This window comes from Haliotis rufescens, unplaced genomic scaffold (assembly GCF_023055435.1).
Source record: "Haliotis rufescens isolate VD_foot unplaced genomic scaffold, xgHalRufe1.0.p SCAF_8, whole genome shotgun sequence".
Taxonomy (NCBI): domain Eukaryota; kingdom Metazoa; phylum Mollusca; class Gastropoda; order Lepetellida; family Haliotidae; genus Haliotis; species Haliotis rufescens.
The window spans coordinates 6,107,126-6,251,304 of NW_025964372.1; the positions used below are offsets into that span (position 1 = coordinate 6,107,126).

A 144,179-nucleotide genomic window follows, 5' to 3' on the forward strand; every position below is an offset into this window, starting at 1 on the left:
ACGTACTTTCCACGCTATGAAAAGGATATGTCCGCGTTATTAGGACAGATTCAGTTTAAGATACTTTTCAAGCCCCAGCACTGATGTATAAACGTACTAACGCCTGATGAACCTTAACGTACTTTCCACGCTATGAAAAGGATATGTGCACGTTATAAGGACAGATTAAGTTTAACATACTTTTCAAGCCCCAACACTGATGTATAAACGTAATAACGCCAGATGAACCTTAACGTTCTTTCCACGCTATGAAAAGGATATGTGCACGTTATAAGGACAGATTAAGTTTAACATACTTTTCAAGCCCCAACACTGATGTATAAACGTAAAATCGCAAGATTAACCTTAACGTACTTTCCACGCTATGAAAAGGATATGTCCACGTTATTAGGAAAGATTCAGTTTAACATACTTTTCAAGCCCCAGCACTGATGTATAAACGTACTAACGCCTGATGAACCTTAACGTACTTTCCACGCTATGAAAAGGATATGTGCACGTTATAAGGACAGATTAAGTTTAACATACTTTTCAAGCCCCAGCACTGATGTATAAACGTAATAACGCCAGATGAACCTTAACGTTCTTTCCACGCTATGAAAAGGATATGTGCACGTTATAAGGACAGATTCAGTTTAACATACTTTTCAAGCCCCAACACTGATGTATAAACGTAATAACGCCAGATGAACCTAAACGTTCTTTCCACGCTATGAAAAGGATATGTGCACGTTATAAGGACAGATTAAGTTTAACATACTTTTCAAGCCCCAGCACTGATGTATAAACGTACTAACGCCTGATGAACCTTAACGTACTTTCCACGCTATGAAAAGGACATGTGCACGTTATAAGGACAGATTAAGTTTAACATACTTTTCAAGCCCCAACACTGATGTATAAACGTAATAACGCCAGATGAACCTTAACGTTCTTTCCACGCTATGAAAAGGATATGTGCACGTTATAAGGACAGATTAAGTTTAACATACTTTTCAAGCCCCAACAATGATGTATAAACGTAAAATCGCAAGATTAACCTTAACGTACTTTCCACGCTATGAAAAGGATATGTCCACGTTATTAGGACAGATTCAGTTTAACATACTTTTCAAGCCCCAGCAATGATGTATAAACGTACTAACGCCTGATGAACCTTAACGTACTTTCCACGCTATGAAAAGGATATGTGCACGTTATAAGGACAGATTAAGTTTAACATACTTTTCAAGCCCCAACACTGATGTATAAACGTAATAACGCCAGATGAACCTTAACGTACTTTCCACGCTATGAAAAGGATATGTGCACGTTATAAGGACAGATTAAGTTTAACATACTTTTCAAGCCCCAGCACTGATGTATAAACGTAATAACGCCAGATGAACCTTAACGTTCTTTCCACGCTATGAAAAGGATATGTGCACGTTATTAGGACAGATTAAGTTTAACATACTTTTCAAGCCCCAGCACTGCTGTATAAACGTAATAACACCAGATGAACCTTACCGTACTTTCCACGCTATGAAAAGGATATGTGCACGTTATAAGGACAGATTAAGTTTAACATACTTTTCAAGCCCCAACAATGATGTTTTAACGTAATAACGCCAGATGAACCTTAACGTACTTTCCACGCTATGAAAAGGATATGTGCACGTTATAAGGACAGATTAAGTTTAACATACTTTTCAAGCCCCAACAATGATGTATAAACGTAATAACGCCAGATGAACCTTAACGTACTTTCCACGCTATGAAAAGGATATGTGCACGTTATAAGGACAGATTAAGTTTAAGATACTTTTCAAGCCCCAGCACTGATGTATAAACGTAATAACGCCAGATGAACCTTAACGTTCTTTCCACGCTATGAAAAGGATATGTGCACGTTATATGGACAGATTAAGTTTAACATACTTTTCAAGCCCCAACACTGATGTATAAACGTAATAACGCCAGATGAACCTTAACGTACTTTCCACGCTATGAAAAGGATATGTGCACGTTATAAGGACAGATTAAGTTTAACATACTTTTCAAGCCCCAGCACTGATGTATAAACGTAATAACGCCAGATGAACCTTAACGTACTTTCCACGCTATGAAAAGGATATGTGCACGTTATAAGGACAGATTAAGTTTAACATACTTTTCAAGCCCCAACAATGATGTTTTAACGTAATAACGCCAGATGAACCTTAACGTACTTTCCACGCTATGAAAAGGATATGTGCACGTTATAAGGACAGATTAAGTTTAAGATACTTTTCAAGCCCCAACAATGATGTATAAACGTAATAACGCCAGATGAACCTTAACGTACTTTCCACGATATGAAAAGGATATGTGCACGTTATAAGGACAGATTAAGTTTAACATACTTTTCAAGCCCCATCATTGATGTATAAACGTAATAACGCCAGATGAACCTTACCGTACTTTCCACGCCCTGCAAGTTTCAAGACCAGATGCACGACGCTTTCATTTGATGACAATGATGTAAGGGCGGTATGTCTTATGGAAATTTTAAAAAAATTCAAACAAATACGGAGTTAATCACACTCGGGACTACTTGTGCTGCATGGCTATTGTTGATAGGCCTATTTTACACAACCTTTATGAGACCGAATTCTCTTCTAGAGATAATAGGATTTACCAGAATATCAAACGACCTTATACCGGGACAACGTGTGTTATCCTATCTCTCCTGATATGCTTATCTGTGAAGTTTCCATAGGTTATAAATAACGGGCATTGGTAGTTAGTCCATAAAACAGCTGACCCATTCTTACGACTAGTGGAGATGGCAGATCTTGGTCTACTGGTGTTGCTGGCTTGCGTTGGGGTGTCCCAGGCTTTGAACAATGGCGTCGCCCTGACCCCGCCCATGGGTTTCCTGGACTGGGAGAGGTTTCGGTGTAACACGGACTGCGTCAATGACCCGGATAACTGTATCAGGTATGTTTTGTAACAAGATACCTGAAACTGGATCAACGTTCCTTGTGGTTACTGAGGAGACCTTTGAAACCTTATAAATTGAATTTCAAATGCTAAATATATTAACGAAATATTGGGGTAAACGTTCGTTGAAGCAGGTATGCAAAGTTTCGGGGGGGGGGGGGGGGGGGGATGGGGCATATGGCAAGGCATACATGATTCCTTAACGTAACCTAAACTGAAGTTCTGCAGAGATGTCGTAAATGAGAAATGTTTGCAGTAACAGGACGGAATAGAACAGAATGTCACTTCTGACAGAACAAAACATTTCTCTCTGGCGGAGTACATCAGCATACAAGGTACAAACAGTATTATAGAGGCGGAAAGGGGTTAATCGAGAGGTTTTTTAAGACATATTTACATAATTTCTTTTGACTAGATATCTAATGGCAGTTAAATGATTGCTGAAATTGTAACATATTTGATCATTATGAACATCATTTTGGAATTGGGGCGGTCGGGTAGCCTAGTGGTTAAAGCGTTCGCTCGTCACGCCGAAGACCCGGGTTCGATTCCCGACATGGATACAATGTGTAAAGCCCATTTCTGGTGTCCCCCGCCGTGATATTGCTGGAATATTGCTAAAAGCGGCGTAAAACCATACTCACTCCACTCACTCATTTTGGAATTGCATTTTTCGCCTTGTTCATCGAAATATTTGCATTTATAAATATAGTGGAATCCATCTTCAATGCCAGTGAGTTTTATTCGATCTTCCAGTATCTATTGGCAAACAATGTCAAGATGTCTTAAGGAAAAGCATCTTAAGGGATACACCAAAGACCAATTCTCCATAAACTATCAAAGCCTTTTTAAAATCTATCAATCTTCAAAACACTTTCTATTTTTATTACTTTGAACAACTCGATTAAACTGTGGATTGTCAATGTATGAGCGGTAGTAGAACATTTAAGTCTAAACCTGCTTGTGCTGTTGAATGTTCCAAAAAAGTATTTATTTCAGACCCTAAAATATGTGTGAATAATTAACAGAAAAAGCTATAAAAACTGACTGGACGATAATTTTGCAGGGACGGACGATTCCAAAAAGGAATACGTCTAAGCAGATGGGTGGCGTGGTTTATCATGGCCTTTTATCACCTGTCACAGATTATGTTCACAGCATTCATGTAGCGCTGTATAGTCATCTGGTTTATCTTCATGGACCTTCAAGGTCATGGTTTGTGTATTTATATATAGTGAGTTCCGGCATTCGTCAGAATCATTTTGACAACAAACACTACAAAGTGTCCTGGCTTACGACCAGTCCTTGGGATTTATCTTTGGGATAGAATATTTTTTCAACTATGAGTTTTTTCCTGGTATTCCTTTCATAAATTATCAAGTTTGCTGTGTTCTTTTATAATTTCCTGGATACATGATGCATCGTAGATCCTTTTCTGCTTATGACGCTTGGTCAGTCAGCATAACTATGATCGCGGGTTCCAGAGTAGGTGCAAACAACCATGATCGCGGGTTCCACTGTAGTGACAAACAACCGTGATCGTGGGTTCCACCATAGTGACAAACGACCATGATCGTGGGTTCCACCACAGTGACAAACAACCATGATCGTGGGTTCCACCATAGTGACAAAAGACCATGATCGTGGGTTCCACCATAGTGACAAACGGCCATGATCGTGGCTTCCACCATAGTGACAAACAACCGTGATCGCGGGTTCCACCGTAGTGACAAACAACTATGATCGCGGGTTCCTCCGTAGTGACAAACAACCATGATCGTGGGTTTCACCATAGTGACAAACGACCATGATCGTGGGTTTCACCGTGGTGACAAACGACCATGATCGTGGGTTTCACCGTAGTGACAAACGACAATGATCGTGGGTTTCATCGTGGTGACAAACGACCATGATCGTGGGTTTCACCGTGGTGACAAACGACCATGATCGTGAGTTTCACCGTGGTGACAAACGACCATGATCGTGGGTTTCACCGTGGTGACAAACGACCATGATCGTGGGTTTCACCGTGGTGACAAACGACAATGATCGTGGGTTTCACCGTGGTGACAAACGACCATGATCGTGGGTTTCACCGTGGTGACAAACGACCATGATCGTGAGTTTCACCGTGGTGACAAACGACCATGATCGTGGGTTTCACCGTGGTGACAAGCGACCATGATCGTGGGTTTCACCGTGGTGACAAACAACCATGATCGTGGGTTTCACCTTAGTTGCAAACAACCATGATCGCGGACTCCAACGTAGCGGCAAACGGGTACCGTCTGCGACACTGTGGGCTTCCCTCAGACAGGTGACCCGGGATGATATCATGAAGTTCTGGTCAAAGATGCGTTACTCATGACATGATAATGTATATATATGCACGTTACTGAAGCGCCCATACCATGCGATGGTACATGCTCAAAGCGTGTCATAAGACAAACGTCAGAACCTGAAATTAGGCATAGCAGGAAGTGAAAAGAAGTGTTTTTATTAGGATAATCAAGCCAAGATATCACTAGACAAGGGCACATGATGCATCAATCGTCATCAGTTTCCTATTTAACACTTCTATGTCCGTTCTTAAACAGGACTGTGTTTGTACATATATTTGTAAATCTCAGTCAACAAAAGATGTGAAGAAAACGCGAATTTGTTGGATTGTTTTGCAACAATTTGTGAAGCATTGTGGGCCAAGAAAATAATTCAAATGACTGGGGTTTTGTGTTTCGGGCTTTAGGGTTGTGCTTTAGGAGATGCGAGGTGAGAAATTTCTCTTTGTTTTTTCGGGGTTCAGGGTGGTAGATGTGTCAGTGTGGCTTGGGGCGTTTGGAAAGGTTGACAGGTCGAAGGTTGTGTTTAGTCATTCTTACGTGTGCTCCAACACAACTTATCACCGCAACATACTTAATTTCAGCGAGAAGTTGTTCATGAAGATGGCAGACATTATTGCGGAGGAGGGTTACCGCGAGCTCGGCTACGAATACATCGGCATCGACGACTGCTGGCCCTCCAAATCCCGGGACGCTGATGGTAACCTCGTGGCAGATCCAGAGAGGTTCCCTAATGGAATCCTAGGTCTCTCTGAATATGTAAGAAAATAATTCATGATAAAAAATACATTGCAAATACATTTCACACCATGTTCAAGATCTACTTGAATGATCCACCAATGATCGTATAAAAAGTAAGAAGAGGGCTTTATCAATCTTTGGAGCGTTCTAATAATTATGGCATTGATAAGCATAAATGAGCATTGATAATGGACTTATCATGTTGCCGAAGCATTGCAAATAACATAAAGCTACACAACTGTTGAAGGCGACAAGATTCTCTTCACAGGTCCATTCCCGTGGGCTAAAACTGGGTATCTATGAAGACGTTGGTACCAAGACCTGCGCAGGGTACCCTGGGAGTCAGGACTACATTAAGCAAGACGCCGAGACATTTGCAAAATGGGAACTAGATTTACTCAAGTTTGATGGCTGTAACACAGACCCGAACCGCTCGGCAATACGTAAGATATTACTTTTACCAGCCTCGAATAGACGTTTTATTCATTCTTCATCTTATCTATTATAGAAAGTATGGACAGGTCATGCGTTGTGTCTTGTGATGCGAAAATACACATCACGTACCTAACACATGTAACCTAGTGTGTCGATCTAAGTGATTCAAAGGCGAGTGCTGGTTTCCCCCGCAGTGATATTGCTGGAATATTGCTAAAAGCCACGTAAAACCATACTCACTCACTCACTCAAGGTTGAGTGATTTTGGTTTAACACCGCTTTGGACAATATTTCTGTTATATAATGGCAGGTCAGTTTAATGTCGGTGGACAGCCCGATGTGATCCACGTCTAAGACGTTGTACACTTTGGCGTAATACAAACAACATTGTTGACGTAATATAAATATGAATTGTGACGTCATATATAATTGTTGAAACATGTTGGCCTCGTTAGTTTCGAACTAAAATTACTTCTTCATCACAGCTTAATACTGATAAAAAAAAGAAATAGTCACCGTCGAGTGTGTATCCTACTGTTTTTACGATTTCATACATTTGGCCTGCTCCATGACAATTCAATGCTGTCTGAATATGCTTTCTTTGGGTATTTTCAGGAGGAGAGTACTTTGCAAAAATGACCAGGAGTATTCCTTAAGTCTTATGTAGGACATTGTATGTTTTAGATTTCCCCTTAATGAGTCAAAGTCTGAACGCGACTGGCCGACCTATCCTCTACACGTGCGAATGGTGGAGTGGAGACCAGACCCAGGTATATATATTACAAGTAGAGATTGCTGCAGCGCAAACCGTCAACCACCGCACGAAACGGTATGAATCAAACATTACATACAGTGAACTACAATACTGTGCTAAACTATGCACAGCAAGCACCATACATGTGATTATGAAGACAACTATGTGTTGTTTATTGATTAGAGGTCTGGTATTAAATCGTGTTGAACAATAAGTTGCAATAGCAGTGTGAAGGGAGAAAGATTGAGTGAGCGTTACATGATTGACCTGAATTCCTCCTGGAACCTTTCTCTCTAGCTGATTGAATAACATACGATACATTGCAAAGGTAGTGTCAATAGCGCCATTGAGGAGGATAATCACTCACTCTCAGGGATACAACTTGAATAAGAGACGATGCACAGCTTTGCAAGGCCTGTGCGTGATAAAGCTCTATTCTACGCTTAATAGATAAAAGAGATACAAATTCCATGGATTATCTACATTAAGAAACTTGAATAAGTCTCAGAATGTGACAGGCGATTGATTAAAACATGTCCAGATTAAGTCACTCTCATTTCATTTTAAAAACCCAAATTGTTTTAGAAGAACCAAAATGGCGCTCTCCTTCAGTCAAAATTAAACTAACCCTTATACACGTTAAATGAACTAGGTTTACAAGTCTATACAAATTGCTACAAAGGATGTACACAATACAGTGACAGTACACAATGTAATGGCAGTACAAATACAATTGCAGTGTAGCATATGATAGCAGTGGTAGTAATATTCACCTAGCAGCAACAGTGGTCAAGCTTCCAAAATAGCCTAAGCTGGATGTCTAGGGTGAAAAAGATTCCAGATTACACTCGACTCCAAAAAGCATCTAAATATAGTAACTTCCACACCACTGCATACGTTAGAGTGTATAACATTCCTGACAACTAACTATTATCAAAAGACAATGCTATGAGCTTCTTCTGACTCTCAACTTCAAATTAAAAAATTATTGTGATATAATTGCAACATTGTTCAACAATAAATTACACTGCCATATAACCATATCTGCAAATTCTACCACCATTTGGAAATAACTTGTTATCCATTACTATAATAAACATCAAATTCTGTTCCACAATATAGTGGTTTCGAATCCCAGTTCGCCCTGATTATACTCCTTGGTTTTTAAGCATCACCCCCGTGCTCGTGGGTTTCTCTAAAGTTTTAAATGTTTTAGACCTGCGTCACTTCGGGCTTTCCTAACACAACAACCCAATTCACCGTTCATCAGTAATGTTTTTTTGTGCTGTATTGCAATATCCTAAACTAGTTGACTTCAAAAATTGTTAATGGTACGTGCGTTTTTCCAGCACTCCCACTACACCCGCAACAGCGAGTACTGCAACAGCTGGAGGACCTTCAACGACTTAGAGGACAGCTGGCCCTCCGTCCTCGGCGTGATCCAACACTATGCCAAAAACGCCGGGGATTTCATCTCAGTATCAGGTCCAGGGTCCATCAACGATCCAGATGAGGTAATGGGGGAGAACATGCATTAATTGACAGCGTAATACCATCTTATCCCTTGTCATTTTACCTATGTCTGATTAAAACCCTTTTTTTTTTATCTAAACGTGTTTTCACCTTTAATCGTCCATGTCGCTCATGTTTTTTCTCTCTCTCGCCCCCAGTCCCCCTTTCGATACTGTTGGTCTTACTCTCCTCACCTCTCGTATATATCTGTATATTCCCACTCCTTCCCACACTCTTCCTTTATGTCTCACGTTATCGTTGTCTCTCTTCCCACGTCGCGTTTCTGTTTCATGCCCTCTCTCTCGTTTCCCTATGACGAAATCACTGTTTTTCGCTCTCCGTTAGGTTTACTCTCTCCCTCTCTCTCTCTCTCTCTCTCTCTGTGTCTCTGTCTCTCTCTTAGTCTGTCTGTCTCTCTCTCTCACTCTACTCTCTCGCTCTCCTCCTCTCACACTCTCACTTCTCTCTCTCCTCTCCTCACACTCTCACCTGTCTCTCTCCTCTGTTGCTCTCCTCTCTCGCTCTCCTCACTCACACTCTCACCTGTCTCTCTCTCTCTCGCTCTCCTCTCTCTGACACTCTCACCTGTCTCTCTCACTCGCTTTCCTCTCTCTCATACTCTCACCTGTCTCTCACTCTCCTCTCTCTCATATTCTCACCTGTCTCTCTCTCCTCTCTCTCATACTCTCACCTGTCTCTCACTCTCCTCTCTCTCATATTCTCACCTGTCTCTCTCTCCTCTCTCTCATACTCTCACCTGTCTCTCTCTCCTCTCTCGCTCTCCTTTCTTGCTCTCCTCTCTCTCACACTCTCACCTTCTCTCTCTCCTCTCTCGCTCTCCTTTCTCGCTCTCCTTTATCTCTCACACTCTCACCTGTCCCTCTCTCACGCTCTAACCTGTCTCTCTCACTCGTTCTCCTCTCTCCCATACTCTCACCTGTCTCTCACTCTCCTCACTCTCTCATACTCTCACCTGTTTCTCTCTCCTCTCTCTCATACTGTCAACTGTCTCTCACTCTCCTCTCTCTCATACTCTCACCTGTCTCTCTCTCTTCTCTTGCCCTCCTCTCTCTCAAACTCTCACCTGTCTCTCACCTGTCTATCTCCCCTCTCTCGCTCTCCTCTCTCTAACACTCTCACCTGTCTTTCTCTTTCGCTCTCCTCTCTCTCACAATCTCACCTGTCTCTCTCTCAAACTCTCAGCTGTCTCTCTCTCCTCTTTCGCTCTCCTTTCTCGCTCTCCTCTCTCTAACACTTTCACCTGTCTCTCTGTCTCATACTCTCACTGTCTCTCTCTTCTCTCTTTCTCTCATACTATCACCTGTCTCTCTCTCCTCTCTCGCTCTCCTCTCTCTCACTCTCATCTGTCTCTCTCTCAAACTCTCACCTGTCGCGCTCTCTTCTCTCGCACTCTCACCTGTCTCTCACTCTCATACTCTCACCTGTCTCTCTCTCCTCTCTCTCTTCTCTCTCTCATACTCTCACCTGTCTCTCTCTCCCCCTCGCTCTCCTTTCTCGCTCTCCTTTCTCTCACACTCTCACCTGTCTCTCTCTCATACTCTCACCTGTCTCTCTCTCCTCTCTCTCTTCTCTCTCTCATACTCTCACCTGTCTCTCTCTCCTCTCTCGCTCTACTTTCACGCTCTTCTCTCTCTCACAATCTCACCTGTCTCTCTCTCCTCCCTCGCTCTCCTTTCTCGCACTTATCTCTCTCACACTCTCACGTCTCTCTCTCTCATACTCTAACTTGTCTCTCTCTCCCCCTCTCGCTCTCCCCTCTCTCTCTCTCACTATCACATGTCTCGCTCTCCTCTCTCGCTCTACTTTCTCGCTCTCCTCTCTCTCACACTCTCACCTGTCTCTCTCTCCTCTCTCGCTCTCCTCTCGCTCATACACGTAGGTATAATGAGAGCAAGAGGATTCGGTTTCATTTGGCCTGGAAACGCGCATCATGAACTGTCATATTTTGCCTGACGACCTGTCGTGTTTCAGCTGATTATCGGGGACTTCAGTCTGAGTTATGACCAGGAGAAGGTTCATTTCGGGATGTGGGCGATGTTTGCCGCCCCACTCTACATATCCGCAGATCTGAGGACCATGAGACCACAGGCCAAGTCCATTCTACAGAACAAGGGCGTCATTGCCATCAACCAGGACCCACTCGTAAAGGGAGCTAAGATGATAAAGGAGGTGAGAGGAACTCCAAACGAACCCCTTGTCTCTTTTGAAATATTGAACTGATTGAAAGATTGAACTGATTGAAAGATTGATCTGATTGAAAGATTGAACAGATTGAAAGATTGAACAGATTGAAAGATTGATCTGATTGAAAGATTGAACCATTCAACGATTGAAAGATTGGACAAATAGAAAGATTAAACAGATTGAAAGATTGAATAGATTGTACAATTGAATCGATTGAACAATTGAATATATTGAAAGATTCAACAGATTGAAAGATTGAACAGATTGAATAGATTGAAAGTTTGAAGAGATCGAAAGATTGAACAGATTGAACAGATTGAACAGATTGAAAGATTGAAAGATTGAAAGATTGAATTGATTGAAATAGTGAACAGGTTGAAATATTGAATAGATTGAAAGATTGAACAAATTGAATAGATTGGAAAATTGAACGATTGAACGATTAAACGATTTTACTACACATATCACTGGAAGAACGATTCCAAGCTTGAAAATTACACAGAATGAAGGTACATTCCATACTGTCTATGTGTGAAGTTTCAGTCACATTACCCCATTTTCAATCAAGACTCGGTTTATTCTGTTACCGAACTCATAGCTCGAGTAGCAATGCACTGGTCATGCCATGAATTACCGTAAACCGTTTAACGTCAGACCCCGCCGCAAATAATTCGTCCAACATGACGTCCGGTTTTATTCTCTGCTGACCAGAAATGAGGAATACACTATTTGATATGAAAACAAACGGAACCAACTATGATCTCGTCTGCCGCCATCTTGTGTTGTGCCATGAGATTGTCACGTGAACGAAACTAGTTTCAATGTGGATTGTTGCTTTGCCGGCCGCGGTCCCAGCCGAATGACCCCTTTCCCCAGGAATACGGGTTGCATTTGATTGCAATCGAATTGCAATTGGATAGCTTTTTGGTGTGAAGTCTGCGATAGTTTGTATGATGTGGGGATCAATATAGCCAACATCATAAAGCTGTAATTCCAGGTTTGAATAGATTGAATGGATTGAATGGACAGACAGATTGAATAGATTAAAAGATTGAATGGATTGAAAGATTGAACGATTGAACGATTGAACGACTGAAAAGATTGTGTCGGTATGTGTGTGTGTTGGTGTGTGTGTGTGTGTTGGTGTCGGTATGTGTGTGTGTTGGTGTCGGTGTGTGTGTGTGTGTTGGTGTCGGTGTGTGTTGGTGTCGGTATGTGTGTGTGTGTGTGTTGGTGTCGTGTGTGTGAGTGTTGGTGTCGGTGTGTGTGGGGGGGGGGGGGGGGGGGGGGGGGGAGGGGGAGGTGTCTTTGTCTGTCTGTGTCTGTATGTGTCTGTATCGGTGTCTTTGTCTGCTTGTGTCGGTGTCTATGTCGGTGTCTACATGTGCATAGTTCTGTTTTCACGAATGTATTTTCTCTGTCCAATGCAGATTCAAAACGTGCAGGTCTGGCTGAAACCTTTGGTCAAACCCGGAAGTTATGCAGTAGCTTTCTTCAACCCGAACTCAGCTGGAACACCAACACGCATGTCCTTGACCCTAGCGGACATCACATTGGCCAATCAGAATGGCTATAACGTTACTAACGTTTTTGATGACGTCAGTATGGGCATGTACAAGCCGAGCGGTCAGTTCAATGTGACTGTCAACCCTACGGGGATTGTGCTGGTCCGGGCAATGCCTCTTTGATATGCATAGCATAAGGCAATATTATCTCACCGATGTTTAAAGGTCATTTGTACATAAATACTAAAACACGTGAGGATTAGCTTGGCCTGTTTTTGTGCGATAAAAACTGAAGGTTCCTTATGCATAGGACATTTAATGCTGTAGATGAAATGAAGATTTCATGTGTCCGTTTACATTGAAATGAAATCGACTAATGACGTGCTGTAAGTCCATTTTTGGAGAATATACACATAAACATATATACACATACATATATTTCAGTGAAACGTGACACTACGTTACAGATCTTCCAATGGTGTTCATATTGAGGTCATAGAGGTCTAATTTTACAGAGGTCTAACTTTATATCAGGATATAAGACAGAAGAACAGAGAGAGACCGTGTACACATTCCGCAAACACAAGATCCCAGAACCATTTGTAACGCTCTCGCCACCCACCTTGATACATGCGCAGCTGGGAAAGACATCAAGTTTAAGATATTCCCCTTTCACCAACTACATACTAATGATGTTACAATGACTAAAATTAAAGAACAACATTTCATAACTATTCGACGTCACAATTGGAAAACTGTCACATTAGGACGTCACAATTGGAAAACTGTAACATTGGAAAAATGTAACATTGGAACGTCAAAGCAACGTCACATGAACTGTAACAAATGACGTCCCAGAAGATGTCAATGATGCATGTTCGAAGGATTTTTGCGAGTGTGTGTGTGTGTTCGTGCGTTCGTGCGTGCGTGCGTGCGTGCGTGCGTGCGAGCGTACGTGTGTGAACTTCATAGAAATTGCGTGAGATCTGCCTAACGTGAAATAACCTTGAAATAAATTCGCTGGCGACAGAAATCTAGTTGTAGTTTTACAGTAGTCGTTAACGTTGTATTGTGTAGTCATTCGGACAATGTTGCAGATGGCAGCAGGAGGAGGATCTAGTAACAGCTGAAAGGCGTATTCGTGAAAACAGGTTGAAAAGTACTCCAGTGATTGTTATGTTACCTTGTCAATAACAGTCCTTAAAAACAAGTGGTTGATAGAATAAGCACAATGACCAAACCACACAATCGGGTTATAACGAACATCAAATGTCACGCATTGCATCCTTATACCAGAGCGGACTTCATTATTCTCTCTGAAAAGCAAAACGCTTAGAAATTGTTAGGAAAGTTACTGGATGTGTTCATATGAATGAGAGTTTAGGGACCATCCATTTAATATTCTGGCTTTGGGGCTGGGAGTTTGTATTGAGACCAGCTTACAGCTGTTTTCAGTTACGGCTGCAAAACCAGATATTTGTTTATTAAGACTGTGAGCCAATATTTTTTTTATGAACAACACATTGCAACAATGTAATTTTTGTGGAAAACTATTTCTTTCTTTTGTCCAATATGAATTGTCATGAACACAATTAATTATTTTCGATAAAATCCTAAAGAAACACACCCTATTCATCACCCACTCCACTCAAGAAGAAGAAGGAGACGAGAATGAAAAAGTTTTATCAGAATGACGTATATTACATATACATAGGAATAATCTTTTTAATTATTAAACCTGTTACATATGTCCCAAGCACTCTGTCTCTGGTCGTAGGATGCGACTAAGATGGATCAGGTGATTAGGCTCGATGACTTGCTTGGTTGTGTGACATGACGGGAACCAGTCGTTTGCCTGGCCAAGACTCGCGTTTCACAGGTGGACGTTATGCTGCTGGAATACTGCTGAGTGATGCGTAGAACAATATTCACTCTCTCACAGATGCTGACGCTCTATATGTTTATCGTTCTGCATGGAACCTGCGAAGAATTGACAATCTTACAGGACAGCATGTGGCAATGTTACAGTGCGTAGTTGAGGCAAGGTTACAGTGTGTGGCTGTGGCAATCTTACAGTGTGAGGCTGTGGCAATGTTACAGTGTGAGGCTGTGTCAATGTTACAGTGTGTGGCTGTGGCAATATTACAGTGTGTGGCTGTGTAAATGTTACAGTGTGTGGCTGTGTCAATGTTACAGTGTGTGGCTGTGTCAATGTTACAGTGTGTTGCTGTGTTACATGTTACAGTGTGTGGCTGTGGTAATGTTACAGTGTGTGGCTGTGTCAATGTAACAGTGTGTTGCTTTGTCAATGTTACAGTGTGTGGCTGTGGTAATGTGACAGTGTTTGGCTGTGGCAATGTTACAGTGTGTGGCTGTGTCAATGTTACAGGACAGTGTGAGGCTGTGTCAATGTTACAGTGTGAGGCTGTGTCAATGTTACAGTGTGAGGCTGTGTCAATGTTACAGTGTGTTGCTGTGTCAATGTTACAGTGTGAGGCTGTGTCAATGTGACAGTGTTTGGCTGTGTCAATGTTACAGTGTGAGGCTGTGTCAATGTTACAGTGTGAGGCTGTGTCAATGTTACAGTGTGTTGCTGTGTCAATGTTACAGGATGTGGCTGTGTCAATGTTACAGTGTGAGGCTGTGTCAATGTTACAGTGTGAGGCTGTGTCAATGTTACAGTGTGTTGCTGTGTCAGTGTTACAGTGTGAGGCTGTGTCAATGTTACAGTGTGAGGCTGTGTCAATGTTACAGTGTGAGGCTGTGTCAATGTGACAGTGTTTGGCTGTGTCAATGTTACAGTGTGAGGCTGTGTCAATGTTACAGTGTGAGGCTGTGTCAATGTAACAGTGTGTTGCTTTGTCAATGTTACAGTGTGTGGCTGTGTCAATGTTACAGTGTGAGGCTGTGTCAATGTTACAGTGTGTGGCTGTGTCAATGTTACAGTGTGAGGCTGTGTCAATGTTACAGTGTGTTGCTGTGTCAATGTTACAGGATGTGGCTGTGTCAATGTTACAGTGTGAGGCTGTGTCAATGTTACAGTGTGAGGCTGTGTCAATGTTACAGTGTGTTGCTGTGTCAATGTTACAGTGTGAGGCTGTGAAAATGTTACAGTGTTTGGCTGTGGCAATATTACAGGATGTGGCTGTGTCAATGTTACATGACAGTGTGAGGCTGTGGCAATGTTACAGTGTGTTGCTGTGTCAATGTTACAGTGTGTGGCTGTGGCAATGTTACAGGATGTGGCTGTGTCAATGTTACAGGACAGTGTGAGGCTGTCAATGTTACAGTGTGCGGCTGTGTCAAAGTTACAGTGTGTAGCTGTGGCAATGTTACAGTGTGAGGCTATGGAAATGTTACAGAACAGTGTGTGGCTGTGGCAATGTTACAGGACAGTGTGTAGCTGTGTCAATGTAACAGTTTGAGGCTGTGTCAATGTTACAATGTGTGGCTGTGGCAATGTCACTGGACAGTGTGTTGCTATGTCAATGTTACAGAACAGTTTGAGGTTGTGGCAATGTTACAGGACAGAGTGTGGCTGTGGCAATGTTACAGTGAGTTGCTGTGGCATTTTTACAGTGTGAGTCTATGGAAATGTTACTGGACAGTGTGTAGCTGTGGCAATGTTACAGGACAGTGTGTGGCTGTGGCAACGTTACAGGGCAGTGTGTGGCTCTGTGAATGTTACAGTGCGAGGCTGTGGCAATGTTACAGTGTGTGGCTGTGGCAATGTTACAGTGTGGCATATGGAAACGTTACAGAACAGTGTGATGTTGTGGCAATGTTACAGGACAGTGTGTGGCTGTGTCAATGTTACAGTTTGAGGTTGTGTTAATGTTACAGTTTGAGGCTGTGGCAATTTTACAGGACTGTGTGAGGCTGTGACAATGTGACAGGACACACACACATACTCACACACATTCACACACACATAAATACTCTCTCTTTCTCTCTCTCTATCTCTCTCTCTCTCTCTCTCTCTCTCTCACACACACACACACACACACACACACACACACACACACGTGCGCACTCAAACCGAGTGCTCCTTTTGTGGCTGCTCTTATCAATTTGGTTCCGTCTACACACATACGGGCATATTGATGAACAAAGTCAACTTGACACAAGTTTTCCCCCATTATTATTGTAGGAACAAATTTAATCGAAAGATCGTTCTCCATACGTGGAAAGGTCACGTTGGCCAACATAGTGGAACAGGATCACAGTTGTGGAACGGATCACAGTAAGGAGTTAGTTTCGACAGCGTTTAATTAGTAATCTGCTTAAATTTCCATGTTGTTTCTAACATAAATAATTTAAGGACAGGACGTCGGGAACATTTGGCGAAAGAGGAAAAGCAGAACTTCAAATCGTAAAGATGATGTTTATTTAGGATGAAATAACTGTTTTTGTTTTTTCTTATTCAAATTAGGTACGACTGATGTCTGAGAGGATATATTTGCCTTCAATACAATTCCCTCCATCATTGAATATGGAAAGGAAGCCTTGTGGTCAAAGCGTTCGCTCATCACGTCAATGACCCGGGATCAATTTCCCACATGGGTACAATGTGTGAAGCATGCTGTCCCCTGCCGCGATATTGCTGGAATATTGCTAAAAGCGGCGTAAAACTCACTCACTCACTCACTATATTTCAATGACATGGCACCTGCAACCTTTGTGTTTGCAACCTTGTGAGTGTACCACGAGGCTACTGGGGCGCTGATGAGCCACAATTCTCTGGGGGTTTTTTCAATAACAAAACGCACGCACGCGCCTTTCATTCTGAATGTTTTGCATGTCCAGACACACGTGTATTGAAGGAGATCGTACCTTAAATTGGACCACTAACAAACAGAAAAGGGAGAGTTGTTTACAGTTACATACAAAACAAATACTAAAACGGACTGCATATTGTGAGTCTAGATTCATTTATTCAACGGCATCAATAAGAAATATTTCAGAAACCTCTAAAATTACTTTTTTGACTATTTACTATTGTACCTTTTCTATTGATTTCCTAAACGTAATGTTTTTATTTTATTAAATATATATTATTAATTATGAATTAGGGTTTGACATTTCCAGGGCTATAAATCATGTTGTTATTCAAGACTAAACATAATCTAATAAGAACAAAGATAAAATTATTTTTTTTGTAAAGAGAATTGTGTACTGCTTTTTATTATTACTTAAAAGATACTTTCAATGTATTCTACCAACAGCACTTATACATGTACCAAAAACCAAATAATATAATTTTAATCAGTGTGTGTGTGTGTGTGTGTGTGTGTGTGTGTGTGTGTGTGTGTGCGTGCGTGCGTGCGCGCGTTGGATTTAACGCCGCTTTAAGAACTATTTAATATCTAACATGGCGTGTCAGCTTAATGTGGAAGGAAGTCCTAAGTGATGCAGGTCGTTGGTGAAACCAACAATCACGGTGCTGACAAACAAAGAACTATAATTCTAACCCAGGACTGGGTCACCTGTAAAGTTTTAAAAAACAATCAACTGTTCCCATCCACAAAGGTAGCAGTGATGGAATGTTTCGGAGGTGGGTATTCTTGATCTAAGTTCGCGTCACGGCCCTTATGAATAACTTGTGTAATGTGTTCAGACAGATCAACAGATCAAGGGCAAGGAGAACGGTCACCTGCACACGATATAAGTCAAACTGATACTGCTTCTGACTTCGTGTCAGACAATGTAGGTAAGCGGAATGTTGTCTGATTTCCTAACAGGTGCCCTCCTCTCCCTCCCAAAAAATCCACATTTCTCAGTTATTTTACGCTCCTCAGTGACTGATGCTCCCGTCATCTTGCCTCTCGGATGAAACATATTTCTAGACTCAGTACGGATTCAGTAAGGAGATCTTATAACGCCTCTTTGAACAGTTTTTCAGTTATATTTCAGCTTAATGTCGGAGGAACGTCAAAATTGATCCAGGTCATGTATGTTGTCCAGTTTGATGTTTGACGCCGCACTCAGCAATATTCCAGCTATATGACGGCGGTTTGTAAATAATCGAGTCTGGACCAGACAATCAAGTGATTGATATCATGAACATCTATCTACGCAATTACGATGACATACATCAACCAAGTCAGCGGGCCTGACCACCCGATCCCGTTAGTCGCCTCCAAGTTAGAGACCTACGGGCACGGGTATTATACTGGGCATCGAGGCTGAAGTGCGTGTATGATTGTGCGTGTGTAGAAGCATTTAGGTGAACCTGAGGCAAGCTTATTTTTTTCCAATATTTAACATAAAAAAATAATGTCGAATGATCGGTCTCTGAGACCTTCAATTGAGAGGTCACGTTGGCTGCAAACCAACCAGTACACACAGTTTGTGATGGTTGGTTGGTTGGTTGTTTTACGCCGCACTCAGAAATATTCAAGTTATATGACGTCGGTCTGTAAATAATCGAGTCTGGACCAGACAATCCAGTGATTGATATCATGAGCATCGATCCAAGCAATTGGGATCGATAACATGCTTCAACCATGCGAGCCTGACCACCCGATCCCGTTAGTCGCCACTTACGACAAGCATAGTCGCCTTTTACAACAAGCATGGGTTGCTGAAGACCTATTCACCCCGGGTCTGCACGGGTCAGTTTGTGATTCAGATATTGGCAACATAGCGGAACAGGATCACAGTGAGGATGTTTAATTAGATCAATTAGTTTTCTGCTTGAATCCTCTGTTATCACTTACATTAATAATTCCGGGTAAGAATAAGTATAGAATATATATATATATATATATATATATATATATATATATATATATATATATATATATATATATATATATATATATATATATATATATGTATGTATATGTATATATATATATATATATATATATATATATATATATATATATATAAAGCAAGCCTTTCCATATCCATTAGAAATCTCTGCTATTCCGACTATAACATGAGCATGTGTTGATGAATCACTATCACAAACACATGTAAAGGCAAGTCTATTTTGCGTGTGGGAATCGTCCCCTAAACCTATCAAATTAAACATTCTGATGGTTTATTGAAAGTAGAATTCATCTCCATCATTTGTTTAGATGTGGCTTTTTTCTGCTCGTTCTAGTCATATTCTTGTGAAATTCCTCAATTAATTAAAAATACATTCTTGCAAGAAATTAATATGTGCTAAAAAGGTTATTGAATTGAAAAAAAATCTCTCTCTAAATGATTGACAATAATCTTTGATGTGTTACTGGCTATTCTACCTGGAAATCTTTTTACGAATAGTGAAATCATATACAGTTTTATATGCAGTTTACTTAAATTTCCATCACCGATATTTCCTACAGTCTTTATACCCGTGAACATCCGGGCTAGAAAAAGCCTCCAGCAACCCATGCTTGTCGTAAGAGGCGAGATCCTCAAGTTGGACGTTACTACAGTTACCTGAACGCATTGTCGTCATGGTCAGTTCGCTATGACTTTGTATCTCGCCTTGTCAGCCTCGGCTCATCTCAGGCAAGGAGTGATTGGTCTATCGACGCTTACTCCGAATTGTCTCCATCAGCATTTATACTCGCATAATAAAGAAACCGACACCAGTTTTATAATCACATTAGTTTTACTTACTCTCAGTCATTTATCAATACACGACAGCATCAGACCGGCCAGGCTCGTCACTAAGTTGGGAACTCAGAACGATCGGCTGCAAACCGGGCTCTCCTCTCCTAATGTTGATGGTATCATTGTAAAGTGTTCGGGTCTGGCCGGTCTTTGTCACATGTCCTCATAGATCATTTTGATTGGTTGAGAACAATATCAGACCATGAACTCGTGTTTGTGTTGTGATCAGCAAATTACCGGAACCTACTAACCGATTAAAGATGCCTATTGATTAACACCTCCGAACCTATCCCGAAATAGCCTGTCACTGTCATCGCCCTTTTGATGCCCTGCTTCGGCTTTCTGGCTCCGTCGTTTTTAAAACTATAAAAATATAATATACTATAATAATTTAAAGGTTGACTTTCTTATACTTTTTAAAGGTTATAGGGATGTATTTTTACTTTATATCATTATGCATAATCCAAACCAGGAAGGGGTGAAAACCGCATAGTCCACACGTATCACTGACAAAATAGTGATACGGCGATGATATGGAGTTGCCCGCCCTTGAGTCGCCAATGACAGGTACTTAGTTTACCGAACTCGGTAAGAAAATAATCATCGATCAATCGTGACTAATGTGTCATAAAAGTTGAATTAAGAACAAGAAACATTTTGCTTATGACATAGCTAATATGTTAGTGAGCATTCGCCATGTTATAAACTAACTACTGCGATAATATAGCGTACCATGCTACATGAATTCGTGTATATTTCTCCAACGGACTCGTGGTATAATACTTCGTGACATTCGTCACCACTCGCCCCTTTCCGTAACCTGCAAGAAGACTCGTTCCCCTATCGATGAATGTTATGTGCGAAAATACGACAAACCAATCAGAAAGCGCGTATGACTTCAAGTGCTTCGTCAAAGAATCCCTCAGGAATAATTTTTGATTTTACATGCGTCTTGCATCTAAAAATATACCCGAGACACAGTTTAATGTGCTCAATCATTCTGTATAATTCCGCAGGTCCCGGTGTGCTCTAAATTGCATCTGAAACATATATAATATATGGGGAATTATCTATGAACCGTTACGCAACGAGTTGACAATTGTTTTAGGTATGCCCGTTAGCGCTTAGACGGAACCCGGTCGCAAAAATGGACATGAGTGGGGCACGAGTCGTTATTCGGCTTGTCCCGGAAAAACAAGTCACGAATGACTTCGTCATTGTCAGGCCTTGTTTAGAATAACATTTCACAGTGTGACGGATGTTCTGTTTTCACACATGATTTTTTGCATTCCTAAATGGTGGGTGAGGTGAATTGAGGTCAAACGCCGCATTCAAGATGATTGTACCTGTACAATCATAATGTGTATGCACGTGTGTGTGTGTGCGCATGCGTGCGTCTGTGCATGCGTGTGTGTGTGCGTGTGCGTGTGCGTGTGTGTGTGTTGCTGCTTGTACTAGTCCGGACTAATGTCGGTTTTTATAGTGCATTCTTACAAGGAATCATATTATGAGTACATCTGTCGTGGGAGTGAATAACAACACTCCATAATTAAATACACACATAAATGAAAACACTGCTACAGCTGTGGTCAATGCTATCAGCATTGAACGTAGTGAGTGAGTGAGTGAGTGAGTTTGGTTTAACACCGCTTTTAGCAATATTCCAGCAATATCACGGCGGGGGCTTTTGGGAAATTGGCTTCACACATTATACACATGTCGGGAATCGAACCCGGGTCTTCGGCGTGACCAGCGAACGCTTTAACCACTAAGCTACCCGACCACCCCCATTGAACATTGATTTCAAGCGTTAATTGGAAAGTCATAAAAGTTTAATACAGATATCTTTGTCTGCAGACGTATAGCAAGGTGTCTATATATTTCCGTGAGGATGTTTCACCATCGGCCTGACTTGGTTGACACATGTTATCGATCCTAATTGCGCGGATCGATGCTCATGATATTAATCATTGGATTGTCTGGTCCAGACTGGATTATTTACGAACTACCGTCATATAGCTGGTATATTGCTGAGTGACTTTTAAACAGTACAAAGTCTAATATAATGACTAGAATGCCTGTAACAGTTAGTATTTGAGAAAGAAAGATTAGTCGATAAGTCCCATTTTTCAGATATGCCCTTCAGTAGTTGCATATCTCCAGAGAGAGGTTTACATTGTAGTTCTCATTATTTGTGGATAATTAAAAAAGCAACATAGAATATATATATTCTACCATGACGAAAGAGTATACAATAACTCGCAATTCTCCAAAAGAGATTCAAATCACAATAACATATCTGATATAAAGAGAGGTGGTAATGATTTAATCTCTACATTGTTCCCTTGTTCGCGAGCCCTTGTTCTATTCAGCAAACAGCCCAAAACCGAAACTCCACAGCATATCCGATTACGCTGACCCAGGCTGTCCCAGTTCTCCGTGCGATACTGATTATTTACAGACCGCCGTCATATAGCTGGAATATCGCTGAGTGCGGCGTTAAACAACAAACCAACCAACCAACAACAAGCCATCTGAAGAGCCGACTGCAATCAGCCTGTCGTCATCGCACGCATTTTTCAGGCTGCACGCTTTTCTCGTGGGCTTCGTTTCAGTTCAGCGCGGCATCAATTTCATGTGATTGGATCACAAAGGCTAACGTTAACAGAGTGCGGAAACGTTCAACAATGTTCAGACCATCAGGTAACCTAGCTTTTTACTTGTTTATTTTCTTGAACATGTGTGAACGAGGTACCGGGGACATGAGCGATTTCATTTAGAAGACATCTTTCTTTATGAAACAGTATTATTTATCATTTGTAATTACGTTGCTTTTCAGTTACTTTCAAGACTACCTTGTTTCGAAACTGATTATCAGCCACCAAGAGTGTATTTATCTGAAATCGATATTATATTAAGAGTCACTGATTACAGATGATAAATTGTTTCATTGAAACTGGTCAAAATATATTTTTAGTTCTCTCCCTGTGTAGTATAGAAGTATAGGTAATTTTTCTCTCAAGTCAATTCACCTGTAAGATACTAGTCGATGAATCACTACTTACCAGTAAGTAATCTGTGAAGTTCCGGGTTAGAATAGGTCTTCAGCAACCCATGCTTGCCGGAAAAGGCTACTATGCTTGTAAGAGGCGGCTAACGGGATCGGGTGATCAGGCTGGCTGACTTGGTTGATGCATGTCATCGTATCTCAATTGCGTGGATCGATGCTCATGATATCAATCACTGGATTGTCTGGTACAGACTCGATTATTTACAAACCGTCGTTTGTACACAGCCCTGTGTTTTGATGCGAGACGAGTCGGCGAGTAGCTGCATATTTCAACGGTTTAAATAAACGAAACAGGATTAATCACATGCCTAGATTACCTCTCATTAAAATCGGAGGGAGCACGGGTAGCCCAGTCGTCTAAGGCGCCGTGCTTCGCTGTGCAGGGTTGCGTCCCTTAGGTACGCCAGAAACCTATGATTGTGGGTTCGAATCCCGGTTCGCCCCGATTATGTTTCTAGGTTTGTCAGCACCATACCCGTGTTCGTGGGTTTCACCGAAGTGGTAAACGTCTGAGACCTGCATCACTTCGGGCTTTCCTCCCACATTAAGCTGACACGCCGTGATATGACTGGAATACTGTTAGAAGCGGCGTTAAACCCAACTCACTCACTCACTCATTAAAATCGGATACAAGTTCTCGCTACCGCTGAGGACATCCGATTACAGGTCACGTCGGAACGACCTTTCGCGAACTTTGACCGACCAATGAAATTACTAACAGGAAGTCGACATTAGCCACTAAGAAAGAAGCTTTTTTTAAGCATTGCGGCACTAGTTTCAAATTAGCGACTTCCATTCCAGACTATGCTTTAAAAATCAGTCAATTTTGAATCAGTCATAAAGTCCGTAACAGTAGTTTTGTGTTAAACTTTAGTGGTTGCATGATTAGAAAACATGTTCCGCTGACAATGTAACACAACAATATAAATTTCCTTTTTCCTTTTCCTACGTGTTCGTATCGTTATCTGTCGTGTAGTTGTCCAATTTTCGATCACGAACGTTTATACTACCTAATTTCGTTTATCCGACATACTCGTTAATCGGGACTTGACTGTTTTCGGATTTGTCTGCCTTTTGGAAAAATTATGCCATTTTCTGTTTAATGGAGACAATGTGTATGAATGAATGGGCATGATATTTTGCAAAATCTATTTAACGACCATGATAGCTTTAGTTGCAACCCAAAACGTTATAAATCCCGCGGAAGGTTTTCGGGAGGATTGTCCGTATGTATAAAACATGGTATATCTCCTTTCTTGAGAGGTTTGCGGCCAGTCCAACAATACTCTATTTTTCAGGGTGAAGAATGAGTTGTCTTCCTTACATATTTTCCTTGTGTTTGTTACATAAACCCTGAGGGTTGTAAATAAATCATACAGTTAGATACACTCCCTTTAGGTAAGATCACTTCGTGATCAAAACTATTTATGCAGCAGTGCTAGTAAGGAAATGTTCAATGAATTTTCTATTTTATTTGGAGATAATATTGATACTACTGTCGGAAAGTTTCGTGATATTTAAATTCACTGTGGTAAAAATGCAGGGACATATGTTACAGTAGCTACAATCACTACGGGCAACAACCGCCCTGCTTTGATATAGACTACTAACCTAACATCTAGAACATATAGATTGTTGAACAAATTTAAAAAATATTAATTCGATGTCAATTTACGCCTTTATCTTAATGCGAAATCTGAGTACAAGAAGTGCTGTAGAAAAACGAAGAATGCAAACGATGCTAAACTGTGTGATGATATAAGGTGGCAGCTAAACATGAAGACTGTAAACGTTTCTGGAATTCATTAAAAAGGCGATACAAAGTATCTAATTATCCCTTGACACCAGACGTCTGGTTTACTTATGTTAAAGATCTACTTTACCCCGCATTAATAACCTGGAAGCTTAACCCTTTGATTGTTATGTAACGCAGTTTGTAAATTCCCATTCATGTGAAGACTGCAACGAGTTACCTTTTACAGATGATCTATTATCAGGCGATATATCAGAGAAAGAGATTGAGTGTGCATCACAAAATCTGAAAGCCGGTAAATCTGCCGGTGAAGATGGAATACCATCTGAATCTTTTAGGTTATCAGGCACAATTCTTATAGCATATTTAAAATTGTTACTTTATAAAATTATCACTACTTGAGTGTTTCCGGAGTCGTGGAACGTTGTATAAATCGGGTACACGGTCGGAATTAAAGGGATATTCCTGTTGTTAAATGTAACGGGAAAGCTACTTACTTTCATTATAGCACATTGTCTTAGAGTTTGGTTGGATGTGAATAATCTTCTATCTGAATTTCAGGCTGTTTTTCTCCCAAACTATTCAACGGTTGACAATTCATTCATATGCAAGCTTCATGTTCCAAATATTTATGATACCCTAGGGGTCGCTTTTTTTTGCGCATTTGTAGATTTATACTAAGCTTTCGATTTTATAGATAGAAAAAAATGTTAATATATTTCTTCCTACCTAAGGATGCACAGGGAAATTGTTTCCAGTTCTAAACAATATGTATTCATCGGTGAAGGCATGCATTAAAACACAGTCTAGTAGAACACAGTGCTTCTTGACATGTAGTGGTGTACGCCGGGGATGTATAGTAAGCCCAGGCTTGTTTATTTTTTCATTAATAAGTATGAGTGAATATTGTTTTACGCCGCTTTTAACAATATTCCAGCAATATCACGGCGGGGGACACCAGAACACCACATTGTAACCATGTCGGGAATCGAACCCGGGTCTTCGCCGTGACAAGCGAACGCTTTAACCACTAAGCTACCCGACCGCCCCTTTTCATTAATGAGCTCGTGACATAAATATATAACGAATGTCATTGTCGTGTTTGTCACACAAGATATTAGAGATTGTATGTTACTTCGATTTGCTGATGTGTTATTACGTTTTCATACCTTGTTAATGGTCTACAGATAAATTGAATGTATTATATTCTGTTTGCAAGAGACGGATACTGGAAGTTAATTGGTCAAAAACAAATGTATTTGTTTTTAAAAATGGAGGTATCATTGCCAAAAATGAAAAATGGACACATAGTATTATCGCCTTAAATTACATATTCTTAATATTTAGGCCTGGCGCTACTGTCATGGTCCGTTGCGTGCACACAATATTAATTAGCATCGCAACCATCAAAAGCAATTATACCTATCTATATATTTTTCAAGCAAAATATTCATGTATCCTCTTCTACAGCTCGTGCTATATTTGAAGAAAATTGTGCCAATCCTGTTATACAGAGAAGAAATATGGGGCGCAAAATATAATGACGCTTTTGAAAAAGTACATTCTTCTTCCTCTAAATGCTTTTTAATGGTTGAAAATAAAGCTGTTTACGGTATTAAGTCAACTTCGAATGACAAAATATTGGTTAAAATTACGGAGGGTGGGATCGCAAAGATATCCTTACCAATGTTATAAACTACTGAAAGCTTTTGATGACGACAGCAAAACGAATTGGGTGTCCAATGTCAGATATTTATTATTTTCTTGTGGTTATTTCTTCGTGTGGATTTCCCAAGATGTAGGGGTTCAGATTTGTTCTTATACTTTTAAAAAAGGTTACATAACATGGCAAAACTGGGATGATGGTATATTTCTTCACGTTTCCTCAACCATTGCAATGATATGAGTATCAGTATGTAAGTATGTTAGAAGATATATCGCTTATTAGGACATTATGTGGGAGTGGGTTAGTGAGTCATCACAGAATTCCAATGTACTATAAAATCGGCGTTAGTCAGGGCTAGTGAAAGCAGACGTCGTTCATTTACATCCCAGTAATATTCGTGGCAGATCAGGGAATCTTGCAGGCCAAGGTAACACATTAACTCCTGGAGAGGTAGACATTGATATTCTGCAGGATTGGCCGTATGGCTTGGCGCCTAGCACAGATGCCGTCGTACGATGCGTATACGTCGACGGACTGTACTCGCAGACACGCCTGTGTTGCCAGGGATGGTTATGGGGAATGTGAGAGTTGCTGTCCGGAACTGTCTCGAAGATGCGTGTTTCTCATCCATATCCCTTGTCAATGGGGTGTTACGAAGAGGACGGTCTCTGACGTGGTTGTTCCGTTGATAACGTCGCCATGTCTTGCTGTTGACGTTGAATTGACGTTCGATGTCACGTTGCGACGTCACGCCGGATTAAATCATTCCTGTGGCCCCCATCTTTCATTTTCACTGACAAAACGGTTAAAAGTGTTGTTTTTGTTTATGCTGCATTTCGGAAGATTGATTAATGATATGGAATTTGATTGGTTATTTGGCCTCTTGTGGAGAACATTCGAAGCATTCTTTCCCGAATACTTGTTTTCTTCTTGCACACACTGAAATTGGTTGGTTGTGTTTCCTCGAACTTTTTCTTTTCCTAAGTTCATATTTATAAAAATCATATTATAGTTAATGACCTAAAGGACTACTTGTCAACTAATGATACTGCTGCCCCATCGCTAGACGGCGTCCCTTTAACACACTTACTATTTGCTGATGACCTGCTACTGCTTTCACAGTCAGCAAAATGTCTCCAGACCAGCATAAATACTTTATGCAGATTAAAAGAGGACTGGAAATAAAAGTTAATATATCAAAAACAAAAATAATTATATTTGGCGGTTCCAAGAGTGACCAGAAACTTCATTTTAAGTTAGGGACAGCGTCACTAGAAATCAGTGAATCATACACCTACCTTGGGGTAATATTTCATCAAAACGGTTCTTTCAAAAGTGCAATCTCAACCTTGAAAGGAAAGGCTATGCGGGCTTGGTTCAAAATTCAACACAGCCTGACAACAAATACCCATTTATCCATAGAAGTCTTACTACGGCTCTACCATGCCCTAGTGGTTCCAATAGCAACCTACGGTTCGGAAATCTGGGGCTGTCAGCTGTTTAAATCTACTTCTGATCCACTGATAAACTGGCACAGACAACAATGTAACAGTACCTCCATCAAAGTTGCGAAGGGTCTCCTCAGCATTCCAAAAAGAAGCAGCAACATTGGTTCCCTTAGTGAGTTAGGTATCTACCCATTATCTCTCGAAATCTATATCAACATGTTCAAGTACTATATACGTCTTGGCAACATGGATCGTGGTAGACTGCTCTATGCAGCTTTTCAGGAGGACAAGAAACTAACTAATTCCTGGTTTTCACACATCGAGTGTCTTCTCCAAAGTGTGATATCTGAAGGTCCCCATCGAAACAATTCCACCACTCAGCAATTTTCCAAAAGCCTGATATCAAAGTTTGAAGATCTTTATCTCATTGAAACTGACCAGATTCCAACCGGTGTAAACCATAAGCTGCGACATCTGGGGCAGATAAATGACAAATATGGATTAAAAGATTACCTCACAACTGTAAAGAATACAAGTCACAGAAGGGCCCTTACCAAGCTCCGACTGAGTCTTCACAGCCTGGAAATAGAGAGGGGGAGATACTGCAACACCCCAGTTGAAAATAGGTTCTGTCCGCACTGTGACTGCCATTCCGTGGAGGATGAAGAACACTTCCTGCTTTCATGCCCACTATATACAGACCTTAGGAGAAATCTGATGGCACTGGTAGAAATAGGCGACCCTTCCCAGACCGATAAAACCAACCTCTTAAAACACTTTATGACTCCACCAAAAGAATGGTCAAATCTTGTTGCCCGGACTATATACCACATGTTCAAGCTGAGGCCATAAGAAAATTCTATTATATTCAATCCAATTAAGTGTACGCTGCCAGCAATAACCTAATATACATAAATGTTTATATGATGTAAATGAAATAATGCCTCTATACATAATGTACATCATATACATATACCTGTCATATCTATAATTATATACATGTCCATATGTAGATAGTCTGTACCCTGCCCTATGAGGGTGTTCAGTACAATAAAAATTCTATTCTATTCTATTCTATTCTATTCTATTCTATTCTATTCTATTCTATTCTATTCTATTCTATTCTATTCTATTCTATTCTATTCTATTCTATTCTATTCTATTCTATTACCAGTACTCCTTTGTTCTCGTTTTAGTCATGAACTGTGGCTATGCCCTTATTGGTCCCTAAGCGCCACGATGGTTTTTCCTGCTAATTTCCAATTAGCGCTCATGGGCCGTAACCACCAAATTCAGCGGGTGGTCAGGCTCAGTGATCTGGTTGATCGTGTGTCATCGCACCCCGCCGGCGTGGATGGAAGCTGCGGTAACCGCATCTCTGTGCTGCTCCTATCAACGATTTTGATATTACCTTGCCGCTGCACAGAGCAACGAGCTGCCCCATTGTGTATTCCAAATAGATTCCAGATTTGTAACATGTCGCACTAACAACCCTGCCATAATGTCATGAATCCTACGCACACGAAAACTGCAACACGGTTCGCCTCCTGAACACTTGCCATCAAATATGTGTACTTATGGTTTCGTTCATGCAACTTTCTTTGTTGGGAATCAATCATCGAGAGGGTAAACTTTTATCGGGCCCAGTTTCTAAACCTACTGTAAATAAATTGTTGCACGACTTAAAATATAAGTACTCGTATGAGAGAAGGCAAGTGACCAAGGAAGTGCAATTTGTTGCGTTAGAACTTAATGCACTTTTGGATCATTTGGACACAGACAAAACATGATACAGTCTCGAGACCCCCCCCCCCCCCCCCCCCCCCCCACCACCACCACCACCACCACCACACACGCACAAACACACACACACACACACGTACCCACACACACGTACCCACCCCCTACGCGTGCTATGACAAATGGCCAGTCCTTTATTAATTCCATTCGTTTGTTGGCAGACAAGAAGCTATTCCTTTGTCCTTTGGCAATTATGGTGGTGTTGATGGTGTACCAATACAGGTGGCAAAACAGTTCATGGACATACTTTGGAGGCGATCCCATGCATCTGCAATCTCTTCCTGAGTACAGGTATGTATACATAACTTTTCTGACGCTGCAAGGGGCGGTTGGCTAGCCAAGTGGTTAAAGCGTTCGCTCGTCACGCCGACGACCCGATGCTCTATTGGTGACATATCAGGGGGACTTAGGGGGCAACTCCAATGTCCGTGTGCTTTGTCGTTGGACCTGGGCAAGATGTGGTCTGGCATTGTCGTCTTGTCGTACACAATTTCTGCCGGTAATTCTCGTGAATGGAACAACGGCAGGACGAAAAATGTCAACATATCGCTGTCCAGTCAAATGTTCATTCACAATAATCTCGTTGAAATATTGCCGATGTGACGTTAAACTCACTCACTCACTCATTCGCAATAAGCAAATCAGTTCGCTTGTCATGTGTGATACCGCCAAACAAATTTTCCTTGGCATCCTTCCGGACATTGGGAGCATGAGACGATTGTGATCGCATCTAGTGGATCACATACGCGCCACTGAGAGGTTGTTTTCTTGTACAATGAATTTGTTTTCGACATTTTTTTGACATTTACATTTCAGTTGTGGTCAGATACTCTCATGTTGACGGTTGATCTGACTGATTATTGATCACATCACGTAGCAACGGACATTTGTTCATTAAACATTTGTCTTCACGCAATCCTGTCTTTGGCTATTTCAACAGATGCTCACAATGTGACGTATTTCCTTTGAAACTTGGATCCTTAGCAAACTTTGAGTAGTATATAAACTGTAGAAAACATATCCAAGTAGGCTACAAAGCCTGGAAATATTTATATTAATTACAGATATAAATCTGGAATGTACAAGGTTGCAAAACTTTCACTTGTAAATGTTGTTGTTAATTTATTTTGTTTCATTCGTAGGAACAAGAGGCAGCACGACAAGTGGCTGATTGCGTCATCATTTACTGGCGATGACGTCATCAAGATACCCGGATGGAGAGTACTGTTACTTGTCAATACTAGCCTATCACAATCTGTGTGCAGGTAAGTTATTTATGATATACATTCTCGAAGATACTATTGTCATTCCGAAATAACATATAGGAAACATGTGCCAGTTGCAATGTCAAATACGAAATCAAATGTACGCCAATTACCAAGTATTATACAATACCATGTTTTTCCTAGCGTAACGAGTTGTGAACCTACTTTACACTTTGTCTCTTCCCCATCCCCAGCCTTGTGCCAAGAAAGAATTGAAAAGTACGCAGCAACGTTACGGAACCCCTTAAACATGAGCATATACTAGTATACATAGGCAATCAGAGGTGAGTAATAAGGGATGCTTAGAATTAAGAATTACAGTAGCCCGATTAAGCCTTATATACGAGCGGAAAAATGTAACGCTGATTCATATAAAATTCAATAAAAATGAATGAAATGATGAAATCAAATAATGCATCTTTCATGTTCGTGAAGACATTTCCTCGACATTGAGGACGCGATTCATAGTTTGCATGTACATGTTCATGCACAGCGTATGGTTTTAATGTTTCCGTGTTTGTCGGGAGTGTGCTACTCACAAACGTGAATTTGTTAATGTGAACAGCACACACTGTTTGTTTAGCTATCAGGTGCTGATAACAACACTTTATAAACCGTAACAACGCTTACGTCGCTTGCTGAAAATCAACGTCTACGGTCAGTGGTTATCTTGCCAACAGGAATGGCGTAAAACGTAGTCGCCAGACATGTTAATGTTCATCGAAACACAATATCAGCTCTTCTAAGGCGTCATCTACAGCAGGGCACCACTCATGGATTGCCACGGTCCAGTCGTCCACGTGTGACGTCACGTTAAAAAGACAGCCATATTCGGTTGGTGCATCTATGGAATCGATACCAAATTGCCACAATAACAGCTCGAACAACTTCAGGCTTGAGAACCGTACGCAACCGATTGAGGGGCAAAACATCCAACGCCAGAGGAACGCCCGATTTTGCTTCCACGTCACCATTAGGCACGCCTCTCTAGACAGCGTCTGTGGTTCAGAAGACAAGACTCGGACAGTATGATGTTTGCTCAATAACTTTCTCCCGGACAGCACTGATGGTCGTGCAAGGGTCTTCAGTGAGTGAGTGAGTGTGGTTTTCAGCCGCATTATTTTAGCAATATCACGGCGGGGGACACAAGAAATGGGCTTCACACATTATACCCATGTCGGGAATCGAACCTGAGTGACGAGCGAACGCTTTAACCACTAGGCTACCCGACCGTCCCGCAAGGGTCTACAGACGCCCAGGAGAGCGTTATAGCGACGCTTGAGTTACTCAACGTCGTCAGTTTGGGGGTGGAAGTGTAATTATATGTGGTGGCATCACAACTCATGGGAAAACACAACTCTTCATTGTTAATGGCAATTCGATTGGCGTACACTACCCGGGCGACATCGTTTGAGATCACGTTCTACCCTTTGTGCAAATGCAGGCACTGTAACGTCACGGCGCAGCAGGATAATGCCCGCCCACACGTTGCGCGTGTTGTAACAAACTTTTAGCGGCAGCATAAAATTGCTGTACTGTCAGGGCTCTTTCTCCAGAATTCTTCCCCATGGAACATGTCTGGGATAAGATGGATGGACACCTACGACAGGACTTGAACCAGACGCTCTTTGGCTAATCTTTGGTTGACCTTTTTAACAAGATCTTCCAGGCTGTTTTCAATTATCTAGTGAATTCAATGTGCCACCACTGCCTCGCCTGTATCAACGCAAATGGCGGTCACCCGAGATATTAACATCGTTTAATTTTCAATAACATAACATTTACACCACTTTATATGAAGCACAGATGTTATTTTCCGCAAGTATATATCCGAATGGCGTCGGTAGATATTGTTTGTTTGTTTGAATTGCTGTAAAACTGCTCACTCCTGCATAAAATGCATTTTCTCTTTCATCCGACAGACGCCCGTGGTGCATTACTCTCAGCTCAACTCATCCCCACTTGCCCGCTGACATTGTTGTCGATGATCTGTTCCACAAGAAACAGGCTTACCTTTATGCTATTTCCAACGGCGCCAAACACATGTGTGTGATCCGTCATTTGAATACCTGTGGATTAGAAATGCTGAAGAGAATGTCTGACAACATACCGCAAACAGGATTAGTTCTTATTCGCAACGAAACGGTATTCGATCCCCATGTATTATTTAAGCCACCAAGTAACGAAGCAATGTCATCTTTGAATGAGTTTTACATTGATGAAAGTGCAAATCCATTGGTCATGTCGGTGTTTAATCCTCTACTGCCTGAAATGAATATGGGAGGGCAATGCAAACGACCAGTATATTTTGAATCAATAAAACAGCATGCTCCTATATTTCTTCAAGTAAACACATTTGCTTCACTTAGTTCGGATGTACTGGCATTCCATTATGATGCATTCTGGGCACTCCCTTTATTGGATGTCGACAAAGGAGATTTCATAATACAACGTGTCTTATGGTATTTAAATGGAAGAGTAGGAATCTATCCGTTTCCTGTACCATCACAATCAAGGATAGCCCACACTACCTCTTCAAACTGTTTGGTTGACTTTCTACATTCCTGGGACTGTACCGGTAACCTAAATGTGTTAGAATGCTTGGCTGAAGTGGTGAAACTTCTGAAAGATAATCAACTCCTCAGTTCGTATGAAGCCTTTTTGGTAATTGAATGGCTTGCGCAGTTAAGGTCAATCCAATATATAATTCCCAAACGAATCCCACAACAAAGATCCCTTGATTTAAAAAAAACTACTTTGGGAATTATCGCTACTCCAATTAATTCGACTTCTATGACAGACACATATCACACACGTCTGAAAGCTGTCTGTCCAAAAACTGATATAAAATTCCCAGATAACACAAAAAAAGACATAGCGCTTATAATATCCTTTAACCAGCCATTACTGTATGCCAATATTCCATTACTAGAAGCCATGTATCGCCCTTACTTCAACAATATCATTTTCTGTGGACCCGAAATAAAAAACTTCACATCCTATGTTCAGAATGCAACCACGGGGTATTTCATATACATGGAACTCTTCAAAAGAGACTGGCACTACATGTATGAATGTATCATTGAAGCAATGAAGCTTAATGTCGATGTGAAAGGATTCTTACAGATTGGAGATGACACTCTGATTAACCCTTGGAACATTGACACACTGCCACGTGATAAGATCTGGCTGCATACAGGTGGCAGGCGCGAAAATGTTTCTCAAAAGGATATCAATCCCATGTGGATTTGGTGGAAGGATGGTAAACCGAGGATACTAGCTGTCATTGATGACATAAGAAACATGTCACTGTTGAACTCAACAAGATCTTTTGCAAATCGTTTTCTTCACAATTATATGAACAACTCTAACAATTTTACAACTTTGACCATTCAAGGCTGTGATTTTATGTACGTACCTGCTTCCTTTAAAGATAATTTTACACTTGTTGCTAACTTGTTGTTGAAACACGATGTCATGGTGGAAATAGGATTTGCCAACGTTGCTTATGGACTTCAAATGTGGAAAGACATTCATTTTGTGAAAGATGGCAGCCTTTGGCATAATAGGGAACAATATACAAAATATTATAACACCAGAGATATTTTTTTACATCCTTTCAAACTTAGGTATGACCTTTCTGAAGAAGTAGGAAGACAGTTCTTCTGTGGCACATATCTCAATGCATCAGCAAGAGTAGGGTGAAAGGATATACTTGCACATACAATGTGCGTGTGTGTATTTCACTAACTGGCTGTTGTACTTCAAGAGCTCGTGTCTCAGTATTATTGCCAACTAAATCGACATGTACATGTACCTGTCTTGAGGTCGGATAACAAAGAATTAATGAATATACTCGCCCTCTGTTCTCAATTCAAATTGTGTTATGCACCTCAATTGTTTTTTAAAACTGCATTCATATTGAATAACTAAAAGTAAACAATGAAGACCAAAGCAAAATACTTTCCAGGAACTTGAAGTGAATGTTATTTATAAATCCGAAGGGTTTAATTCTGCAAAATTATGTTTGACACTATTGAATTCAAATATTCAATTATCCGCCTTCAAAAATGATCACAACACCTTCTGTAAGTGTTTTTTTTCTCATAAAATATATTGTGGCAGTATGTAGTGCAAGTTCATTTCTGGTGATTGGTACAGGTAGTTTATTGAAGCGTACTTAAAATGTCAAGTGCCAGCGTTTCCAGATTTTGTTGACGGTTTGTGACAACAAGACCATTTGGGTTATCCGCCCTTGTGTATTGACACTTGGATAGACTACACTATTTGCGAAATTTCTAAAAGGCTGGCTGTACCTATATAAGAGCAAGTCGATGGCAATTCGAAGCCCTCTACTATCTGACATAACGTATCTACCTATTGTACCTGCCCAGTGCGGAAGGGATACCTATCGGAAAACATCGACATAATGCCTACTGCCAACACTGTTTCCTGCATTCAAGACATTCGATTGTGACAAATTTTGGACATTCCTGAGTGCACAGACATAAATAAATTATTGTTGCTGCCACATATTTGACCCATTGTATTGTCTTTTATGATTATTAACCTCACCCTGTGTGTTTCGATATTATGTTGATGTAATGTTATTATGACGTCGTACACATTTCCAAGAATAAACTCCTGGACGAATTCCCGTCAACCTATCATCCTCATCATAGTACTGGAAGTGCAATGTTTAGGATACTGAATGATCTGAGGCCGGCGGTAGACTCTGGTAAATGTCACCACACATGGATACAATAACCTACCTCTTCACATACAGTCAAACCACGCCTCAATGTCACCACACAGGGATACAATAACCTACCTCTTCACACACAGTCAACCCACGCCTCTATGTCATCACACAGGGATACAATACACTACCTCTTCACATACAGTCAACCCACGTCTCTATGACACCACACAGGGATAAAGTACACAACCCAATCACATACAGTCAACCCACGTCTCTGAAACCACACATGGATACAATACACGACCATTTCCTCGACATACACAGTCAACCCACGTCTCTATGTCATCACGCAGGGATACAATACACGACCACTTCCTCCACATACACAGTCAACCTACGCCTCTATGTCATCACGCAGGGATACAATACACAACCCCATCACATACAGTCAACCCACGTCTCTATGACACCACACATGGATACAATACACGACCACTTCCTCCACATACAGTCAACCTACGTCTCTATGACACCACACATGGATACAATACACGACCACTTCCTCCTCATACACAGTCAACCCACGTCTCTATGTCATCACACATGGATACAATACACGACCACTTCCTCCACATACAGTCAACCTACGTCTCTATGACACCACACAGGGATACAATACACGACCACTTCCTCCACATACAGTCAAGCCACGTCTCTATGTCATCACACAGGGATACAATACACGACCACTTCCTCCACATACAGTCAACCTACGTCTCTATGACACCACACAGGGATACAATACACGACCACTTCCTCCACATACAGTCAAGCCACGTCTCTATGTCATCACACAGGGATACAATACACGATCACTTCCTCCACATACACAGTCAACCCACGTCTCTGTGTCATCACAAATGAGTTAAATACACGACCACTTCCTCCGTATACACAGTCCCCTACACACACACCATTAGCTAATAATAAAATTTAGAGTTTGCGAAAGGAAATTGTGAATTCAATGCAGTTGTTTTCAGTATTTCATTTATGTCACATCGAAAGAAAGCCACAGGTGACGGAGGACTAACACGTTTACTATTTTGGTAAAACAGAAGCACAGGATCATAGACTTTGCCAAACTATGAATTGAACCTAGAATCATAGATCTGTTGCCTCTGGGACGTGAAACTGTCAAATTTGGAAATAAAAGAAAAAAGGGGAAAGAGATTGGAACATAGGAATAACATTGGAATAGGAATTAATGAAATGTGATTATAGGATTCGGAATGAGGAATTGGTATTGTAATTATATATATATATGTTTTATCTATTTTTGAATAGTAATGAGAATGACAATACACACCCATGTTAGCTAGCATTGGTAATCAACCTTGGTTAACACTATATGAACATATTCTGGTGTAGGTCATCATCAAAACTAACGGGGTCACGGGTGGCCCAGTCGCCTTGGGCCCCACAATACACTGTATAGAGTTGAGACCTGTATCACATTGGGCTTTCCTCCCACATTAAGTTGACATGCACCAATCTGTGTGATCTAACTGGAATACAGTTCAAAGTGGCATTAAACTCAAACTTAACACTCCTTTTATTGACAGGTCGCTCTATAGCTCTGCCCGGCAACCACGGGATAAATGACATGTATTGAACAGTCTGTTATAGTCAGATTGCACAGCAGGACATAGATACCGCATTGCATGGCTGCTCGCTGCTGTTAGGTTTGTCATTGCTTGTTTCTACACTTTGTTTGTGGATTTACATCACATGATTTCCTGAGGAGTTTCTTGGAATATCAAAGAAAGACAGTTGCAAAGAAAATTCTGGATCATGCTGAAACGATTAAGTAAGAGTTTCATCTTCCACTTTAATATTTTGTCATGTTTGTATGGGTAGTCGGCTAGCCTTGTGGTTAAAGCGTTCGCTCTTCACGCCGAAGGCCCGGGTCCCATACCCCACATGGATGCAATGTGTGAAGCCAGGTTTCTGGTGTTCGTCGCCCTAATATGTGTTTGAATATTGCTAAAAGCGGAGTAAAACCATATTCACTTACTCACTTACAACTCCAACCATCTGGGGACCGCCTCCGTGGTCTAGTGGTAGAGCGTTCGCCCGGAGAGCGGAAGGTCCGGGGTTCGATCCCCGGCCGCGTCATACCAAACGTTAAAAGATGGTACTTGTTGTTACCCTGTCTGGCGCTCGGCATTAAGGGGCTAAAACAAGGACTGGTCGGCTCGGAGTCAGTATACTGTGTATACTTAAACTGCGGCATGGTATCTCAGTGAGCTAGCACTATAAATCGGCATCAGTCCGGACTAGTACAAGCAGCCACACAAACATAACACGTACATGCACGTCGCTATATAAGTGCAATAATCTTGGACGCGACGTTAAACCCAATTTCACCCACCCAACCATCTGGGTTTTTTCATTGCACATTATATTTAGATATTTGGATAAAATATCAGTGATGGCGTATGGTTAAGAAAATTGGAAATAGTTTCATTGTCAATATATTCAAACTTAAGTGTGTTGTCAACTTTTGGTTTTAATGTGAATCATACATGTCTATTTATTAAAGATATCAAGCATGTTTAGACATTTCGCACAATAATTTGAGAAACAGTTAATATGGCTGCACTGAGATATGTGGTGGTGGTGACAGGGGGTCAAGCAGTTGTGAGTACCAACATGTAAAACTGACCAGTTTTCTGTCAATTTGAGAAAAACCACACACTGTGCTTGTGCTACACAAAGTGTTGTACAAATGTGTTTCTATAAAAAAATGCTTTATTACACTGATATTTCCGTTGTTCTGTTTAAAAGTCACCTACGTCTGTACTGTTTTAGTGAACGGTGAAATTTTTTTTTTTTTCTTTCAACATGTTGAATTTGAAATGGGACGTAAAAATCTCAGCTATCTTTTGTAAAGAAAAACATACATCAGCCCCTTAAAAGTCGTAAACACACTGCAAACACGAAAACGTCGTTTTTTTCCGTATATTGTCATTGGGCCGGAAAACGACGTTATTTGGACGTTTTCAAACGATCGTTTTTTCGTCCAAATAACGTCGTTATTTGACATCGGAATTTACTGGGAGAGAACGATATCATCAAGCTCCTCCCTTTCTTGATTGACATTGTCAATCAAGCAACAGCGTCTACCGGTATTTCTACTTCTCAGATTTCATTGGTCAGTTCTCGCGTGTTAGATTACAGGCCCGCGTTTGACGCTGCACTCAAAAGCGCTTAGTGGAAGTATTGAAATCAATCGTTCTGGGCATGCGGATTACTTAATTTTCCAAATTTTCCGTTCTGAGCATGCGCGATTTCGCGTTTTGTTTCCGAGATTTCATGTCACCACTATTTCACAATGATTCTTAAACACAGTCTCGTGAATGTTCGGAATCGTACAATTCCAAACTGATGATGTCTATTCAGACAAATGCTTAGTCTCTAAAACTGTATAGTTTTGAAAGAAACAAGTAACTCCAATTAAATTGAGGAGGATCCCCAGTGATATGGGAGATTCCGAGATGAACCTATTCTATGGCTATCTAGGCTGCCACCCAAACTGTATCGTGATGTCTTCAGAAATACAATTTCTTTCAATATTTATACTACGAGATAGTAAGGCTAACGCGTACTCACCGGTGGAACGTAGACAATAACGCTTATACAGATATAACGTATTTGAATGTTAATGCGAAAGACAAACACTCGTTATTTTTGCAGTGACGATATAACTATTATATACGTTTATTGGTACCTTTCATCAGTTTTGCTCTTCATTTTAATAACTTTGTTTTCACATATACATGTAGCAATACCCGACAAGCCTGTCATACATAATTATGGGGCAGTTTTCATTCTTGTACTGACTTACTCTGGGGTTCCTGAGCGAAGTTTATTGGCTTGGGTGTTACACCCCGTTTTTTTTCTGGTAATCCTATTATTACTTTATTTTTTATCTAATGACACCCTGTTCACTGGATCACGGTTCCGTGACTATCCATAATAATTAAGATAAACATTCAGTTCAAGTAAATGAATGAGGTTTTTTTGACGCCAGAGCCAGTCAAAAACCAATGCTGTGAGGTTTGATTGCACACCACTACCAGGTCGATCATCGTGGATCCTCATTTTCTACCTGTTCATATGCTAATCCATCTGTGAATACCGTCCCGCTCAAGATGACCTTATTTGTTGGTAAATCTACCCCACTCTCTTGGAATCTCATTAATATATTCATGCGAGGCATTCTCTACCTCAAGAAGATCATATGGTCAACATGCTTATCCAACTCGAACTACCACCCCGCTAAAAAATCCAACAGGCCCACATTCACACACACACACACACACACACACACACACACACACACACACACACACACACACACACACACACACACACACACACACACACACACACACGCACGCACGCACGCACGCGCGCGCACACACACACACACACACACGCACGCACGCACGCACGCACGCACGCACGCGCACACACACACACACACACACACAAAACGGACCTAAATAACAGTAAATACTGCTGATAGCCTCTGGTCAACTCTACAGCAGAGTGTTCGTCCAACTCTGCAGGGGGCATCCTCAGTGGCTTCAAACGCCCTGAAATGTTTTCGCCGTGCACCCAAGATGGTGGACAAGTGAAATCGTATGATATTTGGCTATTTAAGGTCGCTATCTCTTTTTTGATTATATAATAAAGTCAATTCATAGTATACGGTTGTGGAGAAGCTTACAACTTTGTAACACTTATTCATCTCAGTCCAATAGAGCTACTCGTGCTCACATAAAGTTGTAGTTATTATGTCACTGTTTTATTTCTTTAAAAATACATGTATATTACGTGTTCATGAATAACAATTAAGATGAACATTCAATTTCCGATACAAGTTAATGAATAAGTTTGTTTTAATGGTGGGGAAAGAAGAATGCGGTGTGTCTGTGCGTGCGTGCATGCGTTGTGATACGAGGGTTGGCGAACATGTTGTGAAATTATTGTGTGAGTAAGTTAAGGGGTTGAGGATGTGGCAGGTATGAGTATTGGTACATGCAGACATAGGGTTGGGGGACTGGGTGTGCCTGTAGTGATGTCTTTTGTTTCATTCACTTCATGACTGAAACTGTAGTGACTCAAAGGTCATACTGGCCGGGCATTCTACATATCTACCCGAACTACGTATGCTGTACAATTATTATTCTTCCTCTCTCTCACACACACACACACACACACACACACACACACACACACACACACACACACACACACACACACACACACACACAGTTTTATTTAAATGCATCCTCGAGAGTCAACTAGAAATAACTGCCTTTAATTTGTTCTGTAAATCTCACCAAGTTTCAGCTTTCGCCTCATCCTTTGTGGAATGAGGTTTCATATTTGTAAAGCGTCCGTATTGCCAAGCAGGTGACCCACAAGGAGGATACCGCCCTCCCTCTGTCCATTTATACTGTGCCTAGCACAATATGTTTGGAATACGTAGCCTTGCTGTGGGCAAACATTTTGTAACAATTTGGCAAACTTTGATATGTAAACAGAAAATAAAATTCGGTTTTATTTCATCAAAAACGGAAAACATCGGATCCTACTTGTTTTGTGGATACCATAACAATAAATCAAACCAATAGATCGTTTAAGCTGGCATGAATATAAAACAATAATAAGCAAGTCGATAGTCATAATTCCTTCTGTTGGTCCCACGTGAAATGTTCTTCATAAATAGAATAGATGGCTGATAGACGTAACTTCAACTGTTCATCTTATTTCCATTAATTAATGTATGTTACATAGTTAATATGTTCATGGGCTTCTTCACTGAATGTATAGTGTGGAGGACTACTTCACTTGAGGATAAGTAACATAAATAATGATGATAATTATGATAGTATTGCCATTATTATTCCTTCATATTATTAAAAAAAGTTATTATGTTTTCATATTAAACATAGAGAAAGAGGTATGGAGATTGTGAGATTATTTTTTAGCATCAGAATTGTTAACATAATTCTTAAAGATATTACGTTTTGTTTGTTTGTTGTTTTATGCAGCACTCAGCAACTTAAGGATATTACAACATTACATTTAGATTCAGTTGTATTTTTAAATTTGTATTATTTTGCAAATGTTACAGAGACCTGATAAGTGATATAACAATGTATAGTCGCTATTCTTAAAAGTTAGGATATGTTAGATTTATCAACCAGAAATATTGCACACCAAAGGATAATCAATTTCATGACACCATTCTACGTCAAAGTCAACGATATTTGTGTATGCTATTCCTACTTGATCGGTAATGACACGGATAAAGCAATGAAAAATTGACATTTGATGATATAAGATAGCTACGCGATAAATCGCAAAGAGCAAAGAAGGAAGCGATATTTATTTCACGATAAGACATTGTTCTATCATGACGTCATTTATGGAGATTCGAACATGCACTCGCAACTTGAAAACGTCGTAAATTTGACCTTATTTTTGTGTGGTATGTGTCTAGTGAGTTGTTCCCAATAAATGTTGCTGGAGAAGGTAGATAAACGTAGTGCCCGAACAATCGAATCCGAAATTGAGAGCGATATGACAATCGGTATTGGGAGAAAAAGTACAGATAATCAACGAGAAAATTGGGAGAATATGCGGGAAAGATCAAACTCAAATCCTAAAATTAATTTATCTGGCATGGCCGCTGTCGGATTTTATTCAAGGAGTCATCATTATTTAAGTGCGGGTAAATATTTTAAAGCGTGTAATTTTTCCTAATTTAACACCCTCAAAGAGGCTGTACGTAATCTTGATATATCATATAGAAATAAACGAGTCGTGGTCGTTGTTTATCGTACAATAAACAACTCCAACTCGTCTTTTGTTTCTTAATTACATGACCATATATACTAACACTATATCTATAGATTAACAATAATGCTCTGAGTCAATACATTTTGTCAAATGTATGATATGTATTACGTGAATGAATATATTGTTTATACTCGTCCATGTTTTTGACGGACAATGCAATTTACATGCTCGGTAAAAGTGAGGACGGGCATCATTGTGTGTTTCCGTGCTTTGTTCAGGTGAACAATTGACTTGTCCTTGCATGTGTTTGTGACGGGTGCCACTTGTGTGGCAGGATACGCTCACCTTTTCCCGAATGGATGGCCTGAGTAACTTCGGATTTTTATCCCACATCAGTCTGATACACCGTGATATAACTGAAATACTGTAACAGTTGAAAATGGTGTTTAATGCGATTACCGTAGTGTGTTACTGCAACTGTTCAAATTTTGTACAGTGATGTTATGTAATACGTTAAAGAAAGCATATTCAATTATCCAATTGATTTGATAGTGTATTTTATTAATGTCCAAAACCGTAATTTAAACACATATAATAACAGATCATATACACGCATAGTGCCTTGACTTATTACTAGCTTTTATAGGCCATCCCGGAATAAAATAGTTCCCCCAAAAGCGAGGAACATATGTTTTAGTATGTTTACAAGAAATATATTCCAAACAATATCCTCATTAGTTGAGAAAATCTTTTACAGAATTACCTCAGTAAGTCAATTACAATTACAATGGATTATTTTCTGCTGATCCCCGTTTCACCTATGTTCAACACAGTCTTACAGTTACATATGTCGTCTGTCGAAAATTTTCATGTTGCAAATACAACAATCCAAATACAAACATTGTCGGGTGGGTAAACCAACCCAATCAATATATTCTTAGAAAACACAATATAATAAGTAATTCAGATTTCCTATCACCAACATTCAAAGAGAAAATAAAGTCTAAACTAGGGAAACTCTTCAGATGCTATTGCAACTTACTACCTTAGGACATACAGAGTAGTTAAAAATGAAATAAAATTAGAACTTTATCTCAGTTACTGTAAAAAAAATTGAAAATGAAATAAAAAGCCAAAATCCACCTGAGCTATATTGACAATGAAGGCAAATTCTGCTGTTGTTTAGTAGCGCATGTTCATGCCAGACAGGTCGGTAATACTGTGAACAAATTATTGCTTCGCCAGAGCGGGAGATCAGAATGGATAATAAATGTCTTTTCATGTGTATACCTGCACGCTTTTGTCACGATGACCTATCACATTCAAGGAGGGGGGCCTTGCAATGACGATAACCACGATAAGGTTCTACGTATATGGAATCTTACTGACAAGTGACAAGCAATCTGAAATTCATAATTTTGAATTGTGATGTTTATCCTTTTTACGATGGTACGGAAGTTTTCACGTTACTTTGAGCATTTATGCCTGGTGTGTAATCAAAAGCTGGAGTATATGGCAGATGTAGGTTTACCGTCTAAAACATAACTTAATAAAGAACTTTTCAAAATAAATTCTTTTGTTTTACTAAATTTCCAGCCCGGTAGATTTAGAAAACTTTCAGATTATGTATTGTTTTAACAATTTAGAATCATCTGAAATGTTTCCTATAGTATCAGGTTAGCGTATCAGGTTAGCGTACCCAATTGAATAACCTGCATCAAACTATGGTTCGCACATGAAAAGAAGGGAAGTTGTCATGTTACTTTGAGTATTTATGCCAGGTGTGTAGTCTGATACTGGAGTGTGTAACAGGTGGAGGTTTACCGCCTGTCAGCAAAAACATAAGGCAAACCTTTTTGCTCTTTTGTTTTTCTGATTTTCCAGACCGGTAGATTTGGAAAACTTTCAGATTATTTTTGTTTGTTTTAACATTTTAGAATTATCTGAATATGTTGCCAATTGTGTTGTATTAGGTTGGCATTTCCCATTGTTTAACATGCATGCATTCTATATAACCTATCGTCTTGCAATTTAACTAGTTGTATTTACAATATTTTGTGAACCAAACATCTATGTCTTTTTCTATTTGTGTTTCGACCACTTCCAATCATTCTTACAGTAGGCAGAAACCATTTAATTAAAACAATTTGTTTTACTCTGGTGTACACAGGAACACTCAATACTGGATAACTATGTCAGTGGAAGGAAGCAAACGTATCATATCACTTTTATCTTGACGTGATTAGCTTTATCTCCAGACTAACACTGATATCGAAAGAAGAACGGATGAGGAGACACGGTAGCTGGCTACACCAGTCCTCGGCCGACAAACAATTCTTCCCCACCGTGTCGTTGTCTCGTCACATGTCTGCAGCGGCGGATACTTAGCACCATATGTAACCGTTTACACATAGACGTTTGGACCATCATGTTGAGACATACAGGTACTAGATATTTCTTCTCATTCACACACATGTATGGTTTGACCATTTGGCATTGTTATGCATTTAGCCAATGATATTGGGTTATTGTATTACTTCAGCTAAGATATGTTTATTTGTCTGTTGTCTGACGCCGAACTCAGCAATGTTCAATCTATGTGACGGCGGCCTGTAAATAATCGAATCAGGACCAGACAATCCAGTGACTGACATCATGAGCATCGATCTACGCAATTGGGATACGATGAAATGCATCAACCAAGTCAGCGAGCCAGACCACCCGATCCCGTTAGTCGCCTCTTACGGCATGGGTCGCTGAAGACTTATTCTCTACCCGTATCTTCACTGGTCTCTCGAGCTAAGATTATTCATAGCAGTGAAACTGATAAATTCTTACTTCAACAGGCAGTAATGAAGGGTCATTATTCTCAATATTTCCAACCTGTAATATGAATGTTTCAATTGTTGCCACATTCTTTGGAACACATAGTGCAACGTCCGTTGTGCTGAAGGCACCAAAATGAGAATATAGTTTCTACCAGTGAGACATAGTACATGGTGGTCCATTTAAATAGTTCAAATTGTATGCTCTTTCCTTTCATCCAAGCGGCAAATCAACCTACGGAGATTCCATTCTCATCCTGTTATACTGGTAGAGACATCATGAGTAGTTAACGGTATAATATAACGGGCATAAAAAGGTATTTATTCATTCTCAGGATGGTCCAAAATTCCCAATAATTGTTCAGGCTGTTTAGAAGGTGGGTCATACAGACCAAACACGCGTCCGTTCTGTTGAGGTTCTAAAATTTTAATTAAGAGGTATAATCGGAGGAATAACCCACTATGATATGTCGTCACAATGCTGTATTGTTAAGCATCCAAAAGTGAGTGAGTTGTATTTAACACCGCTTTTAACAATATTCCAGTTATATAAGCTTTTATTCCTCCAAAGGAGAGTACAATATGCAGGGCAAAAATAAAAATATATTTAGAGGAGTAGATAAATGTTTCTAAAGTTCAGGAGTTGATGTGAATGCTGAAAGATGCTGTATTACAGTCTTTGCATAGGTTATTGTATCTTCTACTGGCAGAAGAAGTGGAGGAATGCACGAGAGCAGAGAACACATTTTTACTGTGGAGACTGACGCTCACTTATACAGGACTACAGTCTATAATGTCCATCCAGAGACTGTCACATATATGTGTACGGTACACACACGAGCACACACTGTGGACCAGAGGGTCACTGATGTCAGCACTACACAAGACACATGGGTGCTTCACTTTCCCTGGTCTCCAGCAAGCACACAGCTTCACAACTAGTCTGCAGAGGGGCTCCGTTATGGGAAATAGTTTGGCAAGCTGCCATACATAGTGAGGCTGTATTTGAGGGTGGATTTTTCTGAAGTGGTTTAGATCTGAATAAGCAGCTATTCTACAGGCCTACTGCCCTTACTCATAAGTGAAGATAGCTTCTGTGACGATCTTCTTCCAGGAGATGTAACTCACAAAACTTCCAAAGTCTATGAACATTTCAAGATATTCTTTTAGTCCGTACTTCTTCACGAATCGATAGACATCTGGGATCAATCCAAGTGGAACTGGGGGCGGTCGGGTAGCCTAGTGGTTAAAGCGTTAGCTCGTCACGCCGAAGACCCGGGTTCGATTCCCGACATGGGTACAATGTGTGAAGCCCATTTCTGGTGTCCTCCGCCGTGATATTGCTGGAATATTGCTAAAAGCGGCGTAAAACCAAACTCACTCACTCACTCACTCACTCCAAGTGAAACTGGTACGCAGCCGTTATTGTAGCAGAAGATTAGATTAGATTCTGTATTACAGTATAAAGGCCAAAGGCCCATAATACATGCTTGATTTTATTAAGAGGCGGGTTATGAAGACACTGTGGGATATATTAATGTGCTTTGTATGACAAAGCTTTCTAAAGAACAACAGCTTCTTTTTATCAATTGATGCTTCTGCAGGTAAGGTTCCCCAAAGAGAGTTACATAGGTCAGTTCTGATATGTTTGGGAAGTCCTTGTGCCATCTTTAGGGCTAGTCTTTGTAAGCGTTCAATTGCTAGTAGCTCCCTCTTTGTCAAATCTGATCACAACTCTCAGCCATGTGATACTTTAGGTAGGCATATTGTCTGGAACAACTTGAGACTGGTGAGGGGACTCAGTGCATTAGAGGTGATAGCCTGATTTGATTAATGCTAATTGCTGTAGACTTCATTTTAGAACAAGCTGCTATTGTCATGTTCAACGAATTAAATGATTCATGAAGCTCTACTCCAAGATGTTTTAGCTCAGACACATTTTGGATCTCTCTGCCATAGTGGATGATTGTCGTAGGCTGGGGTGAAGACTTCTTGAAGGAGATTATGTTGCTCTTTGAGGCAGGGAAGGTAAAGCGCCACTTGGCGCTATATTGTTCACATGTGTCCACCATTGTCTGAAGGTTGGAGTTTAGAGGACTTAGCAATGTGTTGGGCTTGCCACGTGGACATCGAGTACCATTGCCCCTTTCTTGGAGGATGAAAGATTCTCTAGCAGGTTGTTTTGGTAGACGAGGTTTGCAGCAAGAACGATGCCCTGTCTAACCCCTCTTTTTAGTTCAAACCAGTAAGATGTAACATTTTTCACAAGGATACAGCTCTTCATGCCATAATAACAGAGGGACAACAATCTCCATATTGGGCCTGGGATATCGAATTTATGCAATTTCCACAGCAGGCTGTCATGCCAGACTGTGTCAAAAGCTTTTGCACTATCAAGCATCACAGCTTTCAGGGTGTTGTCTCTTTCAATATAATGCCGGGCAGATTCTTGGATGGTGAAGGAAGCGTGAGATGACGATAGTCTTTTCTGGAATCCACACTGGTGTCCATCAGGGAAAGATGTGTTCTCCTAACATTGGCTAATCCTCTTGTCAGTGACTGCTTCAAAGACTTTGTAAAGGACAGACAACAAGGCCACACCTCTGTAGAGGTCTGGAGAGGATTTGGGTTTCTCACCACCTTTGTATACTAGCCACATAAAGAAACTGTGCACGGAGAAAATATTGATATAAGGGCACACCGTCCATATATGAAATATAGGTTTGAACACAGCAAATATTGGAGACATTCAAACGCTCATGCACGTGCCATGCGATATGACGTCATTAATGGGGGCCTATGGACGTGCAATGTGTTACTGCACGTGCATCCGGTGCATCTGTACACAGCATGTGTAACTCAAAATTCGCTGTCAATTTGGAAAGCATGATCTGTGGTCATTCAAAAATTCAAAACTGCTCAGGCGCAGACACAAGCATATCACAAGCAAATCATGCCAAGATTGACAGCTGCACAGCGTCATGAAGCCACTGGAATGATCCGAGCGGGAATGAGGCAACAACAGGTGGCAACACATTTCCAATGCCATCGTAACACGATATCAGCATTGGTGAGGCGTTATCAGAACACAAATGACGTTGCCGACCACTCACGTTCAGGACGTCCCCGAGTCACGACGCCAAGACAGGACAGATGGATTCGAGTTACACATCTCCGACACAGGTTCCAAACGGCAGTAACGACGTCCCAGACAATTCCTAGACTGCGCCGTATCCATCCCAAAACATACAGGAATCGTTTACATCAGTACGAGATTCGACCACGACGCCCTGCCATACGTCCCATCCTGACACACCGTCATCGAGTCAACAGTCTAAGATGGTGTCGAAATCATGTTCGCCAACCTCAAATATGGTGGAGAAATGTTGTCTTTACAGATGAATCGAGGTTCAACATTTCCCACAGTGACGGGCGCCAACGTGTCTACCGGCGTTTGGGAGAACGTTATGCACGCAACTGTATTGTGGAGAGGAATCGTTTTGGAGGTGGCTCTGTGATGATTTTGGGTGGGATAACAGCACGGCACCGAACCCCTTTGGTGGTTGTTCAGGGCAATCTCACCGGTGTTGGCTACAGATCTCAGATTCTGAGGCCTGTGGTCATTCCTTTCCTGCAACGTTATGGCCTGGGATTGACATTTCAACAGGACAACGCTCGTCCTCACACGGCTAGGGTCGCAATGGATTTCCTTCACCATAACAATGTCATGTTACTGCCATGGCCTGCAAATTCTCCAGATCTCTCCCCAATAGAGCATGTGTGGGATGAAATGAAGCCCCGTCTGCGTCGTCTTCCACATCCTCCAGATAATGTCCGTGACTTGGCACAGGGTTTGAGGAGGATATGGCAGGCAATTCCCCAGGCCTTCCATGCCCATTTGGTGGACTCCATGCGTCGCCGATGCACTGCTGTGATTCACGCACAGGGTGGTCATACCCGTTATTGACTTTGTGACTTTATCGTTTGACCCCCTACTCCATTTTGATCTTCTGACGTCATCGTAACAGATGTTGTTCAGGTCCCGTTGACATTTTCTTATGGTCCGATCATTCAGCTGCTACAGCGTCTGCATCATTTTGTTCTTGCTGTGTTGTATTTCAATCCAGATTATATTTTCTCCGTGCACAGTTTCTTTATGTGGCTAGGCTAGTATATATTGGAATGATGATGCCACACTTCCATGCACTTGGTACAACCAGAATCAATGATGCTGTTAAAAAGCCCTGCGATACAGTGATATAGGTAGCGACCACCATGTTTCAGGTGTTTATAGGTGATGCCATCTATCCCTGGAGCCTTCTGTATTCTTCATTCTTTTACAGATGTATTCGAATTCTGACTCAGATATATGAAGGTCTGGGTTATTGGAGATATCTTTATATTTACTTTTCAGGTCCCGAACAAGAGCTTTAATCTTGCTTTTGAATTCGGAGTCCTCTTCATTGTCATTGAAGATTTACTTCATGTGATAAGCCATAGCATCACAGATCTCTTTTGAGTCTCTGATGTCCCTTTCATTTATTGTTAGAGAATTAATCTGTCGTTTCCTATCACCCTTTCTCAGGAGGGACCAAAATAACCTTTGGTCAGTGTCATGCATTTTATCTATGTCACTGAAATATTCTGCTTTGTAAGCAGCTGCAGCGTCCCGCAATGAATTTTTTGAATATGTCCTTTGCACTTTTGTCACGAAAGGATTTGTATTCCAATCCCCTTGGGGAGCCATTGTCCTTCCACTGCTGTCGTGCACTGGTCATCAGTCTGTGACTTGAAGCTACCAGTGAAGTCCAGAAGGGTTTGAGGTAAGGTTTGTAAACTGTCTTGGGAAGGCAATTATCAGCAGCTTTAGTTAGAGAGTTAACTAGTGATGTGTAGTAGCTTTCAATTTCGGTCTACGACTGATGTTGAAGTACTCCAAAGTATATGTGAAACAGCAAAAGTGTAATCATTGACTGCACCAGATCTACCTGCCTTTTTCCATGCAGGTTTCGAACAATTAGCACTGTCTGCGGACAAGTTTTCCAACTGATGCAAATGGAGCAGATTACTGGGTGGTGATCAGACAATTTATATGGATGATCATCCTTTACTTCTGCTTGACAGATGGATATTGCCCAATCCTTCGGGAGAAGACTGAAGTCAATTGTTGACTGTAGGCCTCCATCATAAGCCTGAAAAGTGTGAACTGGCCCAGTGCACATTTGAAGCATATTGACTGCAATAAAGCAGTGCTTTTCCAAGAGGTTTTGGAGAATAACATCTCTGTGATCCAAGGGGAACTGGGCTCTGGCACCAGAGATTCTTGCATTGAAGTCACCAAGTACACAAACATGTCCCTTGGGTGAATAGGCAGATGATAGATCATCAAGTGAAGTAACATTTTCCCTGAACAATTCGTTTGATCTGTTGGAGGGTGGCATGTACACTGAAAGGATGTAGAGTTTTGAGGCTTGAGACAGAATTGGGACACGTTCACAGTGTCCGCCATTTTGTAAGCCCACAAGCTCGGGTATGGTGCTGACAAACCTAGAAACATGATCAGGGCGAACCGGGATTCGAACTCACAAACAGGTTTCTGTCGTGTCCAAGGGACGCAACTATCCACAGCGAATTGCTGCGCCTCAGACGACTGGGCCACCCGTGTCTGCTAAGCAGCCAAGAGAACATAGTTCTTCAACATATACTCTCTTAAGAAAAAGAAATGTACAGATAGTGTGTGGTTCACTGAACCTGACTAGACAAAAAATCCGAATTTATAATTTGGATATATGTTATTGAAAAATGTTGATGGCCTGATATTCAACAAACGGTGCGTCGATTTGCAATGTCTTAAACAGCATTGTTTTCACACTTGTTCAAAAATATCATTGAAGAAAACAGTAAAGCAAAATGCACGTGCAACTTATGGTTTTCGTAACTCTTGGTAGTGGCTATAAAAAGGCAAGCATAAGCTAATAATTTGTCATTCAATTGACAACATTTTTCAAGTTCGAAAATGCCGAGACTCAGCGGAACATCGCCATAGGACATATCCAAAGAGGGTAATCGCAGTCTTCTGTTGCACGCCACTTCAACGTCCACCACAGCACCATTTGCCGCCTTTGTGACCTATACACTGGATTCAATTCCAGTGCAGACCGTCCGAGAACCGGCCGACCAATAGTTGTCACTCCTGCACAGGGTCGCCACATTCGACTGTTTCACTTGCGTCATCACAATGCCACAGCTACGGAGACTGCAGGACGCACCCCTGGTTTGAGGGGGATATCAGACCAGACTATCAGGAACCATCTTCGCGAGGCTTGACTCCGACACAGAAGACCAGTTATGCAACCGATCCATCGACAGTGGCGCTTACGATTGTGCCGTACCCTACAGCTTTGGCATTTGAGAAACTGGAGACGAGTGAGGTTTAGCGATGAATCACAATTTCTTCTTCACCGGCGAGATGGAAGACAACATGTTTATCGTCGTCGAAATGAGCGTTTTGACCCACATTGTGTACGTGAACTCGACAAATTCAGTAGCGGTAGTGTCATGGTGTGGCGGGCCATATCCTACACAACGAGATCTGATTTGGTTATGGTTCAGGGAAATTTGACAGCAAATCGCTACATGAATCAAATTCTTCAACTTCACCTTCTTCCAATCAATTACCGCCAGAGGGAGCTATTTCAACGGGACACACTCCACTGCACACAGCTCGTGTCAGGGTAGACTACCTTCATAATGCCGACATCAACGCCTTGCCCTGGCCGTCGAGATCTCCAGATCTTAACCCAATCGAATACCTCTGGAATGAACTCGATCAACGTGTACGTCAACGTCAGAACACGCCGCAGGCACTCCCACAACTGGCCAACGCGTTACAAGCAGAATGGCGCAGAATTCCGCAGGACAGAATTCGTACACTTATCCAGTCAGTGCCAAGGAGATATAGAGCCGTGATTGCTGCCCGGGGCGGTCAGACGAGATACTGAGTTTTAGCGCAACCTTGTGACCTTATGTGACAAGACAATGAAAAGTTGTCAATGCCTTTGTACAACGACAACATGTGACTATCGAGCTCCAAACTTTCATATTTGTATATATGATATTAAACTAAATGCATCGATTTTTTGGGTACAATGAATTGACTAAAATCTACCTGTGCGTTTCCTTTTTTTTAAAGTGTATAATGTATAATATATATTGGTAAAATGGTCAAATTTAAAATATTGTATGACAAAATGACACAATAGACAACTCTCTGTACTGATTGTGGTTAAGTACGTGCGTGGCAAGGTTTTTGTCATGTTAAGGTCGTTAAAAGGCGGCATTGAACGCTTCGAAGTATCATCAAACTATGGTTCGAACACGAAAAGTACGAAAGGTCTCAAGTTGCTTGGGGTATTGATGCCTGGTGTGTAGTCTGATTACGGAGAGTGTGTAACAGATGGAGGTTTATCCCCTGTCAGCAAAAAAGTCAAACATTTTTACTCTTTTGTTTTTCTGATTTTCCAGACCGGTAGATTTGGAAAACTTTCAGATTATTTTTTTGTTTTAACAATTTAGAATTATCTGAATATGTAGCCAATTGTGTAGTATTAGGTTAGCATTTCCCATTGTTTAACATGCATGCATTCTTACCTATCGTCTTGCAATTTAACTAGTTGTATTCACAATATTTTGAGAAAGATTATGTTCTGTTTTAACAATTTAGATTTATCTGAAATGTTTCCCTTTTGTGCATTATTAGATTAGCATTTCCCAATATTGAGTGCTGCTCAGTATCATGATTCGTACATGACAAGTTCGGAAGTTGTCATGCAACTTTGAGTATTTATGCCTGGTGTGTTGTCTGATGCTGGAGTATGTGGCAGAAGGAGGTTTACCGCTTGTCAGCCAAAAAATAAGATAATGCAAACTTTTTAAAATAAATTTTATTATTATTTTATTTTAAGTTTTACTGAATTTCCAGACCGGTAGATTTGGAAAACTTTCAGATTATTTTTTTGTTTTAACAATTTAGAATTATCTAAATATGTTGCCAATTGTGTAGTATTAGGTAAGCATTTCCCATTGTTTAACCTGCATGCATTCTAGCCTATCGTCTTGCAATTTAACTAGTTGTATTCACAATATTTTGTGAACCAAACATATATTTCTTTTACTATTTATGTTTCGTCCACTTCCAATTATTCTTACAGTAGGCAGAATATGTAAACCATTTTATTGAACCAAGCCTTTAAGTGTTTTTGTGAGTCTGATGTACACGGGGACACCCGATACTGGATGACTGTTTCAGCGATAGGAAGCAACCGTATCATATCACCTATATCTTGACGTTTATAGGTTATTCGATAATAGGTAACCCTGAGAATATCGAGATAACAATACTGCTCTGTGAACAGTTGGTACAACAAATGTGTTGGAGTTAAAGTCTAATAATTATGACAGAGGAAACAGATCGGATCGAAACCAACACTAGCGCTTTGATGACATGCGAATGTAACCTAGCGAATGAAATATAATAATCATTAATGAAAATAAATTTTCTCTTTATTATATGCAGTATAATTTGGGGACCTTTGTAAATCACATGAAACAGCTTGCAATGCCGGGGACACGGTTGCCTAAAGGTTCGCAGAATCCTGTTGTTGTTTTGAATCCTACATTCTTGGTTTCTCGGTGCAACGATCGTACTCGTGGCTTTCGCCACAGTTGTAAACGCCTGCAAAAGGTAGCCACTGAGAGCACATGTCTTGCGCAGCTTGCATTGTTGTGCTAGTTTTAACACCATTGGAATTGTATACACATGGATCTCAACTGCAAGTCGAGTGCAGAAAGGGTTTCTATTGCGTTGTTTTTTGGATCAATATCAGGTGTTATCTTTCAAAGAACTGTTTTAAGCTGTCACGCCGTCATATAACTGAAATACTGCTCAAAGCAGAGTTGAGGCGGTGCGGTAGCCTGGTGGTAAAAGCGTTCACTCGTCACGCCGAATACCCGGGTTCGATTCCCCATATGGATACTATTTTAGAGGCCACTTTCTGGTGTCCCCCGCCGTGATATTACTGGAATATTGCTAAAAGCGTGGTAAAGCCATATTCAATCACTCACTCAAAGCCGCGTTAAAGTCACCCAGTCACTTACAAAGTCAAATATTATTCCATCACCGGCCTACTGAAGCTACTTGTACACATTGTAATATTCCAGCTATGTCAGCGGCCTGTATATTATCGAGTCTGGGCCAGACAAACCAGTGAACAATGATAAACGCAAATGGGATATAAGGAAACGCAATAACTCTAGATAGCGAGTCAGATCCACATAGCCGCCGCAACAAAAAGGAACTGTCTGGGTCTGCTCTCTAAGTATTTGATGGCGGATGAGTGATTACTTACCTTTGTGGACATCCGAATGACATCTTGTTGACCTCCGGTTGACGTCTGAAAGTTCCGAGATTCCGACAGCCATTCCGGATTCATTCTGACGGAATATTCCAAGATCGTAATGATTCAAGCATACAAGTTACAGTTACAGTTATCACAAGTCGCAAGTGATTTGTCGTCCGTATATAATATTACAGTTTACAGTCTATATTTAGATGTTTTGACAGTCGTCGATTGTCATCGCGATTCTGCGGGTCCGAGGTCATTCCGACCGGATTGTTTACATTATGATCATTTGCGCGACGACGCCGTCAGTCATCTGCCGATGTTTACAGGGATCGTTCTGGAGTGGAGCCTATATATTTAATTCCAAGCTTTAATTAGGTTTTGACTTCATCCTGACTTCAATCGCAATTTGACAGCTCTCGGAGTTGTGGCCTCATTGTTAATCATTCTGGGTCACGTGACTTCCGGAATGTATTGTTTACATTACATGGATCCTGTTCCGGTTGCAGCCAAGTTCGTACGCTTTCAAATTTAAAAGTTTATTGTACAGTTTAATTTGTTGTAACAGTTCAGATTAATCGAGGGAGGGATACAGACAAGTACCGGATTCTAGAGTGAGTGAGTGAGTTGGGTTTAACGCCGCTTTTAACAGTATTCCAGTTATATCGCGGCATGTCAACTTAGTGTGGGAGGAAAGCCCGAAGTGATGCAGGTCTCAGACGTTTACCACCAACGAGCTGACAAACCTAGAAACATAATCGAGGCGAACCGGGATTCGAAGCCACAATCATAGGTTTCTTGCGTGCCCAAGGGACGCAACTCTGACAGCGAATCGCGGCGCCTTAGACGACTGGGCCACCCGTGCCCCCACCGGATTCTAGAGCCACGATGTGACAGACAATGCCGAAAGACGGATGTTTCCAGTACAGTTGACAGCCGGTATCGCGTCTCGCGATCTCGAGTCCATGTACAAGATTTTTTAGTTCATTGAATAATTAATAAACTCTTTATTGAACTAAACCTACTTGTTGTGTGATCATTCTGCACTTCGCTAGTTTCGACATTCGTAATTTTGTAGAGCCTTCTGATGTTTTTTCGCTGAACCTCGTGTCCAAGGTCTGGTATTTATTTTGTCACATTTTGTGACTGGTGGCAGCATCCATATATTTTAGTAATTTGTCCACTATGATTATAAACCTGTATTTAACAACGTTTGCAATATGACGGAAAAATAGTATGTCCCCTAGAAATGTTTATATTCACCTATTTGACTGACAAACAGACCTTACATTGATGACCTACAAGGACTGGGAATGTATTTCATTCCGTTTTGCTGCTAATAGTACCGGGTATCAAATACAGTAAACTGTTTTAACGAACTCATAGGGGCTACTAATTTTAACCAAGCCATTAGGTCAATTAATGTATCTCGTGGTACGACATGCATCGCTGCGGGCTTACCTACCATAATATAATCATTAATGTAAACACGTGTGATGCTTTTATTATAGTTAGATATTTATTTCGGGTAGCCTTAGTGATACACTATTGATGAAGCCACTTGCAATGCCGGGGATAGGGGTGACCCTGTACGGCGTATCAGAATACCACGGTCGTTGTTTGAATACCAGATTCATTGATTATGATTCTTGGTATGTCGGCACCACAACAGTGTGCATGGGTTTCACGATGCGGTGCTGGTAACACTAGCTGCCTTCCTCAGACATTAGGCTGACCCGCTGTCCCAACCAACTGTCATCCCAAATCTTGCTTGCCTGCCCTACATGAAAAGTCTGCACTGACACGGCCTCAAATAACATAATTTATATGTAAGCATCATCAATTTTTCTCTTGACTCCATAACCCGGAGACATGTCCTTTCCTCTTTTGAACTGGATTCCAAAGTTCCATAAATATCTGTCAAAAGAGAGAAATGTAGATGGGTGCGAGAAAATCCCTTCATCAAAGATAAATCATAATCCTTAATCCAATAAAGGAAGGACCTTCTTTATAGTAGAAAGTATTTAGAGTATGTGGAGTACTTTTTTTCAAATTTGACACATCAGTGACAAAAGTAATGTCACAAGAAATTCTTCATTTTGACTTTGCCATACGTCGATGTTTTTTCTGGTGAACAATTAAGTTTTGTTTGCGTTTGCACGTGGTTGTGACGGGCGTTACCGGTGGAGGCAGAATTCGCTCACCTTTTCAACACCTGGTACTATCACTATTTGACAGTGATTCATAATTTATAAGCACATGCTTATAATATAGGCGGAATTGAACAATGGATTTCTTATGAATACGAAAATGTTTTTATAGCTTTTATTTATATTGATAATTGAAATGTTGAACTCGCTCACTCACTCAGTGATCAAGTGAACAGAGCGTCTTCACGGAAAGCATGTGAGTGGTTCAATCCCTGGTCGTGTGATACCAACAGGCGTCAAAAGATAGTAGTTGTCGTTACCCTGCCTGTCATTAAGGTGAGAAAACAAGAACTGGTTGGCTCACAGTCACTTTTATGTGGGGCGGTCGGGTAGCCTGGTGGTTTAAGCGTTAGCTCGTCTCGCCGAAGACCCGGGTTCGATTCCTGACATGGGTACAATGTGTGAAGCCCATTTCTGGTGTCCCCCGCCGTGATATTGCTGGAATATTGCTTAAAGCGGCGTTAACCATACTCACTCACTCACTCACTTTTATGTATCCGAGTGGAGTATATCCATGTTATATTATCGCATGGTATGATGTCTGTGCGATAGCAATATACAAGCGGCATAAGTGAAGGTAATCGTCACCTCACTCATTCACGAACTCACTCCATATAAATGTTGTATAAACTTTGATTGATTTATGCATTGACAGTGAAGAGCATCTTCCTTCCGACTTTGGCGATCATGCTGGTGGTTCTTGTGTACCAGTTTCTTTGGGCTGGTGATTTGTCAACGCATGCCATTGGACGGATTCCCACAACGTCTCTACTTGGTAAAGATAGGGAGTAAGTACAAAGGGTTATCGCGCAATATTTAAAGAAATAATCATTTATAAAAAAACACACAAGGATCAATGTCTGTCTCCACCCAGCCATTCGCGAGGAAAGGGTAATTTTGTGGCCAAATTAATTTCAATTGAATTTGTTTGAAATTATACATCTTCATTCCAATTTTATGCGTGCCCGACTGACCGTTTGTCATGCCAAGTAACTCTAATGAGTTCTTAGTCAGTAAAGGAGCCATCATTACACAATATCATAGCATCATGAGCGGGTGAGATGGGTTTACACCGCTTTTAGCAATTTTCCAGCAATATCACGGAAATGGGCTTTGTCCCCAAGTGGGGAATCGAACCTGGCCCCGGGATCATGAAAGTGGTCTTAGCTCAAATTTTGCTAACCATGAATTTTGTCTTAAGTTTTTAAAATTTTGCTTAGCTAAGATTCGGTCTAAGACTGGATCTTGAAACGGTCTTAGCAAAATCTTAGGTAAGTCCAAGTCTAAGACAGTCGTCATAGGGACACGAGCACGTGATAACGTACTACGGTAATCATTGGATGCCGAGGGGTTTTTTTCTGACGTAAATTTGCCTAAGATCGGAAAAGTGAAGGTTGTGCGATAGTTCACACAAAAAATGGCCTCAGAAGGACGGACAGAATTAGTATAACTGCATGCCCCTGTTCTTTTAGGTCGGGGGTATAATATCGAGTCTACATACCCCTAAAACCCTGAGTATCTCCATCCTTCGAACCTAACAAAATAACCCCCTTTATTCAATTCCTGAATAGAGGTTTGTTTTAAACTATGAGCCTCATTACCAATCGTTTTTAATGAAAATACAGATATTAATAATGCGGCAATTCATGAATTCATATATGAAAAGATCGCTAAGTAAATTCATTCAAACAAACATGATTGGGTTTGTTTAACATCGCACGAAGCAAAATTCAAACTGTATGACAACAGCACATGACTTTTAAAAAATGTGACTTTAAATTTTAGCATGCATAATATCCGAGTGTAAACAGCTCGCGAAAACATGACGTGTTTGGTTCTGTTTTGTACAGTTTGAGAGACCAGTTCCCTGGTAGGTAGACAGTTTTCAAATCATGATTTCAATATGGTGTAATGATCTCCTATGTATGGACGAAAGCGAGCGTACGGTGAAGCATTTGTCTGTGTATGTTATAGGAATGTCTCCAATACTGTAAGTCAGAACACATCTGGTACATATGACAAATGGCTCATCCTATCATCATTTGCTGAGAGGAACGACATCAGAGTGGCGGGATGGAGAGTACTGCTGCTAACAAGTACAACGAAATCTAAATCAGTTTGCAGGTAAAATATTTAGGAACTGTTTCCCTATATAGGAATAAAAATGGGGGTTCTTTTCTCATTCTTAAATAATCTTTTAGATAAGGATATTTTGCCATTGCCTTGAGAACATGGACTGTAGTCCTCTCTGTATCCTCCAGTCTGGAATCTCCCTCAATCCAAGGCTTCACACCCATCCAACAACCAGGCCTTTACGGAACCCCTATTGTTCTACTTCTCCCCATGTTATCTTACTTCGTCGGTTGAGTCGATACAATATCAATGGTAGAAGCTCATTTTCACTGTCTACCAGGGCTCTCAAAGGATCCTAATGTCGAAGACGCCTGGTCAGTTCGCCGTGAAGAGTTATTTCCCTTAGGTATGCAAGATTCCTGTGATCGCAGGTGTGGATCCAAAGATTAACCCTGATTGTGACTCTGGTTTTGTCACAGAACAATACCCCTGCTCGATGGTTTCAGCAGAGTGGTAAAGGTCGTCGACCCGAATCACCTCGTTTTTCCTCCCAAGCCTTGATTTCTAATTTCCCGCGAGTTAGACGTGCACAAACCGAACATTTCTGCAGTAATGTTTGTTTCGCACAAATCTATTACTTATATGTCCTCATTAAATACCAGCATACCTCACTTCACTTTGAACAATTCTGCAGTGGTGTTTGTCTTGGGATGCCTTGTAACTTAGGGAACTTACACTGATTTTATTCACCGTCAAAATTGAGTTAATTACGATTTTCGAAATCCTTGACCAAAGAATTCAGGAATTAATATCTTTGTGATATTTGATAATAATGTATGTCCAATACACATTTATACAGGAATTTAAAAAAATGAATTTTAGAAGTTATTTTTTTAATGGACCTTTCTGCAATATCAGCCTCCCGTGTAGTCCTGGGTTAGAAATAGTCTTCACCAACCCTTGCTTGTAAGAGGCTCGCTGCCTGCTGATTGGTCCAAGGCTTGTAAGACCATAGATCTTCAGGCATCTGGGGCAATGTTTCCTGTTTATACATTATTTAAGGAAAAGAAATGAATCTCATTTTCCACAGCAATTCGATATTTGATGGTAAAATTGTACCCATTTTGTTACACGGTTCGTAAAGTTGGGGCATTAAATATTTGGAATCCATTGAAAAGGTTCATACTTTGTTTTTTAAGCGATTTTTAAGCATTGGTAAATATGCTTCAATTAAAGCAATACTTATCTAGTCACTGTAGTATATATGTACATAGCAGCTAACTATTGGATAAAAGTATTAAAAATTTAAGCTCATAGGTACCCTTTGTAAATTTAGAAAATCTCTCCATTACTTCCATGTCAATAAATGTCGTATTGATTCTGTTAAAAGTTTGAGATTGAAGACGAGTTTTCATTTGAAAATTATAGAACGTTGAGACCAAAGTTTCAGATATTACATACAAAGACAATCAATTAATTACCAATTTGTTGAATTCCAACAATGAAGATGTTTTCAAAACTTTACAATATATATATATTATGCTATGTTCATTTTCACGTTGGTGTTCATGTATTTGGTAAAACTGAACTGTACAATGGGCCATATCTCCTTAGATACTGAATAAACTGTCTGATTTCTTAGATCGATGGACATGATGTCAGTCAGGGGATGGTCTGGTGCAGACTCGATTATTTACAGACTGCAATCATACAGATGGGATATTGCTGAGTGCGACATTTAACGACAACAAACCAAAAGAAACAAAACCAGAAACCATTCCTACCCTCAATGTTCTCTCTATTTACAGGTCACCGTGGTGTGTTACTTGGAACACAATAAACACGTCACATGACGCTGTTGAAGATGGGAACCGTGCTTATCTCTATGCCATATCTCATGGGGCAAATCTCATATGTCTCGTCCATCACTTGAACATACATGTGTTGGAAATGTTGAAAAGAATTACAGATAATCTTCCCGAATCTGGCTTAGTTCTTATGACAAACAAAACGTTCTTTGAACCTAACATGGCACCAATCACAACTGGGAACGAATCAAGAAATCTCTTGGAAGAAAAGTCATCATTTAATGCATTTTACATTGAAGAACATTTAAACCCTTTGATTCTGTCAGTATTCTATCCCCAAATGCTTAAAAGACATACAGGATCACTACAAGAACATGACACATATTCTAAATCCATTAGCCAACACCCCCCAATATTTCTTCCATGTAAAACATTCACCTCCTTAAGTTTAGATTTGATGATGTTCCAGTACAATACCTTCTGGGCTCTTCCTTTGATGAGTGTCATCAGAGGGGATATTATAGTGCAACGTGTCTTATGGGATGTTAGGGGCAGGACTGGTATTTATCCTCTTTCTGTGGAACTAGAGTCGGATACATTGAACACCACTTCTTCAAAACCTTTGATTGACGTTTTGCAGTTTTGGCAATGTAAAGGGGATCTCGATGTGTTACAATGTATGAGTGACTTAGTAAAACTCCTGAAAGAAAATAAACTCCTTACTTTACGAGACATACATTTAGTGGATGGATGGATCTCTGATTTAAGGTCTATCCATTATCAACTTCCAAAACGGACTGCTCAAAAGAGAATTATTCATTTGAAGAAAAATCTTACAGCTGGAATTATTTCTTTGCCGACAATCTCCACATCTATGAGCAAAGAGACAAAGGACATTCTTGGCACTGTATGTCCAAAAACTGCCATAGCATTCCCTAATATGACTATAAATGATATAGCACTTATAATATCCTTTAATGAGCCATCATTGTATGCAAATATTCCAATATTAGAAGCCATATATCGCCCTTATTTCCATAGCATCATTTTCTGTGGACCAAACATCAATACGTTCACATCCTCTGTTCATAAAACAAGCACAGGGTATTTCATATACATGGAACTCTTGAAGAGAGGTTGGTACTACATGTATGAATGCACCGTTGAGGCCATGAAGCTCAATGTCGATGTGAAAGGATTCTTACAGATTGGAGATGACACTCTGATTAACCCTTGGAACATCTACACGCTACCACGTGATAAGATCTGGCTGCATACGGGAATCAGGCGTGAAAACGTCTCTGACAAAGAGATTAATCCGTGGTGGATGTATTGGAAAGGGGGTAAACCAAGGATACTAGCCGTCATTGATGAAATACGGAACATGTCAAAGCCAAAGTCAACAAGATCTTTTGGACATCGCTTTCTTCACAATTTTCAGCATAACTCAAACAATTTTTCAAATATATTTATTCAAAGCTGTGATTTTATGTACGTACCAGCTTCTTTTGAAAACAATTTCACATTTGTGGTTGACTTGTTGTTGAAAAATGACGTCATGATGGAAATAGGATTTGCAAATATTGCCCATGGCCTTCAGATGAGGAAAGACATTCATTTTGTAAAAGATGGCAGTCTTTGGGATAATAGGGACAAATATATGGACGTGTATAACAGAAAAGATATATTTTTACATCCCTTCAAGTTTAAGTCTTACCTTTCTCAAGAATCAGGGAGAAATTTCTTTTGTAATACATATCTCAATGTATTCAATCATTCACACGATTGATAACAAAAGTAAAGACGAATTGGTGAAGGTTTATTCGTGGAAACCAAATTATGTTTATGAATCATTTCATAGATGCACATTTATTATAACATTTAATGTTCTAGGTTTAGATAAATGTAAATATAATTTCATTCAAAACCTGTTGTCTGATCAACGGGAAATGGGCTGGGCAAGGAGTATCAATCAGGCCTGTGAACATCTATGTGCTCGACGGTTCCTGCGACCCACTGTACATTGAATAGATGAGCAGATGTGGGGATATTTAACTATAAAGGGTTCTTGGGTTTCGGTCACTTGGATAGTAATTTAACCGAACTTTAGCGTTCGGTACATACACACCACCACGACCACCCCTTTTGTAATGTAAAATGAGTTAAAGGTATCTTACCGGTGATGTTGAGGTTGTGATGCCAACTGAATTAGTTTAGTTAACTTAATATAGATATACTTGAATTAAATTATAAATACAAACCTATAGAACGTTGAAGTCGTGACATGTGCAATGTCAATATTTTGAACTGTGTCACACACACACATACCCATGGCTTGACCAGTTGAAATAGATCTTATATGAATTCAGTTGGTTTTGTTGTTGTTCTTATGGTGTATTTGCTTGTTGGATTGGGTTTTCTTACAGGGAAATCTAAATACTTAATTTTAGTTTCACATTTTTTGGCTTAACCCCATATTCAGCATTTTTCGGATGATGACTTAATAAATATAGGCTAGAGTGGAATATGTGTATCTTTGAGTTCCTGTATTTAATTCAGGTCCTCTAGGTCAATATACAGCCTGATAATTTGTAATGCTTAATTCATCTTGTAGATTGATAATGCAGATAAAATGAAAAGTCCAGCCCTAAATTAGAAATAGAATAACAACAGACGGTAATTGCAGATTGGATGAATTAAGAAACTTTTATCAAATATTATGTACATCTTATGGCAATGACAGAAGTTTTAACAAATTTAGAGACTCCAACATGAGACAACCAAATTAAAAACTAGAAATTGAGATTGAAGAAATTTCATTGGCAGTTAAAAACATGAAATACAATCAAAGTCCCGGCATTGATGGCTTTCCTATTTATTTATTTTCTGGAAAGAACTAAAATTCTGGATATACAGATTTGTAAAAAGTACTTATGCTAATAACAACATTAGTATGACAATGAAAAGAGGCGTTATAACTTGTATACCAAAATCCAAAAAAGACAGAACATTGATAAACAACTAGAGACCAATAACTTATGATAAATAATAATGAATGCACTCTCTAAAATAATTAGTACTTGTATTGCAACCCGTATAAATCGACATTGGAATTGCTCATTCATAATAATCAAACAGTATTTATTCCAGAAAGATCTATTTTAGAAAACACAAGGTTGTTATATGATATTATCTTTGAATCAAAAAGACAAAATAAACCAGCATTACTTCTGCTGATCGATTTTGAAAAGGCATTTGATCAAAACAATTTATAAATAAAGTTTTACAAAAATACGAATTTGGACCAGAATGATAGGGTGAATAAAAATACTAACTTACGATACTACATCAAGCATAATACAAAATGGTCATTTATCAGATTGTTTTACAAATGAAAGAGGCTGTCGACAAGGAGACCCATTGTCGCCATATATTTTCCTCCTAGTAGCTGAAATCCTTGGATGTATGATAAGAAATAATAATAAAATTGAAGGGATTACTATAAATGACAAAGAATACAATCTTTGGTAGTATGCTGATGATACTGAATTATTTTTAAATGGCAAAGATGAAAGCTTATATGTAGCTATAGAAACACTTCTTAAATTCTACAAAATGTCTGGTTTAAAGGGGGCACGGCTGGCCCAGTCGTCTAAGGCGCCGCGATTCGCTGTGCAGAGTTGCGTTTCTTGGGCATGCCAGAAACCTATGATTGTGGGTTCGAATCCCGGTTCGCCCCAATTATGTTTCTAGGTTTGGCAGCACCATACCCGTGCTCGTAGGTTTCACCGAAGTGGTAAACGTCTGAGACTTGCATCACTTCTGGCTTTCCTCCCACATTAAGCTGACACGCCACGATATAACTGGAATACTGTTAAAAGCGGCGTTAAACCCAACTCACTCACTCACTCACTCTGGTTTAAAGATTAATGTAGACAAGACAAAAGCAATAAGGATAGGCTCAAAAGCGGGTAGCAATGATCGATTATGTCAAGATTAACAAATAGAATGGCACGATAAGGAATTTCAAGTATTAGGAATTTAATTCAAACTTAAGTGAACTCGGGGAGAAAAAACGCCGGGGATTTCATCTCAGTATCCGGTCCAGGGTCCATCAACGATCCAGATGAGGTAATTGTATAGCTTCCCTTTCACTGACTCTAATCTTTGTACTTCAACTTCTTTTCATCTGTCCCGTCTCCTTCTGTGCAGGGGCGGTCGGGTAGCCCAGTGGTTAAAGCCTTCGCTCGTCACGCCGAAGACCCGAGTTCGATTCCCGACATGGGTACAATGTGTGAAGCCCATTTCTCGTGTCCCCCGCCGTGATATTGCTGGAATATTGTTAAAAGCGGCGTAAAATCATACTGACTCACTCACTCCTTCTGTGCATGTAACTCTCGTTCTCTTCTATTCTCCCTCCGTACCTTTTCGATCCCTTTCGCTCTATCACTTTTCACCTTCACCTAGTTTTTTCTTTGTATATTCCTTCTCCTTCCCACACTGTCATTTTCCCTATCACGTTCTCGTTCACTCTTCTTCGTCCTGTTTCATGCTCTCGCGCTCTCTCTTTCCTCTATGACTATATCACTGTTTTCTCTCTGTTGGTTTTCCCTTAGGTTTATGCCTGTTGATGCCCTCTCTTCTTTCCTTGCACTCTTCCTCCCTTCGACTCTACATTTTCCTGTCACTCGCCTTTGCTCCTTCTTCACTACAGCTATTGGGGAAGTCGCTATAACATTAATATAGCATTGCAACAAAAAAGATTTAAAAAGAACAACAGGAGTCCGTTTCATTCGGCCTGGACATATGAATGGTCATATTTTGACTGACGACCTGTCGTGTTTCAGCTGATTATCGGGGACTTCAGTCTGAGTTATGACCAAGAGAAGACTCAGTTCGGGATGTGGGCGATGTTTGCCGCCCCACTCTACATATCCGCTGATCTGAGGACCATGAGACCAGAGGCCAAGTCCATTCTACAGAACAGGGGCGTCATTGCCATTAACCAGGACCCACTCGTAAAGGGAGCTAATATGATAAAAGAGGTGAGGCTTACTCCAAACGAACATTAGTGAATAGTTTGTTTTAAAAACAAAATTTTCATCAGTCGTCATATGCATGAAGTATGGTACACATATCAATGGAAGAAAGATTCCAAGCTTGAAAAGAACACAGCATGGAAACTCATTCCCCTTATCTGTATGTGAAATTACCCCTTCCCTCCTTAGACCTCTCGGCTTTTTCCAGTACCCATATAATACCGAGGGCAGCAAAGACGTAGTTGTGTCATGAATTTACCGTAAGCCGTTTAAAAACGTTGGACACAATAAGTGAAACCAACTACAACGCTCTGAGATGTAACATGAAGAGAGCGTGTATTATACTTGTACAGAATAATAGTTAAAAATATTCCATGATATATTTAAGGATTGAAGTTGTATTTGTTGACGTTCATCAGCTGATGAAGACAGTGCCTTACATGAGCAAATTCCATGATGCGCGAAGCGCTTCATGGTAAATTTGCTCACGTGAGGTACTGTCTTCATCATCTGATGAACGTCAACAAATACAACTTCAATCCTTATATTGACAGATACATAAATCGTGACAAAACAATCCATTAAACATCAAACTTTAATTTTTGAAAGCGAACTATATCAACGCGGTGAGTCGGGACGTCGTGACGTCATCCGCCCCAAACATTCCATTTGGAGTGACATCCCTTGGTTTTACAAACGGCAGAAAATGGCGGCTTTCATTCGCTTGAAATACAACTTGCACCCAGTAAAGTTAGCGATGGAATTGGAAAGAAATCCAGACCCAGCCTATGCTGAAAATGGATGCATATTAACGTTCTGTGAACCTTTGGTGTGTGTTTGAGTCATACTTCGGCTGCCGATGACGGGGATTACCGCTTGAGGCGACGCGGTTGGATTTACTGAGGCACGATAGTGTGGAGATCGGTAATTTCTTTTCGTAACTCGAGTATTCTCTGTTATAGCTTCGAATGGACGCTTCATTTCGGTGACCCGACCTACACATGATCTGTCTGACTTCAAAGCCTGCATGCATCATTCATAGCCTAAATCGATGTCGGCTTTCAAATTTTCCTAATTATTCTCAAACTTGTCTTTAGATATTGAGGAATTCCCCTGAAGTAGTTCTGTATGTCTCCGCGCGACTGACAACGTAATCACGTGACATACTGACGTTCATCGGGAAATGAACCACAGTCAGCTTGGTAGTGTTCACCAAGGCAAGGTCACCCGCTACTGTCAATATTTTGTTGTAGGTGGCACCCACGTATAGTGGGGTAGGCCTCAAATGATATGATTTACCATCACTATAAAACATTGCTTAAGCTGACTCTTTGAAACACATTAACCTAATAGTGTAATTAAACTTACTTTGTAGTATTTATTACTATTTACGTTTGTTAACTACATACAAGTATGGTGAAAGAAGGACCAAAAATAGAAATAATCGAGGGAAAATAGCAACATATTAAATGTGGCTCGGGTATCAAAGGCGCAAGTACTCATGTAAATAATTATTTAGAAGATCAAAACCCACTAGAGAGTCACCATTTTCCAGTATAGCGTACAATCACCACCAACATAAATTAAGATAAAAATCTGTAGGTCTCCACGCTAAATATTGAATATGTGCCTGCCCAAAGAAAGCTGTCAATCCTGATACCTGAAAAGGGAGACAACTCATTATGTAGATATAATCAATCCCATATTATGCTTGTCATTGAGTATTGTTTAGATATAACATAATATACAGGTTTGATGTTCTACAATGCTTTCTGTTTATCCATTAATAACAATTAATTCATCATAAGTACATATGCTTCTCGTACAAAAAAAAAACAGAAAGAAAGAATATTTTAGAAATTCAGGGAGGAGAATAAAATGAGTTAATAAAATAATGTGTAGGAAGTACACACGTTTTTACCTACTGAATCTGAAAATTCAGAGATGCATTGGAACAGTTATTTTTTATTACTTATCGGGTCATGTTTGGGAAGGAAAGCAAAGGTACATGTTGCAGGTTTTCACAATCATGAACGGACATGTCGTTGTTCTCCACCAATTACCACCCGGTGTTTTCCAGCACCAGAACTGTCATGGATTCATACTTTAGCATATTATTATAAAAATCTTCACAGAGGATTGACAAATCAATTTGTACTTGCAAAAACATGTCATTTTATTGCTTGAACTAATCACATTTTCGTTGCAAAAAGAAATACATCTTAGCATTCAAATATCAGTGAGTCACTGAGAATGGTTTTCAAGCCGCTTTTAGCAATATTCCAGCAATATCACGGCGGGGGACACCAGAAATGGGCTTCACGCATTGTTGGGAATCGTACATGGGTCTTCGGCATGACGAGTAAACATTTTAACCACTGGGCTACCCGACCACCCCCATTCAAATACCATGTTAAAATACATCTCTTGATGGTTGTATGCTTCAACACTTGTTAAAAACACAATAATAAATTTAACAAATGCATGTTACACAATGTTTACAATGTGTTATAAACCTCCGGTTACGTCATCCTATTGTTCTCCATTTGGGTTAAATCTCATAAACAGGGACGTTGTAATGTCCCTAGGATTTTATATAATGTCCTGGGTATTTTCTTAATATAACTTCCGTTCAGATTGTAACATGTAATGAAATGTAAAATAAAATGACAAGAGTTTTTCTTTATAATCCTGAGGATCGAACTCGCAACCAGCATATCTGTTGCCTAGTGAGTGTACCACAAGGCTACTGCGGTGTTGATCAACCGATCTGCTTTTTAGAATGTCCTTTTCAAGATCCGTACGCCAGGAACAGATATTTTACGCCCGTTTCCTAAGGTTCATGGAAGGTATGTTCGAAACATAAAAAAATGTTGTTTTAAGGTTAAAAATAGGATTATAAGTAAGATAAAACACTTCCCCTCGGGTTGTTGTGATATTTAAAACCCTTTTCCCCGGAAAATCCCTCGGGATGCGGGTTCTGAATATGATAACAACCCTCGGACGTGTTTTATCCTATTCATAACAAGAGTCATCAGAAGATGGCGTGAACTGAGGTACGCACGAACTATTGTATACAACGTCTTTAACGCCAGATTATTATTATTTATATTATTATTTCCATGTGTTATTTTGTGTCTGTGCCTGTGTCTGTGCATGTGTCTGTCCGCACGAATAAGCATACGAATGTCATTGTCAATGTATTATTCCACCATTGCAGATTCAAAACGTGCAGGTCTGGCTGAAACCTTTGGTCAAACCCGAAAGTTATGCAGTAGCTTTCTTCAACCCAAACTCAGATGGAACACCAACACGCATGTCCCTGACCCTAGCGTACATCACATTGACCAATCAGAATGGCTATAACGATACTAACGTTTTTGATGACGTGTACAAGCCAAGCATGTACAAGCCGAGCGGTCAGTTCAATGTGACTGTCAACCCTACCGGAATTGTGCTGGTCAAGGCTATGCCTCTTTGATATGCCTAACAAAAAAACATATTATCTCACCGATGTTTAAAGGTCATTTGTACATAAATAATGACTGAGTGCAACATGAAGATGTGGAATGTTTGGTTACTTTTTCAAATTTGATTAAACCTTGTAATTTAAAATGATAAACATTAGGGTTCCAAATATACACCCGATACTATCAACTTTCTGTCATGATCGACTGGTAACAGCAGAGTGGTTAAGTGTAGCCCATTCATCTGTTGTCGAGAATTGCGACTTGCGACCTACCTCGATGCTGCAACCATAAACATTCTCCGTCTGAATATTGTATGTGCCAAGATTGTTTTTTGTAGTGTAAACAAATAAATGAAACATTTAAACTGCTAGTTGTCATGTTTTAACTACAATGTGAGGCTTTTGATAATTTATCAGGGACAGTGTGAGGCTTGTTGTTTGACCTACACTCAGCAACATCCCAGCTACATGACGGTGGCCTGAAACAATCGAGTCTGGATCAGACAAACGAGTGAGCAACGATTCACGCCTTTGAGGAAAGCTGACATGTAATCAAGTCACTGAACCTGACCCAGATCCATTAAGCCGCCTCGGACGACAAGCTTAAGCATTGGTAGCAGTCACTGTATCCTTCTTGCTGGGATCCTATTCTAACCCGCATCAACACGTGGTGGCCACATTGTTTGAAAGACATTACTTAGAAGTTAACGAATGACAAAGTAGACCAAGTTTATTGATACCAAAGTCTTTATTTACTGTAAATAAAGAAGTTGTTATCCATAAACTGTCTACTTTGTGGTAGGCCGCGTTGTAAATGCTTCTGAAGCAAACTACATGTATCTCCTTCTGGCCCCAATCTATAACGAGTAGTCGATCAAGGTTATCCTCTTGTAGACAGTTGTTACCATCACAACAAAACTCCAGCTGAACTTTTATGCTTTTAGTAAAACGTTTCAAAGTTCTGTATACATATGGTTTCTGCATATAGTTGATCATTTCTTCACACACACACGTTATTCATTAAGACACAAATCTATAGCGATATGAAAAGACTTTAAGACATTGGTTGGTTGATTGGTATACATTGTAATAGTGTGGTACCTAAACAATGTTGGAAATATCATAGCAAAAGCTAACAGACATGCCTCAAGCAAGTTCAAGAAAAAGTCAAAACTGTGGGGTTATTATCGTCTTTCATCGCTGTAGCGGCAGCAACGTTTGACCAAGTACAAATTGTCTGGATGAAGCCAAGCGTGAAAGCGTGAGATTCAAATGTTCAGTTGCATAGCTCAGCCCACTTTTTTCATATATATATATGGGTTGCAGGGTAATACAGTATTCCGTCAAAAACATATTTCGGATTGTATAGAATGACACAATACACTCTTTAAAAATTTAAAGGTTTGGAAACAAACATTGTCATATTTCAAACCAAAAAGACTCAAACAAAGCATGTAGCAACAGAGAGCTAAGAATCAAATGCTGAGAATAAAAGTGACCATTTTTTGTTTCAGTTATTTTTGTCATGCTTTTTTATAGCAATTATTTTCTCGATTGAATATGTTTTTAAGTAATTTTAAAAGTGTATCTATTTTCGGTTTGGTTCCTTTAATTCCATATACATGAATACGCCTTTTCCCCAATAAAAGGGTATGATTAAAGTATTAGAGTAGTTAGAACTAAACCAAATAAAATATTTTGTCAATTTATTTTTTTGAGAAAGATATTTGTTGAGCCAAAGATCAAAATCAGTCCCAAATTGTTTAGTTACATTACATTCCCAAAAGACATGGCTGATGTCCTCATTGACAGGATTACAAAAGCTACAAACACTGTTGTCTTCAAGATTCAGTGTTAATAGTTCCTTGTTTGTGTTTTTATGACTGTAATTTTTCCTATAAACGTTAGTTTACTTTTTCTCCTATTTGCAAGCAATCTATTTATTTCTTCTAGCTTTCTCTTTGTATTGATTACCCCGAGTTCACTTAAGTTTGAATTAAATTCCTAATACTTGAAATTCCTTATCGTGCCATTCTATTTGTTAATCTTGACATAATCGATCATTGCTACCCGCTTTTGAGCCTATCCATATTGCTTTTGTCTTGTCTACATCAATCTTTAAACCAGAGTGAGTGAGTGAGATGGGTTTAACGCCGCTTTTAACAGTATTCCAGTTATATCGTGGCGTGTCAGCTTAATGTGGGAGGAAAGCCAGAAGTGATGCAAGTCTCAGACGTTTACCACTTCGGTGAAACCTACGAGCACGGGTATGGTGCTGCCAAACCAGAAACATAATCGGGGCGAAACGGGATTCGAACCCACAATCATAGGTTTCTGGCATGCCCAAGAAACGCAACTCTGCACAGCGAATCGCGGCGCCTTAGACGACTGCCCCCTTTAAACCAGACATTTTGTAGAATTTGAGAAGTGTTTCTGTAGCTACATATAAGCTTTCATCTTTGCCATTTAAAAATAATTCAGTATCATCAACATACTGCCAAAGATTGTATTCTTTGTCATTTATAGTAATCCCTTCAATTTTATTATTATTTCTTATCATACATCCAAGGACTTCAGCTACTAGGAGGAAAATATATGGCAACAATGGGTCTCCTTGTCGACAGCCTTTTTCATTTGTAAAAAATCTGATAAATGACCATTTTGTATTATGCTTGATGTAGTATCGTAAGTTAGTATTTTTATTCACCCTATCATTCTGGTCCAAATTCGTATTTTTGTAAAACTTTATTTATAAATTGTTTTGATCAAATGCCTTTTCAAAATCGATCAGCAGAAGTAATGCTGGTTTATTTTGTCTTTTTGATTCAAAGATAATATCATATAACAACCTTGTGTTTTCTAAAATAGATCTTCCTGGAATAAATACTGTTTGATTATTATGAATGAGCAATTCCAATGTCGATTTTATACGGGTTGCAATACAAGTACTAATTATTTTAGAGAGTGCATTCATTATTATTTATCATAAGTTATTGGTCTCTAGTGTTTTTATCAATGTTCTGTCTTTTTTGGATTTTGGTTTACAAGTTATAACGCCTCTTTTCATTTTCATACTAATGTTGTTACTAGCATAAGTACTTTTTACAAATCTGTATATCCAGAATTTTAGTTCTTTCCAGAAAAAAATTAAATAGGAAAGCCATCAATGCCGGGACTTTGATTGTATTTCATGTTTTTAACTGCCAATGAAATTTCTTCAATCTCAATTTCTGGTTTTTAATTTGGTTGTCTCATGTTGGAGTCTCTAAATTTGTTAAAACTTCTGTCATTGCCATTAGATGTACATAATATTTGATAAAGTTTTCTTAATTCATCCAATATGCAATTGCCGTCTGTTGTTATTCTATTTCTAATAAGTATTCCTCTTATTTCCTCTTCTTTTATATGTTCCATTTCTAATTTGTATTTTGATAACTCTGGTAGATGTTTTTCGTCTATTTGTTGAAAATTTCGCCTTATGTCATCTTCTAATTCGCTTATCGTACTTCCAATCTTTTTGTTTCATTGATTTTGGTTCTTTTAATGAATGAAGAAAATGAAATTGTTTTCCCTCTTATTTTCATAAAGAGGGTTTCAAAAATCATCAATTTCAAGTTTGTAGTCTCACTTTGTTCACCATCACTTTTCTCAGAATATTCTTTTTTAGTTTCTTCTATAACTGTTTAAACTAAATCTATAAAATCTTTATTTAATAGGAGTGAAGTATTTAATTTCCAATATCCGTGTCCCCTTTCTTGATTAATTGCAGCAGAGTAAAATAACGTTATGACTGAGCGATCGCTTTTTGATCCATTGGAAATAAAACATTTGTTTCCAATGTCATATTTCTTATGTCTTCAGAAACTAAAAAAAGTCCAGCCTAGCTTGTTGTCTCGGATTTTTCTTCCACCATGTAAATTTTTTCCAGTCCTTATTTAGTTCTCTCCATATATTTATCATATTTAACGATTATATTCTTTTCAAAATTATCTGTCTTGCTTTAGTTTCATATATGTATATATATATATATAATTTTCTAAATCAACTGCGGGATTAAGAATAAGGTTCCAGTCACCAACAATAACTAATGAATCATTTTCGAAGTTGTCAATATTATCAAATAGATTTTTTTAATAAAAATCATGGTCATAACTATTAGTTCCATAGAGATTAGTTAATGTTAGTTTTGTACCTTCTAGAGTTATATCATCTATTATATAATTGCCATTTTCATCTGTTTTAGAGCTATGAATTGTAATGTCTACATTATTGTTAAACATTATAGCAACACCTCTAACATAAGATTTATATGGTGCAATTATGCTTTGTATACCCCATTCATTCCTCATAAGAGTAACATCATTTTTTGAATGTCTTGCAAACAAACAATAGAGACCTATTACGTACTTCCTTCCTCTTATTTATATCTGCTCAGCCTCTGCAATTAGCCGAAATCACTTTTATTTATTTAATATTAGCCATAATCTACCATTACAAGTTGTAATGTACAATAATGAGCTGCAACGGGTATTTGAGTTCGATAAACTACAGGGAACATTTTTTTCTTTGCAAAATAAAATAAAATAGATGAACATGGAAATATAAAAACATAAATACAGGTCTTCCACAGTGGACCAAGGAATCCGCCTTAAAATTAATCTGAAAGAGACCCATATCATATATTTAAATGTTATGTATCTTTTCATTTTATCTGTATTGTCAATCTACAAGATGAATTAAGCATTACAAATTATCAGCCTCTATTTTGACCTAGAGGACCTGAATTAAATACAGGAACTCGAAGATACACACATTCCTCTCTGGCCTATTATTATTAAGTCATCATCCGAAAAATACTGAATATGGGGTTAAGCCAAAAAATGTGAAACTAAAATTAAGTATTTAGATTTCCCTGTAAGAAAACCCCATCCAACAAGCAAATACACCATAAGAATAACAACAAAACCAACTGAATTCATATAAGATCTATTTCAACTGGTCAAGCCATGGGTATGTGTGTGTGTGACACAGTTCAAAATATTGACATTGCACATGTCACGACTTCAACGTTCTATAGGTTTGTATTTATAATTTAATTCAAGTATATCTATATTAAGTTAACTAAACTAATTCAGTTGGCATCACAACCTCAACATCACCGGTAAGATACCTTTAACTCATTTTACATTAAAAAAGGGATGGTCGTGGTGGTGTGTATGTACCGAACGCTAAAGTTCGGTTAAATTACTATCCAAGTGACCGAAACCCAAGAACCCTTTATAGTTAAATATCCCCACATCTGCTCATCTATTCAATGTACAGTGGGTCGCAGGAACCGTCGAGCACATAGATGTTCACAGGCCTGATTGATACTCCTTGCCCAGCCCATTTCCCGTTGATCAGACAACAGGTTTTGAATGAAATTATATTTACATTTATCTAAACCTAGATCATTAAATGTTATAATAAATTTGCATCTATGAAATGATTTATAAACATAATTTGGTTTCCATGACTAAGCCTTCACCAATTCGTCTTTACTTTTGTTATCAATCGTGTTAATGATTGATTAAATTGAGATATGTATTACAAAATAAATTTCTCCCTGATTCTTGAGAAAGGTAAGACTTAAACTTGAAGGGATGTAAAAATATATCTTTTCTGTTATACACGTCCATATATTTGTCCCTATTATCCCAAAGGCTGCCTTCTTTTACAAAATGAATGTCTTTCCTTATCTGAAGGCCATGGGCAATATTTGCAAATCCTATTTCCATCATGACGTCATGTTTCAACAACAAGTCAGCCACAAATGTGAAATTGTTTTCAAAAGAAGCTGGTACGTACATAAAATCACAGCCTTGAATAAATATATTTGAAAAATTGTTTGAGTTATGCTGAAAATTGTGAAGAAAGCGATGTACAAAAGATCTTGTTGACTTTGGCTTTGACATGTTCCGTATTTCATCAATGACGGCTAGTATCCTTGGTTTACCCCCTTTCCACCACATCCACCACGGATTAATCTCTTTGTCAGAGACGTTTTCACGCCTGATTCCCGTATGCAGCCAGATCTTATCACGTGGTAGCGTGTAGATGTTCCAAGGGTTAATCAGAGTGTCATCTCCAATCTGTAAGAATCCTTTCACATCGACATTGAGCTTCATGGCCTCAACGGTGCATTCATACATGTAGTACCAACCTCTCTTCAAGAGTTCCATGTATATGAAATACCCTGTGCTTGTTTTATGAACAGAGGATGTGAACGTATTGATCTTTGGTCCACAGAAAATGATGCTATGAAAATAAGGGCGGTATATGGCTTCTAATATTGGAATATTTGCATACAATGATGGCTCATTAAAGGATATTATAAGTGCTATATCATTTATAGTCATATGAGGGAATGCTATGACAGTTTTTGGACATACAGTGCCAAGAATGTCCTTTGTCTCTTTGCTCATAGATGTGGAGATTGTCGGCAAAGAAATAATTCCAGCTGTAAGATTTTTCTTCAAATGAATAATTCTCTTTTGAGCAGTCCGTTTTGGAAGTTGATAATGGATAGACCTTGAATCAGAGATCCATCCATCCACTAAATGTATGTCTCGTAAAGTAAGGAGTTTATTTTCTTTCAGGAGTTTTAATAAGTCACTCATATATTGTAACACATCGAGATCCCCTTTACTTTGCTAAAACTGCAAAACGTCAATCAAAGGTTTTGAAGAAGTGGTGTTCAATGTATCCGACTCTAGTTGCACAGGAAGAGGATAAATACCAGTCCTGCCCCTAACATCCCATAAAACACGTTGCGCTATAATATCCCCTTTGATGACACTCATCAAAGGAAGAGCCCAGAAGGTATTGTACTGGAACATGATCAAATCTAAACTTAAGGAGGTGAATGTTTTACATGGAAGAAATATTGGGGGGTGTTGGCTAATGGATTTAGAATATGTGTCACGTTCTTGTAGTGAGCCTGTATGTCTTCTAAGCATTTTGGGATAGAATACTGACAGAATCAAAGGGTTTAGATGTTCTTCAATGTAAAATGCATTAAATGATGACTTTTCTTCCAAGAGATTGCTTGATTTGTTCCCAGTTGTGATTGGTGCCATGTTGGGTTCAAAGAACATTTGTTTGTCATAAGAACTAAGCCAGATTGGGGAAGATTATTTGTAATTCTTTTCAACATTTCCAACACATGTATGTTCAAGTGATGGATGAGACATATGAGATTTGCCCCATGAGATATGGCATAGAGATAAGCACGGTTCCCATCTTCAACAGCGTCATGTGACGTGTTTATTGTGTTCCAAGTGACACACCACGGAGACCTGTAAATAGAGAGAACATTGAGGGTAGGAATGGTTTCTGGAATTGCTTCTCTTAGTTTGTTGTCGTTAAATGTCGCACTCAGCAGTATCCCATCTATATGATTGCAGTCTGTAAATAATCGAGTCTGCACAAGGCAATCCCCTGACTGACATCATGTCCATCCATCTAAGAAATCAGACAGTGTATTCAGTATCTAAGGAGATATGGCCCATTGTACAGTTCAGTTTTACCAAAAACATGGACATCAACGTGAAAATGAACACAGCATGATATATATATATATATATATTCATTCATCTCAGTCTAAATACATGTTTTAAGTACATTGTAAAGTTTTGATAACACCTTCATTGTTGGAATTCAACAAATTGGTAATTAATTGATTGACTTTGTGTGTAATATCTGAAACTTTAATCTCAACGTTCTTCAAATGAAAACTCGTCTTCAATCTCAAACTTTTTACATAATCAATACGATATTTATTGACATGGAAGTTATGGAGAGATTTTCTAAATTTACAAAGGGTACATGTACCTATGAGTTTCAACTTTTAATACTTTTAACCAATAGTTAACAACATGCATAAGATAAGTATTGCTTTATTTGAAGCATATTTACCAATGCATAAAAATCGCTTAAAAAACAAAGTATGAACTTTTTCAATGGATTCGATATATTTAATGCCCCATATTTAAGAACCGTGTAACAAAATGGATACAATTTTACCATCAAATATCGAATTTGCTGTGGAAAATGAGATTCATTTGTTTTCCTTAAATAATGTATAAACAGGAAACATTGCCTCAGATGCCTGAAGATCTATGATCTTACAAGCCTTGGACCAATCATATTAATTCCCGATTTCTTTGGTCAAGGATTTCGAAAATCGCAATTAACTCAATTTTGACGGTGAATAAAATCAGTGTAAGTTCCCTAAGTTACAAGGCAGCCCAAGACAAATATCACTGCAGAATTGTTCAAAGTGAAGTGAGGTATGCTGGTATTTAATGAGGACATAGTAATAGATTTGTGCAAAACAAACATTACTGCAGAAATGTTCGGTTTGTGCACGTCAAACTCGCGGGAAATTAGAAATCAAGGCTTGGGAGGAAAACGAGGTGATTCGGGTCAACGACCTTTACCATCTGCTGAAACCATCGAGCAGGGGTATTGTTCTGTGACAAAACCAGAGTCACAATCAGGGTTAATCTTTGGATCCACACCTGCGATCACAGGAATCTTGCATACCTCAGGGAAATAACTCTTCACGGTGAACTGACCAGGCGTCTTAGACAACAGGGTCCTTTGAGAGCCCTGGTAGACAGTGAAAATGAGCTTCTACCATTGATATTGTATCGACTCAACCGACGAAGTAAGATAACATGGGGAGAAGTAGAACAATAGGGGTACTGGATCAGCCCTGATTGTTGGATGGTTGTGAAGGCTGAGTATAAAGCTTGATAAATACAGCATGAAACATATTAGCACGAAAAGGGTATTGTATGTTAGTGAACTTAGAGGGTTGGCCAGGATCAAAGAAACATTTCAGTGATTAGAAAAATCTATAAAGATATCGTATTCATTTTATGACAATAACCATTAAGGCTGACACATTCAGATATAATGACTACTGTCAATGAATTCAACATCCTGGCAAAAAGCCTTGGATTGAGGGGAGATTCCAGACTGGAGGATACAGAGAGGACCACTGGTACTACAGTCCATGATGGGCAAAAGATCCTGACCTAAAAGATTATTCAAGAATGAGTAAAGAACCCCCATTGTTATTCCTATATAGGGGAACAGTTCCTTAATATTCTACCTGCAAACTGATTGTGATTTCGTTGTACTTGTTAGCAACAGTACTCTCCATCCCGCCACTCTGATGTCGTTCTTCTCAGCAAATGATGATAGGATGAGCCATTTGTCATATGTACCAGATGTGTTCTGACCTACAGTGTTGGAGACATTCCTATAACATACACAGACAAATGCTTGACCGTACGCTCGCTCTCGTCCATACATAGGAGATCATTACACCATATTGAAATCATGATTTGAAAACTGGCTACCTACCAGGGAACTGGTCTCTCAAACTGTACAAAACAGAACCAAACACAACATGTTTTCGCGAGCTGTATACACTCGGATATTATGCATGCTAAAATCTTAAGTCACATTTTTTAAAAGTCATGTGTTGTTGTCATACAGCTTGAATTTTGCTTCTTGCGATGTTACAAACCCAACCCCATCAATGAATTTACTTAGCGATCTTTTCATGAATTGCCACATTATTAATATCTGTATTTTCATTAGAAAACGATTGGTAATGAGGCTCACAGTTTTAAACAAACCTCTAATCAGGAATTGAATGTTGATATATTTTTCCAAAGTTTTATTTTGATATGTCTCTTTTCTGAGAATAATATGAAGCTTTTCATGTTGTGAACTTCTTGGATTCTTTTCAATTTGGGACACAGTTTCTATACCAACAGGAGAGGTGCAGTGCAAAGTTGATTTTCTGAGATATGCTTTTTTCATGTTTTGTACTTTGAAATATGTTGGGAGTCGAAGTCGGGGGTATTAGTGAGCCCTGCTCAGTATTTGTCTTGTTTCAACTACAGCTGCAAAACCAGATATTTTTAAAATTAAAACTTTGAGCCTAAACATTTTTTTTTAAAAACAACTATGCAACAATGTATTACTTACTTGTACTACTTTAACAGTAACAGAATGGATAAAGATTTTTTCCTCTCATTCCTAGTCATTCTAATGACCGTTCAAATCAAAGACCAGTCACGCCGCTCAAGATTACAAAGGATGTTTCCATAATTCGGTAAAATACCAGCTCAAGGCTTCAGGAGGGCTCCCAAACATCGGACACAGATTTTATCATTGACACTATTATAATAGTTGTCTGTACACAATAACAGACTATGTTGTGGTTTTATCGATTTGAAAGATGTTTTAAATTCCCTTCAAAAGTCAAAGGAAACCGTTTAGATTGATTTGTAATACATATGTATAATAACGTGGTTCACTGGAGCACAGTTGCATCCCATTTTTTATTCATCTGCCAGCTGAGTATGTCTGGGCTGTCAACTGTCACCTTTTTTGTTTTCATTTGACATAAATGATATTGTTTATTTTCAAAGAGATAAGAAAAGAAAATGTGTAAGTATTGATACTGTTGATATGCTTATGTTATTGTTTGCCGATGATCCAATATTGTTTGTCAGCACCGTCACTGGTCTTCATAAGAAATTGAATTAACTGACATTGTATTGTGTGACAAGTGGCAAAGGAACAGAAACACAAATGAGAGTAACGCTATTGTCTTTCATAATGCTGTTAGACCGAAAGTATGAAATTTTTGTCGTTGAAAGGAAATGCTTTAGAAATAGTACCCACATATACAATGTACATATCTGTGTGTTCTTCGTGCCACATGTAGCTCTTGTCTGTTCTACACGAGTCAAGAGAGAGTGTCACGTCAAGCTGGGACGTTTTACTATGTTAAAATCAAAGATAAATATATTTTGATAATTTACTGTTAAGGTCTTTTTTATACAACACATCATGCTGAAGACCAGGTTCGATTCCCCACTTGGGCACAAAGCCCATTTCCGTGATATTGCTGGAATATTGCTAAAAGCGGTGTAAACCCATCTCACCCGCTGATGATGCTATGATATTGTATAAAGATGGCTCCTTTACTGACTAAAGCACTCATTGGAGTTACTTGGCATGACAAACGGTCAGTCAGGCACACATTAAATTGGAATGAAGATGTACATTTTCAAACTAATTCAATTGAAATGAATTTGGCCACAAAATTACCCTCTCCTCGCGAAAGGCTGGGTGGAGACAGACATTGATCCTTGTGTGTTTTTTATAAATGATTATTTCTTTAAATAGTGCGCGATAACCCTTTGTACTTACTCCCTATCTTTACCAAGTAGAGACGTTGTGGGAAGCCGTCCAATGGCCTGCGTTGACAAATCACCAGCCCAAAGAAACTGGTACACAAGAACCACAAGCGTAATCGCCAAAGTCGGAAGGAAGATGCTCTTCACTGTCAATGCATAAATCAATCAAAGTTTATACAACATTTATATGGAGTGAGTTCATGAATGAGTGAGGTGACGATTACCTTCACTTATGCCGCGTGTATATTGCTGTCGCACAGAGATCACACCATGCGATAATATAACATGAATACTCCACTCGGATACACAAAAGTTAATGAGTGAGTGAGTATGGTTTTACGTCGCTTTAAGCAATATTCCAGCAATATCACGGCGGGGGACACCAGAAATGGGCTTCACACATTTTACCCATGTCAGGAATCGAACCCGGGTCTTCGGCGAGACGAGCTAACGCTTTAACCACCAGGCTACCCGACCGCCCCACATAAAAGTGACTGTGAGCCAACCAGTTCTTGTTTTCTCACCTTAATGACAGGCAGGGTAACGACAACTACTATCTTTTGACGCCTGTTGGTATCACACGACCAGGGATTGAACCACTCACATGCTTTCCGTGAAGACGCTCTGTTCACTTGATCACGGAGTGAGTGAGCGAGTTCAACATTTTAATTATCAATATAAATAAAAGCTATAAAAACATTTTCGTATTCATAAGAAATCCATTGTTCAATTCCGCCTATATTATAAGCATGTGCTTATAAATTATGAAACACTGTCACATAGTGATAGTACCAGGTGTTGAAAAGGTGAGCGAATTCTGCCTCCACCGGTAACGCCCGTCACAACCACATGCAAACGCAAACAAAACTTAATTGTTCACCAGAAAAAAAACATGGAACGTATGGCAAAGTCAAAATGAAGAATTTCTTGTGACATTATTTTTGTCACTGATGTGTCAAATCTGAAAAGAAATACTCCACATACTCTAAATACTTTCTACTATAAAGAAGGTCCTTCCTTTATTGGATTAAGGATTATGATTTATCTTTGATGAAGGGATTTTCTCGTACCCATCTACATTTCTCTCTTTGGTCAGATATTTATGGAACTTTGGAATCCAGTTCAAAAGAGGAAAGGACATGTCTCCGGGTTATGGAGTCAAGAGAAAAATTGATGATGCTTACATATAAATTATGTTACTTGAGGCCGTGTCAGTGCAGACTTTTCATGTAGGGCAGGCAAGCAAGATTTTGGATGACAGTTGGTTGGGACAACGTGTCAGCCTAATGTCTGAGGAAGGCAGCTAGTGTTACCAGCACCGCATCGTGAAACCCATGAACACTGTTGTGGTGCCGACATACCAAGAATCATAATCAATGAATCAGGTATTCAAACAACGACCATGGTATTCTGATACGCCGTACAGGGTCACCCCTATCCCCGGCATTGCAAGTGGCTTCATCAATAGTGTATCACTAAGGCTACCCGAAATAAATATCTAATTATAATAAAAGCATCACACGTGTTTACATTAATGATTATATTATGGTAGGTTAGCCCGAAGTGATGCATGTCGTACCACGAGATACAGCTACTTAATTAACCTAATGGCTTGTTATCAGTGCCATAATCCCCATTTTGCTGGATAGAGTCTAACTTAATCAATAATCACTACGCTCCTGTGAGTTTGTTCTGAGCCAACTGCACCGTAGCTTTACCTTCAGAGATGGCAGATAGCAGATTGAGAAACGTGCATTCTGACGTGTGCTCACCTGCATCCTGCAACACGTTGCAAACGTCGCATGATCAATACTGTTGCTTCCTTAATGATTAAAAGTTTTTAATAAAGTGTCTTTGAGTGTTTGGTTCAAAGAAACTTACATGCATCTGCTCATAACCGAGTCTGAGTGACAGTTGTACCACCTCTCTTCTACGTGCTGTCCGGCGAGAGAGAGAGAGAGAGAGAGAGAGAGAGAGAGAGAGAGAGAGAGAGAGAGAGAGAGAGAGAGAGAGAGAGAGAGAGAGAGAGAGAGAGAGAGACAGATGGATAATCGAAATCTACATTTTATTTAGTGCTTAAATTGACATCAATTCCATACTCTTTTATCTTCATTAAACTTCGTTTTAAACGAACACCCTTTTAAAGAGCTGGCGGGTATAACGAACACATGGTTAGGTACCGACAATTTGCTTTATATATGCTGTACATATGCTTATAATAAAATTAGTAGCCGCTTTGAGTTCCTTAAAACAGTTTACTGTATTTGATACCCGGTACTATTAGCAGCAAAACGGAATGAAATACATTCGGTAATATTCAGTCCTTGTAGGTCGTCAGTATAAGGTCTGTTTGCCAGTCAGATTGGTGAATATAAACATTTCTAGGGGACATACTATTTTTCCGTTATATTGCAAAAGTTGTCAAAGACTGGTCGATAATCATAGTGGACAAACTACTAAAATAAATGGATGCTGCCACCAGTCACAAAATGTGACAAAATAAATACCAGACCATGGAGACGAGGTTTAGCGAAAATATATCACGAAGATCTATAAAGTTACGAATGTTGAAACTAGCGAAATGCAGAAGAATCACACAACAGGTAGGTTTAGTTCAATAAAGAGTTTATAAATTATTCAATGAACTGAAATATCTTGTACATGGACATTGACAGACGCGATACCGGATGTCAACTGTAATGGAAACATTCGTCTTTCGGCATTGTCTGTCACACAGTGGCTCTAGAATCCGGTACTTGTCTATATCCCTCCCACGATTGATATATCTGAACTGTTACAACAATTAAACTGTACAATAAATTTTGAAACTTGAAAGTGTACGAACTTTGCTGCAACCGGAACCGGATCCATGTAATGTAAACAATACATTCCGGAAGTCACGTGACCCAGAATGAATAACAATGAGGCCACATCTCCGAGAGCTGTCAAAACGCGACTGAAGTCAGGATGAAGTCAAAACCTAATTAAACATTGGAATTACATAGGCTCCACTCCAGAACGATCCATGTAAACATCGGCAGATGACTGATGGTATCATCGCGCAAATGATCATAATGTAAACAATCCGGTTGGAATGACCTCGGACCCCCAGTATCGCGATGACAATCGACGACTGTCAAAACCTCTAAATATAGACTGTCAACTGTAATATTTTATTTTAAAATAGAAATCATATCAATACAAAAACAGAAATTATGTGAACACCAAATTCACAATAGATAGGTGTACCCTACTCACACACAGGAGTCCCAGAGGGACAGGTCAGCCGAAATTGCCTAGGCAGAAGGCGACCTCCTAAACACTTAATGCAACAACAACAACATAACCAGGAAGGTAGGGTTCCAGGTTTAGTAACAGATTTCTTAAAATCCCAGAAATAAGCTTAAACCTACCCATCTCCAAATCAGAAATTAAAAGTGTCAACAAACCAAAACAGGACATACCAACCTAAATAACCATCTCAAAATAATAAGAAAACACGCAACAGGAACCTGCCCACATTGCAAACAACAAGAAACCCCAGAACACGCACTCATACACTGCGCCCACTACCTAACACACCGAACTACACTACAAACCACCCTAAATCTAAATAAGGCTCTTACTCTAGAAGCAATCCTAAATCCACAAAATAAAATAGAAAAATTAGAAAGACTAATAAATCGCATTTAAAACCACAATAAACTACCAAAACCAAACCACATAATCAAACAAACAAACTTCCATACTCAGGTCCCTTAGATCGCCCCCCAAACCCTCTTGGCATTTTTTTCCAAATCTCAAAATTTTAAAAATTCTATATAAGCAACCACTAAAACACCCAAACATCTTTTTCCACTTTTCGGAAACACATTAAATGGCTTGGCCGGGCCCGTGTGAGAAATACGCTGCAGTCGGAAAGCGCACGTAAAATCTCCAATATACGTAAGTAAGTAAGCTTACTAGTCAGCATCAAAATGGCAAATCTTAAGAGAGCGGAGTTTGTAACATCACAAAGACGTGGCCAGCAAGTACTTTATGCAGGCTTATAGATACAGACTGAATGTCAAGCGTCAAGTTGCTGTTCACTTGAAGTGTGTCCACACGGGTTGCAATGGTAGATGCAGCACTATTGCAGAACACGTCGTGTCTACAACTCCTCACAGCCACCCCCCTGTAGAGAATGAAGAACACATCAGACTCATTGGTCGACTCAAGCAGCGTGTCCAGACCGACATTTCTCCTGTACAGCAGATATACAACGCAGAACTGGATCAACTTGATGAAGAAGTAGCTGCATCTGCCCCTTCTTTTGCAAGAGTTCAAGCTTCCCTGTACAGAAACAGAGCCAAGACTATTTCACAAGTTCCAGAAACAAGAGCAGCAGTCAACTTGGAAGGAACGTGGACACAGACAGAAGATGGAAGAGACTTTCTGTGCATCAATGACGGGGAAGATGACAGACTACTGGTGTTTGCTACCATTGAGATGTATGAAGTTCAAGATTCTTTGGGTCAGTTCATTATTTTAGAGGTAACACAGCACTTGACTTATGTGCAGTCAGCTGTAAATTTGTTTTGATAAGGGTGTAGTCGAAATGAGGACAGGCCATACTTGATTCTGTAACTTGGGAAAACTCTGCATAAAGGTGTGTCATCCGAATAACATACAACATGATGCTGGTACCATGATTGAAATTAGTGTGAAGGCTGGCAGTTGTCCCACTGTCATAAAAGGCTGTAAGTGTGATCTTTGAAGTACCTGTTAACCTTGATAAAACAGGAATTTTTGTTTCAATATTTTAGGTCATCATAGCTGAAATAACGTGTCCGTTGACATATTTTTGAAGAACAATATTCCTCGGTATTGAGAGTAAATCTGAAGGATCTTGAGGTTTATGTTCCGGTCTAGCCTAAAGGTAGTACTAATCTGTTTTAGTTTCAGAAATCTTTGAAATATTGATATGACAAGTATGGGAGGCATCACACGTTGGTTTCTACCTCAAACTTCAAGAGGAAGTTTAAAAGGCACAAGTTCATGGTCCAAGATCTCCTGCGAAACTCAGCTTGGGTGAAAGATTTGCCCTTGCTCAAGTACGCTTACTGAACCTGTAAAAAGCTTTGGACACATTGTATCTTTATATGTACCTAATTCATTTAGTGTTGTTACAAGTCACAAATATACTAATGGGAAATATTTCACAAAAATTAACAAAGTCTCAATCTCATTCATATGGACACACATAAAAACTTAATGGTTAGTAAAGTGCTGTTTGTTGTTTGTATTCCAACTGTGTGACGACGGCTTGTAAAACAACCGAGGCTTGGTCAGACAAAGAAGTTAGTGATTTTGTTGGCACCGATCCAGGCCATCGGGGAACGAAGGCAACCATGTCAACCCGACATTTCTTACCCGGAATCAACACAAAGGACCCTTCTCATTCCTTGTCCTTGTGGTAGTGATATCAATGAAGTAAATATTGTATCTAATACACATATCCTGCTGTCACAGCCCATGAATTGAAGCTAGAGTAATGGTTGCTTTTTTACCATATGACACAATAACCTAACCGATTGAGCACTTGGATGTTAATAACTAAACATTTGGCAGACCCATTATATTCCAACAGAAAAGAATAACTGTCCTTCGCATAAAGTTGAGTAAATGTTCTGTTATATATATATGAAGCGGAGTTTCCTTTTTCTGTTTGTATATACCGTGTTCCCAAAAGACACCAATCAAAGGCCTATAGAGTTACTGATTATCCCAATGGCTGTACACGCCAGACGAACTCTTCATAGGTAACGGTTTGATAATACACATACCCCAGTGGGAATTCCATGTTAGACTTGGTCCCCAGGAACCTGCTTGTCGTTAAATCATATGCGTAACGAAAGGATCTTGATCTGAAAGGCGGTCGTAATTTAGGTCACGCGTTGTATGCGGGACAGTTCCTTTTTGTTGCGGTGGCTATGGATCAGACTCGCTATCTAGATTTATTTAGTTTCCTTATATCCCGTTTGCGTTTATCGTTGTTCACTGGTTTGTCTGGCCCAGACTCGATTATATACAGGCTGCTGACATACCTGGAATATTACAAGTAGCTTCAGTAGGCCGGTGATGGAATAATATTGGACTTTGTAAGTGACTGGGTGACTTTAACGCTGCTTTGAGTGGGTGATTTAGTATGGCTTTACCACGCTTTTAGCAATATTCCAGTAATATCACGGCGGGGGACACCAGAAAGTGGCTTCTAACATTGTACCAATATGGGGAATCGAACCCTGTGGCGAAAGCCACGAGTACGGTCGTGGCACATAGAAACCAAGAATGTAGGATTCAAAACGACAACAGGATTCTGCCAACCTTTGGGCAACCGTGTCCCCGACATTGCAAGTTGTTTCATGTGTTTTACAAAGGTCCCTAAAATATACTGCATATAATAAAGCGAAAAAATATGTTCATTAATGATTATTATATTTCATTCGCTCGGTTACATTCGAATGTCATCAAAGCGCTAGTGTTGGTTTCGGTCCGATCTGTTTCCTCTGTCATAGTTATTAGACTTTAACTCCACCACATTTGTTCTACCAACTGTTCACAGAGCAGTATTGTTATCTCGATATTCTCAGGGTAACCTATTATCGAATAACCTATAAACGTCAAGATAAAGATGATATGATACGGTTGCTTCCTATCGCTGAAACGGTCATCCAGTATCGGGTGTCCCCGTGTACATCAGACTCACAAAAACACTTTAAGGCTTGGTTTCATAAAATAGTTTACATATTCTGCCTACTGTAAGAATAATTGGAAGTGGACGAAACATAAATAGTAAAAGAAATATATGTTTGGTTCACAAAATATTGTGAATACAACTAGTTAAATTGCAAGACGATAGGTTAGAATGCATGCAGGTTAAACAATGGGAAATGCTAACCTAATACTACACAATTGGCAACATATTCAGATAATTCTAAATTGTTAAAACAAAAAAATAATCTGAAAGTTTTCCAAATCTACCGGTCTGGAAATTCAGTAAAACAAAGAATTTATTTTTAAAAGTTTGCATTATCTTATTTTTTTGGCTGACAAGCGGTAAACCTCCATCTGCCACATACTCCAGCATCAGACAACACACCAGGCATAAATACTCAAAGTTGCATGACAACTTCCGAACTTGTCATGTACGAATCATATTTTGATGATACTGAGCAGCACTCAATGATGGGAAATGCTAACCTAATAATGCACAAATGGGAAACATTTCAGATAAATCTAAATTGTTAAAACAGAACATAATCTGAAAATTTTCCAAATCTACCGGCCTGGAAAATCAGAAAAACAAAAGAGTAAAAATGTTTGCCTTATTTTTTTGCTGACAGGGGATAAACCATCTGTTACACACTCCGTCATCAGACTACACACCAGGCATAAATACTCAAAGCAACATGAGACCTTCCGTACTTTTCGTGTTCGAACCATATTTTGATGATACTTCGAAGCATAGCATTTTTGACGACCTCAACATTACAAAAACCTGCTGATCTAAACCACCCCTTTGCCACGCACATACTCACACACAATCAGTGCAGAGAGTTGTCTATTGTGTCATTTTGTGATACAATATTTTGAATTTGACCATTTTACCAATATATATTATACATTATACACTTTTCAAAAAAAGGAAACGCACAGGAAGATTTTTAGTAAATTCATTGTACCAAATAAAGTCGATGCATTTAGTTTAATATCATACATACAAATATGAAAGTGTGGAGCTCGATAGTCACATGTTGTTGTTGTACAAAGGCATTGACAACTTTTCATTGTCTTGTCACATGAGGCCACAAGGTTGCGCTGAACTCAGTATCTCGCGTGACCGCCCCGGGCAGCAATCACGGCTATGTATCTCCTTGGCACTGACTGGATAAGTGTACGAATTCTGAATTCCACAAAACACTCATTTCGACGACGATAAACATGTTGTCTTCCATCTCGCCGGTGAAGAAGAAATTGTGATTCATCGCTAAACCTCACTCGTCTCCAGTTTCTCAAATGCCAAAGCTGTAGGGTACGGCACAATCGTAAGCGCCACTGTCGATGGATCTGTTGCATAACTGGTCTTCTGTGTCGGAGTCAAGCCTCGCAATGATGGTTCCTGACAGTCTCGTCTGATATCCTCCTCAAAGCAGGGGTGCGTCCTGCAGTCTCCGTAGCTGTAGCATCGTGATGACGCAAGTAGAATAGTCGAATGTGGCGATCCTGTGCAGGAGTGGCAACTATTGGTCGGCCGGTTCTCGGACGGTCTGCACTGGAATTGAACTGTGTGTATCGGTCACAAAGGCGGGAAATGGTGCTGTGGTTGAGGTTGAAGTGGCGTGCAACAGAAGACTGCGATTCCCCTCTTTGGATACGTCCTATGGCGAAGTTCCGCTGAGTCTCGGCATTTTCGAACTTGAAAAATGTTGACAATTGAATGGCAAATTATTAGCTTATGCTTGCCTTTTTATAGCAACTACCAAGAGTTACGAATGCCATAACCTGCACGTGCATTTTGCTTTACTGTTTTCCTCCATGATATTTTTCAACAAGTGTGAAAACAATGCTATTTAAGACATTGCAAATCGACGCACCGTTTGTCGAATATCAGGCCATCAACATTTTCCAATAACATATATCCAATTTATAATTCGGATTTTTTGTGTAGTCAGGTTCAGTGAACCACACACTACCTGTGCATTTCTTGTATTTTGAAGAGAGTATATGTTGAAGAACTGAGTTCTCTTGGCTGCTAAGAAGACACGGGTGGCCCAGTCGTCTAAGGCGCCGCGATACGCTGTGCATCGCGTCCCTTGGACACGACAGAAACCTATGTTTGTGAGTTCGAATCCCGGTTCGCCCTGATTATGTTTCAAGGTTTGTGAGCACCATACCCGAGCTCGTGGGCTTACAAGATGGCGGACACTGTGAACGTGTCACAATTCTGACTCAAGCCTCAAAACTCTAGGTCCTTTCAGTGTACATGCCACCCTCCAACAGATCAAACGAATTTTTCAGGGAAAATGTTACTTTACTTGATGATCTATCATCTGCCTATTCACCCAAGGGACATGTTTGTGTACTTGGTGGCTTCAATTCCTCTTGGATCACAGAGATGTTTTCTCAAAAACCTCTTGGAAAAGCACTGCCTTGTTGCAGTCAATATGCTTCAAATGTGCACTGCACCAGTTCACACTTTTCAGGCTTATGATGGAGGCCTACAGTCAACAATTGACTTCATTCTTATCCCGAAGGATTGGGCAATATCCATCTGTCAAGCAGAAGTAAAGGATGATCATCCATATACTGTGTCTGATCACCACCCAGTAATCTGCTCCATTTGCATCAGTGGGTATAACTTGCCTGCAGACAGTGCTAATCGTTCGAAACCTGCATGGGAAAAGGCAGGTAGATCTGGTACAATCAATGATTACACTTTTGCTGTTTCACATATCCTTTGGAGCATCCCAAGTCTACCTGAACAACCGTCGGAGACCGAAATTGAAAGCTACTACACATCACTAGTTAACTCTCTGACTAAAGCTGCTGATAAATGCCTTCCGAAGACAGTTTACAAACCTTACCTTAAACCCTTCTGGACTTCAGTGGTAGCTTCAAATCACAGACTGATAACCTGATAATTCAAAAGCAAGATTCAAGCTCTTGTTCGGGACCTGAAAAGGAAATATAAAAATATCTCCAATAACCAAGACCTTCATATATCTGAGTCAGAATTAGAATACATCTAGAAAAGAATGAAGAATAGGAAGGCTCCAGGGATAGATGGCATCACCTATGAACACCTGAAACATGGTGGTCGCTACTTATAACACTGTATCGCAGGGCTTTTTTAACCGCATCATTGATTCTGTTTTGGTACCAAGTGCATGGAAGTGCGGCATCATCTTTCCAATATACAAAGGTGGTGAGAAACCCAAATTCTCTCCAGACCCCTCCAGAGGTGTGGCCTTGTTGTCTGTCCTTTACAAAGTCTTTGAAACAGTCACTGACAAGAGGATTAGCCAATTCCAGGAGAACACATCTTTCCCTGATGGACACCAGTGTGGATTCCAGAAAAGACTATCGTCATCTCATGCTTCCTTCACCATCAAAGAATCTGCCCGGCATTATATTGAAAGAGGTAACACCCTGAAAACTGTGATACTAGTGCAAAAGCTTTTGACACAGTCTGGCATGACGGCCTGCTGTGAAAATTGCATGAATTGGATATCCCAGGCCCAATATGGAGATTGTTGTCCCTCTGTTATTATGACATGAAGAGCTATATCCTTGTGAACAATGTTACATCTTACTGGTTTGAACTAAAAAGAGGGGTTAGACAGGGCAGCGTTCTTGCTGCAAAACTCTACCTCGTCTATAAAAACAGCCTGCTTAGAGAATCTTTCATCCTCCAAGAAAGGGGCAATGGTACTCGATGGCCACGTGGCAAGCCCAACACAAGCAGATGACATCACATTGCTAAGTCCTCTAAACTCCAACCTTCAGACAATGGTGGACACATGTGAACAATATAGCGCCAAGTGGCACTCTACCTTTCTTGTCTGCCTCAAAGAGCAACAAAATCTCCTTCAAGAAGTCTTCACCCCAGCCTACGACAATTATTCACTACGGCAGAGAGTTCCAAAATGTGTCTGGGCTAAAACATCTTGGAGTAGAGCTTCATGAATCATTTAATTCGTGGAACAGGACAATAGCAGCTTGTTCGAAAATGAAGTCTACAGCAATCGCATGAATCACATCAGGCTATCACCTCTAATGCACTGAGTCCCCTCACCAGTCTCAAGTTTTTCCAGACAATATGCCTACCTAAAGTATCACATGGCTGAGAGTTGTGATCAGATTTGACAAAGAGGGAGCTACTAGCAATTGAACGCTTACAAAGACTAGCCCTAAAGATGGCACAAGGACTTCCCAAACATATCAGAACTGACCTATGTAACTCTCTTTGGGGAACCTTACCTGTAGAAGCATCAATTGATAAAAAGAAGCTGTTCTTTGGAAAGCTTTGTCATACAAACACTGCAAAACAAATCCATATATACAAGCTTGTATATGCTTTGGAAAGATGATATATCCAAAGCATATACAAGTTTGGAATGATGAGATATACAAAAATATACAGGGTTTGTATATATGACATATACAAAAATATACAATTTTGTATATATGATGTATCCAAAATTGTTTTTCTTTTGTATATATCAGTAAAGGGAGATAATTGTTATGTATTCGTGTATAATTATCGTATATGTGCAAAATGAAGAGTTTTAAGTTGAGCACTGTGTTGCTTTGTTAATGTTGGTAAAGGGTGATATTGCTATGTATTATTCTATAATTGTTTTGTATGTGCAAAAAGCCGATCAAAATTATTAGCAAGTTACAAATAAAACTGATATAGTGGCGTGTAACATTACTGGAATGTTTAATTAGTACTCCTCACTGTTAGCGGGAGTCCTTTCTCTCCTTGCAATGATATTGACGGGTAAGCGATTGAGGCGTCTGGTACTTTTCCTAGCGCAGTGCTTATAAGTAATTATGACATGGTTTATATTTGTATTGTTTAGGGTGTTACTAAATGAAACATATCTATTTCTTTTGAGTGATTGAGTGATTGTTGTTTAACCCCGCACCAACAATCGTCTAGCTATTCGCGTCGATTGTTCCCAAGAATTATTGCTCACATTTAACCGTCCCGTTATGTTGCAGATTGTTCTCTTCATTGGTGAAATAGCACACACCTAAATCCTATTCACTTCCCCCAACATTGTTAAATATGTATGCCAACTGATCAAAATGTCTTTATGTTATTTGATAAGAACGTGATTTTATGGAATGTGTCAAGGCTACCATAGTGCTTTACTAAGATCTGTACAAGATGTTAATGTATTCATACTTCTCACTATCTCCAGATAAGCTGCGTATTTGTAAAATACGAAAACTGCATTTGTAAATCACCATAAACCTTTTGAGTTGCTTGCGTACACAAGTTATATAATCCAATATGCGTAATAACTTAATGTAGCTTTTCAGCTCGCGCACACAGATGTTTTTACATTTCTTTTCTTACGGACTGAATGCAGGCATCGTGTACACAAGAATTCCAATGTAGTGAATAATGCACAACTGTGCAACATCTTGCTTATTGTAACTTGTATCACTGTAACGAAATGATGTAACACATCAACACATGTTGAGTAGAAGTTAGAAACTAAAACAGTATACAAGTACAATTATTTTGAACAGAACCACTCATAGGTTTGCAATTAAGGATTGACTGTGTATTGTTTTCGGTCCAAACTGTATGAATCCGTGTAGTATGACTGAGCTTTTAGCAATATTCCAGCAATACCACGGCGGAGACACCAGAAATGGGCATGTATGTTGGTAAGTGTGTGTGTGTGTGTGTGTGTGTGTGTGTGTGTGTGTGTGTGTGTGTGTGTGTGTGTGTGTGTGTGTGTGTGTGTGTGAGTGAGAGAGTGAGTATGGTTTTACGCCGCTTTTAGCAATATTCCAGCAACACCACGGCGGGGACACCAGAAATGGGCTTCACACATTGTACCCATGTCGGGAATCGAACCCGGGTCTCTTCGGCGTGACGAGCGAACGCTTTAACCACTAGGCTACCCGACCGCCCCGTGTTGGTAGGTAGGTAGGTAGGTAGGTAGGTAGGTAGGTAGGTAGGTAGGTAGGTAGGTATAATGCAGGCACGGCCCGTTATGTATCATTCAATGTTTAGTAATCTTTCTCACTTTCTTATTAAAGGCATAATGATGGATAATCTATTGTGTTGCAGTGTGGAATGTCTTGTCTTGTACGAGAATACACGAACAATCCAGCAATTCAGTCCCATGTTCGACGTGCCGCAGCCCTGCCACTTCTCCCACTTGACCAGGTACAGAACGCATGGGTTGAGGTGATGGAGCAAGGACCTGATGATCAACAGATTGGTGATTTTAACGACTATGTCACCAGCACATGGGTAGATGACGACGCTAGATTCCCCTGCCATATTTGGAACCAGCACGACAACACCGGTACCCGATCCAAAGACCATCTGGAAGGGTTCCACTGTGGACTGAAAAAGAGAATGCCCCGATCTCACCCTAACATCTATCAGTTCTTGAAGGAGATCGAGAAGATTTAAAGGCAGACAGACGCTCCAGGAAACAAATTGATCTTGGAGGATCATGCAGACCCCGAGCTCGTGTTGACAGACAGGGACGAAAGAATAGAAAGACTAAAGACACAGCTTCTTAGTGGAAGAAAAACTGTAATGCAATTTCTTGATGCCGCTGGATATGTACTAAAGCTACAGAAATCATGAGTCATTATTATTATTACTGCATAATGTAAATATCAGCTATTAAACAATGTATGAAGCTTTAAGATTGTCTTTTCTGTTTAACCTTCTTTTGGGTCAATTCATTATTTTAGAGGTAACAGAGCACTTGACTTATGTGCAGTCAGCTGTAAATTTGTTTTGATAAGGATGTAGGCGAAATGAGGTGTAGGCGAAATGAGGACAGGCAATACAGTATACTGCAGGTTAACTATACTAATTAACTAATAGTAATTGAGGGTTAAATGCCATTGTTTACTTAGTGCTTACGTGGTTGGGTGCTTAAATAGTGACACATAAATAAACTATTCTTCTTCTTTTTGTTCATTTTCAAGATGCTGTGTATAACTTCCTAAACTGCTAACATATGTAATTTCTGAATTCTGTTGGAACGATAATTTAATGTCTAATTTAGAAAACATTACATAAATTATCTTCCCTCACGCAGAAAAACAAGCATGGAATTCTCCGTTCGTTTTCGATAATTGGGTTTGCATAAAAGAGGCGATTAATAAAATACGAAACGAGCCTATGTGTAATACCATGTTTTACGAACCTTGCGAAACCAAACAGTTGATACCAAACGGTTCACTCGTTTCCTAGAAATGGTACGGCACGGGGGATCATTTAGCGATACTGTTATTCTCTCATCTATTTTAATCATACACAATATATATCTTGAAGCTGCCAATGAAAGCATGAACTGAATTACCGTACAAGAGTTCATTTTGTATGAGTATAAATATGAAGTTATCATTTTTTAAACTTCAAATACTACGATGTGCCCACGAATACCGTCATTATGTTGACGGCCTGATTGTTAACAACCATGAGTTGCGATATGTTATATGATTGCTTTGGTGTTTCATTGGTACTGGATTCTTCTTTGCGCAATAACCAGAGTATTATTTGTTTTAAATGTAAGCAAGTTTTGTGCCTTGTGGAATTGTAGATGAAGAAACACAATAAATCCAATTCGCATTTATATAAGTAAAGCAAAATATCAATTAAATCTGAATACGTCAATATGTAAATTTCTTGTTCTAAAAAGTACAGGTATTAGTATTCATATTCCACATGTTCGTAATTTGGATTTGTAACATCTTTTGTTATTTTCTTGCATCGGTTGTACAATACATTTACAGTCGTAGTTTGTTGACTGAGCCCCCAGAAATATGTTAAACATTGCATTTTTAGCAATTTCGTGCCGTTTGGACAATATTCATACCAACAAATGTAATAAGTCAGTGGCAAAAGTAAAGTCAAATAAACAAAGATGGCGGGTGCAGTAAAATTTCGAAATTAAATCAGTACTTTAAAAAAAATTGGGAATAGCTTCAGCGCACCCGCCAGCAATACTGCTACAAACGTGCAATGTCTGACCCTTTCCCATGTTAAAGCATATTGAGAAAAGCTTACCTTGTACTTACTTACCTTTTGTAAAACACAAGACATTAATACAACATATATCCCCGTGTTATGAGTTTTCGGACGCTGAATAAACATTCATAGTTTTTTCACATGAACAACTGTAAAACATCTCATTCATTTATAAAAGACAACGTTATCATAAAAACAAGCCATGATCGGAGTATTTACAATTTCTGTGTGATGCCACACCCCTCGTTATAGTGCAAGTATTCGTGACAGAAAACGTATGATGTCCGGAAACTTAAGATCAGACAATAATAGTATTGTGTTATGAATAATAATAAAGGTATGTTTGGGGCTGAAAGCTCTTATCAAAAACAGGACAATCCGCGACGATTTTTCGGAGTACTTTTAAATCTTTGATTATATTTTTACGCGTAGGATGCTTTTTCCGCGGACTACTGTTTTAAAAAACGCGGAGATTTTACATTATAACAATGTATACCGTACAATTAAACCGTCAGACCAAATTTAACACTTTTAAGTAATAATGATATAGCTTTCATCCTCTGTGCAATCCACTCAGTTGGCTAATCTGCTATGCGCACGAGAGCATGTTACAAATCACTTCGCGGCATCCCGTACAAACCAATCTGAGCTTAAACCAAGTGATTATAATAAAGAATGCAATGCAATCACCCCCGACTGAAAATGAGAACCTATAGAACATTTAAAACAGCTATTTATACAGAGCCTTATGTCCTCCTTCCCCGTTATAAAAGGTCGGTTTTATCATCTTTAAGATGCGGTTCAATGAAGCTCGAGATTGAATTGGGACGTTATTCTAATCCTCCTGTGCCAGTTAACCAACGTTTTTGTAAATAATTCCCTGGATGTATAGAAGATGAAACTCACTTTCTTCTCCACTGCTCACTTTATGATGATATTCGTGTTACCCACCTTCCACAAGTATTAAATCCCACAAATGGCAACTTAAATGATAATATTGAGCTTGTATATATTCTAAATGATTATAATATTATTTCAACACTAGGTAGTATGTGCTACAAAACGGCTGTTCGAAGAAAATATCACTACCAATAACACCATATATATTTATACTGCTTTTTATATGTTTTAACTCAATTTGTTTTACTATGCACAATGTATGGTCTCTTATAACCCACATCGTGGGTGGCAGAGATACTTTATAGAGTACCTTTATAATAATGTATATGCCTATAACCTGTATCTCCGATGAGACAAAAATAAATAATTTGTCACTTGTCACTGTCACTGTTAATCCGCTCTGTGCACTTGACCATAAAGTCTACACACATACTTGTTCAGTTTTTTTGCAGTGTATCTAATATACTACTCGCAGGAATAAGAGACATGTAATATGGTATGATGTGTGTGGGTTTTTTTATTTGTTACAAATATTGTCCAAGGAGACAAAGGGATGGGGCACAGGTGCCATACTTATTGACACTTCCACGCTATATACAATATATAGCGTGGAAGTGGCAATAAGTATATATATAAATATATATATATATATATATATATATATATATATATATATATATATATATATACACATAGACACGCACACACACACACGCACGCGCACGCACGCGCGCGCACACACACATACGGTGCTTCACTCATCACAGAAATCGTTTGTCTCTTTTCCTCATTTGCTTGTACATATTGTGTTGGAATAAGGATGAATATTTTCCACTGTCTGGGAAATGTCGCCTGAAGATACTTTGATACTGAAATAGCATATATTGAGTACATGAGGGGACTGCTACGTCATGCAATTCAAGAACTAATATCCTGAGAACTAAATCTAACAATATAGCTTATCTCATTCACAAACAATCTTTGCACACTGTGGCCATTGAAGATGGGGTCCCAGGCAGTGTATTGTGTAGTATTCCAAGACTGTGAGTTCAGATTGTTTCATAACCTGAGCCTTATCACATCTCATTAGTAATCTAATATGATCTCTGTTTTTAAGTAGTAGTTAGCACCCCCTCTCCCGAAAAATCACATACAACTGTCGATCAAATGGATAGCGCGTATTTTTGTGCTTAAGTCACTTGGACATTGTTTAGCTTCATAAACTGTTCATAAGAAACATGTCAGACAGCTTTGACATCATTGATGACTTAGTCTTATGAGATGTGTAAACATTAGGGGAATTGAGCTCAAGTAAATACAGAAACAGAGGGTCTAAAATTGCCACAGTGTTAGGCCTGACGGTCTATTTAGGATTTAAATTGTGATTAAGGAAGTAGAGGGTAGAGAGAGAACAAGATAACAAATCTTAACAAAACCTACCTGCCAAACAAGTGCTAGTTCGTTCGTATCCGTAATCCGCCACAAACTGCGATGAACGCATAGTGTGTTCGATAAAGGAAATACAGCCCTTCAGATCTTTGTTTACTGAATACACCTTGACCTATGTTCAGTGATATAATTTATAAGATATTGAAGCTACATGGCCACCCATAGTTTCGAGGAAATGTCCTGGCTACACTTCAAGGTTTCGTGCTCAACAAATATATATGAACGTATATGATGTCTCATCTTGATGTACTTTAATAATGCAATTCGACAAAGAAGATGTACAGATGCCTCGACAACATTTTTGGCAGTCAACTACAGTCCGTTTGACTCCAAATGAGAACCATGAATTGCAAAATAACTCGAAATCCAGAAAAGTGTATGAAACATCAATACGGTACTTGACCATGAATACCCTGTACCAGACAAAATCTGAATTTTGTTTAATTTAAGACCCATGACGGATGAAGTTCTTTAAGAAACTATCATGTAATTTTGTATAGAAATGTGTACATGACACGTAGGGGGACAACCCGTGGAAGGAACAGCGCAAGCGCGGTCTGCACGTGCTACACAGTGACCGTGTTCATTCAATGACAAGATGCGCTACTCAGCAGATGTTAAACAGTTGATGTTGAATGTGTATGATTTCTTTAGAAGTGAAGCAGAAAGAGCAAAGCCTTTTTTTCAGCAATTAATAAATACTTGAAACGAGCTTCAAAAGCTCTTGGTATGTCCCCTCAGAAACTTAAAAATGTTGTTAGTCGACGAGATACAAAAAGTCAGGCCAAGGAGGTAGGGAACATGTCAAAACCACGCAAGGTTGATAAATTAGACAGTTTTCAGAGGGATCAAGTCAGACGTGCAATTGTTAAACTGCACTCAGAAAATAAGTACCTGTCCCTAAGAATTTTGAAGAAACACCTTGAAACTGACCATGATTTACGTGTTACAAAGTACAAACTATGGCAGCTGTTGCATACATTTGGTTACAAATACAAAAAGATGACTGGAGAAAATAGGGCTGTGTTGTGTGAACGGTCTGACATTGTTCGTCTCCGAAATCATTACCTTCGTACCATCAAGCAGAAACGTGAAGAAGGATATGAGCCCGTCTTCTTAAATGAGACATGGGTAAATGCGTCACACACAGCCAGCAGTCAGTGGGTACCCAGTGGTGACTGTAAGGAGTCTGGTAGAAAGTTACCAGTGGGAAAGGGTAAAAGACTCATAGTTCTCCATGCTGGTTCTGCTAGTCAGGGTTTTCTCCCAGACTGTGACCTCGTCTTTAGAGCCAAGGCCAAAGACAACAGGGACTACCACACAGAAATGAACGGCAATGTATTTCTGGAGTGGGTGAAAGATAAATTAGTCCCTGCTTTGCCTACCAAGTCTCTCATTGTCATGGACAATGCACCGCATCATAGTGTGCAGGATCCAGAAAGCAAGACTTCAACCTCTAATAACCGTAAAGGAGACATGGTTACTTGGCTGCAACGGAGGAACATTACGTTTCCTTCTCGAGCGACGAAACCACAGCTCTATGAAATCATCAAAACTATGAAACCTGACCCCGTGTATAAAGTTGACAGTTACATCAAGGGTCAGGGTCACGCTGTCTTACGACTGTCACCTTATCACTGCGACCTGAATCCAATCGAGTTGGTATGGGGCATCGTCAAGGGTGAAGTTGGACGATCGAACACAACGTTCAAATTACGAGACGTTGAACAACTCGTAAAGGAATCCCTTTGTCGGGTAACAGTAAAAACATGGAGGCGTTGTGTGGCCACAGTCGTTGACGAGATGGAGCCACGTTATTGGTCACGAGATGGACTACGGCCAGCAACAGTCCAACCTATAATAGTGGCAGTCGGTTCAGGCACCAGCAGTTCCGACGACGAGATCTATGGCATGAGCGAGTCAGATTGCGACTGAAATTATCATGAGACGGCCCCTCTAACGCTCTGTCATTTCCCCTACAACAGAACGTGCAGTGCATGCGTGCTTGTGCTGTGCCTTCCACGGTTTGTTCCCCCTACGTGTCATGTACACATTTCTATACAAAATTACATGATAGTTTCTTAAAGAACTTCATCCGTCATGGGTCTTAAATTAAACAAAATTCAGATTTTGTCTGGTACAGGGTATTCATGGTCAAGTACCGTATTGAACTTTCATACACTTTTCTGGATTTCGAGTTATTTTGCAATTCATGGTTCTCATTTGGAGTCAAACGGACTGTAGTACAGGTAAACATGGCTATTGATGCTCATGTGTGTCAGGTTGGCCCAACCTCGCCGTCGTATCTGTACACAAAACAAGTGCATAGTCTGAACTAGGCTACCAATGCATTTCTTCAGCCGTTTCAATAATGCAGTGCGCTGTCACAGCATGCTGCGTAGGTCTGTGCAGCACAATGTATTTTATTAGTAATTGGTCGATCCTTCATAAATCATATTTTTGCCATTCATTTCACATATGCCTCGATAGAATTGAAGTAGGGGAAGAACTTCTGGTCAGTTAACAAGGTATTCAGATATCCAGAAACTCGTTTATCCGGACAACATTTTAGAAAAAGCAATTGTCCGGATAAGCGAGGTTCGACTGTATAGCGCGTGATACATGGCAAAACAGATGTGTTAGGACCTGATTCGCACTTATTACCACCTTCTCCCTATATACAGTTATACATAATATTGCATAATGAAAATGACAATTTACAGTTGAAGCATCACATTGTGGAAACATAGTGCGCAATATAAATTTATATACAGTGCTCATATGAAGGATATGTACAATGTGCTGGAAAGTGAAGACAGTGTGCATCTCATACATATGCTAATATTATACATGTTCATGTTAGTGTTGTATATAGATTTAACAATATTAATGATTAACAGTTTGGAAACAATAATATGCTAGCTACTGAATCTGTTAGTCGTTTCTACAAATTTGTGTACAGACAAGAATACTTTTGTATTTAGGAAAACATCTAAGTTTGGATCACAAAAAAGAATACTATTTAGAGTTTTTTGTCCTCCAAGATTATCGATAGTTGTCAGTAATGTCTCCCTAATATCATCATATAAGGTACATTGGAAGAAGAAATGGAATGAATTTTCACAAGAAGCTCCGCATTTACAGGAAATAGTATCAGATACTTAACACGAAACAGGTTGGAATTTAGTGTGCTACAATTGTGTCTCAATCTAGTGTGCAATATGTTTGAAGATCTCTCACCTCAATTATAGTGCATAGGTGGTGATGTAGGCTGCTCAGATGCGACAGCTTTAAAATATGATATTGACGGACTATCCCTGATTCCTGATGATAGATTATGCCATTGGCCTAATGTATCTATAATATAAGACCTTTTAAACGTAGATGTCCGTGCAAATGGAACTACAAAATCATGGCTTTTTCTGAGATTATAACTGACCTTCTGTGACACAGCTGGTGGTATAAGATCAGTTACATATGAAGGACATGGCTAATTTATTATTTTATACATAGTTACAAGTTGGTTGACGTTTCTTCTATACGCTTATATATATGTATCCACGTCACACACACCTAGAACAAATACACTTATTTGAATATTACTAATATTACATGAATGTTACTGAGCAGTCAGTTAGAGTTGATATCTTTGCGCTTAATCAGCAACATTAAGCCTATCACGTATATTACAACTTTGTAAGTTAACTTTCCTTTCCAGAAATACCATAGCATGGTGACAGAGATGAACTTCTACCCCAAGAGATGTGTCATTGACTAAAATCTGCTTCGTTAATTTGATTTCAAGTGATAGGATTCACCTGGAAGGACTTTATATTTGTATTATTTCAATTTTTCTTTTTCATATATATCCCTCTGAATTTTGGGTTTTGAAATAGCATGTCGCAGAAATAACTCCTGTTGGACCCTTAGACTTGCAAGAATACTCTAATTATTGGCCGAAACATGCCCCATTTGTGCTTCTTGCTTTGTCAGACCAAACCGATACTGTTGAATTTCTCAAAAGCTTTAAAAGGGTTAAAGCTATTTTTGGAAGTATAAATGAGTTGATTGGTGACTACCACATAAGTAGCAAATGGAGTTATGTCCGATGAAATTCTCTGTTTTGACTTGTGCTAATCGTTTCCGTGTTTTTCGGGTTTAACAACTAACTTGCCTTTGCGCGTGTTTGTTCCACCGGTGGTGCAGGATACGCTCACCTCTATGCAAACACCTGTTATCCTCACTGTTTGATAGTAGTTTATACACGTAAGTATGTATAAGTTGTATGTCATCTTAATATATCACTTGTGTTATCCCTCTTTTTTGGGTGTACTACAAACATAAATCAAAGTTTCTTTTGAGCTAGCATGAATATCATAAAATACTTAGCAAGTCTATGCTTATCATTCCCTCTACTCCTACCAAAGGCTCTAGTTGTGGCTAATTGTTACATATTCTTCACGAATACTGTAAATAATGAAACATGTAACCAAATTAATGCGAGTTTAGACCGCTGGCTAGACTAACATCTAGTTTCTGAAATGAACATATTTTACAAAAATAAAAACAATTGTTTGATTATATTGATAAAATATATAACGGCAGTAATCTAGTCTTGCCAAATATGATTGACTTGCATCGGCTGTATTGGATATATTTGTTTCAGGAACTGTATGACAGGCCTAAAATGCGTCACGAAAGTAATGCGATTAACTTTGCTTTTGACCTGTAAAAGCTAACCAGCAAACGAAAACACGGCGTTGTTTACAATGAACGCATGTCTAAACAAACATCCTTTTTTATATACTTAAGTAGAAGTATCACGATGGACAGTGCATACAATGTCAAGCAATATTTTAGATTCAGAATCAACATACCATGACGCATAATATAACAGAAACATATATATTAAATTGTATATATTCATATTTATCGCTATTCACGATAAATTTATTTTACCGTCACTGTTTAAAACTACTCTGAACTACTTGTATGTATAGATCATCTTATTTGTAAACAGTAGGCGGACGTATTATATATCCAACAGTTACAAAAGTCTGCTGAAATCTTCTATTTCTTTATTATGTAAAATGCTGTCAACATGAATAAATGCCAATTATTTCATAACACTCCAAATATAGTTGTCATAATGAACATAGTTTTAAAGTATATTTGTCACATGCAATAATACTGTCCGGTATTATTAGTAATATTTTCAATATCAACCACATATTGTGAGAATCCAGTAAAAAGGAACTGAGTAAAGCAGTGGTAAAATCTATCCATATATACTGACTGACTGACTGAGTATGGTTTTACGCCGCTTTTAGCAATATTCCAGCAATATCACGGCGGGGGACACCAGAAATGGGCTTCACACATTGTACCCATATCCATATATACAAAATTGTATATTTTTGGATATACCATATATACAAAATTGTATATTTTTTGGATATAACATATATACAAATTGTATATTTTGTATATATTGGAATCTTCCCTTGTGAAAGCACACTAATATATCCCACAGTGTCTTTATAACCCGCCTCTTCTGCTACAACAACGGCTGCGGTCCAGTTTCACTTGGATTCATCCCAGATGTCTACCGACTCGCTGGGCTGAAACACTCTTAAGTGAATGTTTAAGGGATTAATTTGAGCTAATTAAGCCACGCCTCCTCGTTTACAATTTTTACTTTTTAGCTTGGGATTGATTTGAGCTAATAAAGCCACGCCTCCTCGTTTACGCTTTTTACTTTTTAGCTTGGGATTGATTTGAGCTAATTAAGCCACGCCTCATCGTTTATGCTTGTTACTTTTTAGCTTGGGATTGATTTGATCTAATTAAGCCACGCCTCCTCGTTTAAGCTTTTTACTCTTTAGCTTGAAATTGATTTGAGCTTATTAATCCACGCTTTTTACTCTTTAGCTTGGGAATGATTTGAGCTAATTAAGCCACGCCTCCTCGTTTACGCTTTTTACTTTTTAGCTAGGGATTGATTTGAGCTAATTAAGCCACGCCTTCTCGTTTACGCTTTTCACTTTTTAGCTTGTGATTGATTTGAGCTAATTAAGCCACACCTCCTCTTTAACGCTTTTTACTTTTTAGCTTGTGATTGATTTGAGCTAATTAAGCCACGCCTCCTCGTTTATGCTTTTTACTTTTTAGCTTGGGATTGATTTGAGCTAATTAAGCCACGCCTCCTCGTTTACGCTTGTTTCTCTTTAGCTTGGGATTGATTTGAGCTAATTAAGCCACGCCTCCTCGTATACGCTTTTTACCCTTTAGCTCGTGATTGATTTGAGCTAATTAAGCCACGCCTCCTTGTTTGCTCTTTTTACTTTTTAGCTTTTTTTTCAGTGCATCCTCTTTACCTTGAAGGACAGTTTCTCAAACATACATCGATTTTTCCATTTACCTTCATCATGTCTCTACCGTAATAGACCTCTAAACTCAGCTAAAATGTTTCGAGGATTTAATTCACTAATTGCTAAAAGATACTTTTCTGGTTCTGACAAACTTTTAGATCCTCTTTAAACCTATCACGGTGTTACCACTATGTTGCATTAGGTTCCTGACAACCTCAGGTAAACCTTGTAACCAGCTTATCTTCCAAACCTAGTTTTGAAATAGGTCACTCCTAAGCCTGCTTTGAGGTGTTACATTTCAGTTGTAAATCTTAGGTTTTATAATTAACGTTTTTTTTCAACTGGCCTCTTGATATGAACGCACTATAAATTTTTGATTGGTTAAAAGCCACAATTCTTTTACAGGAAAATGATATAACGTAAATCTCACACACTGTTTTTCCACTGAGCAACCTGGGCAGATGATGAAAACTGGTTCAATTTAACATGTCATGACTCCAGCTGGTCCATGCTGCATCTGTTTTTCTCTCTCGCACTCTTTGATTGAATTCGACACGCTGTTTTGTATCACTATAAGGTTCCTCGATATTTTCTTATTTTTTCTGGTATTTTTGTTTGAATTTTGACGGTTCATAAGTTGGATAAAACACGTCTCCTCGGTTTTTTGTTGAAAATGTAAAACCCCGAGCGTGGTTTAACCTATACATAAAGACAATATCTTTAACTGTAACTGTTTATTGTTTCATCATAATTTGGTATCTACCATTAACAACTGTAACATTACTGAAACTGTAACAACAGAAACATATTGATAGCACAATTCTTCAACATACTTATTAAACATTCTTTATCTCCAACAGTTTGAGACAGCCAAACATAACCAGAATAATGAGAAAATAGAAGGTATCTAATATTTTAAGCCCAATTGTATACCCAACATTATCTAATTAAAGTAACATGCTGCACGCTTCATATATCATAACCACATATAGTATCAGAAACAAGGATTGTATCATCCGCAAATCACAACAATAATACTTAATAATAAAGATTGTATTAAATATAATAACTACCCGCGAGAAAGAGTATGGGAATATATACCATCATGTAGAACTGACCTGTCGATACTCTAATTATAAAACCCATACAACGTTAAATCCTCTTGTGTTATACAGCATTGATATTTTATATCCAGAATTGAGTGAGTGAGTGAATTGGGTTTAACGCCGCTTTTAACAGTATTCCAGTTATATCACTGCCTGTCAGCTTAATGTGGGAGGAAAGCCCGACATGATACGGGTCTTAGACGTTTACCACTTCGGCGAAATCCACGAGCACGGGTATGGTGCTGACAAACCTAAAAACATAATCGGGGCAAACCGGGATTCGAACCCACAATCTTAGGTTTCGGGCCTGCCCAAGAGACGCAACTCTGCACAGCAAATCGCGGCGCCTTAGACGACTTAAAACTTGTGTGGAGGGCTTTTTGAGTAGAGTCATGTTTACGACTTTTTGGAGGCTGATGTATGTTTTTCTTTACAAAAGATAGCTGAGATTTTTACGTCCCATTGCAAATTCAACATGTTGAAAGAAAATTTTAAAAATTTCACTGTTCACTAAAACAGTACAGACGTAGGTGAATTTTAAACAGAACAACGGAAATATCAGTGTAATAAAGCATTTTTTATAGAAACACATTTGTACAACACTTTGTGCAGCAAAAGCACAGTGTGTATTTTTTTTGCGAAATGTCTAAACATGCTTGATATCTTTAATAAATAGACATGTATGATTCACATTAAAACCAAAAGTTGACAACACACTTAAGTTTGAATATATTGACAATGCAACTATTTCCAATTTTCTTAACCATACTCCATCACTGATATTTTATCTAAATATTTAAATATAATGTGCAATGAAAAAACCCAGATGGTTGGGTGGGTGAAATTGGGTTTAACGTCGCGTCCAAGATTATTGCACTTATATAGCGACGTGCATGTACGTGTTATGTTTGTTTGGCTGCTTGTACTTGTCCGGACTGATGCCGATTTATAGTGCTGGCTCACTGAGATGCTATGCCGCAGTTTAACATGAATACCCCACTCAGACACAGTATACTGACTCCGAACCGATCAGTCCTTGTTTTAGCCCCTTAATGCCGAGCGTCAGACAGGGTAACAACAAGTACCATCTTTTAACGTTTGGTATGACGCGGCCGGGGATCGAACCCCGGACCTTCCGCTCTCCGGGCGAACGCTCTACCACTAGACCACGGAGGCGGTCCCCAGATGGTTGGAGTTGTTAGTGAGTAAGTGAATATGGTTTTACCCCGCTTTAGCAATACTCAAACAAATATTAGGGCGACGAACACCAGAAACCTGGCTTCACACATTGCATCCACGTGGGGAATGGAGCCCGGGCCTTCGGCGTGAAGAGCGAAGGCTTTAACCACAAGGCTAGCCGACCACCCATACAAACATGACAAAATATTAAAGTGGAAGATGAAACACTTACTTAATCGTTTCAGCATGATCCAGAATTTTCTTTGCAACTGTCTTTCTTTGATATGCCAAGAAACTCCTCAGGAAATCATATGATGTAAATCCACAAACAAAGTGTAGAAACAAGCAATGACAAACCTAACAGCAGCGAGCAGCCATGCAATGCGGTATCTATGTCCTGCTGTGCAATCTGACTATAACAGATTGTTCAATACATGTCATTTATCCCGTGGTTGCCGGGCAGAGCTATAGAGCGCCCTGTCAAAAAACGAGTGTTAAGTTTGAGTTTAATGTCACTTTGAACTGTATTCCAGTTAGATCACACAGATTGGTGCATGTCAACTTAATGTGGGAGGAAAGCCCAATGTGATACAGGTCTCAACTCTATACAGTGTATTGTGGGGCCCAATGCGACTGGGCCACCCGTGACCCCGTTAGTTTTAATAGTATTGTATCCCTGTGTGGTGACATAGAGACGTGGGTTGACTGTGTATGTGGAGGAAGTGGTCGTGTATTGTATACCTGTGTGGTGACATAGAGACGTGGGTTGACTGTGTATGTGGAGGAAGTGGTCGTGTATTGTATACCTGTGTGATGACATAGAGACGTGGGTTGACTGTGTATGTGGAGGAAGTGGTCGTGTATTGTATCCCTGTGTGGTGACATAGAGACGTGGGTTGACTGTGTATGTGGAGGAAGTGGTCGTGTATTGTATACCTGTGTGATGACATAGAGACGTGGGTTGACTGTGTATGTGGAGGAAGTGGTCGTGTATTGTATACCTGTGTAATGACATAGAGACGTGGGTTGACTGTGTATGTGGAGGAAGTGGTCTTGTATTGTATCCCTGCGTGGTGACATAGAGACGTGGGTTGACTGTGTATGTGGAGGAAGTGGTCGTGTATTGTATACCTGTGTGATGACATAGAGACGTGGGTTGACTGTGTATGTGGAGGAAGTGGTCGTGTATTGTATACCTGTGTAATGACATAGAGTCGTTGGTTGACTGTGTATGTGGAGGAAGTGGTGCTGTATTGTATCCCTCCGTGGTGACACAGGGACGTGGCTTGACTGTGTATATGAAGTGGTCGTGTATTGTATCCCTGTGTGATCACAGAGACGTGGGTTGACTTTGAATGTGGAGGGGTAGTGTATTGTATCACGGTGTGATGACATAGACACTTGGGTTGACTGTGTATGTGGAGGAAGTGGTCGTGTATTGTATCCCTGTGTGATCACAGAGACGTGGGGTTGACTTTGAATGTGGAGGGGTAGTGTATTGTATCACGGTGTGATGACAAGAGACGTAGCTTGACTGTGTATGTGGAGGAAGTGGTCGTGTATTGTATCCCTGTGTGGTGACCTAGAGACGTGGGTTGACTGTATGTGATGGGGTTGTGTATTGTATCCCTGCGTGATGACAGAGACGTGGGTTGACTGTGTATGTGGAGGAAGTGGTCGTGTATTGTATCCATGCGTGATGACATAGAGACGTGGGTTGACTGTGTATGTGGAGGAAGTGGTCGTGTATTGTATCCATGTGTGATGACAGTGACGTGGGTTGACTGTGTATGTGGAGGAAGTGGTCGTGTATTGTATCCATGTGTGGTGTCATAGAGACGTGGGTTGACTGTGTATGTGGAGGAAGTGGTCGTGTATTGTATCCCTGTGTGGTGTCATAGAGACGTAGGTTGACTGTATGTGATGGGGTTGTGTATTGTATCCATGCGTGATGACATAGAGACGTGGGTTGACTGTATGTGGAGGAAGTGGTCGTGTATTGTATCTATGTGTGATGACATCGAGACGTGGGTTGACTGTGTATGTGGAGGAAGTGGTCGTGTATTGTATCCCTGCGTGGTGACATAGAGACGTGGGTAGACTGTGTGTGAAGAGGTAGTGTATTGTATCCCTGTGTGGTGACATTGAGGCGTGGTTTGACTGTATGTGAAGAGGTAGTGTATTGTATCCATGTGTGATGACATTTACCAGAGTCTACCGCCGGCCCCAGATCATTCAGTATCCTAAACATTGCACTTCCAGTACTATGATGAGGATGATAGGTTGACGGGAATTCGTCCAGGAGTTTATTCTTGGAAATGTGTACGACGTCATAATAACATTACAGCAACATAATATCGAAACACACAGGGTGAGGTTAATAATCATAAAAGACAATACAATGGGTCAAATATGTGGCAGCAACAATAATTAATTTATGTCTGTGCACTCAGGAATGCTAAAATTTGTCACAATCGAATGTCTTGAATGCAGGAAACAGTGTTGGCAGTAGGCATTATGTCGATGTTTTCCGATAGGTATCCCTTCCGCACTGGGCAGGTACACTATGTAGATACGTTATGTCAGATAGTAGAGGGCTTCGAATTGCCATCGACTTGCTCTTATATAGGTACAGCCAGCCTTTTAGAAATTTCGCAAATAGTGTAGTCTATTCCAGTGTCAATACACAAGGGCGGATAACCCAAGTGCTCTTGTTGTCACAAACCGTCAACAAAATCTAGAAACGCGGGCACTTGACATTTTAAGTACGCTTCAGTGAACTACCTGTACCAATCACCAGAAATGAACTTACACTACATACTGCCACAATGCATTTTATGGAGAAAAAAACACTAACAGAAGGTGCTGTGATCATTTTTGAAGGCGGATAATTGAATATTTGAATTCAATAGTGTCAAACATAATTTTGCAGAATTAAACCCTTCGGATTTATAAATAACATTCACTTCAAGTTCCTAGAAAGTATTTTTCTTTTGTCTACATTGTTTACTTTCAGTTATTCAATATGAATGCAGTTTTAAAAAACAATTGAGATGCATAACACAATTTGAATTGAGAACAGAGAGCGAGTATATTCATTAATTCTTTGTTATCCGACCTCAGGACAGGTACATGTACATGTCCATTTAGTTGGCAATAATACTGAGACACGAGCTCTTGAAGTACAACAGCCAGTTAGTGAAATACACACACGCACATTGTATGGGCAAGTATATCCTTTCACCCTACTCTTGCTGATGCATTGATATATGTGCCACAGAAGAACTGTCTTCCTACTTCTTCAGAAAGGTCATACCTAAGTTTGAAAGGATGTAAAAAAATATCTCTGCTGTTATAAAGTTTTGTATATTCTTCCCTATTATGCCAAAGGCTGCCATCTTTCACAAAATGAATGTCTTTCCACATTTGAAGTCCATAAGCAACGTTGGCAAATCCTATTTCCACCATGACATCATGTTTCAACAACAAGTTAGCAACAAGTGTAAAATTATCATTAAGGGAAGCAGGGACGTACATAAAATCACAGCCTTGAATTGTCAAAGTTGTAAAATTGTTAGAGTTGTTCATATAATTGTGAAGAAAACGATTTGCAAAAGTTCTTGTTGAGTTCAACAATGACATGTTTCTTATGTCATCAATGACCGCTAGTATCCTCGGTTTACCATCCTTCCACCAAATCCACATGGGATTGATATCCTTTTGAGAAACATTCTCGCGCCTGCCACCTGTATGCAGCCCTCCCATATTCATTTCAGGCAGTAGAGGATTAAACACCGACATAACCAATGGATTTACACTTTCATCAATGTAAAACTCATTCAAAGATGTCATTGCTTCGTTACTTGGTGGCTTAAAAAATACATGGGGGTCGAATACCGTTTCGTTGCGCACAAGAACTAATCCTGTTTGCGGTATGTTGTCAGACATTCTCTTCAGCATTTCTAATCCACAGGTATTCAAATGACGGATCACACACATGTGTTTGGCGCCGTTGGAAATAGCATAAAGGTAAGCCTGTTTCTTGTGGAACAGATCATCAACAACAATGTCAGCGGGCAAGTGGGGATGAGTTGAGCTGTGAGTAATGCACCACGGACGTCTGTCGGATAAAAGAGAAAATGCATTTTATGCAGGAGTGAGCAGTTTTACAGCAATTCAAACAAACAAACAGACAATATCTACCTGCGCCATTTGAATATATACTTGCGGAAATAACATCTGTGCTTCATATAAAGTGGGGTAAATGTTATGTTATTGAAAATTAACAATGTTAATAACTCGGGTGACCGCCATTTGCGTTGATACAGGCGAGGCAGTGGTGGCGCATTGAATACACCAGGTGACTGAAAACAGCCTGGAGGATCTTGTTAAAAAGGTGAACCAAAGATTAGCCAAACGGAGCTGGCTTTGGCGTCTGGTTCTAGTCCTGTCGAAGGTGTCGATCCATCTTATCCCAGACATGTTCCACGAGGAAGAATTCTGGAGAAAGAGCCTGCCCTGACAGTACAGCAATTTTATGCTGCCTCTAAAAGTCTGTTACAACACGTGCAACGTGTGGGCGGGCATTATCCCTTTTGCATTATCCCTACAGTGTCTGCATTTGCACAAAAGGTAGAACATGATCTCAAACGATGTCGCCCGGGTAGTGTACGCCAATCGAATTGCCATTAACAATGAAGAGTTGTGTTTTCCCATGAGTTGTGATGCCACCACATATAATTACACTTCCACCCCCAAACTGACGACGTTGAGTAACTCAAGCGTCGCTATAACGTTCTCCTGGGCGTCTCTAGACTCTTGCGGGGCGGTCGGGTAGCCTAGTGGTTAAAGCGTTCGCTCGTCACCCGGGTTCGATTCCCGACATGGGTATAATGTGTGAAGCCCATTTATTGTGTCCCCCGCCATGATATTGCTGGAATAATGCGGCTTAAAACCATACTCACTCACTCACTGAAGACCCTTGCACGACCATCAGTGCTGTCCAGGAGAAAGCTATAAGCAAACAGTATACTGTCCGAGTCTTGTCTTCTGAACCACAGACGCAAAGTGTAAAGTAGGTTCACAACTCGTTATGCTAGGAAAAACATGGTATTGTATAATACTTGGTAATTGGAGTACATTTGATTTCGTATTTGACATTGCAACTGGCACATTTTTCCTATATGTTATTTCGGAATGACAATATAATCTTCGAGAATGTATATCATAAATAACATACCTCCACACAGATTGTGATAGGCTAGTATTGACAAGTAACAGTACTCTCCATCCGGGTATCTTGATGACGTCATCGCCAGTAAATGATGACGCAATCAGCCACTTGTCGTGCTGCCTCTTGTTCCTAGGAATGAAACAAAATAAATTAACAACATTTACAAGTGAAAGTTTTGCAACCTTGTACATTCCAGATTTATATCTGTATTTAATATAAATATTTCCAGGTTTTGTAGCCTACTTGGATATGTTTTCTACAGTTTATATACTACTCAAAGTTTGCTAAGGATCACAAGTTTCAAAGGAAATACGTAACATTGTGAGCATCTGTTGAAATAGCCAGAGACAGTATTGCGTGAAGACAAATGTTTAATGAACAAATGTCCGTTGCTACGTGATGTGATCAATAATCAGTCAGATCAACCGTCAACATGAGGGTATCTGACCACAACTGAAATGTAAATGTCAAAAAATGCCGAAAACAATTCATTGTACAAGAAAACAACCTCTCAGTGGCGCGTATGTGATCCACTAGATGCGATCACAGTCGTCTCATGCTCCCAATGTCTGGAAGGATGCCAAGGAAAGTTTGTTTGGCTGTATCACACATGACAAGCGAACTGATTTGCTTATTGCGAATGAGTGAGTGAGTGAGTTAAAATTTAAGTCCCCCTGATATGTCCCAAATAGAGCATCGGGCGGAGGGTGTACGCCTGAGACCCCCCAGAATCCTCCAACATGGCCCAGCTTGGGGTAGGTCTTCAGGCGGAATGGCGGGCAATACCAAGGGCAACCATAGTCAAGTTAATCAACGGTGCGCCATCAAGGTGTCGTGCGTATATTGCTGAACTTGGCGGACACCATATTTTGATCTACACACCCGAAATATATTTTACAGACGTTTGTTGTTATAACACCTTACTATAATTTCATATAAGTTCCCTTATTTAGGTCGATAGTATATGTTTATGGATGTGTGCGATGCACGTATATACATCTATCATGAAAGAGCTTTATTTGTTGCAGCGTCAGAGTGAGTGAGTGAGTGAGTATTGTTTTACGCCGTTTTTAGAAATATTCCAGTAATATTACGATGGGGGAAAACCAGAAATGGGCTTCACACATTGTACCCAAGTGGGGAATCGAATTCGGGTCGTCGGCGTGACGAGCGAACGCTTTAACCACTGGGCTAGCCAACCGCCCCTTGCAGCGTCAGAAAAGTTATGTTTACATACCTGTACTCAGGAAGAGATTGCAGATGCATGGGATCGCCTCCAAAGTATGTCCATGAACTGTTTTGCCACCTGTATTGGTACACCATCTCGAGACTGTATCATATTTGGTCTGTGTCCAAATGATCCAAAAGTGCATCAAGTCCTAACGCAACAGATTGCACTTCCTTGGTCACTTGCCTTCTCTCATACGAGTACTTATATTTTAAGTCGTGCAACAATTTATTTACAGTAGATTTAGAAACTGGGCCCGTCAAAAGTTTACCCTCTCGATGATTCATTCCCAACAAAGAAAGTTGCATGAACGAAACCATAAGTACACATATTTGATGGCAAGTGTTCAGGAGGCGAACCGTGTTGCAGTTTTCGTGTGCGCAGGATTCATGACATTATGGCAGGGTTGTTAGTGCGACATGTTACGAATCTGGAATCTATTTGGAATACACAATGGGGCAGCTCGTTGCTCTGTGCAGCGGCAAGGCAATATCAAAATCGTTGATAGGAGCAGCACAGAGATGCGGTTACCACATTGGCGACGTTTTCAACGGAACAACCACGTCAGAGACCGTCCTCTTCGTAACACCCCATTGACAAGAGATATGGATGAGAAACACGCATCTTCGACACAAGTTCCGGACAGCAACTCTCACATTCCCCATAACCATCCCTGGCAACACAGGCGTGTCTGCGAGTACAGTCCGTCGACGTATACGCATCGTACGACGGCATATGTGCTAGGCGCCAAGCCATACGGCCAATCCCCCCCCCCCCCCCCCCCCCCCCCACACACACACACAAACACACACACATACCCACCCTCTGCGCGTGCTATGACAAATGGCCAGTCCCTTATTAATTCCATTCGTTTGTTGGTAGACAAGAAGCTCTTCCTTTGTCCTTTGGCCATTATGGTGGTGTTGATGATGTACCAATACAGGTGGCAAAACAGTTCATGGACATACTTTGGAGGCGATCCCATGCATCTGCAATCTCTTCCTGAGTACAGGTATGTAAACATAACTTTTCTGACGCTGCAAGGGGCGGTTGGCTAGCCCAGTGGTTAAAGCGTTCGCTCGTCACGCCGACGACCCGAATTCGATTCCCCACTTGGGTACAATGTGTGAAGCCCATTTCTGGTTTTCCCCCATCGTAATATTACTGGAATATTTCTAAAAACGGCGTAAAACAATACTCACTCACTCACTCACTCTGACGCTGCAACAAATAAAGCTCTTTCATGATAGATGTATACACGTGCATCTCACACATCCATAAAAGTACATTCATGACAGATGTGTATACGTGCATCGCACACATCCATAAACATATACTATCGACCTAAATAAGGGAACATATATGTAATTATAGTGAGGTGTAATAACAACAAACGTCTGTAAAATATATTCCGGGTGTGTAGATCAAAATATGGTGTCCACCAAGTTCAGCAATATATGCACGACACCTTGATGGCGCACCGTTGATAAACTTGACTATGGTTGCCCTTGGTATTGCCCGCCATTCCGCCTGAAGACCTACCCCAAGCTGGGCCATGTTGGCGGGTTCTGGGGGGTCTCAGGCGTATACCCTCCGCCCGATGCTCTATTGGGGACATATCAGGGGGACTTAGGGGGCCACTCCAATGTCCGTGTGCTTTGTCGTTGGACCTGGGCAAGATGTTGTCTGGCATTGTCGTCTTGTCGCACACAATTTCTGCCGGTAATTCTCGTGAATGGAACAACGTACGGCAGGACGAAAAAGGTCAACATATCGCTGTCCAGTCAAATGTTCATTCACAATAATCTCGTTGAAATATTGCCGATGTGACGTTAAACTCACTCACTCACTCATTCGCAATAAGCAATTTTCCTTGGCATCCTTCCAGACATTGGGAGCATGAGACGACTGTGATCGCATCTAGTGGATCACATACGCGCCACTGAGAGGTTGTTTTCTTGTACAATGAATTTGTTTTCGACATTTCTTTGACATTTACATTTCAGTTGTGGTCAGATACTCTCATGTTGACGGTTGATCTGACTGATTATTGATCACATCACGTAGCAACGGACATTTGTTCATTAAACATTTGTCTTCACGCAATACTGTCTTTGGCAATTTCAACAGATGCTCACAATGTGACGTATTTCCTTTGAAACTTGTGATCCTTAGCAAACTTTGAGTAGTATATAAACTGTAGAAAACATATCCAAGTAGGCTACAAAACCTGGAAATATTTATATTAATTACAGATATAAATCTGGAATGTACAAGGTTGCAAAACTTTCACTTGTAAATGTTGTTGTTAATTTATTTTGTTTCATTCCTAGGAACAAGAGGCAGCACGACAAGTGGCTGATTGCGTCATCATTTACTGGCGATGACGTCATCAAGATACCCGGATGGAGAGTACTGTTACTTGTCATTACTAGCCTATCACAATCTGTGTACAGGTAAGTTATTTATAATATACATTTTCGAAGATTCTATTGTCATTCCGAAATAACATATAGGAAACACGTGCCAGTTGCAATGTCAAATACGAAATCAAATGTACTCCAATTACCAAGTATTAAACAATACCATGTTTTTCCTAGCGTAACGAGTTGTGAACCTACTTTACACTTTGTCCCTCCCCCATCCCCAGCCTTGTGCCAAGAAAGAATTGAAAAGTACGCATTACGGTACCCCTTAAACATGAGCATATACCAGTATACATAGGCAATCAGAGGTGAGTAATAAGGGAGGCTTAGAATTTAGAATTACAGTAGCCCGATTAACCCTTATATACGAGCGGAAAATGGTAACGCTGCTTCATATAAAATTCAATCAAAATGAATGAAATGATGAAATCAAATAATGCATCTTTCAAGACATGGTCGTGAAGACATTTCCTCGACATTGAGGACGCGATTCACAGTTTGCATGTGAATGTTCATGCACAGCGTACGATTTTAATGTTTCCGTGTTTGTTGGGAGTATGCTACTCACACACGTGAATTTGTTAATGTAAACAGCACACATTGTTTGTTTAGCTATCAGATGCTGATAACAACACTTTTTTAACCGTAACAACGCTTACGTCGCTTGCTGAAAATCAACGTCTACGGTCAGTGGTTATCTTGCCAACAGGAATGGCGCAAAACGAAGTCGCCAGACATGTTAATGTTCATCGAAACACAATATCAGCTCTTCTTAGGCGTCATCTACAGCAGGGCACCACTCATGGATTGCCACGGTCCAGTCGTCCACGTGTGACGTCACGTTAAAAAGACAGCCATATTCGGTTGGTGCATCTATGGAATCGATACCAAATTGCCACAATAACAGCTCGAACAACTTCAGGCTTGAGAACCGTACGCAACCGATTGAGGGGTAAAACATCCAACGCCAGAGGTACGCCCAATTTTGCTTCCACGTCACCATAAGGCACGCCTCTCTAGACAGCGTCTGTGGTTCAGAAGACAAGACTCGGACAGTATACTGTTTGCTTATAGCTTTCTCCTGGACAGCACTGATGGTCGTGCAAGGGTCTTCAGTGAGTGAGTGAGTATGGTTTTCAGCCGCATTATTTTAGCAATATCACGGCGGGGGACACAATAAATGGGCTTCACACATTATACCCATGTCGGGAATCGAACCCGGGTGACGAGCGAACGCTTTAACCACTAGGCTACCCGACCGCCCCGCAAGAGTCTAGAGACGCCCAGGAGAACGTTATAGCGACGCTTGAGTTACTCAACGTCGTCAGTTTGGGGGTGGAAGTGTAATTATATGTGGTGGCATCACAACTCATGGGAAAACACAACTCTTCATTGTTAATGGCAATTCGATTGGCGTACACTACCCGGGCGACATCGTTTGAGATCATGTTCTACCTTTTGTGCAAATGCAGACACTGTAGGGATAATGCAAAAGAGATAATGCCCGCCCACACGTTGCACGTGTTGTAACAGACTTTTAGAGGCAGCATAAAATTGCTGTACTGTCAGGGCAGGCTCGTGGAACATGTCTGGGATAAGATGGATCGACACCTACGACAGGACTAGAACCAGACGCCAAAGCCAGCTCCGTTTGGCTAATCTTTGGTTCACCTTTTTAACAAGATCCTCCAGGCTGTTTTCAATCACCTGGTGTATTCAATGCGCCACCACTGCCTCGCCTGTATCAACGCAAATGGCGGTCACCCGAGTTATTAACATTGTTAATTTTCAATAACATAACATTTACCCCACTTTATATGAAGCACAGATGTTATTTCCGCAAGTATATATTCAAATGGCGCAGGGATATATTGTTTGTTTGTTTGTTTGTTTGAATTGCTTTAAAACTGCTCACTCCTGCATAAAATGCATTTTCTCTTTTATCCGACAGACGTCCGTGGTGCATTACTCTCAGCTCAACTAATCCCCACTTGCCCGCTGACATTGTTGTCGATGATCTGTTCCACAAGAAACAGGCTTACCTTTATGCTATTTCCAACGGCGCCAAACACATGTGTGTGATCCGTCATTTGAATACCTGTGGATTAGAAATGCTGAAGAGAATGTCTGACAACATACCGCAAACAGGATTAGTTCTTATGCGCAACGAAACGGTATTCGACCCCCATGTATTATTTAAGCCACCAAGTAACGAAGCAATGACATCTTTGAATGAGTTTTACATTGATGAAAGTGTAAATCCATTGGTCATGTCAGTGTTTAATCCTCTACTGCCTGAAATGAATATGGGAGGGCAATGCAAACGACCAGTATATTTTGAATCAATAAAACAGCATGCTCCTATATTTCTTCAAGTAAACACATTTGCTTCATTTAGTTCGGATGTAATGCCATTCCATTATGATGCATTCTGGGCACTCCCTTTATTGGATGTCGACAAAGGAGATTTCATAATACAACGTGTCTTATGGTATTTAAATGGAAGAGTCGGAATCTATCCGTTTCCTGTACCATCACAATCAAGGATAGCCCACACTACCTCTTCAAACAGTTTGGTTGACTTTCTACATTCCTGGGACTGTACCGGTAACCTAAATGTGTTAGAATGCTTGGCTGATGTGGTGAAACTTCTGAAAGAAAATCAACTTCTCAGTTCGTGTGAAGCCTTTTTGGTAATTGAATGGCTTGCGCAGTTAAGGTCAATCCAATATATAATTCCCAAACGAATCCCACAACAAAAATCCCTTGATTTAAAAAAAACTGCTTTGGGAATTATCGCTACTCCAATTAATTCGTCTTCTTTGACAGACACATATCACACACGTCTGAAAGCTGTCTGTCCAAAAACTGATATAAAATTCCCAGATAACACAAAAAATGATATAGCGCTTATCATATCCTTTAACCAGCCATCACTGTATGCCAATATTCCATTACTAGAAGCCATGTATCGCCCTTACTTCAACAATATCATTTTCTTTGGACCCGAAATAAAAAACTTCACATCCTATGTTCAGAATGCAACCACGGGGTATTTCATATACATGGAACTCTTCAAGAGAGACTGGCACTACATGTATGAATGCATCATTGAAGCAATGAAGCTTAATGTCGATGTGAAAGGATTCTTACAGAATGGAGATGACACTCTGATTAACCCTTGGAACATTGACACACTGCCACGTGATAAGATCTGGCTGCATACAGGTGGCAGGCGCGAGAATGTTTCTCAAAAGGATATTAATCCCATGTGGATTTGGTGGAAGGATGGTAAACCGAGGATACTAGCGGTCATTGATGACATAAGAAACATGTCACTGTTGAACTCAACAAGATCTTTTGCAAATCGTTTTCTTCACAATTATATGAACAACTCTTACAATTTTACAACTTTGACCATTCAAGGCTGTGATTTTATGTACGTCCCTGCTTCCTTTAAAGATAATTTTACACTTGTTGCTAACTTGTTGTTGAAACATGATGTCATGGTGGAAATAGGATTTGCCAACGTTGCTTATGGACTTCAAATGTGGAAAGACATTCATTTTGTGAAAGATGGCAGCCTTTGGCATAATAGGGAACAATATATAAAACTTTATAACACCAAAGATATTTTTTTACATCCTTTCAAACTTAGGTATGACCTTTCTGAAGAAGAAGGAAGACAGTTCTTCTGTGGCACATATCTCAATGCATCAGCTAGAGTAGGGTGAAAGGATATACTTGCACATACAATGTGCGTGTGTGTATTTCACTAACTGGCTTGTGTCTCAGTATTATTGCCAACTAAATGGACATGTACATGTACCTGTCCTGAAGTCGGATAACAAAGAATTAATGAATTATACTCGCTCTCTGTTCTCAATTCAAATTGTGTTATGCACCTCAATTGTTTTTTAAAACTGCATTCATATTGAATAACTGAAAGTAAACAATGAATACAAAAGCAAAATACTTTCTAGGAACTTGAAGTGAATGTTAATTATAAATCCGAAGGGTTTAATTCTGCAAAATTATGTTTGACACTATTGAATTCAAATATTCAATTATCCGCCTTCAAAAATGATCACAGCACCTTCTGTTAGTGTTTTTTTCCATAAAATACATTGTGGCAGTATGCAGTGTAAGTTCATTTTTGGTGATTGGTACAGGTAGTTTATTGAAGCGTACTTAAAATGTCAAGTGCCCGCGTTTCTAGATTTTGTTGACGGTTTGTGACAACAAGAGCACTTGGGTTATCCGCCCTTGTGTATTGACACTGGGATAGACTACACTATTTGCGAAATTTCTAAAAGGCTGGCTGTACCTATATAAGAGCAAGTCGATGGCAATTCGAAGCCCTTTACTATCTGACATAACGTATCTACCTATTGTACCTGCCCAGTGCGGAAGGGATACCTATCGGAAAACATCGACATGATGCCTACTGCCAACACTTTTTCCTTTCATTCAAGACATTCGAGTGTGACAAATTTTGGACATTCCTGAGTGCACAGACATCAATAAAATATTGTTGCTGCCACATATTTGACCCATTGTATTATCTTTTATGATTATTAACCTCACCCTGTGTGTTTCGATATTATGTTGATGTAATGTTATTATGACGTCGTACACATTTCCAAGAATAAACTCCTGGACGAATTCCCGTCAACCTATCACCCTCATCATAGTACTGGAAGTGCAATGTTTAGGATACTGAATGATCTGAGGCCGTCAACCAACGCCTCTATGTCACCACACAGGGTTACAATACACGACCACTTCCTCCACATACACAGTCAACCCACGTCTCTATGTCATCACACAGGGATACAATACACGACCACTTCCTCCACATACACAGTCAACCCACGCCTCTATGTCACCACACAGGAATACAAAACACGACCACTTCCTCCACATACAGTCAACCCACGTCTCTTTGACACCACACATAGATACAATACACGACGACTTCCTCCACATACACAGTCAACCCACGTCTCTGTCATCACAAAGGGATACAATACACTACCTCTTCACATACAGTCAACCCACGTCTCTATGACACCACACAGGGATACACTACACAACCCAATCACATACAATCAACCCACGTCTCTATGTCATCACACATGGATAAAATACACGACCACTTCCTCCACATACACAGTCAACCTACGCCTCTATGTCATCACGCAGGGATACAATACACAACCCCATCACATACAGTCAACCCACGTCTCTATGTCATCACACATGGATACAATACACGACCATTTCCTCCACATACAGTCAACCCACGCCTCTATGTCATCACACAGGGATACAATACACAACCCAATCACATACAATCAACACACGTCTCTGACATCACACATGGATACAATGCACGACCATTTCCTCCACATACACAGCCAACCCACGCCTCTATGTCACCACACAGGAATACAAAACACGACCACTTCCTCCACATACAGTCAACCCACGTCTCTTTGACACCACACATAGATACAATACACGACGACTTCCTCCACATACACAGTCAACCCACGTCTCTGTCATCACAAAGGGATACAATACACTACCTCTTCACATACAGTCAACCCACGTCTCTATGACACCACACAGGGATACACTACACAACCCAATCACATACAATCAACCCACGTCTCTATGTCATCACACATGGATAAAATACACGACCACTTCCTCCACATACACAGTCAACCTACGCCTCTATGTCATCACGCAGGGATACAATACACAACCCCATCACATACAGTCAACCCACGTCTCTATGTCATCACACATGGATACAATACACGACCATTTCCTCCACATACAGTCAACCCACGCCTCTATGTCATCACACAGGGATACAATACACAACCCAATCACATACAATCAACACACGTCTCTGACATCACACATGGATACAATGCACGACCATTTCCTCCACATACACAGCCAACCCACGTCTCTGTCATCACACATGGATACAATACACAACCCCATCACATACAGTCAACCCACGTCTCTATGTCATCACAGATGGATACAATACACGACCACTTCCTCCACATACACAGTCAACCCACGTCTCTATGTCATCACACATGGATACAATACACGACCACTTCCTCCACATACACAGTCAACCCACGCCTCTATGTCATCACACATGGATACAATACATAACCTCTTCCTCCACATACACAGTCAACCCACGCCTCTATGTCATCACACATGGATACAATACACGACCACTTCCTCCACATACATAGTCAACCCACGTCTCTATGTCATCACACATGGATACAATACACGACCACTTCCTCCACATACACAGTCAACCCACGCCTCTAGGTCACCACACAAGAATACAATACACGACCACTTCCTCCACATACACAGTGAAGCCACGCCTCTATGTCACCACGCAGGGATACAATACACAACCACTTCACATACACAGTCACCCCACGCCTCTATGTCATCACACCGTGATACAATACACTACCCCTCCACATTCAAAGTCGAGCCACGTCTCTAGATCCCACAGGGATACAATACACGACCACTTCCTCCACAAACACAGTCAACCCACGTCTCTATGTCATCACAAACGGATACAATACACGACCACTTCCTCCACATACACAGTCAACCCATGTCTCTATTACACCACGCAGGGATACAATCCACGACCACTTCCTCCACATACACGGTCAACCCACGTCTCTATGTCATCACACAGGGATACAATACACGACCACTTCCTCCACATACACAGTCAACCCACGTCTCTTTGTCATCACGCAGGGATACAATACACGACCACTTCCTCCACATACACAGTCAACCCACGCCTTTATGTCACCACACAGGGATACAATACACGACCACTTCCTCCACATACACAGTGAAGCCACGCCTCTATGTCATCACAAAGGGATACAATACACGACCACTTCCTCCACATACACAGTCAACCCACGTCTCTATTGCACTACACAGGGATACAATCCACGACCACTTCCTCCACATACACAGTCAACCCACGTCTCTAGGTCACCACACAGGAATACAATACACGACCACTTCCTCCACATACATAGTCAACCCACGTCTCTATGTCATCACACATGGATACAATACACGACCACTTCCTCCACATACACAGTCAACCCACGCCTCTAGGTCACCACACAAGAATACAATACACGACCACTTCCTCCACATACACAGTGAAGCCACGCCTCTATGTCACCACGCAGGGATACAATACACAACCACTTCACATACACAGTCACCCCACGCCTCTATGTCATCACACCGTGATACAATACACTACCCCTCCACATTCAAAGTCGAGCCACGTCTCTAGATCCCACAGGGATACAATACACGACCACTTCCTCCACAAACACAGTCAACCCACGTCTCTATGTCATCACAAACGGATACAATACACGACCACTTCCTCCACATACACAGTCAACCCATGTCTCTATTACACCACGCAGGGATACAATCCACGACCACTTCCTCCACATACACGGTCAACCCACGTCTCTATGTCATCACACAGGGATACAATACACGACCACTTCCTCCACATACACAGTCAACCCACGTCTCTTTGTCATCACGCAGGGATACAATACACGACCACTTCCTCCACATACACAGTCAACCCACGCCTTTATGTCACCACACAGGGATACAATACACGACCACTTCCTCCACATACACAGTGAAGCCACGCCTCTATGTCATCACAAAGGGATACAATACACGACCACTTCCTCCACATACACAGTCAACCCACGTCTCTATTGCACTACACAGGGATACAATCCACGACCACTTCCTCCACATACACAGTCAACCCACGTCTCTAGGTCACCACACAGGAATACAATACACGACCACTTCCTCCACATACACAGTGAAGCCACGCCTCTATGTCACCACGCAGGGATACAATACACAACCACTTCACATACACAGTCAACCCACGCCTTTATGTCACCACACAGGGATACAATACACGACCACTTCCTCCACATACACAGTCAACCCACGTCTCTATGACACCACACATGGATACAATACACGACCACTTCCTCCTCTTACACAGTCAACCGATGTCTCTATGTCACCACACAGGGATACAATACACGACCACTTCCTCCACATACAGTCAAGCCACGTCTCTATGTCATCACACAGGGATACAATACACCACCACTTCCTCCACATACACAGTCAACCCACGTCTCTATGTCATCACACCGTGATACAATACACTACCCCTCCACTTTCAAAGTCAACCCACGTCTCTGTGATCACACAGGGATACAATACACGATCACTTCCTCCACAAACACAGTCAACCCTAATATCTATGTCATCACACCGTGATACAATACACTACCCCTCCACATTCAAAGTCAACCCACGTCTCTATGATCCCACAGGGATACAATACACCACCACTTCCTCCACATACACAGTCAACCTAAGTATCTATGTCATCACACCGTGATACAATACACTACCCCTCCACATTCAAAGTCAACCCACGTCTCTGTGATCACACAGGGATACAATACACGATCACTTCCTCCACAAACACAGTCAACCCAAATATCTATGTCATCACACCGTGATACAATACACTACCCCTCCACATTCAAAGTCAACCCACGTCTCTGTGATCACACAGGTATACAATACACAACCACTTTATATACACAGTCAAGCCACGTCCCTGTGTCACCACACAGGGATACAATACACCACCACTTCCTCCACATACACAGTCAACCAACGACTCTATGTCATCACGCAGGGATGCAATACATGACCTCTTCCTCAACATACAGTCTACCCACGTCTCTATGTCATCACAAAGGGATACAATACATAACCACTTCCTGCACATACACAGTCTACCCACGTCTCTATGTCATCACAAACGGATACAATACACGACCACTTCCTCCACATACACAGTCAACCCACGTCTCTATGTCATCACACAGGGATACAATACACCACCACTTCCTGCACATACACAGTCAAGCCACGTCTCTATGTCATCACACAGGGATACAATACACCACCACTTCCTCCACATACACAGTCAACCCACGTCTCTATGTCATCACACAGGGATACAATACACCACCACTTCCTGCACATACACAGTCAAGCCACGTCTCTATGTCATCACACAGGGATACAATACACCACCACTTCCTGCACATACACAGTCAACCCACGTCTCTATGTCATCACACCGTGATACAATACACTACCCCTCCACATTCAAAGTCAACCCACGTCTCTATGATCCCACAGGGATACAATACACGACCACTTCCTCCACAAACACAGTCAACCCAAGTATCTATGTCATCACACCGTGATACAATACACTACCCCTCCACATTCAAAGTCAACCCACGTCTCTGTGATCACACAGGTAAACAATACACAACCACTTTATATACACAGTCAAGCCACGTCCCTGTGTCGCCACACAGGGATACAATACACCACCACTTCCTCCACATACACAGTCAACCAACGCCTCTATGTCACCACACAGGGGTACAATACACGACCACTCCCTTCACATACACAGTCAAGCCACGCCTCTATGTCATCATGCAGGGATACAATACACGACCTCTTCCTCAACATACAGTCTACCCACGTCTCTATGTCATCACAAAGGGATACAATACATAACCACTTCCTCCACATACACAGTCAACCCACGTCTCTATGTCATAACACAGGTATACAATACACGACCACTTCCTCCACATACACAGTCAACCCATGCCTCTATTACACCACGCAGGGATACAATCGACGACCACTTCCTCCACATACACAGTCAACCCACGTCTCTATGTCATCACACAGGGATACAATACACGACCACTTCCTCCACATACATAGTCAACCCACGTCTCTATGTCATCACAAATGAGTTAAATACACGACCACTTCCTCCACATACACAGTCCCCTACACACACACCTTTAGCTAATAATAAAATTTAGAGTTTGCGAAAGGAAATTGTGAATTTAATGCAGTTGTTTTCAGTATTTCATTTATGTCTCATCGAAAGAAAGCCACAGGTGACGGAGGTCTAACACGTTTACTATTTTGGTAAAACAGAAGCACAGGATCAAAGACTTTGCCAAACTGTGAACTGAACCTAGAATCATAGATCTGTTGCCTCTGGGACGTGAAACTGTCAAATTTGGAAATAACAGAAAAAAGGGGAAAGAGATAGGAACATAGGAATAACATTGGAATAGGAATTAATGAAATGTGATTATAGGATTCGGAATGAGTAATTGGTATGGTAATTATATATATATATATGTTTTATCTATTTTTGAAAAATAATGAGAATGATAATACACAGCCATGTTAGCTAGCATTGGTAATCAACCTTGGTTAACACTATATGGACATATTCTGGTGTAGGTCATCATCAAAACTAACGGGGTCACGGGTGGCCCAGTCGCATTGGGCCCCACAATACACTGTATAGAGTTGAGACCTGTATCACATTGAGCTTTCCTCCCACATTAAGTTGACATGCACCAATCTGTGTGATCTAACTGGAATACAGTTCAAAGTGCCATTTAACTCAAACTTAACACTTGTTTATTGACAGGTCGCTCTATAGCTCTGCCCGACAACCACGGGATAAATGACATGTATTGAACAGTCTGTTATAGTCAGATTGCACAGCAGGACATAGATACCGCATTGCATGGCTGCTCGCTGCTGTTAGGTTTGTCATTGCTTGTTTCTACACTTTGTTTGTGGATTTACATCATATGATTTCCTGAGGAGTTTCTTGGCATATCAAAGAAAGACAGTTGCAAAGAAAATTCTGGATCATGCTGAAACCATTAAGTAAGTGTTTCATCTTCCACTTTAATATTTTGTCATGTTTGTATGGGTGGTCGGCTAGCCTTGTGGTTAAAGCGTTCGCTCTTCACGCCGAAGGCCCGGGTTCCATACCCCACATGGATGCAATGTGTGAAGCCAGGTTTCTGGTGTTCGTCGTCCTAATATTTGTTTGAATAATGCTAAAGCGGAGTAAAACCATATTCACTTACTCACTAACAACTCCAACCATCTGGGGACCGCCTCCGTGGTCTAGTGGTAGAGCGTTCGCCCGGAGAGCGGAAGGTCCGGGGTTCGATCCCCGGCCGCGTCATACCAAACGTTAAAAGATGGTACTTGTTGTTACCCTGTCTGGCGTTCGGCATTAAGGGGCTAACGGCTCGGAGTTAGTATACTGTGTATACTTAAACTGCGGCATGGTATCTCAGTGAGCTAGCACTATAAATCGGCATCAGTCCGTACTAGTAAAAGCAGCCACACAAACATAACACGTACATGCACATCGCTATATAAGTGCAATAATCTTGGACGCGACGTTAAACCAAATTTCACCCACCCAACCATCTGGGTTTTTTCATTGCACATTATATTTAGATATTTAGATATTTGGATAAAATATCAGTGATGGCGTATGGTTAAGAAAATTGGAAATAGTTGCATTGTCAATATATTCACACTTAAGTGTGTTGTCAACTTTTGGTTTTAATGTGAATCATACATGTCTATTTATTAAAGATATCAAGCATGTTTAGACATTTCGCACGATAATTTGAGAAACAGTTAATATTGTTGCACTGAGATATTTGGTGGTGGTGACAGGGGGTCAAGCAGTTGTGAGTACCAACATGTCAAACTGACCAGTTTTCTGTCAATTTGAGAAAAACCACACACTGTGCTTGTGCTACACAAAGTGTTGTACAAATGTGTTTCTATAAAAAATGCTTTATTACACTGATATTTCCGTTGTTCTGTTTAAAAATCACCTACGTCTGTACTGTTTTAGTGAACGGTGAAATTTTAAATTTTTTCTTTCAACATGTTGAATTTGAAATGGGACGTAAAAATCTCAGCTATCTTTTGTAAAGAAAAACATACATCAGCCTCTAAAAAGTCGTAAACACACTGCAAACACGAAAACGTCGTTTTTTCCGTATATGGTCATTGGACGGGAAAACGACGTTATTTGGACGTTTTCAAACGATCGTTTTTCCGTCCAAATAACGTCGTTATTTGACATCGGAATTTACTGGGAGAGAACGATATCATCAAGCTCCTCCCTTTCTTGATTGACATTGTCAATCAAGCAACAGCGTCTACCGGTATTTCTACTTCTCAGATTTCATTGGTCAGTTCTCGCGTGTTAGATTACAGGCCCGCGTTTGACGCTGCAGTCGAAGCGCTTAGTGGAAGTATTGAAATCAATCGTTCTGCGCATGCGGATTACTTAATGCCTTGTCCAAATTTTCCGTTCTGAGCATGCGCGATTTCGCGTTTTGTTTCCGAGATTTCATGTCACCACTATTTCACAATGATTCTTAAACACAGTCTCGTGAATGTTCGGAATCGTACAATTCCAAACTGATGATGTCTATTCAGACAAATGCTTAGTCTCTAAAACTGTATAGTTTTGAAAGAAACAAGTAACTCCAATTAAATTGAGGAGGATCCCCAGTGATTTTGGAGATTCCGAGATGAACCTATTCTATGGCTATCTAGGCTTCCACCCAAACTGTATCGTGATGTCTTCAGAAATACAATTTCTTTCAATATTTATACTACGAGATAGTAAGGCTAACGCGTACTCACCGGTGGAACGTAGACAATAACGCTTATACAGATATAACCTATTTGAATGTTAATGCGAAAGACAAACACTCGTTATTTTTGCAGTGACGATGTAACTATTATATACGTTTATTGGTAACTTTCATCAGTTTTGCTCTTCATTTTAATAACTTTGTTTTCACATATACATGTAGAAATACCCGACAAGCCTGTCATACATAATTATTGGGCAGTTTTCAATCCCGGTTCGCCCCGATTATGTTTCAAGGTTTGTCAGCACCATACCCGTGCTCGTGGGTTTTACCGAAGTGCTAAACGTCTGAGGCCCGAATCGCATATATACATATTTCTCCATTTCTCCTGGATCTTCTTTTCGAGAATATATTATTTGATTTGGATTTCACATCACTAGAACTCAGAGGATATTGACTGGAGTTTCAATTTTCTGCTGATCCCCGTTTCACCTATGTTCAACACAGTCTTACAGTTACATATGTCGTCTGTCGAAAATTTTCATGTTGCAAATACAACAAACCAAATACAAACATTGTCGGGTGGGTAAACCAACCCAATCAATCTATTCTTAGAAAACACAATATAATAAGTAATTCAGATTTCCTATCACCAACATTCAAAGAGAAAATAAAGTCTAAACTAGGGAAACTCTTCAGATGCTATTGCAACTAACTACCTTAGGACATACAGAGGAGTTAAACATGAAATAAAATTAGAACTTTATCTCAGTTACTGTAAAAAAAATTGAAAATGAAATAAAAAGCTAAAATCCACCTGAGCTATATTGACAATGAAGGCAAATTATGCTGTTGTTTAGTAGCGCATGTCCATGCCAGACAGGTCGGTAATACTGTGAACAAATTATTGCTTCGCCAGAGCGGGAGATCAGAATGGATAATTTCATGTGTATACCTGCACGCTTTTGTCACGATGACCTAGCACATTCAAGGAGGGGGGCCTTGCAATGGCGATAACCACGATAAGGTTCTGCGTATATGGAATCTTACTGACAAGTGACAAGCAATCTGAAATTCAAAATTTTGAATTGTGATGTTTATCCTTTTCACGATAGTACGGAAGTTTTCACGTTACTTTGAGTATTTATGCCTGGTGTGTAATCAAATGCTGGAGTATACGGCAGATGTAGGTTTACCGTCTGTCAGCAAAAACATATTTTTTGTTTTAGCAATTTAGAATCATCTGAAATGTTTCCCATAGTATCAGGTTAGCGTATCATGTTAGCGTACCCCATTGTATAACCTGCATCAAACTATGGTTCGCACATGAAAAGAAGGGAAGTTGTCATGTTACTTTGAGTATTCATGCAAGGTGTGTAGTCTGATACTGGAGTGTTTAACAGGTGGAGGTTTACCGCCTGTCAGCCCAAACATAAGGCAAACTTTTTTGCTTTTTTGTTTTTCTGATTTTCCAGACCGGTAGATTTGGAAAACTTTCAGATTATTTTTGTTTGTTTTAACATTTTAGAATTATCTGAATATGTTGCCAATTGTGTTGTATTAGGTTGACATTTCCTATTGTTTAACATGCATGCATCCTATATAACCTATCGTCTTGCAATTTAACAAGTTGTATTCACAATATTTTGTGAACCAAACATCTATGTCTTTTTCCATTTGTGTTTCGACCACTTCCAATTATTCTTACAGTAGGCAGAAACCATTTAATTAAAACAATTTGTTTTACTCTGGTGTACACAGGAACACTCAATACTGGATAACCATGTCAGTGGAATATAGCAAACGTGTCATATCACTTTTATCTTGACGTGAGTAGCTTTATCTCCAGACTAACACTGATATCGAAAGAAGAACGGATGAGGTGACACGGTAGCTGGCTACAGCGGTACTCGGCCGACAAACAATTCTCCCCCCCCCCCCCCCCCCGTGTCGTTGTCTCGTCACATGTCTGCAGCGACGGATACTTAGCACCATTTGTAACCTCCGTTTACACACAGACGTTTGGACCATCATGTTGAGACATACAGGTACTAGATATTTCTTCTCATTCACACACCTGTATGGTTGGACCATTTGGCATTGTTATGCATTTAGCCAATGACATTGGGTTATTGTATTACTTCAGCTAAGATATGTTTATTTGTCTGTTGTCTGACGCCGAACTCAGCAATGTTCAATCTATGTGACGGCGGCCTGTAAATAATCGAATCAGGACCAGACAATCCAGTGACTGACATCATGAGCATCGATCTACGCAATTGGGATACGATGACATGCATCAACCAAGTAAGCGAGCCAGACCACCCGATCCCGTTAGTCGCCTCTTACGGCATGGGTCGCTGAAGACTTATTCTCTACTCGTATCTTCACGGGTCTCTTGAGCTAAGATTATTCATAGCAGTAAAACTGATAAATTCTTACTTCAACGGGCAGCAATGAAGCGTCATTATTCTCAATATTTTCAACCTGTAATATGAATGTTTCAATTGTTACCACATTCTTTGGAACACATAGTGCAACGTCCGTTGTGCTGAAGGCACCAAAATGAGAATATAGTTTCTACCAGTGAGACATAGTACATGTAGGTCCCTTTAAATAGTTCAAATTGTATGCTCTTTCCTTTCATCCAAGCGGCAAATCAATCTACGGAGATTCCATTCTCATCCTGTTATACTGGTAGAGACATCATGAGTAGTTAACGGTATAATATAACGGGTATATAATGTGCTGGCAGGACAACACGTTCATTTAACTGAATCTTTGGTCCACATGATCTTTCATGTATAGTACTACTCTCCTGTGACTGATTACAATCAAAATTATGACGGGTGGTTATTTCAGAATTGTTTGGTTTGATAGGGGGTTCTGTTCTTGATTCAGTAGATTCATTTGTACCAGGAACCACTTTATGATTGGTTGTCGGTTGATCTTGTGTAGGCTGTGTATGTTTCTGTGGGGTCTGTCGAGTAACGTCGGCGTATGAGGGTCCTTTTGTGATTTTACGCTCCTCCCGTTCCAAGTTGTGAACTTTCTTCTTAATTTCCCCATGCTGCTCAGTATCATCATAATATGATTCGTACATGACAAGTTCCGAAGTTGTCATGCAACTTTGAGTATTTATGCCTGGTGTGTTGTCTGATGCTGGAGTGTGTGGCAGATGGAGGTTTACCGCTTGTCAGCCAAAAAAATAAGATAATGCAAACTTTTTAAAATAAATTCTTTGTTTTACTGAATTTCCAGACCGGTAGATTTGGAAAACTTTCAGATTATTTTTTTGTTTTAACAATTTAGAATTATCTGAATATGTTGCCAATTGTGTAGTATTAGGTTAGCATTTCCCATTGTTTAACCTGCATGCATTCTAACCTATCGTCTTGCAATTTAACTAGTTGTATTCGCAATAATTTGTGAACCAAAAATATATTTCTTTTACTATTTATGTTTCGTCCACTTCCAATTATTCTTACAGTAGGCAGAATATGTAAACCATTTTATTAAACCAAGCCTTTAAGTGTTTTTGTGAGTCTGATGTTCACGGGGACACCCGATACTGGATGACTGTTTCAGCGATAGGAAGCAACCGTATCATATCACCTTTATCTTGACGTTTATAGGTTATTCGAAAATAGGTTACCCTGAGAATATCGAGATAACAATACTGCTCTGTGAACAGTTGGTACAACAAATGTGGTGGAGTTAAAGTCTAATAATAATGACAGAGGAAACAGATCGGATCGAAACCAACACTAGCGCTTTGATGACATGCGAATGTAACCAAGCGAATGAAATATAATAATCATTAATGAAAATAAATTTTCTCTTTATTATATGCAGTATAATTTGGGGACCTTTGTAAATCACATGAAACAGCTTGCAATGCCGGTGACACGGTTGCCTAAAGGTTGGCAGAATCCTGTTGTCGTTTTGAATCCTACATTCTTGGTTTCTCGGTGCCACGATCGTACTCGTGGCTTTCGCCACAGTTGTAAACGCCTGCTAAAGGTAGCCACTGAGAGCACATGTCTTGCGCAGCTTGCATTGCTGTGCTAGTTTTAACACCACTGGAATTGTATACACATGGATCTTAACTGCAAGTCGTGTGTTGAAAGGGTTTCTTTTGCGTTGTTTTTAGATCAATATCAGCTGTTACATTAGGTATTATCTTTTAAAGGACTGTTTTACGCTGTCACGCTGTCATACAACTGAAATACTGTTCAAAGCAGAGTTGAGGCGTTGCGGTAGCCTAGTGGTAAAAGCGTTCGCTCGTCACGCCGAATACCCGGGTTCGATTCCCCATATTGGTACAATGTTAGAAGCCACTTTCTGGTGTCCCCCGCCGTGATATTACTGGAATATTGCCTTAAAGCGTGGTAAAGCCATACTAAATCACCCACTCAAAGCAGCGTTAAAGTCACCCAGTCACTCACAAAGTCCAATATTATTCCATCACCGGCCTACTGAAGCTACTTGTAATATTCCTGCTATGTCAGCAGTCTGTATATAATCGAGTCTGGGCCAGACAAACCAGTGAACAACGATAAACGCAAACGGGATATAAGGAAACCCAATAAATCTAGATAGCGAGGCTGATCCATAGCCGCCGCAACAAAAAGGAACTGTCGCGCATACTACGCGTGACCTAAATTACGACCGCCTATCAGATCAAGATCCTTTCGTTACGCATATGCTCTAACGACAAGCAGGTTCCTGGGGACCAAGTCTAACATGGAATTCCCACTGGGGTATGTGTATTATCAAACCGTCACCTATGAAGAGTTCGTCTGGCGTGTACAGCCATTGGGATGATCAGTAACTCTATAGGCCTTTGACTGGTGTCTTTTGGGAACACTGGTGTCTTTTAGGAACACGGTATATACAAACAGAAAAAGGAAACTCTGCTTCATATATATATATATATATATATAACAGAACATTTACTCAACTTTATGCGAAGGACAGTTATTCTTTTCCGTTGGAATATTATGGGTCTGCCAAATGTTTAGTTATTAACATCCAAGTGCTCAATCGGTTAGGTTATTGTGTCATATGGTAAAAAAGCAACCATTACCCTAGCTTCAATTCATGGGCTGTGGCAGCAGGATATGTGTATTAGATACAATATTTACTTCATTGATATCACTACCACAAGGACAAGGAATGAGAAGGGTCCTTCGTGTTGATTCCGGGTTAGAAATGTCGGGTTGACATGGTTGCCTTTGTTCCCCGATGGCCTGGATCGCTGCCAACAAAATCACTAACTTCTTTGTCTGACCAAGCCTCGGTTTTTTACAAGCCGTCGTCACACAGTTGGAATACAAACAACAAACAGCACTTTACTAACCATTAAATTATTATGTGTGACCATATGAATGAGATTGAGACTTTGTTCATTTTTGTGAAATATTAGCATATTTGTGACTTGTAACAACACTAAATGAATTAGGTAGATATAAAGATACAATGTGTCCGAAGCTTTTTACAGGTTCAGTTAGCGTACTTTAGCAAGGGCAAATCTTTCACCCAAGCTGATTTTCGCAGGAGATCTTGGACCATGAACTTGTGCCTTTTAAACTTCCTCTTGAAGTTCGAGGTAGAAACCAATGTGTAATGCCTCCCATACTTGTCATATCAATATTTCAAAGATTTCCCAAGTTACAGAATCAAGTATGGCCTGTCCTCATTTCGCCTACACCTCATTTCGCCTACACCGTTATCAAAACAAATTTACAGCTGACATAAGTCAAGTGCTGTGTAAATTCTAACTTGAGTCACTCACGTCAGTCATGTTTACGGTCGCCATCTTGGATTTTCGGACGTCACGTTTGCGTATCATGTGACCTTAAGGTCACCTATAAATAGTCCTGTCAAGGTTAACCTCGGGAAATGAAAAAAAATAAAAATGAAAAAGCAGACTCACTGGCGAAGCTAGCTCTAGACAAAGCGGATATACAACCTATTCCCTTTAGTAAACTAGAGATATAAAGCAAAATCAAAGCCTCCATCGCAGAAAGATGGCAAGCTCAATGGGACGGAAGCATGATCGGCAGATGGCTTTACAAAATTCAACCCAAGGTCCAACAAAAGCCAAACTCATACTCAAATGAAAGGAAAATTGAAATTGCTATCTCACGCCTCAGACTCGGTCACAAAAACACTATGACAAGGTTTGTCCATCTTGCAATCAGGCTGAACCATTGATCACGTGTTACTAGAATGTCAAGACCATGCCCCAGCCCGGGCTAGGTTAAAACAAGAATTGCAGTTAGATCCGCTATCTGTCATAGACCTCCTAAAGCCAAGAGATGCAATAGCGAAGGCCAAACTAACTCTATTTCTGACAGCTACTCGAACGTAATAAACAGAGCTGCCAAGGATAGAAATGAAATCATATCAATATAAGAAAATAGAAATCATATCAATACAAAAACAGAAATTATGTGAACACCAAACTCACAATAGATAGGTGTACCCTACTCACACACAGGATTCCCAAAGAGGGACAGATCAGCCGAAATTGCCTAGGCAGAAGGCGACCTCCGAAACACTTAATGCAAGAACAACATAACTTCGGGGCGGCAATTTTGACTTTGACCAGGAAGGTAGGGTTCCAGGTTTAGTAACAGATAAATTCTATTTTTCGCATTCTAAGAGCATTTTATTGTAGAGCTTTTAATTTAAATGGCAAATATTAATACTTGTTCTGCTCCCTAAGTATTTGATCGCGGATAAGTGATTATTTACTTTTGTGGACATCCGAATGACATCTTCTTGACCTCCGGTTAACGTATGACAGTTCCGAGATTCCGACAGCCATTCCGGATTTATTCTGACGGAATATTCCAAGATTGTAATGATTCAAGCATACAAGTTACAGTTACAGTTCTGATCTTTATATTCACATACTGAAGAGGCCAGAGACATATAGTACAATTTGAAGAATATACAGTTTTATACAATTTATGCACAAACTCACCAGATCACCTCACGTCATTCCACCTCGCATTTCAACGCAGTCACATAGTTTCACACATTCAGTACAATACCATAGCCTGTAATTTCATAATTTCTATATTACCATATCACAACTTGTTATATCATACAACATATTCTATAACATCATATCATATTGTATCATTATTATAAGATCATACTATATAGTATTATTTCATATAACATTATCATAACATACTATACATACCATCGTACCATATATCACAACTATATTGTATCACATTTCAACATGTCATATCACACAACACATTAGCAATGTCATAGCTTGTCCCATCATATCTTATCATACCATATAATGCCATGTCATTCCATGCCAATTTATTTCATATCAATCAATCAGTATTTATTCAACACTGGAAGACCGCAAGGCAAATAATAAGTACACTAAAAAACAGTATTTACACAATTTCTATAATACACAAAATATATTGCATCATATCCCCTCATGTATCATATCACACCACATCACTTCATATCATATCACATCATGTCATGTCACATCATATCATTTCATACACATATAACTATACTTAACCATTTGTAATATCACGTCCCACAATATCATATGACAGCCTAGTAGTTTAATACCATTTCTAACTCTTTTGTTTGTAGTTTATTCAGATGGAAAATATCTATAAATATGTACTTAATGTATATAGACAATTGTTTCCTAATACCAAGCAGCTAAGATTATTCTTTCATAAGGTTCTGTCGGTATAAAGAGGCATAATATATGAACATGGACACATTTTGTAAGATACTTCTTTTTGTGTTTGACAGCAATGTAACAAATTTAATAATATTAGTGTACCTGTAATAATAAGCTTGCAGGTATTTTTTTCTAAGGTGTAAATACACAGTTACAGTTACAGTTATCACAAGTCGCAAGCGATTTGTCGTCCGTATAAAATATTACAGTTGACAGTCTATATTTAGAGGTTTTGACAGTCGTCGATTGTCATCGCGATACTGGGGGTCCGAGGTCATTCCGACCGGATTGTTTACATTATGATCATTTGCGCGATGACGCCGTCAGTCATCTGCCGATGTTTACAGGGATCATTCTGGAGTGGAGCCTATATATTTAATTCCAAGCTTTAATTAGGTTTTGACTTCATCCTGACTTCAATCGCATTTTGACAGCTCTCGGAGATGTGGCCTCATTGTTATTCATTCTGGGTCACGTGACTTTCCGGAATATATTGTTTACATTACATGGATCCGGTTCCGGTTGCAGCCAAGTTCGTACACTTTCAAGTTTCAAAGTTTATTGTACAGTTTAATTGTTGTAACAGTTCAGATATATCAATCGTGGGAGGGATAAAGACAAGTAGAGCTACGGTGTGACAGACAATGCCGAATGTCTCCAGTACAGTTGACATCCGGTATCGCGTCTGTCAATGTCCATGTACATGATATTTCAGTTCATTGAATAATTTATAAACTCTTTATTGAACTAAACCTACTTGTTGTGTGATTCTTCTGCATTTCGCTAGTTTCGACATTCGTAACTTTATAGATCTTCGTGATATATTTTCGCTAAACCTCGTCTCCAAGGTCTGGTATTTATTTTGTCACATTTTGTGACTGGTGGCATCATCCATTTATTTTAGTAGTTGTCCACTATGATTATCGACCAGTCTTTGACAACTTTTGCAATATAATGAAAAAATAGAACGTCCCCTAGAAATGTTTATATTCACCAATCTGACTGGCAAACAGACCTTATACTGACGACCTACAAGGACTGAATATTACCGAATGTATTTCATTCCGTTTTGCTGCTAATAGTACCGGGTATCAAATACAGTAAACTGTTTCAACGAACTCAAAGCGGGTACTAAGTTTAGTTCGTTATAACCGAAGTTCGTTATAAGCATATGTACAGCATATATAAAGCAAATTGTCGGTACCTAACCATGTGTTCGCTATACCTTTATAATCGTTGATTATGATTCTTGGTATGTCGGCACCACAACAGTGTTCATGGGTTTCACGATGCGGTGCTGGTGGTTTAAGCGTTAGCTCGTCTCGCCGAAGACCCGGGTTCGATTCCTGACATGGGTACAATGTGTGAAACCCATTTCTGGTGTCCCCCGTCGTGATATTGCTGGAATATTGCTAAAAGCGGCGTAAACCATACTCACTCACTCACTCACTCACTCACTTTCATGTATCCGAGTGGAGTATCCATGTTAAATTATCGCATGGTATGGTGTCTGTGCGATAGCAATATACACGCGGCATAAGTGAAGGTAATCGTCACCTCACTCATTCACGAACTCACTCCATATAAATGTTGTATAAACTTTGATTGATTTATGCATTGACAGTGAAGAGCATCTTCCTTCCGACTTTGGCGATTACGCTGGTGGTTCTTGTGTACCAGTTTCTTTGGGCTGGTGATTTGTCAACGCAGGCCATTGGACGGCTTCCCACAACGTCTCTATTTGGTAAAGATAGGGAGTAAGTACAAAGCGTTATCGCGCACTATTTAAAGAAATAATCATTTATAAAAACACACAAGGATCAATGTCTGTCTCCACCCAGCCATTCGCGAGGAAAGGGTAATTTTGTGGCCAAATTCATTTCAATTGAATTAGTTTGAAATTATACATCTTCTGACCGTTTGTCATGCCAAGTAACTCTAATGAGTTCTTTAGTCAGTAAAGGAGCCATCATTATACAATATCATAGCATCATGAACGGATGAAATGGATTTACACCGCTTTTAGCAATTTTCCAGGAATATCACGGAAATGGGCTTTGTCCCCAAGTGGGGAATCGAACCTGGCCCCGGGATCATGAAAGTGGTCTTGGCTCAAATTTGCTAAGCATGAATTTTGTCTTAAGTTTTTAAGATTTGGCTTAGCTAAGATTCGGTCTAAGACTGGATCTTGAAACGGTCTTAGCAAAACCTTAGGTAAGTCCAAGTCTAAGACAGTCGTCATAGGGACACGAGCACGTGATAACGTACTACGGTAATCACTGGATGCCGAGGGGTTTTTTTCTGACGTAAATTTGCCTAAGATCGGAAAAGTGAAGGTTGTGCGATAGTTCACACAAAAAATGGCCTCAGAAGGAGGGACAGAATTAGTATAACTGCATGCCCCTGTTCTTTTAGGTCGGGGGTATAATATCGAGTCTACATACCCCTAAAACCCTGAGTATCTCCATCCTTCGAACCTAACAAAATAACCCCCTTTATTCAATTCCTGAATAGAGGTTTGTTTAAAACTGTGAGCCTCATTACCAATCGTTATTTAATAAAAAAACAGATATTAATAATGCGGCAATTCATGAATTCATATATGAAAAGATCGCTATGTAAATTCATTTAAACAAACATGATTGGGTTTGTTTAACATCGCACGAAGCAAAATTCAAACTGTATGACAACAGCACATGACTTTTAAAAAATGTGACTTTAAATTTTAGCATGCATAATATCCGAGTGTAAACAGCTCGCGAAAACATGACGTGTTTGGTTCTGTTTTGTACAGTTTGAGAGACCAGTTCCCTGGTAGGTAGCCAGTTTTCAAATCATGATTTCAATATGGTGTAATGATCTCCTATGTATGGACGAAAGCGAGCGTACGGTCAAGCATTTGTCTCTGTTTGTTATAGGAATGTCTCCAATACTGTAAGTCAGAACACATCTGGTACATATGACAAATGGCTCATCCTATCATCATTTGCTGAGAAGAACGACATCAGAGTGGCGGGATGGAGAGTACTGTTGCTAACAAGTACAACGAAATCTAAATCAGTTTGCAGGTAAAATATTTAGGAACTGTTTCCCTATATAGGAATAAAAATGGGGGTTCTTTTCTCATTCTTAACTAATCTTTTAGATAAGGATATTTTGCCATTGCCTTGAGAACACGGACTGTAGTCCTCTCTGTATCCTCCAGTCTGGAATCTCCCCTCAATCCAAGGCTTCACATCCATCCAACAATCAGGGCTGATCCGGAACCCCTATTGGTCTACTTCTCCCCATGTTATCTAACTTCGTCTGTTGAGTCGATACAATATCAATGGTAGAAGCTCATTTTCACTGTCTACCAGGGCTCTCAAAGGACCCTATTGTCTAAGACGCCTGGTCAGTTCGCCGTGAAGAGTTATTTCCCTTAGGTATGCAAGAATCCTGTGATCGCAGGTGTGGATCCAAAGATTAACCCTGATTGTGACTCTGGTTTTGTCACAGAACAATACCCCTTGCTCGATGGTTTCAGCAGATGGTAAAGGTCATTGACCCGAATCACCTCGTTTTCCTCCCAAGCCTTGATTTCTAATTTCCCGCGAGTTAGACGTGCACAAACCGAACATTTCTGCAGTAATGTTTGTTTTGCACAAATCTATTACTTATATGTCCTCATTAAATACCAGCATGCCTCATTTCACTTTGAACAATTCTGCAGTGGTGTTTATCTTGGGCTGCCTTGTAACTTAGGGAACTTACACTGATTTTATTCACTGTCAAAATTGAGTTAATTACGATTTTCGAAATCCTTGACCAAAGAATTCAGGAATTAATATCTTTGTGATATTTGTTAATAACGTATGTCCAATACACATTTATACAGGAATTTTAAAAAATGAATTTTAGAAGTTATTTTTTTCATGGACCTCTCTGCAATATCAGCCTACCGTGTAGTCCTGGGTTAGAAATAGTCTTCACCAACCCTTGCTTGTAAGAGGCTCGCTGCCTGCTGATTGGTCCAAGGCTTGTAAGACCATAGATCTTCAGGCATCTGAGGCAATGTTCCCTGTTTATACATTATTTAAGGAAAACAAATGAATCTCCAATACTTATCTGGTCGCTGTAGTATATATGTACATAGCCAGCTGCGTGTTGTTAACTATTGGATAAAAGTATTAAAAATTGAAGCTCATAGGTACCCTATGTAAATTTAGAAAATCTCTCCATAACTTCCATGTCAATAAATGTCGTATTGATTCTGTTAAAAGTTTGAGATTGAAGACGAGTTGTCATTTGAAAATTATAGAACATTGAGACCAAAGTTTTAGATATTACATACAAAGACAATCAATTAATTACCAATTTGTTGAATTCCAACAATGAAGATGTTTTCAAAACTTTACAATGTACTTAAAACATGTATTTAGACTGAGATGAATGAATATATATATATTATGCTATGTTCATTTTCACGTTGGTGTTCATGTATTTGGTAAAACTGAACTGTACAATGGGCCATATCTCCTTAGATACTGAATAAACTGTCTGATTTCTTAGATCGATGGACATGATGTCAGTCAGGGGATGGTCTCGTGCAGACTCGATTATTTACAGACTGCAATCATACAGATGGGATATTGCTGAGTGCGACATTTAACGACAACAAACCAAAAGAAACAAAACCAGAAACCATTCCTACCCTCAATGTTCTCTCTATTTACAGGTCACCGTGGTGTGTTACTTGGAACACAATAAACACGTCACATGACGCTGTTGAAGATGGGAACCGTGCTTATCTCTATGCCATATCTCATGGGGCAAGTCTCATATGTCTCATCCATCACTTGAACATACATGTGTTGGAAATGTTGAAAAGAATTACAGATAATCTTCCCCAATCTGGCTTAGTTCTAATGACAAACAAAACGTTCTTTGAACCCAACATGGCACCAATCACAACTGGGAACAAATCAAGAAATCTCTTGGAAGAAAAGTCATCATTTAATGAATTTTACATTGAAGAACATTTAAACCCTTTGATTCTGTCAGTATTCTATCCCCAAATGCTTAAAAGACATACAGGCTCACTACAAGAACATGACACATATTCTAAATCCATTAGCCAACACCCCCCAATATTTCTTCCATGTAAAACATTCACCTCCTTAAGTTTAGATTTGATCATGTTCCAGTACAATGCCTTCTGGGCTCTTCCTTTGATGAGTGTCATCAGAGGGGATATTATAGTGCAACGTGTCTTATGGGATGTTAGGGGCAGGACTGGTATTTATCCTCTTCCTGGGCAACTAGAGTCGGATACATTGAACACCACTTCTTCAAAACCTTTGATTGACGTTTTGCAGTTTTGGCAATGTAAAGGGGATCTCGATGTGTTACAATGTATGAGTGACTTAGTAAAACTCCTGAAAGAAAATAAACTCCTTACTTTACGAGACATACATTTAGTGGATGGATGGATCTCTGATTTAAGGTCTATCCATTATCAACTTCCAAAACGGACTGCTCAAAAGAGAATTATTCATTTGAAGAAAAATCTTACAGCTGGAATTATTTCTTTGCCGACAATCTCCACATCTATGAGCAAAGAGACAAAGGACATTCTTGGCACTGTATGTCCAAAAACTGCCATAGCATTCCCTAATATGACTATAAATGATATAGCACTTATAATATCCTTTAATGAGCCATCATTGTATGCAAATATTCCAATATTAGAAGCCATGTATCGCCCTTATTTCCATAGCATCATTTTCTGTGGACCAAACATCAATACGTTCACATCCTCTGTTCATAAAACAAGCACAGGGTATTTCATATACATGGAACTCTTGAAGAGAGGTTGGTACTACATGTATGAATGCACCGTTGAGGCCATGAAGCTCAACGTCGATGTGAAAGGATTCTTACAGATTGGAGATGACACTCTGATTAACCCTTGGAACATCTACACGCTACCACGTGATAAGATCTGGCTGCATACGGGAATCAGGCGTGAAAACGTCTCTGACAAAGAGATTAATCCGTGGTGGATGTGGTGGAAAGGGGGTAAACCAAGGATACTAGCCGTCATTGATGAAATACGGAACATGTCAAAGCCAAAGTCAACAAGATCTTTTGTACATCGCTTTCTTCACAATTTTCAGCATAACTCAAACAATTTTTCAAATATATTTATTCAAAGCTGTGATTTTATGTACGTACCAGCTTCTTTTGAAAACAATTTCACATTTGTGGCTGACTTGTTGTTGAAACATGACGTCATGATAGAAATAGGATTTGCAAATATTGCCCATGGCCTTCAGATGAGGAAAGACATTCATTTTGTAAAAGATGGCAGTCTTTGGGATAATAGGGACAAATATATGGACGTGTATAACAGAAAAGATATATTTTTACATCCCTTCAAGTTTAAGTCTTACCTTTCTCAAGAATCAGGGAGAAATTTCTTTTGTAATACATATCTCAATGTATTCAATCATTCACACGATTGATAACAAAAGTAAACACGAATTGGTGAAGGTTTATTCATGGAAACCAAATTATGTTCATGAATCATTTCATAGATACACATTTATTATAAAATTTAATGTTCTAGGTTTAGATAAATGTAAATAAAATTTCATTCAAAACCTGTTGTCTGATCAACGGGAACAGGGCTGGGCAAGGAGTATCAATCAGGCCTGTGAACATCTATGTGCTCGACGGTTCCTGCGACCCACTGTACATTGAATAGATGAGCAGATGTGGGGATATTTAACTATAAAGGGTTTTTGGGTTTCGGTCACTTGGATAGTAATTTAACCGAACTTTAGCGTTCGGTACATACACACCACCACCACCCCTTTTGTAATGTAAAATGAGTTAAAGGTATCTTACCGGTGATGTTGAGGTTGTGATGCCAACTGAATTAGTTTAGTTTACTTAACATAGATATACTTGAATTAAATTATAAATACAAACCTATAGAACGTTGAAGTCGTGACATGTGCAATGTCAATATTTTGAACTGTGTCACACACACACATACCCATGGCTTGACCAGTTGAAATAGATCTTATATGAATTCAGTTGGTTTTGTTGTTGTTTTTATGGTGTATTTGCTTGTTGGATGGGGTTTTCTTACAGGGAAATCTAAATACTTAATTTTAGTTTCACATTTTTTGGCTTAACCCCATATTCAGCATTTTTCGGATGATGACTTAATAATAATAGGCTAGAGTGGAATGTGTGTATCTTTGAGTTCCTGTATTTAATTCAGGTCCTCTAGGTCAATAAAGAGGCTGATAATTTATAATGCTTAATTCATCTTGTAGATTGACAATACAGATAAAATGAAAAGTCCAGCCCTATAATTAGAAATAGAATAACAACAGACGGTAATTGCAGATTGGATGAATTAAGAAACTTTTATCAAATATTATGTACATCTTATGGCAATGACAGAAGTTTTAACAAATTTAGAGACTCCAACATGAGACAACCAAATTAAAAACTAGAAATTGAGATTGAAGAAGTTTCATTGGCAGTTAAAAACATGAAATACAATCAAAGTCCCGGCATTGATGGCTTTCCTATTGAATTTTTTTTTGGAAAGAACTAAAATCCTGGATATACAGATTTGTAAAAAGTACTTATGCTAATAACAACATTAGTATGACAATGAAAAGAGGCGTTATAACTTGTATACCAAAATCCAATAAAGACAGAACATTGATAAAAACACTAGAGACCAATAACTTATGATAAATAATGATGAATGCACTCTCTAAAATAATTAGTACTTGTATTGCAACCCGTATAAATCGACATTGGAATTGCTCATTCATAATAATCAAACAGTATTTATTCCAGGAAGATCTATTTTAGAAAACACAAGGTTGTTATATGATATTATCTTTGAATCAAAAAGACAAAATAAACCAGCATTACTTCTGCTGATCGATTTTGAAAAGGCATTTGATCAAAACAATTTATAAATAAAGTTTTACAAAAATACGAATATTGACCAGAATGATAGGGTGAATAAAAATACTAACTTACGATACTACATCAAGCATAATACAAAATGGTCATTTATCAGATTGTTTTACAAATGAAAGAGGCTGTCGACAAGGAGACCCATTGTCGCCATATATTTTCCTCCTAGTAGCTGAAATCCTTGGATGTATGATAAGAAATAATAATAAAATTGAAGGGATTACTATAAATGACAAAGAATACAATCTTTGGCAGTATGCTGATGATACTGAATTATTTTTAAATGGCAAAGATGAAAGCTTATATGTAGCTATAGAAACACTT

General features: G+C 39.8%; 2 protein-coding genes across 5 annotated transcripts; both read left to right on the top strand.

Annotated features, from left to right (window-relative positions):
• Window positions 1-2,706: 2,706 nt before the first annotated feature.
• Window positions 2,707-69,818, top strand: LOC124148997 (alpha-N-acetylgalactosaminidase-like). Of its 2 annotated transcripts, none has more exons than XM_048389108.1 (7): window positions 2,707-2,961; window positions 5,888-6,062; window positions 6,313-6,487; window positions 7,164-7,249; window positions 8,583-8,747; window positions 65,811-66,008; window positions 69,223-69,818. In XM_048389108.1, the coding sequence occupies exons 1-7, from the start codon at window positions 2,807-2,809 to the stop codon at window positions 69,481-69,483; spliced, it is 1,215 nt and encodes a 404-aa protein (XP_048245065.1). In that variant the 5' UTR covers window positions 2,707-2,806; the 3' UTR covers window positions 69,484-69,818. The 2 variants fall into 2 exon arrangements, with proteins under 2 accessions (XP_048245065.1, XP_046376286.2); XM_046520330.2 differs by lacking the exons at window positions 65,811-66,008; window positions 69,223-69,818 and adding exons at window positions 10,738-10,935; window positions 12,381-13,488 and having other exon boundaries at window positions 2,730-2,961.
• LOC125376849 lies at window positions 22,609-35,586 on the top strand. 3 transcript variants are annotated; one of them, XM_048389104.1, is made up of 5 exons: window positions 22,630-22,769; window positions 29,965-30,094; window positions 30,946-31,068; window positions 31,263-31,352; window positions 32,991-33,125. In XM_048389104.1, exons 1-4 carry the CDS (start codon window positions 22,754-22,756, stop codon window positions 31,282-31,284), a joined length of 291 nt encoding a protein of 96 aa, XP_048245061.1. In that variant the 5' UTR covers window positions 22,630-22,753; the 3' UTR covers window positions 31,285-31,352; window positions 32,991-33,125. The 3 variants fall into 3 exon arrangements, with proteins under 3 accessions (XP_048245058.1, XP_048245061.1, XP_048245060.1); XM_048389101.1 differs by lacking the exon at window positions 31,263-31,352 and having other exon boundaries at window positions 22,609-22,769; window positions 32,991-35,586; XM_048389103.1 differs by lacking the exon at window positions 22,630-22,769 and having other exon boundaries at window positions 30,076-30,094; window positions 32,991-35,586.
• Window positions 69,819-144,179: the final 74,361 nt, after the last annotated feature.

What these genes read in the sequence shown, in the direction of transcription:
- LOC124148997 (XM_048389108.1), top strand. Translation starts at nt 2,807, where the DNA reads ATGGCAGATCTTGGTCTACTGGTGTTGCTGGCTTGCGTTGGGGTGTCC. An exon ending in CCATCAACGATCCAGATGAG is followed by an intron (nt 8,748 to 65,810) that starts GTAATGGGGGAG and finishes GTCGTGTTTCAG; the next exon opens with CTGATTATCGGGGACTTCAG. An exon ending in GAGCTAATATGATAAAAGAG is followed by an intron (nt 66,009 to 69,222) that starts GTGAGGCTTACT and finishes CCACCATTGCAG; the next exon opens with ATTCAAAACGTGCAGGTCTG.
- LOC125376849 (XM_048389101.1), top strand. An exon ending in CAATCTCTTCCTGAGTACAG is followed by an intron (nt 30,095 to 30,945) that starts GTATGTATACAT and finishes TTTCATTCGTAG; the next exon opens with GAACAAGAGGCAGCACGACA. An exon ending in CTATCACAATCTGTGTGCAG is followed by an intron (nt 31,069 to 32,990) that starts GTAAGTTATTTA and finishes TTCATCCGACAG; the next exon opens with ACGCCCGTGGTGCATTACTC.